This window comes from Carassius gibelio, chromosome A15 (assembly GCF_023724105.1).
Source record: "Carassius gibelio isolate Cgi1373 ecotype wild population from Czech Republic chromosome A15, carGib1.2-hapl.c, whole genome shotgun sequence".
Classification (NCBI taxonomy): domain Eukaryota; kingdom Metazoa; phylum Chordata; class Actinopteri; order Cypriniformes; family Cyprinidae; genus Carassius; species Carassius gibelio.
In genome coordinates this window covers 24,721,710-24,843,605 of record NC_068385.1, presented here as the reverse complement: position 1 = coordinate 24,843,605, position 121,896 = coordinate 24,721,710, and the positions used below count along the sequence as shown (strand labels likewise).

Here is a 121,896-nt window from a genome sequence, read left to right as displayed (position 1 = left end):
CTAGTTTTGGTTTCTTAATAAGAGGCTTAATAACCTGGCTTAATAACCTTTATTAGATCCTGTCTATAGCTGGACAAACTGTTTTTCCATGCAATTCTAAAAACTTCCAAGTTAGTTTTTCTCCATTTGCATTCAAGACTACGAGTTTATTTCTTGAGAGAGTGAGTATTACTGTTATACCATGGCACAGTACGTTTTTCTCTAACCTTTTTCAATTTGATGGGGGAAACAGCTTCTAATGTATTAGAGAAAGTAGTGCCCATGTTGCCAGTCATTTCATCTAGTTCATGTGTATTTTTGGGTACAAATAGCAGTTGAGACAGATCAGGCAGGTTATTTGTGAATCTGTCTTTGGTGCCTGGAACAATAGTTCTGCTCAGACGGTAACGCTGAGACATATAGTTAATATCAGTGATACGCAGCATGCACGATACAAGGAAATGGTCAGTAACATCATCACTTTGAGGTACGGTATCTATATCAGTAAGATCGATTCTATGTGATATAATTAAATCTAGTATTAAAACGATGAGTGGGCCCGGTGACATTTTGTTTGACTCCAATAGAGTTTATTCAATTCAATTCAAGTTTATTTGTATAGCGCTTTTTACAATACAAATCGTTACAAAGCAACTTTACAGAAAATTACGTTTCTACAATATTTAGTAGTAGCTTATAAGTGGTGACTGTCAGTTTGTGCACGTATGACAGGATTTTTTGAAAAATTAATACAAGACGTAGTCAGCCAGACGATGAACATTATTAATATTATTAATAATTAATAATTATTATATGATGCAATCACACCTGTAGCAATATTTGTTAGTTCTGTTTGTTGATTCAGGGTTAGCATCATCTGAGGTCCTCTGAGGGTCAGCATCATCTCTTCTCAGGTGTTCTGGATCCAGACTGGAGCTTGTGTAAATCCTAGTTATCATGGGATGTTAATCCCGTGGCAAAACATAGAAACAAATAGAGATATAATTAGCATAGCTGCTCTTCCAACAAAGTAAAATTAATTAGTTTAACCCAAGCTCAAAAATAAAAATGCGCATTTGATCAGATGGAACTACACTCACAATTTAAGATACATTATTTGAATGCTTGGTGAAAGAGATGTGTTTTTAATCTAGATTTAAACAGAGAGAGTGTGTCTGAACCCTGAATATTATCAGCTAGGCTATTCCAGAGTTTGGGAGCCAAATGTGAGAAAGCTCTACCTCATATTATTAGGTCAGTAAACGCAAGTCCTAATGCATCATTTGTATTATCAACATGAATATTAAAGTCTCCCATGATTAGCGCCTTATCAACTGTAACCAGAAGGTCTGAGAGGAAATCTGCAAATTCTTTTAGGAATTCTGTATACGGCCCTGGTGGTCTATACACAGTAGCCAGAGCAAGAGATACATTAGATTTCTTTTGCATGTCTGACAGTGTAACATTTAGCAGAAGTATTTCAAAAGAGTTAAACCTGTATCCTGTTTTCTGGGTAACATTGAGAATATCACCATATATTGCTGCAACAACTCTGCCACGACCAGTCTGACGGGGCTCATGCTTATAACAGTAGCTTGGTGGAGTAGACTCGTTTAGACCAAAATAATCATTTGGTTTTAGCCAGGTTTCAGTCAAGCAGAGTACATCAAAACTATTATCTGTGATCATTTAATTTACAATAACTAATTTGGGTGTGAGTGATCTAATATTTATGAGCCCAAACCAAAAAATAGTTTTTGTTCATTTACTGTACCTGTTTCTGGTTTAATCATGATAAGATTTTTTTCTAGATCCTACATATTTATATTTATATTTTGACCTCACTATATGGGGAACAGACATAGTCTTAACAGATTGGACAGCTCAAGTGCTTCTATCGTTTAAGCGGGTGGAACAAAAGTCATCATAATAGTTATTTGAGAATTGTCTAGCTAGTCACATGGAGCGAAGTGTCCTGGAGATGTTGTCAAAGAGCAGCTCAGCACACCGGGTCTGTGCAGAGAAACACACGCCGTAGACATGGTGGGACTGTTAACAGCATGCTGTATAATTACCCCGGACTTGTGAGCATTTTATTTCAGCCAAATTCTCAATAAAACTGTTTTTATTACTATATTTTAATGTTTCTGTTGTCACACAACGGAATGAATATTATGACTCCAAATAAGGGGTGAATTCATAAGCAACAGAAATTCCCCATGAATTGCTAGGCCCACTCATATTTTGGTATAACTGCAATGGATTTATATAAAATGGGCATCTAGATTAACTATTTATTAGGTGTGTGAACGTAATTTGTAATTGTTTTTATGTGTTCATTAATTCATTTAAAAATATAAACATGATTAAAAGTTTGTCAGCAGTTGAGTAACTTCACCACAAGAGGTCAGGATAATCATGTATTATTCATGACGCGTTCACACAAGCACACACTTGACAAATGAAATGCGCTGCGATGCGAAGTCTCTCTCTCTCTCTCTCTCTCTCTCTCTCTCTCTCTCTCTCTCTCTCTCTCTCTATGGGTTCAATAATTGCTTTCGTTATATAGGCCACAAGAATGCGCTTTCGAGCCAAATTAAGAACACACGAGGAGACTTTTATTGTCTATTTGTGTAGCTTGTGTTTTGGAGCATCAGCACTAACCTCAGCGGTAAAAATAGAAGCATTATGACGCCATAGTTAAGACGCATCAATAACGCGGTGTTACAGTGCACTCCAACTTCCACATCCTCTCTTCCTCCAGACCAAAATGTTCATAGGAGATCAAAAATGCCATAAAAGACGAAATTTGTACATAAAAAAAAAACATATTTATATTTTTTTATTATTACTTAAGTGCAGTTTTGGGGACTGTTAAAATATTAGAAGGAAACCCCATGATAAAACTGAATTTCCAACATTCTCTTTACAAAATAGGACTAAATGAAAGCTTAAAAATCCATACAATTCTTGTTCACAGTCTGGCCCAACTTCCTTTGAACTACGCTTCTTACATCTCTCTCTCTCTCTCTCTCTCTCTCTCTCTCTCTCTCTCTCTCTCTCTCTCTCTATATATATATATATATATATACATATATATATATATATATAATGTATGTGTGCTACAAAAATAAAGAAATGCAGGATTTGAATGACATGAGAGTGAGTAAGTTATGACAGCATTTTCTTTAATTTATACTAAGATTCTGAGGGTTTGGGGGGGGGGGATTAATTATAAATGAATATTCTGATATAAAATGACATCTCACATGGATCTCCTTCTGGACAACAAGCAGGAGGAGGCTTTAGATCAGATGGTCAATTAGGACACAGGGAAGTCTTTCAGTCTGTTTAAAGTGACACATCGAATACATAGCATTACTCTTATTGGATCTGTGATGTAATAAACATGGTCATGGTAGAATTTGTCTTGTTTGCTGACCTTTAGGTTGTTTCTTTGGAGGAAGACTGAAAACATCTTCAACCAGCTGCACAGAGAAAAAAAAAAAAAACATGAATTTCCCATTCCTTCTAAGACTTATAGTAATTAAAAGTCTTGTTTGTGTGTTTTCTAAGTGTCTTTCAGAAGAAAGTGGCGCATCTGACTGAGCAGCACCTTCAAAGTTCTCTCCATGTTATTTACCTCTTGTGTGAGTGGGTATGAATACACTATGAGACATGCTGAACGCTAAAAGCCTGAGGGGGTCAGAGGACGCTTCAGGTGAGAGTGGAAGAGAAGTATGTTCTCTTCACTAGCACTGATGGGGCGGCCAAACACAGAAAGATACAATTTTATGCAGCCGATGCTGGGCTGCGTGACAAAACCTCAACAGGACTGAAGAAATAATGTGAAAAGCTTCCGAGGAGACAAAACTATCTTTTCAAAATTGTGTGCAGGTGACATTTGTGCACATATCCATGCAACATTGTTTTTTTCCATATGGAAATGTGTTTCTAGTTCCCTATAGTGCTCTGTTTTAGCTAAGAGGGGAGATTTACATAATTTTATTTTCTGTTTGGCTTTGCTAGAGGTGAACAAGTTACACACTTCACCTTCAACGACATATTGACACATACACTGAAACACACATATTCTGTTTGACACATTCTTTTTGACATTTATTTACCCTTTATAAAAGAAAGCAAGATATAGACTTATTTATGAGTTTAAAGCTTTAAATTGTGAGACATGAACTTGTAGTTATTTCATTGCATTAAATAATCCATTATTTTTACAGTAGAAATAAACTTCCATATTAAAGGCCATTGTATTAGCAGCTGGAAAAATGTACTTGATGCATTATTACTTTTTTTTTTTTTAACTAATAAATTTCCAATGAATAAAATTCATTTTTTTTCTCTTGCTTAATATCCTGTTTCATTAAAAACGAATAATGATAATATTAATAAAAGCCTTATATAAAGCCCTGTGGGACTGAACTAGATAGGGATTTGCACTTTCAAAAAAAGGTCAACATTTGAGTCCGGAAATCAGATTCTGAGTCAGTGCCATTAAATGAGTTTTAACCCCAGCCAATACTGCATCCAGTGAATCTCTAACTTCTCCCTTTCCTCTCTTTTATCCTATTATTCGTCCCCTTGTCAAGCAAAAGCAACAGCTCACACATGACACCACTGTTCACGGTGTGAGAGCGGTCGCTGGGGTCGAACAAGGGTCGGGTGACTGAGGAGGTCAAAATCCTCATGACACGAGGGGTAAAATTATTAGTGTTGATTGCCTTACACTAAAGGCTTTGCCCACGGCCAAATTCAGAACACCAGCTATGCCAAGACATTTACTTAGACAAGCACAACTGCAATTAACCTTTCAAATTCACTCTGTTTGCTCTCTTTTTTGCCATTTTTAGTTCATCCTTCTCAAGGCATCAACAAGATGGTAAGTGATTGTTTTTACCCTCGCGCCAGCCCCAAACACATCCACTTAGTGTCAGTTTGAATTTCCAAACTGAAAAACACACCCAAGTCAGCTGTCCTTTGTGGGAGATCATGCATTTACCGTGAATGACTGCGAATGTCTGTGCGTGCATCAAACAATGATTGTTGATTAAGGAAACTTAACTTCCATGACTTGATTGAAACATCACTTTTCATTGTAGTGAAATTTAGAGAACATAATCACGGTTGTTTTCCAGGTCGGAATTGTACATGATGTTGTTCGGTACTAAAACGTACAAACTCGACATGTTTTTTCCACAAAACAAGTGTATTATATAAAATTTTGTATAACATATTCCGCTTAAATTGTGATGTCAAAGTGAGAGATCTCTGATTGCCGGACACTGTATTGATTGTATTCACAATATTGAACAGCTTAAATATATAGGTATTGAAAAAGTGATGACATACGGCTGTGGGTGGAGATTAAAAAAAAAAAAATCTTACGAAGAGAGGCATTTTGGATGTTTTATTTACAGACAATGATGCTTTTGCATTTAAATCTGAATTTATTTTTAATTTGTATTTATTTTTTTTGGGGGGACACTATGTTTATGAACAATATTTATCTGAAATTTCTGATTCTGAAAGTTTTGTTCACTTTACCTGAACAATTCATGTTGAATTAATGCCATTTTGGCTATTTTTCAGTTCAACATGATTGTGTCATGTTAAACTGACTTAAAACTGTCACTCGTTGGTTTAACATAAAGTTTTCATTTTGAAAGAACATGTTTCAATCAAGTACCTCAAAATAAGTTTTACACGTCCCATCATGCTTTGCACAGGACTGGATATGGGGAGAGAAAATGTTGAAATAAAGTGTTATTTTATTAGACCTTTTCATGTCTAATGCTTTATTATGTGGGCATTTTAAAAGACTTTATATTGGTGTATTTTGTGCGAGTTACCATTGTGGTGAAGTGTGGAGCTTGTGGTTGGGTTGAGGACCTGGTTAAAAGAAAGTCTAAAATACTTAATAAAAACAAAGCATCTTTAATGAGAGTGCTAGTGCATGATGTACACATAGTAACATCCTTAAACTGCAAACAACTTACATCATGTGTAAATAAATGTATATCTTACTTGCTAATGTTTTTATAACACTTTGGCTAAACTTGCATGGACAGTGGTTCTACATGATGTAAAATATTATCTCTACTCAGATATTTCATGTAGGATGAACTAAAGCAAACTTGATTAAACTCAACTAAAAGTAGACATGTCATTATAACTTGATTTATTCATGTCCAAATAACATGGTACAAACATGTGGAACTACTGTCCATGAAAGAATCATGTTCAGCCAAAGAGTCATTTTTTTGAGTGAACTGTTACACTGAAAAAAAAGTAATTAGCCTAAGTAATTAGCATGTAATATACAATTTTTATGCTAAATTTAGCTACCCCTAAGTGGTGTTGTGTTTTCCACCTCAACCACACAACAACAAAAGAGTTAGTTTTTCCAAAAGTCCAAAATTCCCATATTAAGAAATTCCCAACTGCAGCACTGAATTCAACAACCACCAGTGTCTTTTTCCTCTGTATCTATATGTCATTCTGTGTGGTGCGCATTAGTGTTCCAACCACGTGCATTACCATACAGACTTTTCCAGAATTATCAGCTGCTCTCAGATACCAAGCTTGGGAAAAGAATAAATGATCTCAAAGAGAGATTAAAGACTGAGTTTGTATACATTTTATAAATAAAATGTCTCTGAAATATACACATCTGTCTAAATTTTATTCTAGAGAAAAAAAAGGGGTTGTGTGTCTCTTTTCAGTCTTAGTTTTACTGCATTTGTGACAAGATGGAGTCACTCCTCTCTCTCTCTCTCTCTCTCTCTCTCTCTCTCTCTCTCTCGCTCTCTCTCGCTCTCTCGCTATCTCTCTCTCTCTCTCTCAGCATCCCCTCCACCACAGTCCATTGGGTTGGTGGTCTGCACCTCACTAACTACTCTCCTCCTGTGGTAAATGACACCAGATACAAACCACTGCACGGAAAACTGGGCACAGAGGATCATTTATGGATGTGGACATTTGGAGATGAACAATATCTCAACTGTGGAAGAACACTAAGGGGACATCAAAAATCATACCTTGCAATACATCAGGCTTTTGTGCAGCAGGTACTCTTTCTGTGTCTTTTGCATTTTCTCTCACAAACAAGCACTTGCGTGCCATTCACTTTGCACATTCCTTTTTAAAACTGTGCTGTAATTGACTTTTTAATTCATGTTTTCCACACATAGTAGACCAGTGTTGCATTATTCAATTAAAAAAGGATGAATTTGATTTAAGTGATTAAGTTTGTATTCAGTTGCTTTAATCTTAACTAGTTAAAATTAAAATGTTATCAGTCTAAAAAATCGAATGCATTTGTTTTGTCTCATTCTGACCATATGCTGTCTGACCGCTTTCCTTGCAGCTGATGGCATCATCAGATATAATTTCTAAAAAGACACACTGAAACAGTGTTTTAATTTGTACTTAATCTGTATCACTGGCAAAATGTCATATTTGTAACACACTGTTTCCTAGTGCAAATCATATTTTATGCAAACCTAGATTTGTTAGATAATGCATTTATTAGTTATTAATTGAAATTATCATCTGATGAATATTATCATCATTAGTACTTTTTGGCTTTTTCAACTCAAAATCTGCTGATTATGATTGCTACTGTAATCATGTATTCATGTAATCACGCATTGTGAAATTATGTATAATGGGGTTTAATATCAAGAAGTAATTATATAGTCATCAAATGCTATTTTTTCTCAATTCATAAAGCCTGATAACCAGTAGACCATTGTGAATTACCTCAGACAACGTAGCTTAAAATAAAGGTAAATATCTTAGGAGTTACTAAATAATAAGACTATAATTAGACTTTATGACTCACCTTCGGAAAAAAAGTCTGCTTTAGCAATTAATTGGGTCCGTGAAATGCAGCCTTTCTGCCTCTAAAGGTTAGAGGACTCATCAATGCAGAAGAAGAAAGACTCTTTAAAGGGGGTTCCATCAAAAGCATGGCAACAGTGTTTCCATGTGCCAATCAATCAGTTTATCTCTAACCGATGACTGAGTGTGTACCTGTGTGTGCGTGATGTTCGTCTTTGTTGTTCATGAATATCTTTGTCACAGGTTGAAATGGATCCTCTTCTGGAACAAGTTTTGGCGGGCTTTAACACAACCCTCGGAGCTTCAAATCGGACAGACCTCCTGGATAAATTCTCAGGAACCCAGCTGCTTTTCCGCTTCAAGCCTCTGTTTATTCCACTCTACGCCTTGGTTGTTGTTGTGGCTGGTGTTGGGAACAGTTTCCTTCTTGCCTGCATTCTGACGGATAAGAAGCTCCACAATGCCACTAATTTCTTTATTGGCAACCTGGCAGCTGGGGACTTGCTGATGTGTCTGAGCTGTGTGCCACTGACAGCATCGTATGCTTTTGATGCACGTGGTTGGGCATTCGGCCGTCCGATGTGCCACCTTATTCCACTGTTACAAGGAGCAACGGTCTTCACCTCTGTATTATCCCTGACCGCTATCGCCATGGACCGGTATGTGGTGGTGGCGTACCCAGTACGGAGGCGTATCTCAGTGTGGGGCTGTGGCGCAGTGGCTTTGGGCGTCTGGGCAGTTTCGTTGGCCCTCGCTGCTCCCCCTTCCCTCCACACACGCTACTTGGACCTACGACCCAGTGGCATGGAGCTGGTAGTATGTGAGGAGTTCTGGCTGGGAGCTGAACGACAGCGCCTACTCTACTCCTGCTTCTTCTTGCTGGCATCCTACATGATCCCCCTGCTGTCTGTAAGCATCTCCTACTGTGCCATCAGCGTGCACCTCCGCAAACACACGATGCCAGGAGAGCCGTCCCATAGCCACCAGCGATGGAGCAAACAGCGGCGCAAGACTTTCTCTCTTCTGGTGGCCTCGGTCCTGGCCTTTGCCCTCTGTTGGCTCCCGCTGCAAGTCCTCAATCTCCTTCTGGATCTAGACTCGGACTTCCAGATCCTGGACAAGCACTACGTCAACGTGCTGCAGGTCAGTTGCCACCTGATAGCCATGAGCTCAGCCTGCTACAACCCCTTCATCTATGCCTCGCTGCACAGCAAGGTCCGCATGCACCTGCGTGGTTACCTGTGCCCTTGCAGACGTAGTAGACAGGAGCTACTCTCTCGCTGTGCTTCCCGCAACCCTGCCACCTGCTTGACGCTCATCTCTGAAGTAGCAGTGAAGGAGAGCCAATCACCTGAGAGCCCCGTCCCCGACAGCTGCCTCTGAAGATCTGTGCCACATCAGCACAGAATAATCAGAAGGAGCCCTCAGACATTACACCACTGGAGTGGTATTCCAGCCAACATTCATTATTCTTATATGAGAACGAATGCTTTTTGTTTGTTGGTAGGCTTTTCTTTCATGAGGACTAAAGAGAATACTCAGGCTCTCCGCTCTGTTTTGATGTTTCTGTGGACATTAGTGATCCAGGCTCAATATTCCCTCATACATCTCTTTGACCTTAAATGAAAACACCTGATACGAAACATAAATTTGCAGTGCAGCTTTTACGGAAGGGGTAAATCTGTTTGGGAATACCCTGTCCTTGAACCCACCACCGTCAAGAGGAATATCAGCAAACCCCAACTAGATGTTGACAGCTCTTTTTCACACCCTACTTTCTCTTTCTCTCCACTATTAGCAGGTAGTCAGGGAAATATCAGATGTTTTGGCTGAGGTCCCTTTTTCCCCATAACCTCTGACCCTGCTGTATCTTCACGTACAGGATTAGTGGTTAATGTTGTTTCTTTAGCTGTCACCCAAACCAGAAAAACAAAAGACGCAGAACAACTTATAAACCTTCTCAGCCTCACAAGCTTTTAAGGATCACTGCTCATCTGATATAGACCACTGCCGTAAAACCCCCCAGAACCTCTCACTGTCAGGTCCAGACACTCTCAAGAGGAATCCAGCAATTGGAGTTCAATCAAATGACAGCCTTTCGCTTCTGATAATGGACTGCATGCTCTGCTTTAAGACACATATGAAATAGCTCGCACTGGAACACTCCTACATTTCTGAAAATAGGCATACTCCTATAAAATGTTCAAGAGATGGAGCCTGACCTTTTACAGGTGGAAAGAGCTAAAGTAATGATAATTTCACAGGAGCAAGCGCCAGGTGTTTTGCTATTATGTGGTTTTGTCGTTTCTCTTGGAGAGCTGTGAGAATTTATCTCATTTTGACAGCTCTGAGGTGTGAGATAGACTTAATTAGATGATCTACCATGCATTCACACTACACTACATTACTCATCAAGTCAACCATTTCTCAGATGAATGAACAAGAGTATTTGACCCAGAAGATTTATGGAAATCAATGGTGGAATTTCAGCGTGAGTGTTCGTGTGACAAAGCCATACTAATCATGTTAAGCTGGATGCACAGTTTGCAATTTTTTTGGCATGCTTTATCATAGTTGCTTGTCACATTGTACGGTGTGACCCTAGTGAGAACTTGAGGGGAAAAAACCAACGCAGACTATGCAACATCAAATATCTTCAGTCCTCATCCTTGTCAACACCTGTATCTTCATTTGTATGTGAAATTGGAGTAAAATTGGAGTTAAATCTTCTTGCAGTAATGTGGAAATGTTTCGCTAGAAAACAAAAAAAACAAAACAAAAGGATTTTCTGTAGTATGTGTCTAGTTGCGGCTGGACAAAGAGGTCATGGACTGCTAATTTTTTTTAGCGCAAATAAGGTTTTGTAGTATTATCATATGAGAAAGTAACATCAAATAAGTAATGTTACATTTATTTTGCATATGATAGAGTTAAACCTTTTTCAACTGACAGATATTTCTCTGAATCATACAAATCTGTCATCAATGGCTGCACCCTATTAGTTATTCATTATTATGACTGTTTTATAATCAATTATTTCTAACACTTTCTAACAGAACTTCACTGGAAGCTAAGATTCATCTCAAATGTTAGTAAATTGGAACCTCATACTAAGCCACCTGTGACCAACAATAAAAATAAACGGATGACCCTGGAAATTAAAAGAAAGAAAGAAAAGAAATGGCAAAATCTCACAGTGTGCACTCAGCTTTAGACATGAATTACGACAGCAACAATGTCAAGAAGAAAACCAATTAATGCATACAGTCCTGTAGTTTTCTGGCTGGCTCTCTGATTCCATGCTACAACAATGTGGTTATATGGTCTGTGTGACTACAATCACATAAATAGCATCTGCAGTCAGTACGGGCGACCTTTTGCAATTGTGTTACCTTGTAAATGTGAGTAAAATGCAACACTTTCACCACTGTTTGAAAGACTCTTGTCGTTTATTAGAAAGCTTATCTCACACGATCATACGTGTCACAACACACAGTCACAAGCAACTAACGGAAGTCACGAATCATTTTGTCAACAGATAATTTTTCAGTTTCTCATGTGAACGCAGGGACCAACAATTGTGTGAATGCATACAGTCACAGTGGGTAGAGAATGAAGCAGAAGTTGTCACAATTATTCCATGCAAGATACGCCTGTGAATGTCTCTGCATGCTAATTATCTAATATAGCCACCTACGCTGATTGCTAGCCCAGCACAGGACCACCAAGAGTAAAATGCCCAGTCCATGCAGGGAGGGAAAAAATGGACCTAGCTGATGATCCCCAAGGGTTACCTAATAAACACTTGTGTATTCCCTGCAGTCAACACGTCTGGACCACCTAATTTAATGCAATGGGTCCCTTTGCATATAGGGAGCACAGTAGAAACAATTCTAATAGCCATGATTCATAACCGATTACAAATAGACACAGGAGCTTGTTGAAACAGTGAGAGGCACCAACAGTTTGTTACCCCATGTTGAGAATTATGAGTAAGCATGTAGTCACAGCTAACATTTCACACTTGGGTGTCCTTGGAAAATCTGAGAACAGTTTGCGACATGGTTGAGATTTCTTCTAAAAGAGGAGAATTTCCAACTCTTCTGCATTTGGTCTCAGTGTCGGCTTTTGTTGAATATGAATGGCATGTCATTTCTGACTGTTCATTTCCATGCCAGAACTCAGACATGACATATCAGTATCTGCTAAATGTAGCATGAGGTACATCAGCATCATCGGCCAGCCTTTATATCCAGCAAAACAGACTAGGTATTTTGCTAGCGAATGTATTAGGAAAATCAGTGAAGTGAGAGTGTGGGTCTAATGCTGTCATTAAGCTTAGAGCAGCTTTGCAAAGGAAACGAAGAAAGCTGCAGACTTGAAGATGCGGATATTATTTTGTGGTGGAAACAAACACATATTCAAGGCCTGCACCAGAAGGCTTCATAAAGAGCAGCTGTTGTTAGTGGTTCCCGATGTCAAACACATCTGGCTGCTTGAGATTCAATTGGAAAGAAATCAGCGAGGCTAGTGGGGAGAAAAAGGATTCAAGGAGTGAAATTCCATGTCCTTATTTCAAACGAAAAATGTATCAGGTTTTAGATTTGTGCTGTCTATCCTCTTGACTTAACAAGGACCTTAAAGTGGTTCTCAGAGAAACAAAACAAGCTTTGTTCAGCAAGACCTCAGAAAAATGAATCTCGGAGATCAAAAGAGCTCAGCCTTTTTGTGCAGGTCAGGAACTGTGTCTTCTTCTTTTTTTAAAAAATTAACTCATAAATAGGTTAATTTATTGCTAATTATTTGAGAGGACAAGCTTCACAATTTGTTTAAATGGAAGGCAGCATGACGCACTTGAATGCATTAATTGTGCAGAGGGGGTAAAAGGCAATCTGTGGTAAAAAAAAAAAAAAAAGCCAATTAAGAAGTGTGGAATAGATTTTGCAAACTTTAAAGTAGTCTATATAAGTGTTTCCCAAGCCAGTGTTTACTTGCATAAAAGTAGGCATTAGTTATTCAACTCCATGCAAGCTTCGCTCTATGTTGAACTGTATTAAATATCATTCTTTTATTTTTAGAGGACAATCAGGACATGAAGGCATTTTATAAGCCACAATCTCATCAGTATGTTAAATTCCAATGTGATGTGAACACATCTGTACATCTTCACAGAGGCTGTATATGATCTGTTAATTCATTGCCATGTCATCTAATCATTAAAAAGTCAAGTGTGTGATTTCTTTATCTCACTAGGGGCCCCTTCCTCAAATCTTACCCTGGAGGTCCAATGCACTGCAGAGTTTAGCTCCAACCCTGATTAAAGTCACCTGTCTGCCATTTTCGAATGATCCCAAAGACATTGATAGACACTGATTATCATGCTCAGGTGTTTTTGATTGGGGTTAGCGCTAAACTCTGCAGGAAAGTGGACCTCGAGGTCCAGATTTGAGGATCCCTGAGGGTGACCAAACGGAAAATGCATTGACAAACCATTCACACTGGTCGGATGGAATATGTATATGATAATTAATTTCACAACACTGAAAAACTGAAAGCTTTAAGGAACACGATTGCATTTGAATTTACCCTCCTAAAAATTGCCCAAAAGCCTCTTTAAGGGTTTTATGTAAGGACTTTGCATCCAGCCATAAAGTAATTGATAAATTCCCATGCATTCATTGTGAGCCAATGAAAATCACACTTAACTTGAACCTCTTTATTTAAACATAAAAAACTACTCCGTGCAGGCCCAATACTGACAATGTGTTTCGAACAGCTGAAGTGTAAGTGAGCATTGCAGGGGTGAAATGGTGCTTCGTGGGAAACCATAGCAACCATTTTTAAGTTGCCACTCAAGTAATATTCATTTAGATTGTTCCCATTTGGCAGCACACAGCTGTAGCCTTCTTCTTTTTCACTTTATGCCTCTGGGGAACTGCACAAAGTACAAATCCTTATGGCAGCTACCATAACAACAGAGATGGCAACATTAGCAATAGCCTCAAAAACACAGAATGGAATGTCTTTAAATATGAATGTGTGAAATTTTGGATCAGTTTCATTGCCATTTCAATTTTGTCCATTGCCACTATATGCTGTGAGCCCTCTTAGCCTTAATCCAAAACGCAATCAGGGTAGTCAGCTAATTATGATGCATTTATTTTACAGAAATTTCAAGTGTTTGCTCCACATTTCCCAAGGTAAACCGTGCAGGGATTTGCATAAATTTGCATAGTCGTTCAGAAGTGGAAACAACAATGAATGAGACAAATGGCAAAATGCACCAGAAACTGAAAAACAGGCAAGCTGTATTTGCACAGCTTAAAAAAAAAAAAATGCATAAACTGGAACGCTGTCAGCTGCTAATCTGTATGCATTTTGTTTTCTTAAAATTATAGCTTTAGCTGAACAGCTGTAGGCTTATACATGTGAACCACTTAAATTGTCCTGGTGTGTGAGATATGAAATTGCATTACAATCAATTACAAGTAATTATCTGAGAGATGATTAGGAGGCTTTTCTGTCTGGACGTTTTAGAAACGATCAGGAGCTCTTAGCATTCTGTGTACTCTGTATGTTCAATAAATAAGTAAGGACAAAAAAAAAAAAACCTTAATCAATAGCACTCTGAGGAGGAGAGATGAATAGAGCGCAGAAATAAGCCTGTATGTCAAGTGCTATCTAATTTCATTCACATTCAAATACACTGTGAATAAAAATAGATCCGTCATGCACAGCAAACTTGCCCCAAGTGAATTTCTGAATGCAGTACTTTGAGATCTCTCACTTAAAGAGCTGTTTTAGCCACACTGCACAAAAATACATGATAATCACTGCTGTCATGAGCAATGAACAAGAGTCATCTTCAAATGGATAGTCCTCCCAAAAATGAATATTGTGTCATCATTTACTAAACTTTTCATTTTGTTGCATACAACTGCATGACTTTATTGCATTCTCATTATCCATACAATGAAATTCAAATGGAGTCCAAAATAAAACGCTGGACCCCATTGACTTTTATTGGAAAAGCAACAGTTGAAATATTTTTCTTTAGTTCACCTCAGATTGAAATGCATACAGGTTTGAAGCAACAATATCATGGTGTTATTATGCAATGTCATTTTTGGATAGTCTGAAGGTTTTCAAATCTCCACGTTTTGTACATGGTGTGACATATTTCATCACAAGACAGGAAACTCATATGACACTGATTTGTACAGTTTTCTCCCTCTTACCAAGAGCTCATGCTGTGTGTCTTTGAGGCAGTGTGTATATGCCTCATATTGCATTTCCATTTATCTTCAACCTGACAGGAATAGGTGTCACTGGGTCAACTATTATCAAATAGGAGAAAATTCCCCTGGAAAACCAGGAATTCAATGATAAATTTCCTGAGCCAGAGAGTCAGTGTAAGATATATTGGTTTGCCCTTGTGGTTTTTGCAAGCAGGTAAATCTGCTAGACACTATTTGCAGGGCCGGCGCTAGCCATTTGGGTGCCCTAAACACAAATGCTTGGTGGTGCCCGACTCTGCCTGAGCCAATCGTAATCGTTTATCTCGTCATTAACCCACCTGCTCACTCACTGTATGAGCCAGGGGTGTGTTCGGATTGCATAGTTTATTAAATCAATGCATAGTAACGCACCGCATTTAACGTTCAGTAACGTTAACGGCGTTGTAACGACAGGAAAAGTAATTAGTTAGATTACCGCGTTACTGAAAAAAATAATGTCGTTACCTATAACGCCGTTCTTTTAAAACTAACATTTTTATTTAAAACATTGTCTTACCAGCAAGCGAGCATCATCCCGCTGTCTCTTCTTTTTTCTTTTTTCCGCCCCCAACTCTTGGTGCCTTTTCGAGGCCATGTCTGAGGTCGGTGTCTGCCAAATTTGACATTGATTGAGGCATAATCGAACAGACCACTGGGAAGGGCACCAGAGGGAGACTGGCACAGAGATTCACCTTTTTCTCGACTAATTTGGTCTAGGCCTAATTTACTTTTGTATTGCTTTTGTATATTAACATGCCTTTAGAAATATTTTATTTGTTATTTATACTAGTAGCCTACTGTGATGATTTTTTCACGACCCAGATTTTTTGGTGCCCCCCCAAGCACTTGGTGCCCTACGCGCAGTGTGTGATGTGCGTGTGCGGAGCGCCGCCCTGACTATTTGTCTCGTGTTTTATGAAAGTATATTATCCATGACAGGTTTGATCATCAGTGCCTCTTGGTAATTGAACATGTCACAATATTTGAATTTATGTAAATGTGAAGGAGCTTTTGAATAATTTTTCAATGAATAATAATACAAATGCTGGTCTCTTCCCAAAAAGCTGCTGTGTATGATGCATAGTTTGAGAACCACTTCTTAGACCCTTTATATTTGGTGACTTTTGGAGTTTGGAAAGCCCTGATTCACTTTCATCGTAAAGAAAAGGCAGACCAAGACACTCTTCCTTGCTTTTTCTTTTGTGATCCGTGGAGGAGAGAAAATCAAAGGCGTTTGGATCAACATGGGGGGGGGTGCATGAACTATTTCTTCAACCCTTATTTTACCCTCCTTGAACCAGTATTTGCAGGGACAAAGAAACAGTCTAATACATACTTGCAATTATCAGATTCTATTATAAATGTTATTATAACAAATTTATTTTTTCTCATTTTGATGAAACCGAGTGACCAGGCTGAAATTGGTTTTATGCTAGAGATTATTTTAGTAAGAAACATGAACCTAGAAATAAGCATGTGGCTCTAGAAATTTCCCAGAAATCTTATTATTATTATTATTGTATGGAACATTATGTTCAGAGATCTTGTGTTACATATTTTGCAAGGTTTCCACAAAAAGCAGGGCATGGAGCTAAATATGTCAACTAGATTTAACCCTTTTCATGCAAGTATTTCTGCAGTATTTAGACTTTCTACTGTTTGCTAAATGAGAAAATAAGTCAATTCAAATAAATAAATTAAAAAAGACAATCAATATAATCATATATATGTGTGTGTGTGTGTGTGTGTGTGTGTGTGTGCGTGTGTGTGTGTGTATGTGAAAAAATAAAGTGAAAAAATAAAATATTTCTTGAGTAACAAATGACCACATTAGAATGATTTCTGACACTGAACACTGGAGTAATCGCTGCTGGAATATATAAGATATAATGAATGATCCCAGAAACTTTTACACAAGAATATATACGTACAAGGTCGTATCCTTAATTGTTTTTCGGATGAAACGTGACCCAGACATGTTTTCGTAAGATTCACTTCTTCGGTACTTACGCAAAATCAATTATCTGCATTTTGATGCAATGCCAGGTTGTGCCTCCTACATGAACATGTTCTCTCACCTCCATCTGTTGTCTGCATTCAGGAAGCTGCGAATCAATTGTTCGAGCAGGCACAGCGTTCTGTGCTGTTCTTGTCTAAATCCCTCAAGACTTCCTGTTGCGATGAGACCTCAGCAACAGCTTCATTGTGTTATGCAGAATATCTCGCGTTAGTTCAATTGAGGTGAAATATGGTTATTATGATAAAAGAATGTGGTTTTCTGTCTTTTAAATGAACCTTGCAGAAATGCTCTGGCTCGTATATGCAAATGACAGCACAAACAAGCACGTTTTAACAATATACGGCATCCCTTTTCCATCTTCCAAAGCGCAGCGTCTGGTACGATAGGTGAAAGCGAGCAGTCATTTAAACCATTCAGACTGCAGATTAGGTACTCAAAGTTGCAATTCATTGCTTCGCTCACACTCCAAAATCACTCCATTCAGATGGTCTGTGGCATTTTACTGTAGAGCAGAAGGCCATTCTTACTCACAGACTTACAGAAGACTGCAGACATATAAGAGCCACTCATCTATAGAGGCAATCATGCTAGTAGAAGGTGGGTGAACAAAGCTGTGCAAAGTACATTGTGGGCGATATCGGTTAGAGATGCTACACAAACGCTCCTCCTCATCAGCGCTCAAGAACACTTGCTGGTGTCATATGGGTCACTCTGTCTTCAGAAAGCAGCATGATTACACTGATCGTAGATGTTCCCACCCCTTGAATAAAACACTAATCATTTTAAAGAGCTGTAATGGAAGAATCACTAAATTCCCAAAATGTAGCATGACAGTCAGAATCAGAGTATTTTTTCTTTTATTTCATAATGTGTCATTTGTTTTGCGCTAATGGTACGTTACATGAGAAAGAAAATGTTGAGAGTGGCAACATGCTATGCATCGAAATTGCTTGCATTGCAACAAGTTGTTTTTAACATCCAGATTAAATCTTTAACGGCTAAATCTGGTTTAAAGGTAAATTACAGGGAGTTGTCTGGGAATTAAACAAGGACAAACAATCGAGGCTTTATCCCATAAAAACAACACTTAGCCTGGGTACAGCTCTCACACAGAAAGTTCAAGTGATTCAAGGGTCCTTCAAAGACAGAGATACAGGTAAAAAGATACATCCTAAAGTCACAGATATGTACATCTCGCATAAAACTGCAAAGTTATAATTCCTCTCTTTTTTTAACACAAATAAACAAAATGGTTTTTAAGTACAATAGGCTGCACACATCAGTGTTGTAGTTAAGACCAGATTTGAGATTCAAGACCGAGATCAGGAGAGGGTGGAGTTTGATTCAAGAGAGAAACCAGAAAAGGATTGAATGAAGAGTGAGTCCACATGCTTCTGAGTCCATCCCAAGACCAAGACTAGACTCGGAAACCAAGATCAAAACCACAAAATTATGGTTATGGACTTGGACTAAAGGAACAATCCAAAACCATGAAAATGTGTTCTTAGACCTGGACTCAATGAACAAAACAAAAACCATGAAAATATGATCTTGGACAAAGAACAATATTATAAAAAATATGTTCTTTCACTGTGACTACACTGGACACACTGGACAAAGCAACCACTACAAATAATTTGAACTTTGTGTCAGTTCATCTTAAATATAATGAGGCATGATTTGTTGTGTTGTGTTGTCTTTTATAACATCGCATTGTGCAATTGTGTCCAGTGTAGACAAAATGTCAGACTTAGATTCAAAGACCAAGACCAAAACCATGAAAACGTGGTCTTAGACTTGGACTCAAGGACCAAGACCAAAACCTTGAAAACATGATCTTGGGATTGGACTTGAGGAGCAAGACAAAAACCAAAACCATGAAAATCCATTCTTAGACTTGGACTCAAGGACCATGAACACAACCATAAAAAATATGGTCTTGGACTCATACTTGAGGACCAATACCAAAAAAAATAAAATAAATATAAATAAATAAAAAAGTATATGGTCTTGGACTTGAATTCTATGTTTAAAGGTCACAACCATGACAATATGGTCTTAGACTCACGAACATGTAAACTTGGCCTTGACATGAATTTGACCCTCTTCTGGTCTCTGTCAAGAGTTGGGCTCAATTGAACTGGGCTTGACTAAACACTAACATACAGTAGCTAACTCACTAAACAATTTTACAGTATTTCGGCACAAAAACTGCATCATATTCACAACCACAGACCAGTTTAATCAGGCATTAAAAAAGTGCTGCAGTGTCAGTATTGTCAGTCCAAGTCATTTGTAAATTGGGCTTTTTATACAGTAGATGTGCCTTACTCACAGAACCTGGTGCAATTTGCCCATTACCACCAGAAAAGCAAGCAATTTGCAGTCACAGTGCTAGTTATTTATCAAAAAAATTAATTAATAATAATAATCCAGACAAGTTGAGCACATTTCAGCATTTTTGTTTGGATCACAATGGTGGAGTCTGCTAGACCTTCCACAGATACACAAGGTATGAACCCATTCACAAGATTGTGCCCATGCTGTCAACACAAACAATTTGGGTAAGTTTGTGCTGGTCACTGATTTACAAAATTCCTGAATGGGGTTATTTTACAAGACCTAAGGTCAGTTTTAACCCAAGTTGGTTTTCCTTGTCTTCCCTAACCCATTTAGAATCAACAAGAGGGCTTCTTCTCAGCTCTCTCTGCTTGATTTTCAAATAGAACAAACGCATGTCCTCCCTTACTCCGTTACTGGCCAAAACATAAAGCACTGGGTCCACCACGCTGTTCAGGCTAGATAGAGCAAGGGAGCAAGTGAAGGGTAAATACATCGCTTGTTCAAAGTTGCAGCTTTGTTTTTCTCCCACAGAAAAGTAGGCGATGGATCTTACCATCAGGAGGATGTGGTACGGTGCAAAGCAGAAGGAGAAAATGCCAATGACCCCCATAGACAGTAGCTTCACTTTGCGTTTGCATTGATCACCCACCCCTCTGCTTTGCTGCACCTTAGTTGGGATCAACCAGTAGCAGACGGACATGATCACCAGAGGCAAGAGGAAACCAATTCCAACCCGTATCAGGTTGAACATCGCAATGCGTTCCGTCATGGGGAAGGTCTCATAGCACGTTTGCTCACTGTCGTCCAGTGGATCCGTTAACTTGTCTAGGTACAGCACCAAACAGTGTAAGGCCATGACCAAAATGTAGACCAGCCCGCAGATGATCCAGGCATAGCGCTGGCGGCGGAAGGCTTGGACTCGCAGTGGGAATGTGATGGCCAGGCAGCGATCGATGGAGATACAGCAGAGGAGAAAGATGCTGATATACATGTTAGAGTAGTAAACGAAACCAACCAGACTACAGAGTCCTTGGCCAAGGCTCCATTTATGGTTGTTGTTGAAATAATATATCCACACAGGCATGGTGAGGATATACAGGAGATCTGAGACGGACAAACTGAGTAGGTAGATCCCCCAAATGTTCTTTCTGCAAATCTGCTGAATTATGGGACCAATGGTGACCAGGTTGAAGAACAGCCCCAGGATGAAGGCGATGATGTAGATGGACATCAGCAGGTGACCTGCTGGCTGGGTCATGATCACACATGATGAGTTGCTTGTGTTGGATGTTGCGTTCATCATAATCTGTGTGTACAAAGGTATTTAAGATTTAATTAATGACAAATTGGTTAAATTTAGTGTATTCTACAATCAATATCACTAATTTTTAAAAAAAAAATGTGTCACATAAAAGTGCAAAAGTATATATCTGCATCAGAAAGCTACATAGTTCAATACATTTTCAATTTTGCTTAATGTAATTATAATTCTACATCATGTTTGCACTCTGAGTTCAAACTCTTGTGGATATGATTTGATTTGGATCCTAATCCATCTGAAAATGCACAACCTCGATGTAAATAGATGTACAATTTACCAGTTCTTGCAGAATTTACCATATTTTAACTGTAATATTTGTAGTCAGACCTTGGTAACCACCTCATATAGAACTATGGATGTCTCTCTTAATAGACTGTGCAGTACATTCATTTACAACATCACAAAATATCCTAGTGGCTGCATTTTTGCTTGAGTAAAATCATGGTAAAGTTTCAGGCTACGCTTTATTCTGCAGTGTACTTGTTACAGTGCAATTATACCGTAGTATGTTTAAGTACTCAGCAATATTAACAACATGTACTTACTAGTGAACGTTTTAAAGGTTAAGGATAACACTTTATTTTACAGTAAATGAGCTTTTCTGTATTTACAGTGTACTTACCTAAGAATATCCTGGATATTATAAAGTAACTGTGTGGGTTAGGGCTAGGTGTAGGGTTAGGGGTAAGGTTAGGGGTAGGGGTAGGGGTAAGTTCAGGGTTAGTTCCTAGTTATTACACAGTTATTGTAATGCAGGGCAGAACTGTAGAATAAAGTGCTACCAGGTTAGGGTTTGGTTTGGGGTTATTGCATGTAATTATACATAATTTACTTTTATTTTTATTGTAAGTACATGCAACATGTGTAACAAGAACACTACAATGAAGTGTTACCACGTTTCATAAGCATTATTATTAAAGCAAGCTGTTTTGACTTTTTATCATTCCCAGGATGTGAATTTTTGATTTCAGCATAACGCTGTTGTTAGTTTACATAGTATATTATTTTCCGCATATGTGAAACAGTGGTAAACCACTGACCTTTATGCTTCAAAGGTCAATCATAGGTATTATGAGGTTAAAAGTTGGCAAAACATCCTTGCTGTAAATTGTTGTTGATGCAGATGTTGTCATGGTGCACAATACAGTGTTTTAAAAGTACTTTCTACATGTAATCTGCAATGATTTCACATGTTAATTCTAATTGCAATCACAGAAATAGCAATCTATTGAAAGTGGGGCTCACACAATTTACTGATTAATTACTCAGAGTTTATACGTATATTGCGCACTAGGCTCATAACCAAAAATGTTCTTGGCAATGGCAACTCCAATTGAAAACAAAAAAACTTCCGGCCGCTGCAAGATGCACAATGTTTGTGGTTTCAGTGAGAACAAAACAACATACGTGATTGCGTAAAACCTTTTACTTCTTAAATCAAGTTGTAATGGTTAACCAGACAAAATGAACACCAATGAGTCACTGAAAGCATCTTAGATTAACAAACCCTTCACATCAATAATACCCACTGCAGGAAAAATGGAAATGAAATGGCTTTCACTTAAAATATATACATTACCAGGAGGGGCGTTAGGGGGGACAATAAACGTAAAATTTCTCAAGATATTGAAGGGGACAAAAATGATCCAGCTAAAATTGTACATGCAAAGATATGTATACACAGACGATAGCCATACTACTATCAGTGTAGCACCGCGACAGCACTCGTGTCCATTGTAGACATTACGTTCCGTCACAGTCTTGCCAAGTTCGTGGTTTTCCAGTGGAATTGGCTTCTATTTTACTGTTTACATGTCTGTGCCATGGGTTGAAGCGGCCCCAATAATGTGTATTTTATCCCCCAAGGTGCATTTTTTTCCAGGGGACCCCACTCGAGCCGCAGTTAGTTTGGGCTAGTTTTTGGTAGCAACTCGGCAGGTTTTTCTGTGAACACTTGGCAACCCTTCCCGTCAAGCAGGTAACGTTATTATTACTAACATAGTGGACTCATCGAAAAACACATTGGCATCATGTATTAAAGATAAAATAATCAATTTATCCAATGTTTAAGTGAATAAAATAGCCGACAGCCTTAGTTACTGGAGTTCCATAACCATTGACGTCTCTCTCACAGGACCAGTGTGTGTGTATGTGTGTGTGTGTGTGTGTAGGTGACGTAAAAGAGCAAAGCAGACATTTCGACCAAAGCATTATTGTGAAGCCGGGGGTGGGGGACTTAAAATTTTTCTGAATTTAAAATGCATAAACAATTATTTAAATTCCAAAACATTGTTATTTACATTACACAGCGTGGGTTTTAATCATAATTTCAGTGTGATTTACACCTCTGATTTCCAGACACATTTGTTGCTTAATGTATTTACAAAATCAACATACACCACACTCCCTTACAAATCAAGGTTCACAAAAGGTTGCACAGTCATTCTTATCAGAAAATAACAGCTTGCAGGAAGCCCGGTAATTAATTTAAAACTAAACAGGAAGCAAAATGTCATCGCCAATACTACTGGCTTCATGTGTCATGATTACGATGGAGAATTAAACATGAAAAAAGTTATGAAAGCTAAAAATACTCTAGAAAAGGTTTCATATATACATGTATGTAAACACTTCAATAATGCACAGATATTGAAAAAATACATCAGCTCAGAAGAATGAAGGTAATCTATTAACTCACTGGGATTCTTTCCTTTGCTATATATTTTATGATTTATTTTTTTGTATTAAAGGCAAAATGTCAAACTTGGTGTTCAATTTAATTTCATGGTTGAGTAAACATGTTTTTGAGTTGACAGGGACAGAACGTTTTTTCTAAAATGTGCCTGGACTTAGTTTATAATGGATTTATGCCTCGACTCTTGAGAACTTTTGCCACACACATCTTGGAGATCTTTGATATTTGAGTTGAGTCTTTACATCTGTTCATATGCCAGGTTTTATTTATTTATTTATTTGTGGTGTGCGCGAGTGATGGGCCTTGCTCTCTGAAAGAAGCTACTGCATTTTACAAAAAAAAAAAAAAAAAAAACCTGCAGATAAGGTTCATGTCTGTGCTGCTCAGTTCATTTCACAGCTAGACACTGCAGCTCTCTCATCGCTAACGGCATATCCCCTATATTCCCTTGAGTTCATCTTCAATGCATCCCGTTTTTAACCTTTGGAAAGTCTTTTCACTTGCTACCAGTCTTTGCCATGAATTCAATTCAAGACACTGTTGCCATCTTACACAGCTGCCAGTCACCACATGAAGGCTATAGAGCTCGTCAATTCTTGCTCTTCAGTGCTAGACCTGTGAGAAAAGCAAACAGCCCATCCACAGACAAAAAAATCTTTTCTGGACCTTTATTCAAACACCAAAAAACATTCTGAATCAGACTTTGTAATTTAAAATTAAAAACTTTAATAGCCTTTTTATCAACATGCATGCAAATTTGATTTTAAAGACACTAGAGTATAGATGTATTTTTTTTTTCTAGAGTATATTTTCAGTTGCAACCAGCAACTGTTTGGTTAACAACATTCTTTAAAATATGCTCTTTTGTGTTTAACGACAACAACAAAACAATCATAAAGGTTTGAAACAACTCGAGTAAATGATGACTTTTGTGTGAACTATCCCTTTAAGTGGCCTTATATTTCATTTATACAATATTGTGTGCAATCACAGAGTACACCAAACGTGGCTGCAAACAGAGTTACCTCAAACATTTAAGTATCAAATGACTTTTTCGAAATTCAATGTATTCACAGACATCAGCTTCATGTAAGAGACTTTGAGATCTTAATGGCCTTCTTAATCCGTTCACGATATCAAATACAGCCGTACTAACAGCATTAGCTGCTATAGTGATTGGCCTACCAGCAGTGCGTCACACTTAAATTCAATTCTCAAGTCTAACTGAGCGACGGTTTTTAAGCAATGTGTGCGATTCACCCTACCAGTGCAAAACAGGGGAAAAATCAATAGCTGGGTAACCTGAGCACACACTCTCAAAGCTTCAAAGTCGACTTTGAGATGTAGAATTAGATTGAACCAGCAAATACACAACAGTCCCCCGTACAAGACATTACAATTTGAAAACTGCATCACACACAGCCTCTCTCCCCCTCAGCTCTGCTGTGAATGACGATTGTACCGAATCATTACTCAAGTCCTGACAGTTATGTCTGTATTAGCAATTATGAGGATTCTTTGAATCACTTATGCAAATGATACTGTCATTTTGCAATATGTCGGGCTGTTTTGCTGTAAATACTGGTATTCATTTCAGTTTTTTCTTAATGTTTCATTTACGTCACCAAGGGCAATGTGTTGTGCCCCTTTAGAGCTTGTAACCGTTTGTGGTCAAAATATAAATCATGCATCACTAAAAAGAAACTGAACATTGCTTTCTGTTCTTTAAATATAATATTCATTTTTAAACCTATACCAACATATGCCATATATATATATATATATATATATCTGATGTTCTGATGATTTTAATTGTCAAATACTGTATAATGATTTTTTTTTTTTTTTTTTCTTTTTTCTTTTTTTTTTGGGGGGGGGGGGGGGGGGGGGGTTGATTTTGCACATGAATGTTGCCACTCACAATTACAAATTGGACAGAAGCCAGGAAATAAATTGAAAGCAAAACCACATCATCCAAATGACAAAAGTGACTGTAAACGGGGGAAAAAACAGGCACTTTAGTATAAAATAAGAATTCTACGTTTGTTTGACGTGAAAATCCTATCAAGTAAGCAATGGATCACATGATTTTATTGTGTTTATTGTGTTAACTCTCTTCCTTTTGAAATACAAGTGCACTTTAGCACACTTTTAAAAGTATATTACAAAAAGAAAAAAACAACAACACATAATGTACATAATGTAATGTTTTCAGACATTTAATTGCATGTTAAGATATATTATTTAATTGCAATTATAAATATACATTTAATTGTATTAAAATATATTCATCTGAAATCTAATTTAAAATAACATACTTCAGTTCAAATTGTAATCAAAGAACATGTGCTTTAGTAAGTCGTTACATGACAAAGGATTTATTAAAACAATGATTTAAAATATTCTTTAAAACCTTTAATTTAACAATTTGCAAAGTGTACTTAAGCATGCTAAAAATGAAAGTGTAATCTCTTTATGTACATGTAAGTGTCCTTTTTTAATTAATATTAAATTATCTGCAATTAGTTTTTATAAATCTACTTTTAATATTTGAAGTACACTACAACTGCATATTTAATACAATTAAGTCAATTATCTTTTTTTTTTTCACAAGCACTAGTATGCAGCTACTGAAAACCACTCAAAAACAGTTAACATTTGGTGTCCCTGTAAAAGAACAGCTGTTGTTGTTTTCACAGCATGTTTTTACGATCAAATTGCACATCCAGGGCCCAAAAAAGCAAAAGGCCATGAAAGGGGGCACATTACACCTTTTTTTTTTTTTTACTGTTTTAGTAAAAGCATAATTAAAAACCTGGGTAGGTTATTTTCAAGCTTTCATTCAGTAAGGACGTACGGGACAGCATGGGATTTTTCAGTCAGCAGCTGTTAAAGTTTTCATAAACACGTCTACTTTAATGGAGATTTCCTTTACGTTTCCCTTGGCTTCCATAATATCACAGGAATATCACATATGTGACACAACTAACAGTGTTTTTACCTTGCATCTTTTTCAATGTTATATTATGTTATGCTTTTTGCAATGTTATAGCTTCTGTTAAGTCAGCGCAGAGACATATGACCCTAAAAACATCTTGGGTCATGCAATGAGGAGACTGTCGATTACGCATAAAAATCAGACAAGTCTGTACTTTTTTTGCACCTAAACTAAGCACTTCACATATTTAAAAATCCTACTGGAGGATGAAAGAATGGTGCACTTCAGAGGGGACATTTTACAAAATATATGCCATTTGTGTCCCTCATTTACGGTGCATATGTATGAAAAATGATGAATGCCAGCTTTACGTAAATGAAGAGATAAGATGCAAAAGCTTTTGAGTGCCGTCTGAAATTTTCTTAAATTATCATTTTTTATCAGGCTTTAGGTCCAGTAATTTTACTTTAATGGTAGTGCATAGGTCCTTTTCTATTCCATTAATGTGAAAGAACTGAACATAAATATAGGAGTCTGATAAGAAATGGTCATTTAAATAAATATTTCAGATGGCACTTAAAGGCTTTTGCATCTGAACTCTTCAAATATAGACTAATAGATTAATAAATACACATTTTTCTGAAAACTACACAACATTTTTTTTCTCCTTTTTTAAGTTTAGTTTAATTGAATCCACTTTCTGCATGCACTTTTTTAATTATTCATTCTAAATATATGATGGCAACAGATATGGTGTGTGTGTGTGTGTGTGTGCTTGCGTGCGTGCATGTGTGTGTGTACAGGGACTTTCACTTGCCTGTAAAAAAAGTTCTTCTTGAAATGAAGACTTCAAATTATATCTCCAGGCTGTGTGCCAGTCCTGTTACCACCATATGTCCCCGTTTACCCAATTACTGACAAATTCTTAAAACCATCATAATTACATCATCATTTCAAGAAATAAACTCTTCAAAGACAAGTGAAAGTCCCATCTTTGTCTGCGATCTATATGACTGTCAGTTGATAAATGCAATCAATTCGAAGACGCACCTCATAGTTTAAAAACTAGTTTAAGTTATAATCATCTCCCAATTTGTCTCATAAAATATATAAACTATTTAGTAACACTTTCTATGAAGCCCGTATTTAGAATACATTATAAGGGTGGTATTCATAAGGCATTATTATGAATGCATAATGAATTTTTTTTTACGTATATTATATGTTATATCAACTCATAAATAATCGTAACTATAATTATTTGTATTTGTGGTTATAAGTTTAAGAGTATGATTATTTATAACACACAATGAACACCATATTAAATCTTCAATACAATGGACTGAATCATATCTTGTTTATTTAAGATCTGCACAGTATCTTACTACAGCTTGTGAGTGGTTAGATGTTGAGTGTTACTTGAGTGTTTCTGTGGAGCTAATTTTGATTAACTGATATGAGCTTAATACTCCAACTGAACAAAATACTGTTTTATATGATTACACTTTATTTTGACGGTCCCCTTTATCAACTGACTATAAGCAACTTTGCCACTACATGCCAACTAACTCTCATTAAGAGTATTAATATGCTCAAGAATGTTTGAATCTACTATGGTAGAATAAGCTAATGTACTTGCAAATACACTTACAGTCAGTTTATCTGTTGGTTGACCACCGAAATAAAGTGTTAGAATACATTTACAGTAGCAGGCATATTAATACTCCAATGACTGCTAGTTGATATGTAGCTGCAGAGTTCCTTATTATAAGTGGTCTTTGATCGTTTTAAGTAAAGTAGCATCAGAAAAATGGCATTTTAAATTATTAGGATCAAATGTCTGTTGACTGCATTAGTAGTGTTAATATCTATAGACCATGAAACAAACAAGCAAGTCCACCCTCTGATTTGATCTTATTTACAAGATCCACACTCGTTCCCCATTATACTTATAGTTCTTGAAACGAAACCCGTCCAAAAACGGAGAGAATCTCACCTGGAAATCAACACGACCGATTCTAAAATGTTCTCCACCAGCTCCGAGCAGAGACGGGTGTCCAGCCAATCCCAAAATTTATAACCTCAGTCCCAGAAGCGTCCAACTCCAGTCTCGTGCGACCTCTGAGGAAAGTGACCCAGCGGAGTTTCTCAATCGTGAAGAGGTGTCAAGCGCTGTAATAATTCCTCCTGGCCGGAGATGATCAACAGTGATCCTTTGAGAGCAGGTGTGGCTGATGCACTTAGGGCTGAGTGGATGGAGAGGAGATGAATGGAGAGAGATAAAATGTGCCTCCCACATGTATGGCCACAGGAAAATGTTAGTGGGGCTAGGTTTTTTTTTTTTTTTTTTTTTTTTTTTTTTCTGTGCTGCATGTGATAGAGTTAGAAGGAACCACAATGAGGTTTTTTCTAACAGAACATGACAAACTTCCTTTTTCCAGATGGTTAACAACAGAAGATGACAAACGTACGATGATGGTACAATCTGCCTTAGACATCTAACATTAATGCCACCACAGCTTCCCGTTCACGAAAACAAAAACTACAGGTTCATTTTATAACATGTACTCTGCGGCCGCCTTAATGGCTCTAATGGAATAAAATCATAATTTGCATTATAAGCCTGCTGTAATTGTTCCACTTCAAGATGCCACTGTCAGTAAAATCTGATTGAACAGAAGAATCAAAGCCGAATCAAAAACTTAATCAAAGGGTTTTTTTTTTTGGTTTTTTTTGACCAAACCATGCTTCTAGAAAAAATGCCAAACCACCTACTGTTTCTCTGTCTGAAACGTTCTGGTAAAGCCTGAGACTTTTGAGGAAATTTTGGTTAAAGGCATATAAATTCAATATTCTATTAATTGATTATGTAAAGGTTCCATTCCATGAGGAAATATAACATTTGTTCATACATTATTGACTATAATGTAGTATATAAAGGGAAGGAATGAGACTCATATCTAAAACATATCATTAAATAATTAAATGCTGTACAAACTGTTTTGTGGTTTTCAGTTTCTGTTCTTGGGTTTCATTACAGTTGTATTTCTTGTTTCTGCTGGTTTACGTTTATGCTACTAACTGACTGATTTCTAAACTACACAGCCATTTCTTGATTTATACTTGTGGCCTTCCCCTAAAACTGTCAGGGCAAATATGCTACTTTCCATTTCCTACCATTTTTAACTTAGCAGAAACAATGATTTTTTTTTTTTTTTTTTTTTTTTTTTGCAGATCTGAAACAACATCATGTTCCATTCAGTTTAAATCAGGAAATATTTGAGTTGAAACTTATAAGCAGCTATAAGTTCAAAGGTAATCTATATATATATATATATATATATATATATATATATATATATATATATATATATATATATATATATAATCAACTTGGCTCAGACCTCATGACTCAATAAGATTGATTTCAACAGATTTATGCATCACCATGTTTATTATACCTGCTGGAAATGCTCCGACGTTACCTTCCAAAAACTACAATCATAATATCTAAGGTTAAATGTGTACAAAATAGTTCTTCATAGCAATACGTTTTAAGCAAACTTAATTCTCAGTGACATGCAGCCTAATGCTCAGGTCTAGGGTCAGTTAAGAGTAAGAATACACATCCAGTACAGCTAGTACAAAGATCAGTTGAACGAGAGGGTTGCTGACAGCAGCTGATCTGAGAACAGTCTAGATTGTCTTTGTGCACAAGGTGATAAGGCCGAAGGGCAGTCCGTTTAACAGTCCTCATAAGATGTCGATACTGGAAAACACCAGAATGTGGGACTTCTTCCAGGTTATTTTTCAAAAAGTTTCAATACGACAAAGTGGATATGAAACTAAAGGTGACATTACCACAGAGCACAAAAAAAGAAAATGATCCAGTATGATAGACTTTTTTTTCCTCTGCATATTGTATCATGACTAATACATTTCATGTGACCAGGGGATTTTCATCTTGACGTCATTTCTGTTGTTATCAACAAACTAGGAAAGAGTCATGATGGTCGATTGGTCAGTTAGTGAGACTGACTAACTTTTTTTTGATTAACGAAGTCCAGTTCATTGATAAAAATGCAATCTGCTTGGGGAAATGTTTTGCATGAAACTTCCGATTGCACAGATTTATATTGAAATGACTGGATTTCGGGCACAAAGTTTTTGAGAAGTAAATGTGACCACACCTTTAGGCAGTTTGCCATTAAAACTCTTAAAACATTCTGAGTCTTTTATTCATCACCTTTCAGGAGAACGTCTCTGGCCATTGTGTCATATCTTTCCTCGTTTTTTTTTTTTTTAATGTCTTGCAACATTTTATTAAGATGGTTTAAGTAGATCAAATTGTAAAACCATGTCTTGAGATCTTTTGGTCGGCTCTTTTCCATTGTGTTCCCTAAAGGTAAATAGTATGAAGCACCATTCACACAAGAATTCACTTTCAAACCAAGTAGCTTTCTGTTGGTAAATGCAAATGTGTGTAACCAACTTCAACCTTTTACGAAATCTGCATGAATAAATTTTTTGTCCTCACCAACCAGCAACCTTCAGGTCTCTCTCGTGAAACCAATACTGAAGTGACTAAAACTGCAATTCATCAACAGGCCGCTAGAGGCTGGCTCCAAATATCGAACTTAACAGCAGACAAAATATGTTTACAGCCTGGTACAAAAAGTGGTTTTATGCTACATAGCAAATTTTGGCCTTCATGACACATGTGAGGGGGGTGAATAGTTTTATAACTCATCCGTTTAAGTTATATTAAGCCTTAAAGTTCTACACAATTAAGGGCGTGGCCACTTGAGTGACAGATGGATTGCCGCAGCTGTCACCACCGTCAAGCTAGGTGGGCGTGGTTTCAGTGTGTTTTCCGTCTATTTGCCCATTTTCGATTATCCAGGAGTGACGCATGGTGACGCGCTGCCAAGATGGCGACGGTCCGCTCCGAGCTCCAAAAACTCTCTTCAGGAACCTACAGATGACGTCACGAACCCTACTTCCATGTTTTTATACAATCTATGGTCCCTCGTATGAAATTTATGATCATGTGGATTTCAATCGAACAGATTCGATTTCACCTGCCAAAATATGCAGAATATGGATAAATGTGACCGCATCTTCAAAAATACCTCTAGTTAGGTGAGATGAACCCAAAACCAACCAAATTAAATTAGCGCTTCCTTAAACAGACTTGTCAATTTAAAAAAAAAAAAAAAAACTGTAAAGGTCTAGGTTGGGATCCAAAACTGTTCTTTCTTTGCCTTAATATCTGCATTCCAGAAACAATTCTGCGGCAGTCCTGGCTGAAAGAGGTTAGAGTTCAGATGGCCTGACAAAGGTGACATCGTCCATCCTATGCTCGTTGAGTTTTAAAAATTGCTTTAGTTCAGACAAGTACTCTTCATTTCCCTTGCCTTCCTCCTCAGTTTCTTCTTCAAAGGATGCTAACACGCTCTGTCAGCCCCTGCATGTCGGCGTCCTCCACTCCCTCTTGCTCGTCATCGTCGGACGCAGGTGGAGGGGGCACCAGGTGAGGAGGGTAGGGCAGCGTGTGGTCATGTGCGTACTGCTGCCAGCGGCTGTCATCACTCTCGTGGGTTATGTAACGCTCCCCAAGCTTTGACTCCAGTTCTCGGAGGTCCAACCAAGCCTGGTAATCCTGAAGGAGCAGACCGGGGATGATGGAGGGAGAGAGAAAGAGAATAATAAGGAGATAATAAAGACAGAAGGACGCCACAGCTAATCATGACTCATTTTGTTTGCGGTGTCTAAAAGCACTAACCACTTAGAGGTTAGACATCGGCAACGGTCCCAGATTATTGTTTCATTTTAACAGCAAGTTGTACATGACACTCTCACTTGATCAGGACAAACTGTGCATCAGTAGAAAGACGAAAGAAACTAGCTTCGATATTTGACCACTGTTTTGATAAAAACACTGTTGCAGAGACAGTAATTTAGTCATTTATGTCAGGAGTGCAAAATAATAAATCTGTAGGTGTCCTGCCCTGTCTCATCCAGTGATGCATTTCCTTCGCTCTTCTGCAGTAACCACGAAATATATAATAATGTATATGTTTATCCAATAGTATATGGTTTATATGTGATTTTCTTGAGATTTGGGGTATTTTCATTACAATAATGAATGTGTCCATCTGAAATGCTAATTTGTGCAGGGATATAAAAGACTGTTAATAGCATATTTTAAAACATTTAATAACCAAATTCCACATGAGATCGCAAAAGGAAGTTATCACAAACACTCGATGGTGGTTTAGAGTTTTGAGTAAAAGTGTACTTATTATCTCATAACTTGTCTTATGTATGTTAGCTTGATGCTAATGTTAGCTCTAATGCAGCAGCAGAACAGGTGAAGCTCTTCTTCATAATGCATTTTGTTAAAATAATAACAATAAAAGTGATTAAACGTAAGGTCGTGAGAAAATGTTTAGTTGTATTTTTATAGAAAGACTTGATAGTAGTCCAGTAAATTTATACTGGGATTGAAGCGATGTGGTTTGGTAAAACCAGAATAAGGGCTACTATTGGCTGAATAAAACAAAAGAATAATGATAAAAGAAAATTATGAGGATAATGTCTCAATACCTGGCCGAGGTGTGAAAGGTTTGTTGTGTGAAAACAATAGAATAATGAACGGGGCAGTTTGTCGAGCCAGATATGAGGAGACAGCACATAGGAGAGCTTACTTGTGTCATAAATATATTTTATTAGCCATTTTTATTAGCCTTCTCTAAAGACACACATGACATGGTCTTATAACATTTTTCATAAAACTCACAATTTTAGAGATTATGTTCTTAAATTTCAAATGAAGCATAAGTTGACTTGTGTCTTTAGCTTCATTGTGTTTCTAAAAACATATTTTTTAATACATTTAAGAAATGTTTTTTTGTTTCATTTTTTAGCTTATATATTTATTATTATAACCGTCCGAGTAATTCTGATCCCTGAACCACAAACTTTGAAGTGTCAGCTTTGTGAACAGGGGTGACAGCTTAGGGGTTAAACATAAAATCCTCTTTTACAGCAAATCAGTGCTTAGATTTCGTCATATCAGGTTGTTTTTTAAATTTGTAATTTTTTTCATCTTTTAATGTGGAGCTTTTAATGCAATTACAGACTTATTTCCAATTTTTCATTGGAATAAAACAGCCTAATCCTTTTCTAGATTATCGTTCTTGCTTCTGCTTTCTTCTTGCCTCATTTAATTCAGAAATTATCCTTTTAAGTTAAGTCAAGTCAAGTCACCTTTATTTATATAGCGCTTTAAACAAAATACATTGCGTCAAAAAAACTGAACAACATTCATTAGGATAACAGTGGGTCAACAATGCAAAATGACAGTTAAAGGCAGTTCATCACTGAATTCAGTGATGTCATCTCAGTTCAATTTAACAGTATTTTAATAAATAATATAATGCAATTTTTTGTGGAAGCATTAAAAGCATGAGCCTGGTATTAGCATTACCTGTAGATAGGTATGGCTGAGACTCTTGTCCACACTGTAGCGTTTTCTCATCTTCACTTGGAGCAGGTTATTGATGAGGTCGATAGCTATGGAGAAACGGAGAGATCACACAAACAAAATCTGCATTGACTGAAGCTAAATGATTTACAGCAGGAGACAGAAAATCAAAGGCTGATGGAGCTACTCAACGATCAGCCTGCTTTTAATGCATCAAATTTCTTTTTGTTATTACAAAGTCAATTTCCAGGAAGAGCCACACAAAGTGTTATCTATTCAGCTCTTTTAACTTTTCATATTCTTATAATAATTAATATAATAATAATAATTTGTACATCATGAGCTTGTATTTAATTCAGTGTCATTTTACTGTGTTTGTACCTTCAGGAGAGATCTGTTTCCATGGGTTGGGTGGATACATGAAGGCGGCATTGTGGATCTGATCATTGATATCTTCATCCTCGTTGAAGGGGAACGTTCCACTCAGACTGACATACATGATCACACCTACAGACCACATGTCTAGAGAGCGATTGTAACCCTGGTTCAGCAGGACCTCGGGGGCCAAATAAGCTGGCGTGCCCACGACCGAACGGCGGAAAGACTTCTCTCCAATGATGCGAGCAAAACCAAAGTCACAAAGTTTCACCTATGGATATGCCATGTGGGTGGGAAGAAGTGTTAAGGAGAAGTCGCATTATGAAAACGAAAAACGAAAAAGTGCCAGTAAAAGGGAAAAAAAAGTGTTCGTTTGTTTCCCATGGCTCTAGAAAGTGTTAAAATTTCATTGAATCCTCTGACCTGTGGGAAAGGATCCGCTGATGCTAATAGCACGTTCTCAGGCTTGAGGTCGCAGTGCACTATGTTTTTGAAGTGAAGGTGCCTCAGAGCAGCCAAAATCTAGAAAAGGAGTGAAAGAGAAGATATTGGTTCAACATAATGCAAACATAATAGTTTCTGAGCAACATTGTTTGAAGTGGACAAGTCCGAGTACCAAAACACACACTATTAGCCAATCACCAGTAAGGGGCGTGTCCATCCATGGCCTGTGTTGCATGCTTGTGAAGTGATCAAGACAGGGGTATGATCCTATTAAATATCAGCAGCAGCGTGTCTCAAAAATCACTTACTGCATGTTTAAAGGCCGGTTTACACCAAGCACAATAACTATAACGATAACTATATGATAAAAAAACTTTGACAGCCAATCAGAATCTACCTAGCATTAAAGAGCTTGAGCATTACAAACTGCAGTGCACGCTTAAAAAAAAAAAAGACAATGGGGCTAACATAGTTGGCATTCTGGGTGCAAACAGGCCTTTAGAATGATTATGAAAGTGTATAGCTATAGTTAACATCATCGTGATCGTATCTAGTATGAATAGGCCTTAGTTTTATGAAAATAATAAACACGACACCTATAATGATAATGACACAAAGGAATAATAACGATATTGTTGGAATCGCTTACAGCACTTTTTCCAGTGAGTGAATGATAAAAACAATCAGTATCCACCATTATTAACACTATTTGCTAATAATAAACATGACATATAGTTATCGTGATCTACGATACATTTTAAAATAAGTGTATATGAATAATCATGTACTAACACCTGAAGTAAATATCACTTTAATGTGAACTAATAATGAGTTAAGTCATGCACTAATCAAGAACAATGAATTCATGTGTGAAATCGTACCACAAAGTGTTAATTAGTAGCTAACAGGCATGTACTAACATGTATAGTTATTTATACATTAATTAATATGACTCATGCTATATTTGATAAATATATGCTTTAAATATTAACTGGTTTGAACAGGTTTGAATTCTATGAAAGCAGTGGAGGCCGCAAAGTAACAATATTCTGAGAATCACTTTCAGTATGATTTTATTTTTATTTTTTTCAGATGGTAAATGATACAAACTTCAACAGCCAATCAGAATCCAACAGACTCTAACGAGCATTTAAAGCAGCGGATGAGAAAACTGTTCCCCCTGTAGTTCTCATCATTGGTGTGAACAGGCCTTTAAAATGATTATGAAAACTAAGAACGGCCCTTAACCTCTAGAAGCATGTTTTGAGCTCTAAACGCAGCGCTGACCTGCGTGATGAGGAACTTGGTGAGTCTCTCGGGAAGTCGTCCTTTCTCACTCGACAGAATCATTTCGAGCATGTCGCCGTGAAGTTTCTCCATCACCACAAACACTTTCTCAGGCGTCTCAAACATGCACTCCAGATTCACTATACCCAAATGTCGCAGGCTCTGAGAGAGGGTTGAAAGGAGAAGGTAAAAGAGATGCTGTTGAATGAGTCACATTGTTGCTTATCTGCATTCGTGAACTTATGTTAGGTGTTCTCACAGATTAATCAGTAGGTTTAATTGTGTATCATTCAGTCAATACAACGGCACTCATTAGCCACACAGGGCTACGTGTGCAGAATAATTGGTTCTCTATCGCCCCCTGCTGGTCACCTGTAATATGGCTACTTCGTTCCTCAGCTGGCTCTCCTGCTTGGTGGGGAACCGAAGCTTGTCGATCACCTTCACAGCTACATCCCGGCCACTTTTCCTGTGTTTTCCTGTGTGGGTTGAGGAAATGATCATGTGTGATATTTTGTAACCACTATAAAGAAGTTTCATCATGGAACCATCAATGCCAATAGGAACCTTTAGAGTGCAACTTCAGTCAAGAATGGCAATCACCAAGTATACCTTAGCAACACCCTATAGTAAAAATCTACTTTTCAGTCACAGACATACCTCCATATACCACACCAAATTGTCCAGAGCCCAGAACCTCATCAGCAAAGATCTGGTACACCATTCCAATGTCCTGTTGGGTACATCATCATCATTTATTATAGCTTTAATCGTTATCATAACTGTGATGTATTGCCCCTTTAAAGGTCAAATGTACTCACCACGTTCTCCTGAATCTGACTGTTAGACACTGAGATGCTGACTGATGCCTGCCCTGAAAATCCATCAGATGAATAACCATATTAGCTCCACTTTATAATCTCAGTGTTATACTTGTACTGTGTGAGGGTCGAGGACAAAATAAGGATGATGATATCAAATGTAAAAAATCAAAGTTTCAATGCAAAAAATAAATAAAATCAATAAAGTTCTTAAAAATGGAAAGTTAAAAATGTATAAAAAGTAACTTTTGTCTTTGTGTTAATATAAACTATTTTTAAATGTCTTTTTAATAACTGATCTGATTTTTTAATTAATACAGTTACATAAAATAAAATAAAAATGCATTGATTGACTGATTGATTTATTGATTTATTCATTTTATTTTATTTTAAATAGCCCAAATAAAAAAAAATTGACCATCAAATGAGCATCATATTATACAGTATCATCATATCATAGCATCAAAATATCTGACTAAATTTGCTTAGGTTTCTTAACGGTGGCATTTCCCCATTACGATTATATATGCAGCATCACACCTTTCTTCCAGAATTACTCTCACTTACGGTGAGGAGTGTGACCTTCTGCTGGAGGGTTGTCTTGAAAGATGACTGGCATGAGGGCTTGACGTATAGCAGTCTCCCATCCTTTGGCGAACTCTCGCCCCACCCCGCTATTGGGTGCAACACAGCTGGGGCTGGCGGAGATGGGCAGACCAGGCACACTGGATGATGGGGACGGGGCGGTGTTGGGGTCCTCACCAACGAAGTAGATCATGGTACCCGTCATGATCTCAAAGCAATGGGGGCTTGTGCCGGGAGGGACGAGAGAGAAATCACCCGCCGGACGGACCTGAAGGATTTCTGAGAGCGGGATCTCCTGCGGAGGGAGACAGGGGGCACATTAGACCCTCAATCATGCAGACAATATGCAGAGAGGTTAATGTCAAAGCAGGATCGAGGTTAACACCAATGTGAGTAGAGATAATTAACTGAAATGACACATCAAATCACCAGGTTATTCTATACGTGTAGTCAACCGAATGGCCAAATAGCTTGTGTAAACCATTCATAATGCAGAATTTCATGAACCCAAAATAGTCATTCTTCACCTGTCACTGTGAATGCATAAAGCAATATATAATGAGGCATTTCCACACTCAAATTAACTCTTTATTCATGTGTAATTTAGCTAACAATGTCAATAAACTATGGAAGCTTTTTGTCCACCATGGGATAAAAAAAAAAAATACAAATTAAATAATAATAATAATAATAATAATAATTTAGCATTACTATTAATAATAACAAAATTAAATTAAAAAAAAATTATAAAAATTATAACTAAATTAATTTTATCTCACAATTCTGATTTTTTTTCTTGCCAATCTGAAAAACAGAAACAATTGCAAGATATAAGAACTGTGAGATGTCGTTCTTTTTTTTACCTTTAAATTCCAAGTTTACATTTCACAGTTCTTCTTTTCCCGTTATGTAATAAAAAATATTAAAAAGTAATTGTGACTTTTTTTATCTCACAAGTCTGACTTTTTCTCTGAATATCAAGATAAAAACCGGGAATTTACATTATCATTACTGTGAGTTTACATCCTCGCAATTCGGTTTTTGTTTCTGTTTATATCTCTCAATTCTGACTTTTTTTTTTTTTTTTTGTCTCTCAGGATTGCAAGAAAAAAAGTAGGAATTGTGAGATATAACTCAGAATTGTCAGAATAATTTTTTTTTTTATCTCATGGCGGAAATGGCCTTCCATATTAAACAGTCATTAAACAATAAAAGAAAGGGAGATTCTACCTTGTAGTATTTGTTGGTGGTGTCGTTTTGAAACAGGATGATGCATTTGCAGTCCAGGCGCCAGTAGTGTTTCTTCCTCTGTTGGAGGTTGGGGTGACAGGTCAGAGGTCATAAGTCAACAAGAAGTTGGTGTGGGGGTCAGCATCACCCCAGCAGACAGGAGGAAGAAAGTGAAGGGTAAACAGAGCTGAAGAGAAGAGCAGGACGCGAGAGAAAAACCAGGAGGAAAGTTAGAAAGAAAGGAGTCAAATTTAACAGGAGGCCGAGAACAAGTCAATATGTCTATGTTGAGAAAAAGCCTCAACTAATTTTTCCCCATTCTTGGTGAAAATACTCGTCTAGAAGCACTATGAGTGACATTTACTGCTATTCATTTCTACAAATCAATATCCACTCCTGCAGGGGACGCTCAGAATAGCCTGGGATTTAAAAGCTGAAGATTTGCTGATGTTATAGCGCAAGTGTGCAGATTGATGCAGAACACATACAGGAATATCAATAGGGTGTTTGCAAGTGAGGTAAGGATAGTATAAAGACTAGACAGAAAACTCTGGCTTTGTTAAAGGAATAGTTCATGCAAAAACTGTCTTCATTTACTCATCTTTCTATAGTTGTAGAAAACTCAAAACTTAAGACTCAACTAAATAAACATATTTATTTATTTATTTTAAGTGGTACTTACAACTAGTGCACTATTTTACTATGCAGGACTTTAATTAGAGGGCCAAATTACTGAAAATGAAACCATTAAATAAATAAATCAATCAATAAATGCAGAAACGTATTCAAATGAGATCATTGTCGACGGGTTGGTTGCGGGTTGGAGTCACTAATAGATATGAACAGACTATGAGTGTCTTTTGAAGTAATTATCGAACTGGCAAAAAGAGTGAGCAAATGAGGTTAGAATTCAGCCAGCGGTCAGGGGAAGTACCAGTGTGTCCTTGTTGCTGTAGTGAACCATCCAGCCCTCCTTGATGGCTGTGCTAGAGCGACGTGTGGTCTGCCTGATCGACTGCACCACTCTCATCAGAGGAATATTAGCACTGCGGAAACATCACAGCACACAAGTCAGAAATCAGAAATCATGAGATCTTTTAAGAGAGTCCAAGTGTGTTTTAGCTTCCTAATGCAAGGCTTTGAGCTCTTCTGTGGAGTGTCATTACTCGTGTTTCACTCTGTATTGCAAGTGGAACGCTCTACCGGGTGAGCAATCGAGCAAGTTTACTATGCCAGAAAATCCATATATTTGGAGCTGGTTAGGTAATGCAAAACAAAATAATGTATTAGATTACAAATCAAAAACTGTAGTAAAAGTTTTTTGAGGTCATGACAGTGATGTTCAAGAAAACATATAAAAATAAGGCTTTATTCAATCTGCCCCTGTAATCAGAATATGTGCGAAAAGGAACAAAAGTCATTGCTGTTTTATTGTCGCTAGTGTTCATTTCAGCTGAAAACTAGTGAAAGGAAGATATACAGTAGGTGCATTTTTGCATAAATGTAGGCAGTCACGTATTTCCAATCAGTTGCATAAAAATATATTATTATGCTTTCCAATTTAGTTTGAAAGTGAAAGTGACGTGACATACAGCCAAGTTGGGTGACCCATACTCAGAAGTCATGCTCTGTATTTAACCCATCCGAAGGGCACACACACCATGAACACACACCCGGAGCAGTGGGCAATCATTCATGCTGCGGCGCCCGGGGATTAGTTGGAGGTCCGGTGCCTTGCTCAAGGGCACCTCAATCATTGTATTGCTGGCCCGAGTTTCGAACCCACAACCTTAGGGTTAGGAGTCAAACTCTCGAACCACTAGGCCACGACTTCCGTGTCTGCTGTGATTAGGCCTTAATTTTGTCTGTATGTCTAAAACCTGTCTAATCACCTCTGCTCTCCACTGGCTCCATCCTGGTTGCTGTCTGGGGAGAAAGACCCAGGGATACTGCAGGCCTCATCCGAGTCGTCCATCAGAGATGACTTGTCAGTGTCAGAATACTCATTACTGTAGTCCATCGGCACCTCCGTGTCTGTGCTTGGACTTAATATATCTGAGAGAGAAAGACAGATGGGAAAGAGGTCAAAAAATCCACACGCACACTGTATGACGTGACAAATAATGATTACATGTTTCAGTAATGTCCATCATGTCAACATTGTTTCTCTCACACTCATTACCAAGAGACTCCCCTAAGCAGTCATTTGGGACCTTGTATGCACATCGCTTGTGGCAGTTGAACTTGCAGTCTTTAAAAAGAAGAGAGAGAGAGAGAGAGAGAGAGAGAGAGTCATAAATCAAATATTAATATAAATATTAGCAATATAGGTTTTGATTAAGTTAATATAGAATACACATCTTTTAAATGAACCCCCTTAGCATTTCTGTAAAATTTGCCTAAAACGCCTAAAAAGGCATACCCAAAGTAATAGTAAATAGAGTAAAAACAGTAATATTGTGAAATATTATTATGATTTAAAATCTGTTTTCTAAAAAGTAAATGTATATATATATATATTATTATTATTATTATTATTATTTTTTTTTTTTTTTGTGTGTGGTAAAGCTGGATTTTCAGATGATTTGCTAAGAAGCATGTCTCAATAATATTCATCTTGAAAAAAGTCTCTGCTTTTTATTCACTCACTCATTTATTTGGGGAAAGTTGATGCATTTTTTAAGGAGAATAGAAAGTTCAAAACTGTCACTTTTGATCAGCTCAATGAATAAAAATATTAATTATATATATATATATATATATATATATATATATATATATATATATATATATATATATATATATATATATACACACACACACTTGTACTCCAATTTTGACCTCCAGTGTCTGTATTACTATGTGTACTTATGTGTAGATTATTTTAATCTAAACTACAAGCAAGATAATAACATAATTTCAACTCAAATCAATATGCAATTTCAGCTCAAATCAATATTTAATGTCCGTGCATTTATTTATTTAGTGAGTAGCCACATAATAAGCAGAATAATGTCCTGTCAGCCAATCATTATCACAAACTAAATGTAACCCTGGACCTTAAAGCAACAATGTCAATTTAAATGTGTTCTAAATTTGCTAAATGTATATGGATAAGTACATCATAAATTCATGCATCTTCTGTCTTATCCCAAATCACTTCGGTACATTTATAATAAGTGATTATTTTTGCCCTGTTCGGGTCCTCTCCGTTGCGGAGTAACATATACCTGCGTGAATTGCCATAGACATAAACTTGGAGAAGTAGTTCCGGTTAGAATGTTCTTCCGCACAATGCATGCACTTCTGTTTATTAACCACTAGAGCGCCAAAATGTACATGCTATAAGTAGCTGGGGTGTATTAGTTGCAATAGCCAAAAATACATTGTATGGGTAAAAATTATTAACTTTTCTTTTATGCCAAAAATTATTAGGATATTAAGAAAGGATCAGGTACCATAAAGATATTTTGTAAATTTCCTACTGTATCCTAAACATATCACGTTTTATTAGTAATATGCATTACTCCAAAAAATATATGCAGAACTCAATATTTTGATTTTTTTCTTCTTTTTTTTTGCACCCTCAGATTCAAAAACAGTATCTCGGACAAATATTGTCCTATCCTAACAAACCATACATCAATTGAAATCTTATTTTTCAGCTTTCAGATGATTTATAACTCTCGATTTTGAAAAATGTACACTTATGACTGGTTTTGTGGTCCAAGGTCACAAATGTGATCATCTTGTCATTCCATTCTTCTATATGTCATTATGCAGTTAAAAGAGGAATTCACGAATACAACATGAACAAATCCCTTTCCTAGCTGTTTTTAGTACCAGTCTGTAAGTCAGGATGGGTTATTGAGCAGAACTGTCAGACCTTTGCACTGGAGTCCCTGGCGGAAGAGTCCTCTCAGCAGTCTCTTGCAGTACTGACACACAGTGGGACGCGTGTACGAGTGAACGGCGAATGTGTGCGGGACCTTCACTTTAGTCATGAGGATCTTGTCCAGGTGGACGGGCCGCCCGGTGTAGAAGCGCCTGGCCTCACTGGGGGTGCGGGGCTGGAGAAAGATCGACATGATGTTTACAAATCAACTTAATATGCTGATTTGGTTCTCAAAAACTTTTTTTTTTTTTCTTCTTTTTGAAAACTTTAGTCATACTGACTGCAGTAATGGTTGTTAAAAATTCAGCCATGTAATAATAATATTTAAATAAATTCAGCCTTTGCTAAGCATAAGAGATTTCTTAAAAAAAAAAAAAAAAAAAAAAAAAAACACAAAACAATAAATAAATAAATACATACATACATACAAATCTGAATTATTCCAAACTTTTGACTGCCAGTTATATACAAAAATGAATAAATAAATATTTTTTTTTTTATAATTTTAAAAACAGTACTAAAAATATGTAAAATTTTACTTAAATTAAAATAAAATACAATTAAATATATGCATATAGCAGACGCTTTTATCCAAAGTGACTTACAGTACATTCAGGCTAACATTTTTTACCTAACATGTGTTCCCTGGGAATTGAACCCACAACCCTATGCACTGCTAACGCAATGCTCTACCACTGAGCCAAATGAAACATGTAGCCATTTAGTATTTTTGTTGTTGTTGTTGTTGTTTTTACTCAAGAACATATAGTATGTTTCTTGAGTTAAAAATGTGTAAACCATGGCATTGAATGTGTGCTGTACCATCTGGGTGTGCGATCGGATGAGACTGGCTTCTTCAGACGTCACGCTGCTGTTGAGACTACTGAGGGACTCTGCGGTGGACAGACGCAGAGACTGACTGCTGGTGAGGGACGTGGTGGACAGACGCCGCTTCCTCGCCCCGCTGCAGTTATTGGGAATACTAAAAGCACAGCGTTTGTGGTAATTCAGTCCACAGCCTGCAGGGGGAGACAGGGAGAGGGCAAAACAATTGGACACTGTGGACATGTATCACAATTATCTGATGGAGCCAGTTGGGTCATAGAAAATATATTAAGTTCAAGCTATGATTGATTGAAACCAAGTACAGAATGAAGAATATAAATTGTGAAAGACAGAGTCCCTACCATCACATTTGAGTCCTTGACGCACCAGGCCGAAAAGCATCTCGCCGCAGTGATCGCAGAATGCCGGCGCACGATACGAGTGCACGTTTAACGCGTGAGGGCGGATCTGGAAGTCCTCGGATGTAGCAGCAGCTGCAGAACACAGAACAAAATCACAAAAAGGAAACATCAGTGCTAACTGCTCCGTCGTCATTCAGACCCTCTTTAGGGTTTCTGCAGGTTTTATGAAGGTACATTTAAGACATTTTAATACATTTCGAGACCAATTAAATCAAATTTGAGTAATAAATTGAAGGAAACTGTAAACAATTTCCTATAAACTTACTGTACAGTCTTTAAAATATTTGTAAGGTATTGATAATAATGATTTTTAGCATTTGAAGCCGTGTGAGCTGGAGTCTGAGATATGGTATCTCCCATCTCTATCAAAGCTGTGATTTCTACATGCTCTCAAAACACTTCAGTGCTGATTACATTTGATCTTCCACTTTGGCTCTCAGACATCAGGCTCACACACATAAACAATTGGAGCTTTGTGAGTTTCTCCATTAGATAAAATGAACTGAAAGAGACGTTGATATGATCTAGGTCACATCCTTTGCAGGTCTGTGACGTGACTTCTTGTAAAAGTTATTGTTCAGATTTTGGTTGTTTACATTATAGACATTATATAACATAACATTATATAAAAAAATAAAAAAAAAAGTGTCAACCACTAGGAAATGACTGTGTTATATAATGTAATATTGATTCATATCACTTTAATACAAAAACTGTACATTTATGTTCAATCGCTTTCTTGAAAATTCCTATGTGCTACTCTCTATAAAAAAAAAATAATAATAATAATAAATAAAAATAAAAAAAAAACTATCTGAATCTTGTCAAATTTAATTTTAAAATCTAAATATGTATTCAGCATGAATTAAATAGGGCCACTTTTTTGGGAAATTTCATAATCCCCAGATTTTGTAATTTTAAAATATCTTAACATATGTTTAATATATAAACATACAGTGTCATATATATATTTCAATTTGTTGCCAAGGCATCATTTTTATCTAAGATTTATATTTTATTTCAGTCTTATTTTAATTAATGAAATTCAATTAGATTATTATTGTTATTATTATTATTAAATATTTTTTACATTCTAAAGACTATAACAATATGAACTACAATATATAATTGCATTGTATACAAAGAGATTTATTTAAATTGCTGTAATGTGTAATGAGGGGGAAGAATGAAATATTAACAAATGAATAAAAGTTCTCCACAGGCCAGTGGTCGCTGTCATTCATTTCAGCAAAAATCATCATATCCTAATCATAAATGACTTAGTTGCTGCGAATTACAACATCTTTTGAGTTATACTAATCGACTTGCCTGACAAAACAACTTCCACCAGGTCCCCTTCCTGGATGTCCGACACAGCCTTGACCAGCTGCAGGATGTTACTGCTGCCGGTGTCATGCTTGAAGAGGAGGATCTTGTCATAGATCCCATAAAAGCCACATTCAGGAAACTGGACACAACAAAGAAAGAAACAAACATTGATTAACTTCATTTACAAGCTATCTACACATATCTAACTACACTCTGCTAATGTAATATTTCTCTTTTCTTGTTGTTAACTTTCACCGCATTACAGCGGCTCATCAGAACCACAACATCCTTCAATTTTTTGGCTCATGGACAAACATGGAGAATCCAACTCTGACATCAGCTAATAATATTGGTGTTCCTCTTGTTAATGAAGAGCCATCTGCTAGGATTTCTGATGGTGGCACTTTTGCAGGTGTACCCATCAGGGGATCTCCTCTCTTATTTGTGCAAGTGTTGCACGTCGAGATGGGGCGGGGGTGTTCTTTGCTTCTGCCAGCTGCATTTTGAAGATTTCCTGTTGTTGCAGAGAAGAGCTTTTAATTTTCGTAGCTCTGATGTGTCGAGAGCCGCCATAAGACCTCCGAGCGGATTTTGAGGTTTTATGGTGTTCGTGTTGTTTAAGGAGATCGAATTTTCCCTAAACTTTTGAAATTAAAAAGTTCTAAACAATTTTTAAACATAACACAAGCAACATAACCAGAAACTTCTCTTATATCCAAAACATTCATTTATTGAAATGATGCATGAAAAATGGTTTGTAATGACCTTTTGGTCTTTTTAATGTCAGATTAATGCACAACAGCCTACATTTATGCCAAACGATGCCAACTCAGTGATCAGAAACTTGAGTCGCTCAGTCAGTCATGTTGAAGTAATAAGGAGGCAGTGGGATAGATACTATTATTCATAAACATGAGAAGTAGTAGATCTTATTCCAGTAAGTATATAACTAACAAAAACAAATATAGGTAAGTTTTGCCAAAGTTATGTTTTGCCATTACCTTTACCTTAAACATATTACTGGTTTTGTCCAGAAACTAAGATTCTGTCATCGTTTACTTACACTCTTGTTATTCCAAACCTGTTTGAGTGACTTTCTTCTGAGGAACAAAAAATGAGTTTTTAGTCCATACAATGAATGTCAAAGTGGTCCGATGTTGTTTGGACCCCAGAGGCTTTCAAATGATCTTCTTATGTTCCACAGAAGAAATAAAGTCATACACATTTGAATGAGATTCAAGTGAGTGAATGATGACAGAATTTGAATTTTGGGGGTGAATTGAATCTTTAACTGTAATTCAAAATGTGTGGTCAGGCTTAGCAAAGAGGCTGAAATTGAAAAATGGTTTTCTACAAACTTGAGTGAATCCAACAGAAAACCCACAGCCCATGAGAAAAAAACAACATCTTTGCATCTCATTTTACATTCAAAGACAAAGTTTTACTTTGAGACTTTATTGGTACATTGGCGAAAAACAGGCTGTTTTATCCTAAGGGTCAACAAGGGGGTGGATATGGTAATCTTATAACGCAAAACAATTTGACAAACATTAGCATTGGCCCCCAAGAGAAATAAAATGATAAAAATGTGGCCTGGTGCGTTTTTAAAACCATATGGCAATGTTGAACCAACAAAAATTATTTACATCCAACAACTTTTGATCACCAAGCATATAGAGCAACAGAAGACGCAAAGGAGCAGCTCTGTGATGAAGATCTTGCAGGGGGAGTCGAATGCAATTTAGCTCAGAAACTATTGTGCTAATTAGTATGAGAGCTGGTGTGGTGGATTTGGTCGGTTGCCTTTCATTTCGAGCTGACAGCTGTGACCGTGATGTGATATAAGCCTGAGAGCCAGTCAGGTGTGATACCCGAGCACTTCTGCATTACAGTCGTCGTCTGCCAATCGTTGTAGACTGAAATCCCTCTTGGCACTACCTGGTATGAGAAGATTAGCTACCTAAACAAGCCAACTTGGATCGAGTTTGAAATGAAAAAGCTGGGTATAGTCAATAGCATGACAAAGGTGCAGTGTTACATATAAGGGATGACAGAATAACAAGGATGAAAAAAGATATAGCTGCCCAATACTGCAGGTCAAAGGATTGTGGGATGTAGGCTTGATAATGTCAGTCAAATGCACAGGGACTTATCAGTGGAGAAGATCTTCTGAATACTTTATAATGTGCCATTCAACGCATTTCATACAACACAGTGAGCCAGCTAGCCAACTTAGAATACCAAACCTGACCCTTGTTAAAGCCCCCTCATCTTGTGTCAATGTAGATGTGCAACTGGCATTGGAGAAAGTCAGTGGGATTTTCCACTATGGAACATGGAATCATGGCTGACATCATAGCGCACTGAAAAAAGCATTCAAGTGTAAAGAATCTTGTAAATAAGTAAAGCCAGGTTAAAGGTTAAACCAGAATGGTATGCCGGTCTCACATCCAAGTACAAGGGGGAATTTGGTGGGATTTTCCTAAAAAGAAACTGATATTATATAAACTTCAAAGCATATTCGTTTAGGGCAGGGGTATAGAATTCAGTTTTTGTAGGGCCAATGTCCTGTAGCATTGCCCTGATTAAACACACCTAAAACAATGTAATCAAGGTCTTCAAACTCACTAGAAACTTCCAGGCAAGTGTGTTGGAGCTGGTTGAAGATAAACTCTGCAGGACAGTGGCCCACCACAACTGGATTTGGCACATTTACAACCCTGCCCCTGGAGATCTACCATCATGTAGACTTAAGTTTCAACACTGCTCCAACACACCTGCTTGGAATTTCAAGTAAGAATGACCACCTTGATTAGCTGGTTCAGGTGTGTTTGATTGAGGTTGAGGACCCCTGGTTTAGAGTGTGTTTCTGGAGTTCAAACAGTTTGATAAAGTGGACTTTAGAAAAGTTTGCCCCAGCTGGTAAACACCTTCAAACTACCATTGGTCCATTAAATAGTAAGGTGTGCTCTGGGGCTCATCTTCTTTGATATGTAAAGGCACCAACATACTTAAAGTGAGATCAAAGAACAAAAGTGTTTGATGGAATCTCAAACAAACTCACACCAAAATGAAGTTTGTTTGACATTCCCTATGGTAGTTTGAACTTACTTGCAAACTTTCTGGAAAACTTCACTTCAGCTGGTAAATACCTTTGAACTACATTTGAGCCATAGTAGTTATGTTATAGGTCCATAATAGGTATGTAGAATGTAAGTTTGACTCTGTGGCTCCACCATCCTTGATGTGGAAATCTTTTCTGGTACATTTCTTCTGTTCAGTCCATCAAATTCAGATGTGAGTAAATATGTGAACACACAGGAAAGCTCCTTTTACAAGAAACTGAAGTTGTAATTGTAATTGAAAGCAACACTGAGACTTTTTTCTTCTTTAACATTCTAAAGCTGCTTGTCTAAAGCAATCTATTGTATAAAGTGCTGTATAAATAAACGTGACATGGCGTGACTTGACCGGAGCGCAGAGTTGCATATATCAGGGCCTTAATGAAGGATGCACAGTCCAGCGGGGGATAATGTTGATGTTGGGATACGAGCATGGAAAACCATTTACAGTACAAGAGTGAGGAGTGTGAGAACACAAAACCCAGACACGACTTCAGAGAGCTTCAAAGCTCACCGCAGTTGCGGAAGACAGCAAGAGACAAACTGAGACAAAAGGAAAGAGAAAGAATATAGAAAATTACTATACCCCATATCCAAAACAACACCTTTCCACCCATTTCCTGTTTTTCTCACAGGCAGAACCACCTAAGGATTCCCATGTGTTCCTTTCAGAGCACGTCGCTAAACTCCATATCATCTAAAGAAAGAGATGGACCCTTGTCCCTGCATTCCGCTCGAAATACTCCACTCCCAGAAGCTTCCACAAGAAAGTCAACAACCCTCCATCTTGTCTATTTTCAGAGGCTTGAGCTTCTGCAAAAGATTATAGTCCACAACCGGTTCATTACCGCAAGTTCTGACCAACATCTAAACGTACTTGACAGCAGCAGTCTTACACAGTCACACAGAAAGGCCACAGCTTGTTCAGTGACTGTCTTAGGGACCAATCGTGTCTTTTGCCGCTCAAGTTTGTTATTTCACATTTACACACATGGCAGGCGTGCTAATAATGGGATGCACACGCGGTGCGACACACTTATTTTTTACAGGCGCGTCCACCCACATCGAGATAAAAATGTAACATTTTTTAGAATGTCGCAATCGCACCGCAGGTCATGTGACAAGAACCAATCAATCAGCTTCATCCTTTCCCGTAACAACATTGAAAGCTCAGCCAAGATTAAGGAACAGGTGATCATAGCTGTACAGGGACAGCCATCTTTAAATAAATTCCATTTATCCTTTGCTGAAACTTCCGTGTCTCCGTGGAGTGCAGCAGATGCCTCTGGAGCGCAAGCGCCCGAATATTTTGGCGCGATATGGGAACGGCCCCTTGACAAGCTCTGATATGATTGGATGACAGTAAGGGGCTGCACCAATGAGCACTTTTGAAAAATAACTAATTACTTCAATAGTAAGTCTGCAGGTTAGTCAGATTAAATACTAAAAAGATATTTATAAGAATTGTTTAAGTCACTTGGTATTAAGTAAATGAAAATGTACATATACGAAACTGTTAATCTTTAGGGTTACATATGTTGAATAACTAATATTTATAACACTCTCAGGGCATAAATGTCACTTTAAAAAGGGGCAATACACATTTTTACCTTATTTACCCTTAAAGGGTGCATGTAAGTACCTTATAGTTACATTTTAATACCTAAATGATGCATGTGAAAAGGTACCACCCCACTTTTTTCTAGATTATGAAGTCTATACATTTCTGCTTACAGTACATCACATGGAATTTATATGCATCACTGGTAATTGGACGCACAGGGATTGAAACATTATTTTAGTTATGGTGTCGACAAAATATTAAGTACTGTTAAATTGTTAAATAAAAAGAGCAGCCATAGGCCTATTTCATTTAAACTCAACAGGGACAAAAATGACAGCAAAACAATCAAATGACCTGACAAATAATCTTACAAATGTAAAACAGAATGTTTGTAATTGAAGAGGTTTGCTCATGTCCTATAAACAAACCGGGCTCATTTGTAAACCTGAGGCAAAACATTTCTGTATTGATTGATATTTCCATTTCAAACTAAATAGAAAAATGATTTATGTACTTTATTAGTCTAAAACAATACACTCAAATATAAGAGGAGTCATAAAATTGCCTGTATACTTTAATTAGCTACAACAAGAATAGCTACTTACAACTGTACAAACCCAGTGCTCGTTTTATTTGTCAATTAAAAAGTTTTTCAGGATATTTTATAGTAAATGGACCAAACTGTCGGCCACAAATCCCTCGGCTACATATGTATCCTCAATTGCTACTATGCATGTATGCACAGTGGCACAAACAATAGACGCTGGTGCAATCATATCTGCCATTCCCCTGGCTTTGCTTGGAGACAGCGCAGTGTTTCTAAGGGTGCTTTGTGTTGATCAGGATCATGTTTCTCGCATGGTCTCAGGCGGCTGCGCCCATTATAACTCTGATGAATTATGAAAACCATTGCTCTCTTCTCTTCTCCCTTTGGAAAAGACAGTGGCAGTCTATACAAACACCTTTCACAACATCCGTTAGGACTTTAACCCCGTCTTGTCTCATCAGACTTGAGAACTGAAAAAAAAAAAAAAAACTATAAATAGCCAATGCCCTGCTTAACATGTAATACTGGAAATCTCTGGACTGACTGAAAGCAATAAAAATGAGTGACATGTATTTTCTCTCCTCGGATTACCTATGAAGTGCCAATAGAGGGTGATCCCCAGTGCCCGCAGGGATTTGGACTGATCTGGCAACAGCTTCTTCTAACGAAAATGTATCAAGTAAACTGCACAGACAATCTCCCAATATAGCATTTTTTCCCTCTCAACTCAGACTATAAAACATATACTGAAGCTGAATCTCTTACATTTTTTTCTTATTATAATAATGTTGAATAATAATAATAAAACATTTTATTTTGTCCCTCATAATATCTCATCTCCATTGAGAAACCGTACATGAAAGGGAGTCCAAAAAAAGTTTTGAAGTACATGAACATTTTGGTCTTTAGACACTAATAATAATAATCTATGTCTATCAGTATGGACATACACCCACACATCCGTGTAGTTATTTATAGACCCCTTTAAACCACTTTGTGGCTTCATTCTGTGACTTGATCATGGTCACATGACCATGGTTTGACAATGTGAACACAGTTTGGCCACAGCAGTTTTAGAATGAATGGTTGCAACACCATGAGCCACATCAGTCTTTGATTATTCCCACATGCCAATGCCTCGTTCTTACCAAACAAACTCCTTAATAATGGGCCAAGATGTCACTTTTTCCTTAGACTGCCCTTTGTGTGCTATCCAAACATCAACTAATTGTAATGGAAATGCCCATTGCTTCAGTTCAAAACTCAAAGCCCTGCTTTAAAGTGTGAAACCAGAAACACACTGAACCAGGATCTGAATTTGTATTTATTTAATGTTTTTACTTGCTAAAAAGTATAAACTACCAATTGGATAACTGAAAACATGAAGTATATTGTGTAAAACCAAGCAAATTTTGGTCACGTCAATCATTTTGTGTATCAAATGAGAATATTTGATGGAGTTAATATTTATTAACAAAGAATTAAATAAAGAAATCTCCTGCAACCTCATCTATACTGTTCATCTCTGAGGTGGGGATTCTTCTGTTGAGCCCCTCTACATTGGTGAAAGAAAAGGTGTGGCTGCATTAAAAAAAAACAACATGGTTTCCAAACCGAGAGAGAACTGTATGACAACATGAGAATCTGCTTCGAAAATAGCAACAGAGAAGAGCGAAACATGAACTAATAGATGCAAGTTCCGCTTTTCATCGTCACCACCACTTCCTTTCGTATATCTAGTGTGTACAATATGCACAGTTTATTTGGCTTTCATGCCCAGCACTGCTGCTTTATTTGAAAATGAGTTTGCACAGTCCTAAAAACAGCACTGGAGTCAAACGTTAAGCATGCATCATTTTGTGTATCTACCTCTCGGAGACGATTTCCTTTGATGGTGTGGTGTGAATTTGATCTAGATAACTGTACTTTTAACAAGCAGATTAAACAGGTTACTAAATCTGTTATTTGAACATAATCTTATTTGCAATACCATCTATCAATGAACTAAAACAACGACCTGAGCTCTTTACAAACACGAGGCCTGAATATACTGTTACACAGACATCATTCATCAGTTGTAACATAGACTCATCCATTGAATCATGCCAGAAGCTGTGAGTGCTTATATGACCTACTCAGATGGCAATATCATTGCTAAAGATACTATTTGTGCAGTAATTATTACTACAGTCGAACAATATAAAGCAAATAAACAAGCACGGCAGATGACATCATATTTACTGACCTAGATTTTGTCATATATTGGGGTGGATCTACAGTAGGTGACATTTTGACGGAGAATTGTAATAAATCTGCCTTCAAGCGCACCTGAAATTCACACCACCGAGTCCGGCATCCGTTATTACGACATCTCACGCATTCATGTTGGAAACATAACATAGGCATAGCTTAAATGAGATGGAAGAACCATGCTGTGGACAGTAAATTCAAATGAATCCGAATTCAGAAAGATGAAAACTTATTTATACATGGCATCACAACTAAATGTTTATGTTAAATAAACCAAACCATGAAAGTTAGCTGTTTTGTACATCAGACCTTAAAATTATTTAAATACAGCATGTAAAATGTAATTAAATTTATGCATTTAGCAGACGCTTTTATCCAAAGCGACTTACAGTGCATTGAGGCTATCAATTTTTAATGTGTTCCCGGGGAATCGAACCCACAACCTTGCGCTTGATAGCACAATGCTCTACCAAAAAAAAAAAAAAAAAATTAACTGCAAAATCTTTCATTATAATACACTAAACTTGCTGTCCACTTTCTGCTTATTATATACATATGGTAAATACATATTGTATATATATCTATTTTATAGATCAGTGTTTCCACAGTATTTCAGAAACTAGAGTATCATCAAGTTTTGCCACTCATAAATATGATTTTGCGATGTCATTTATGTGCTCGAAACTTGTAATTACAATATCTCCAACTCTACTTTAGAGTAGGCACATAAACTTTTATAAAGATTCAACCTTTTGTCAATCTGCATAAGTTTGATGCACAGAAATTTGGAAAAGAAAAAACAATACCACTATTGGTCTCTCTGTGTACCTTGTGTCACTCTTACAATATAAATATTAAGTCTAATTTACATTTTCATATTTTTCCTTTAACTGAAATCAACATGCAATTATGAGTCAATTACATTCATAAATTATTAATTAAATGTAATATTTCCACGATTAGTCTTTTTAGAAATATACTAAAGTGTACTTTAGTATGCAAGGGTATGTAAGCAAAAGAAGATTATTGTGCAAAGTGGCAGACCGGATTGAATGAATATTAGGAACAATGCCTGATTGTTCGCAACATACCAGTTTTGTTTCTAATCACTACAGTTTATATACTTACCATTTCCCAAAGATAATCTATTCAAAACCAGTTCTCTCGTAAGTATTTGTTCCATTGTGACCTTATGAAGTTAAATGAATGACGGAAACGCGACTGTGGTGTTTGTAGGAACTGGAGGTCCGGCATGCAAATGTTTTGACAGTGTTGAAAACAGCACTTGGAAGGCGCATAGTAAAAATGCTCCTCTTTAAAAATAACAATAAGAGTAAGCTAATACAACGCAATAATGTTTGAGACTACACCCCTGGCTGCAACTTCCTAAGCCTTCCGCCGTCATCAGGTCATTGAAATAGCCTTCTGTTACCAGCTAAAACAAAAACTTCCCAGGGATTCTGGCAGGTATTGACGTGAAATGAAACGGAGCCATGGCAATTGCGGTGTAAAGACGTCAACGCGCTACACTCGTTAGCAGCCAACAACTGCTTGGCTCAGCGCGGGAATTTCACAGGCCATTGTGTTTGTGCATGACGGAACAAATGCTTTTAGCGAGTTGGCTTATTTTTAGGTCGTGTGATGTCATAGGACCTGCAAGCTGAGAAACATAACAGAACCGCCAAGTTTTTTTTTTTTTTTTTTTGCTCAGAGGCACGCGGCCCAACAACCTGAGTGTCAAGAGTGAATGAGAATTCCCCGTCACAAGAGATGACACAATAAACGAATGATGTCAGCAGCTGTTTCACAACAATAAGCGCAACGCTGAGGTCAGCTGGAACACAATAGGAAAAAAGACTGAGCTTGGCTCTTCTAGGCTAACTCTTTTCTTCTATTCTTCCACCCTGCTCCACTTGTGCAACAGATAGTCCCTTATAATATACGCTAAAACACAAGAAACATGTAATGAAAGTGCACTTGACGTGTACTTCAAAAATTAAAAGTATTAAAAAATAATTAAAAAAACCTGTTTCCATATCATATAATATTAATTTTAATTAAATGGCCACTTTGAGTACACTTTTAAAATGTGTACTTTAAAATACATTTCTAGTCATTATGTTCTTGTCATGCTTTAAATTTTGATGTTTATTTGATTAACAAACTTAAGCATGTAAAGTACTTGATTAAAAATGTAACTATTGTTATGCAATATTACATCAAGTTAATATATTTTAAATGTACTAAATTGCACCTTCATTGTTATAAATGTGTAATTACAAATATATTTTAATACATTGCAAATATTAAATGAAAATACATTAAAGTAAACTTTATTTTACCATAAGTGCTTGTCAGTATACATTCAGCAGTATACGTAAACCATATTTCAAAGGCAATACAAGTAATTATGAAATTACATATTAATGTACTTAAGTCCCATTTAAGTGGCCTAAAAACAATGTAACAATTTAAAATAAATACAACTATAATATATTAAATGTTCATTTAATTGCAATAAACACGCAGTTAAGTGAACAGAAACATTACATTTAATTTGCATTTGCATTACGTATATTCTTTAAAATATATATTATTTACATAATAAGAACTCTTTCTATAAATAAGGTTTGCTTATTTTTTACAAGGTAAGATATAAGTACATTGTTTCATAAGGAAGCAACAGCAATTAAAGACACCATAAATCAAAGTTGTGTGGCTTTTAGCTTCTAGTAAAAAAAAATAATAATAATAATAAAAAAAAACCTCCTAGGAGATATATGCAAAACATTTATGACTTACGCATGCACAGATATAAAAATGAATCTACTTGTCCAATAAAGTGCTCTCTAGAATGAAAAATCATTCTTTCAAATCTCTAATCTGCAAAGGACTAGCAATAGCATGTGGAAATTTATATTTCTGTTGCGCCGTAAGCTAAAGGCTTTTAGTTAATCAAAATAAAAAGAGCCCTTCGAACGATACGTGCCACCTCAACTTGTTTTAACACGAAATACATCAAGACAGTAGAGAAGATTGTGTCCATCAAACCATTTCATTGGGTCTTCATTCTTATAAAATCAAGTGAAGAGAAACGGGCAAACTAAAGCAACATCAGCCCATGGATCAGTACGTCTGTAAACTCCTGTGATGTTTATGTCGAATATCAGGGTTAAGAGCCTGACTTCCTGTTTGTGTTCTCACAAGTTGAAGAGGCCAAGGATGGAAAGTCTGTGGAAGTACTAATCAACTATTGTCTTTGTTTATGTTCTTGCGTCAGTCACATGCAATCATATTGTACATGTGGTGTAAGACGACTTTCCCTTCAGTCATGAGTAGATAACACAGTCATAATAACAAAGGTGAACATCTGTGCAATGGAAAAGGGTGTAAAAGCCAAATTTAAATTCCACACGTGGCTAGAGCTCTTACGCAGAACATGACCGCCTGCAGGACTGGTGCAAATACCATTGATACTTTCATACCAACAGCGCTCACATTTCTGCTGTAGCAATAGACATTCATTTATATAGTCTAGAAACAAATAAATGTTAACGTGTATAAACATTTTTAATAATTACTGTTTATGTAGCCCAAACTGAACCCTATATTCCAGGTTAACTTAAACTAAAGAGAATCCGTGGCATGCTGTCAATCACCACAGATCACCATGATTTTGACTCGTCTAAGATTATAAAAACACTATGTTTTATTATGGATGTCTAAAGTGGGAATTGCATACTGGAAAACTTTAAAAAATATATACAATTCCCATAAGGTTTATACATGCTGCTACATTTAGTTTGATAGAGTTGCTTACCAGCCCAGTCCACGCAGTTATGTGAAAAATGTCATGGCTATATAAACAAGTAAACCTGGTTCTCTCTGTGAAATGTTTGAATGATCTCTGCAGCACTTTCCGTGGAGCAAATTCCAGCTCCAGGAAACTATGCTGCAAATGCATAACCAGAAGTCCGTCTAGATAAGCAAAAAAACTCTTCAGACAGAATATGCCACATTTTGCATGGAATAATTAATAATTAATTCATCCGTACTTTTAAAATACTTAAAGAAAAAAACAAAGTATGCTTTACAAGAAAAAACTTTTCGAATTTTTTCGAATATTTTCCTATTTCACATTTAATTCAATGTGTTACTTGCTGCTTATTAACAAATATTTGTGAATTTTACTAGCAATTTTTTTTGTGGAAACTGTATATCATATATATATATTTTATTTTTTTCTGAGTACATACAATCGGCTGATGAACTCTTACTTATAACAAATACTTTCAGCAGAGGTGAAATATTAAGTAGAGTTACCAATTTTGCTGTATTTAACATTGACAAAGTGAGACTCAAAATCTTTTCAAATGCACAGTAGCAGCAACAACAAAAACAATCAGTGCCTGAAAGTGGGACTGGGGCAGTCCAACTTCTGAACACAAAATCTTGGTTTAAACACAGAAATCACAATCACAAACACTGCACGCAAACACACACACACACACACACACACACACAGTGATTTCATTAAGCCCAAAAGCTTCTTTCTGTGTGCTGCCTGGGCCTGGGGCAAGGGCTCGGAAAACAAAGCTGCCCTTTTTTATTCAAGCGAACGGTAACACGAGAGGCATGGCTGGCAAGCGAAGGGGAGAAGAAGGCGGAGGGGACTCAGCCAGGGGACTAAATGGAGTTTGTGCTCCACTGTGCTGAAATGGGCTTTTGTGGCCCAGGCGTCAGGATGATGAAGCAGGTACGCTAACAGGAATGCCACATTGATCCCCAGAGCCCCCAACCATAGCCAGGACCTTATTACTCTGAACAGAAAAATACTAATGAATGGAATTGGATGGATAGGGATGGGAATTGGAAGGAATTTTACAATAGAAGTAAATATGAAGCTAAATAAAATTATAAATCCCTATACATTTAGCAGACGCTTTTATCAAAAGCAACTTACATTGCATTCAAGCAAACAATTTTCTCCTAACGTGTTCTTTGGGATTCGAACCCCCAACCTTGCACTAACTAACGCAATGCTCTACCACTTGAGCTACAGGAACACAGAGTTACATGTAAAGGTGTAGTTATAGCCTTCTTAAGAGCCAGAAAAGCTAGTTTAGCTAGTTGCATGTAATATAAATTCAATTATGGATCATTTGATGTCAGGGTATTGAAAGTCAGGGTAACAGGGCGCTCAGCATTTGAAAACACACACATAAAATATTCGTCTGCAAGTGTGACTGGATCCAGACATCTCTCCTCACTCTGAGATCATGTGTTTACCCATTGTGGTAACCCACCCATTTAACTTTTTGCTGCAAACCGGCTTGGAAACACACAGCACAAAACCTCTGTTCTTATGCCTAGCACATGCACACACACACACAAGCACACCGCTCCACCTTCTCCAAATTTGCATGCACACACCACCCACGCATAACGTTCACACCGTCCTACATTACAGTCGATCCAAACACATGTGAGTCTGACACCTCGTTCCACTCGTTTATGCTCTTTTCATGTTGGAGTTAAGCTGCTTTGATTTGCATTACCATAAAAAAAAAAATCTCCATTCAAAACCAATCACAAACCATGGTTGGTCTGAAAAGAATATAATCCTAATGGGATTAATAACATACCGATTTACTCACAGCACGGCATTGAACAACACGTTTCAAAACCAAAAGGTGTGCCAGCTGGGAAATTAAGGCCTTACAAACAGTGTTTGTGTGTCTATGTGCTGAACTGAGTGAACATCCCGCTGGCTAAATGCAGTTATTTAGAACGAATGGATATGCCAAATCAAAAACAGAGCCTAAATATGTTGTTATGTGGTGTGAAAGTTTAGTCAGTTTTCAAGAATATCTATCATTGCACTAGTGACCATCTGGCAACCAATCACAACACCCTAGAATGGCTAGTTTTGCACAGGCAAGTGTCATTCTAGTCAAATTCCAGTTGTTACTACTTCATAATAAATGAATCAATGTTAACTATGGTATTTTGGTAAAAAATGTGGTGCTGTGGGTAAGCCAAACTGCCCCAGATAATAGAAACCATCTGCGACCTCATAACTGGACACCAGACATGGTGAAAGAATAATCTGAGCAAACCCCCTCTTTTTGAACTGACCAAGGAAAGCTAATATGTAACACAGTTCAGCGTTATGACATTATTGCCTAAAAAAAAAAAAAAATTCACTGTGGCTGTGCCATGGTACAATATGCTAATATCATGGTACTTTGACATTTACCAATTGTACTGAATCATTGCCATATTCATCATATACACAATGGTATTTACACAGTATTGAAATATGAAAGTTCCTTGTGTGTGTGCGTGGCTTAAAATAATAGATTGTTTTGTCAAAGTTTGCATTATACACCACAGGAATATCCCATAACCTAAACCTAGCCATAAATCACAGCACAATAAGGGACAAGGATATTGGATTTCATAATAGCCTATATAATGGCGAAAACTCAGAAAAAAGTGTAAATGTGTATGCCAGAAAACCCTGTCTGAGTAAAGTGATATGCCGCTGGCGCTGTACTGTACTACTGAGTTACCCATTATATTTGACACCTGGAAAGGTGTTTTTGTAAGGTGCTGAATTGAAGTGTCACAGGCAAGAATGATCTATTTCCCATCATATAATCTGGTAATTGGGGGCCATTTAATGGTTGTTACATTTGCCACATCAGATTTAAGGTGATTTAAAAATATATATAATTAACATTTGCTGCCTACTATGGACTTATAAATTGTTAGATTAATACATGATAACATGTGATATAATATAATAGTATATATAACATATAAATCAGACTATTCACAAACACAAAGTTCACTGTATGTCAAATCAAAGAAACTGAGCATATTTCTTCTTATCTAAGGACTAGCAACTCTTATCTAAATCTCCAACATTAACATTAAATGCAAATCAGCTCTAAGCTCAGCTAATAAGAAAATATCCCTAACAAAACAAAAAGTCAAAGATTGCATCCCTTGTCTTTTCCTCTTTTCACTTTTGTCATTCATTTCCTGTTGATAGCCACACGAGCGAATGTGTGTTTTGAATAGTCAAATGGTGGCCGGCACAGAACGGTAATTTGGCCAGGAAATACGGTCCTTCCATGCAAAGACTCTCCGTAGCCATGCAAATGAGCTGGAGTGAGATGACTGTAGTATGAAGGAGTTGCACTGTGCAGAATTACCTGTGACTCCCTTGATACCAGACACTGTGTGATTTACAGTGACCACATTTGTAAGTGAAATAAACGAGTAGTGATTTTACGCTAGCTGCTGACATTTCCATAGTCGTCTTCTCTCAGGATCTAGAATGGATCTACAGTGTGGTGGAACGGCGATGGCCATAACCTTGTTTTGATGCTGGTCACAGTCCACTGCATGAGTATCTTGGTACACAGGTCAAAAACACATTTTTTTTTTGTACTGTTTAACTTTCTTCTGTTTAGTATAAACTGACTTACATGCTTGCTTCAAACTGTGATTACAATTACACATTATATTAAAGAGTACAGGGTATTACTTGCCAATGTGTTCTTCCCTAAACCACTGAAAACTAAACCACAAATTTGCCATCTTTCAACTATTAACACCCCAGGCATAAAATAAAAGGCCAGAGGTGGGAGAACAGGAGTTTGCTGGAGTGCTCCGGTATTCCAAAGAACACACTCCTCCTGGGATCCAGATAAAACCACACACATTCCTCTCTAGGGGATGACATGTGACTTAACCCCCAACCATTTGTTTCATTTTAAGGCCAACCACATTGAAAACTCCTCCTAGCAAATCTTGCAGAAATCTGTCCGGAGGCAAAATGTCTCAAACTCCTCAAAAGAGAGCCAAAAACAGCTATAGGAGAAGAAAGGTGTGTTGGATGGAGATGTGCAGAGATGGAAGTAACTGCATTGTACGTGAACCTGCAGTGAGAAAACAAACTCCAGGAGGAAGGCAAAGGGAGCGGTTCAAAGGCGGAGGACACACCATGGCCTCCTACTTTGTGAGGAAACAGGCTTCATTTCCTCCTCTTTATCCCATGGACAATAGACTGCTTACGTGTTGGACCAGCAGGGAAAATAGGCTGGGCAAGGAACAAAAGGGACAGCCCAGTCAATAGAGATTGTCCGTGCTTGGTACTCTATAGATGCTTTAATTGTTGTTTTGACAACTATTGCATTACACAGATGTCAGATCAATTTTGTAGTTCTTTAGGGATTGAGGGAAATGAAAACTTGTTCTAGAAGAGAACTAAACTGTGTCTGGGGGAGGAACTGAGTGATGCCGCCACATTAACTTCCAAGTGAATGGAAAAAAGTGTCTATGGAACAGAGGGAGCCATTTGAATAAAGAGAGGGGGAACACTGTGATTCACTCTGACGCCAAGGGGAGATGTGGAAAGTGGCCAAAATCCAAGTTCACAAATCGCCCGATCCAAGGGACGCAACAAAGGACTTGTTGTAATCAACTGATTTGTGAGTTAATAGGACAAACACCACAGAGCATTGAAATCTGATAATCGTATCATATCTCAGTCGGACTGGCTGATAAAATATCAGTTGCTAGGTACTAATGCAGATTTGAGGTAAGGGTAGTCGCAATATTAGCCTGTTTCTTGTCCCATTACTTCAGAAATAAGTTCTGGAGTTTCTTTGCCAGACTAGGACATTAATTGAATCCAATTTTTACATTTGATAAGGTAATATGGCCCACCTGGAGATATTGACATTTGGCAATTTCATGTATAATGTTTGGACTTACTAATGCGTTTATTTTTACAACCTTCCATGAGCATAATATCAGTGCCTATATTGGCGACGTACACATCAGTGTTGGATTTGTATTTGAAGAACTGCTGACACTGAGATACGAGTTGCCGTACTTTACCACAGCGTGTTCTGCATGCATTGCATACTTCTGTGGTCACCGTGCATGTTTTTTGCCATGCACAAGTATAACTTTGAGTTGAAAAAAGTGACAAAGGAGATAAAATGCTCTAGATCCAAAAATAAATTCGGCAGAACTTGATACACCTGCTAATTAAAAACGTTTGAACTTTCATTTGAGATGTGCAAATGTAATAGTACATACAGCATCAAGGCACAACATACTGAATGGTGCTTACCTTCTGATCCACAATTGAGCAAGCAATTTGTTTGACGTAGGCCAGGTCTGCCGTTTGGGGAAGAAGGACAGACTCTCTTGTAAGTCCAATCTGTATCATGAAGGAGACACCGGCTGGTGCCGGAGGCCCGTGCGGTATTCCAGATGCCCCGCCGGGACCTGGAGCAACTCCCATGTCCACTGTAGGGAACCCTGGGGTTTGAGATGGATGGACTGAGACTGGTGTCCCCTGCTGCATCACCACTGACCCAGGTGGAGATGGGCCACCAGGGGGGAAGAAGACATGGGACATGTGTCCCGGAGATATGAAGGGACTGACGTTGGCCATGCTGAAGAGTCAAAGACAGTCAAGAGATAAGACTGGGTAGTGTGAGGCAGCAAACTCACCTACACACTAGCAGTCACTCACTCATCAATAGCGGCCGTCCCTGCTGTGTGTCTCTGTCTACTAGAGCTTAAAAACAACTGATCCCTTTCCAGGAAGTGGCTCTTCTTTCTTTTCGCCCTCCCTTTAACAGAAAGGTCCTCTATACGGCTTTCATTTCAGAGAAGGAGCAGGTAACAAATACAGATAAAGTTAAGCTTTGAAATGAAACGTCCTCCTCCTCCTCCTTCTCCTCCTCCTGCTTCCTGTTCCCTCACTACCCCAAAGCAGCTTTGAAGAGGAAAGCGTCCAAACTTCAAGGAAACACACCGAGGACAAAAAAGAAACTCTAACAAATGAGAAAGGCAAGACACATGCCAATAGCTGTAAATCCGTCCACTCAAGATGGCCTCCAAGTACAGGAAACAAGCCGGAGAGAGCTCCTGGTTAGGCTGGCTTTGCAAGTCAGACTGTGTTTCAGTTTCTGGTCGTGTTGAGCCGTGTCTGCTGTGCCTCAGTGAGAAAACTACTGAGGACACTCCCTCTTCCCCCTGCCTCCACCCCCCTACTGTCTGAACCTCGCAGAGCCCTGGAGGAAGTGGTGTAACTGACAGATCTCTCGACCAATCAGCAACAGAGAGAGCTGTACAAGAAAAGCTCTATGAGATCATACATATCCACTTCTGCCTCCTCCCAGTCCCACATACACCTTCTTCCCTCCCTATCAACTTTTACGTCTTTCAGTTTGCCTTGTTTACTCCCACACCCTGGAACAAACTTGTCCTTCTCTTTTTGCCTGGGGGCCCACGCTAACTTGCACTCTTTTCCCAGTCACTCATTCTTACTCTTTTTTTTTTTTTTTTTCTCCTAGTCTCCTTTTTTCCATGTCCCAAATGTTAGCCAAATACATGATCTGTGTGGCATAAACACACCCAAATGAAAAAAAAAAAAAAAACATATTTTTAAAAAGGAATATCAGGAATCATCCTGGTCAAGAAGAAGCCTGCTGTAGACAGTCTACATTGCCCTTACTACTGTTACAAAGTGTTTATAGAGACTAGTATTAAGGTAAATTGAAGCCAGCCTCCCACCTATCTTTAACCCCAATCAATTTGCTAACAGGTCTACAGATGCTATTGCTACAGCCCTCTACAAGGATCTGGAGCACCTGAAACACCGAGGAACGTATGTCTGGATGTCCTTTATTAATTATAGTTCTGCTTTCAATACCATCATACAGGACATACTCATCAGGAAACTCATCCACCTGGCCTTTCCGCTCAGCTCTGCTCCAGGATTAGGGACTTTGCGTCTCAACTTACTACAGGACATTGCAAACACCCGCTATCCAGAGAAAAAACGTCATTATTAAGGACCCGTCCAATCCCGACCATCACCTGTTTGTCCTCCTGCCCTCAGGGAGGCGATAGAGGGCAATCAAAATGCACACCGCCAGATTATTAAATCGTTTCTATCCAAAAGCCATCCAGTCCCTAAACTACGGGCTGTCCTGCACTACTTATATATAACACTTTACTGTGGACTGTGCAATAACTGCTCTAATCCCCAACTTTATTTACCTGTTGCATATCAAGTTTATAAATGGATTGTGATTGCGTTGTTTACGTGTGTATGTACTGTAGCACTGTTAAACAGTGTCCTTTGTTAAATAGCTCTTCTTGAAGGCTATTTTGTATTGTACTTTATTCATCATATGACACTTATTGTGGATTATGTGTACGTTTGGAAGCACCAATGGGAGGGGCATGCAAAATTTCATTGTATTCAATACAATGATGATAAAAGGCTTCAATTCAACGCATCATGTTTACATAATTTAACACTTATTTTTTATCTGAAAAATTTACATATAAAATAAATGAATTACCTGGATTTTGACACCATCCTCCACCTCGTTAACCTTTATCAGATGCCAAATATGATGCTCGTCAATTCCCGAGAAATGTGGTCAGTGTTATTAGTTCATTTAAACTTTTTCACACACAACAAAATTCAGATCAGACAAGAATGAAATGTCTGTACAAAATCATCTTTTATTTTGTTGTTTTTTGATTTTATGACATAAAACAAGACCTGCATAGTAAAAAAAAAAAGAAAAAGAAAAAAGGAAAAGACATTTCAATAAAAGATAGATAGCAGATTAAAAATATGCATAATAAAACAAAATAAATAAAAGGCTGGTCTTTTTTATCCCTTGCAGTTATAGGTTGAATACAGCTTAATATGATGTACAAAATATCACACAGTGATAAATTGCTTTTAAAAAATAAAAACACTTAACAAAAAGTCCTTTTACCTTGGCTTTGGACTGAAACTTCTCTTTTTTTTTTTTAAATGTCCTTACAATTTTCAGTTCTTTAGGCTTTTACACAATCACAAGCAAGTATTAAGCCTAGAAAAAAGGTACTACTGTCATCTTACACCTTATTACTAGTAATCATATCAATATGTCTTGTAGAGAAAAAGCAAACAAATCAGAAAACGGGAAACTTACATTTTGCATTGGCAGCTTTTCAAACATATAAACAGTTTCGGTTTCCTTTTTTATTTATATTTTTACACAGATCCGTCCTCTCTCGGTAAGGAATGTGTTTTGTTGTTGCAATTTCAAGACTCTTATTGCATCGAGGGGTGAAATAGGTGCACAAGAGACACTAGGACTCGTCTAAACACCCATGCAATCGGCAGTCTTTGGAAGAGAAGAGTTACGATGCAGCGATACATGGATGAACCCAATCGATCATGTGATCCTACACATGTAGTGTAGCATAAAGCTAACCGTTAGTGTGCAGTGTGAAGTTACTAGGTAAAGAGGTAAGCAGCAAAGTATCATGGATTCCACTAAACACAAGTCTGTGGTCATGTGACATTCACTGACTGGGCAACTAGCCCAAAATCAATCCGTGGTCTCGATACTGAACAAGTGACAAGACATAAACCCGTCCATTAATAAAATCACTCCAAGAGCTTTTCCTTGCCAAAAATCCCACCCCCAAGTAGGAAACCTTTTATTTCCGAGTTGGTTGGATGGATTGATTCTTGATGGAGGATGTCTGGTTAAGAACTGACATGGCTTCATTATGCAAGAGCGCTCTTTATGGCCCATCAGTCTTTTTTTTTTTTTTTTCTTCTGACTAGCTTTCCGGCCACTTGTCTACGACCACGGAAAACCAGTAAAGGATAAAAATAAACCCAGCAAAACGGAAACTGGCTAATACAAGATGTGACCTCTGATCTCCAGACCTTAAGAGCAGGCTACCTCCAACTAAGAAACCTGAAGATACGATTCAGGTTAGATTCTTCATCTTATCTTGGTTTCCCCCAAAAAGTTTCAGAGTTGCATCTTGATTCCTTGCTTAGCCAATAAAAAGAAAATAAAAAACCTTTTTATTTTCACTCAGTGGGACCATATGAGCTTTTCTCTGAAAAACCATGTGTCTTGCCACGACTAACAGCACAAAACCCATTAAGAGGACTTTTAGAATTCGTCCAAATTCCAACACTGGGCTTTGACCTTTTGGTGAGTCAACTGACAACTAGAGGGCACTAGTTTCTCATCACTTAAAATGCCACTTTTTAGGGAAAAGGACTTGGGTCAAGATCAGAAGATGTCCAAAAACTCAGAAACTGACAATACAGCTGGACTGAAACACTGGAACCTGCAGTTGGTTTAAATTTTTTTTATTTGGTGACAATCGTCAACCAAAGATCATCCAGCTTGGATATGGAGTTTATCGTCTTAAAAATACCCTGACAAAAACCTTAAAGGAACACTCCACTCCACTGTTTTTTACATGTTTTAAATTTTCCAACTTCCCTATAGTTAAACAGCGGAGTTTTACCGTTTTTGAAATCCATTCAGCTGATCTCTGCGTCTGGCGATAGCACTTTTAGCTTAGCTTAGCGTAGATCATTGAATCTGATTAGACCGTTAGCATCTCGCTCAAAAATGACCAAAGAGTTTATATATTTTTCCTACTAATAACTTGACTAGTTACATCGTGTACTAAGAGTGACGGAAAATGAAAAGTTGTGATTTGAGTGTGACCATAGTTCCTAGCCATATCGGCCAAGAAAATCACAACTTTTCATTTTCCATTGGTCTTGGCACACGATGTAACTACAAAAGAGCCCAGTTTTAAATAGGAAAAATATAGAAACTTTAGTAATTTTTGAGCAAGATGCTAATGGTCTAATCAGATTCAATGATCTATGCTAAGCTAAAAGTGCTAGCGTCAGACCCGGAGATCCGCTGAATGGATTAAAAAAAATGGTAAAACAGACCGGTTTAACTCTAGGGCACTTGGAAAATGAGCCTATTTCCAAAAAAAAGTGTAATGTTCCTTTAAAAGCCACTTTGGCACACCAGAAACACTCCGAAACTCCCGACACTCGGGCTGTATTTAGGAAATGCCAAAGAACCGTATACGATGACTGAGGAATGGCAGGCGTCAACGGAGATTTGATATTTTACACCTCCTGTCATGAACAGGTCCCTGATTCAGAGGAGATCTTAGCACCAAGGTTGTGAGTCAAGTGTGCCATTTACAGCACATCCTGCTTATATTAAGAAATCAGTTATGCATCCAACTGCAGATCTTCCCAAAAAGTCTTCCAACCGATACCGAACACTACAATAAATACACTACTATAGTCACCCGACTATTATGGATAACGCCACCTGATCGGATATGAATGAAGATGATGATTGCAAAATGTTCAAAGTGTACACGTTATAAGAATGAGATGTGTGGAACTGATTACGAAAGGCTGAAACACTAAGGCTCTTAGCTGTGAGGCTAAAGGTAAAGCTGTGTTGTACTTGCAGCTAAAACGCAACCAAAAAAAACTAATCTAAAGCAGTCTTTGGAATGAAATGCATCAATTGCCTCACGTTACTAGGCAACAGTTACGCGAGGACATTAATTCACAGATCAGCACTAATGCAATTTACATTGAGACAATGTGCAGGCTTGTGTAAGGTCTTGTTTACCGAGAGCCTTCACATCCTCAACCTAAACAGAGCATGAAATTAAAACCCAGGGTGCGAGTTGTGTGTTAAGGTGTGTGGGTTTGCATGAGTCCATCCGTCAACAGATTGGACATCCTTCGCAACACACCATGCAGATTATTATTAGTGTAGTCTAAAACTGAAATTGGGACATGAGCAGCAAACTCATTAGTATTTAAAGCAGTAGGGTTTGTATCACAATGTGTGAGGCATAAAAAATGATGGGTTATTGAGTCGTGTGCCTTTAACATTGTTCCCCTCATTTAGTGAGCGTGTGTGTGTGTGTGTGTGTGTGTGTGTGTGTGTGTGTAGATACTCGGCGTTTCACTCTTGTGGCCCAGTAGTGAGGGTGGATCCCTGAGAAGAAAAAAAGCAAAAATTAGCTCAAGTCTGCAGGCATCACATTTGAACATACAAACGCTTGCACACCTATGATGACTACTAACAAGGTCATGCAAATGTTTCATCCTTTTTTGCTGGTTTGCGCCAAACATTAAAAAACGAAATCAGACCACAAGGACAACGTTTTGGAAAAAGTTGACACTGTATGTTTAGTATTGTGAGTGAATTAAATATGAAGCGAGTTGTCCTCATGGTTGAAAACTAAAACATACATCACTAACAGCGTAGTCTGATTTAAAAACAAGTGATTATTTTGAACCATTCTTTTAATAAAGGGGACAAAAAATTATTTTTTTGTATTATTATTTAGATTCCTGATGCCTTCTAATCTTTTTATGGTTTTCTACATTTCTGATCTGAACGCTCCATTGGAAGGGGGCGTGTCGCTACGAGGCTTCAATGGACACGCCCACTGCAACGACTGGCTAACATCTTTGCATATGAAATGAGCATTACAATTTCTTAAAAACTTCTACTATAACAGCCACCAAGATGAACTAATCGTCAAAAGTGATGATACTGCATTTTATTTAGATCTACTCCTGTTGCATCAAAGGTTGCCAAGCTGCACTGTAGCTGAACTCAGTCGCGATTTCCTTTTTGCAACACGATGTCCGCAGTGTCATGAATACTTTCATCATATCTAACAGCGGGAAAAAAATTATGTAGACTAAGAGATTCATTGAGCAGTGTAAAATGGAAGTTTGGGCAAAAATGCTGAAATCCAAAGACTGATAGACACCAATGATTAAAACGAGAGTGTTCCTTGATCACTTTCTGTACCGTATTTTTCGGATTATAAGTCGCACCTGAGTATAAGTCGCATCAGTCCAAAAATATGTCATGATGAGGAAAAAAACATATATAAGTCGCACTGGACTATAAGTCACATTTATTTAGACCCAAGAACCAAGAGAAAACATTACCGTCTACAGCCGCGAGAGGGCTGTCTTCAGTGTAAACTACAGGAGCACAGCATAGAGCGCCCTCTGGTGGCTGTAGACGGTAATGTTTTCTCTGTTCATTTCTCAGTTAATTTCTCTTGGTTCATGTCAAATTCATTTTGATAAATAAGTCGCACCTGAATATAAGTCGCAGGACAAGCCAAACTATGAAAAAAAGCGCAACTTATAGTCCGGAAAATACGGTATATATAACAATCAAATAGACTGTTTCACACTACTAATAGGAAGAGTGTGACGTTGATTTTTTTCGTCACTGGCTTGATTCACTGATGCATAAACAGCAGCAGACCACTTTGTTACAAAGAAGTCTTAACATGAGGGATGTTCGATGCAATGTTCTATAAAGGACTTAAAAATGTTTATTCATATTTCATTAAAAGGTGTATATGTATAATAAACATATAAAAGGAAAGAATATCATATGCATTTATGCTTATATCTGCCAAATCGCACTCTAAATCCAGTTTTAATGCGTTTAAATATGCATTTACCAATGAGAAAATCAAACAAAGATCTTGGCGAGCGCATCGGCCCCTGCGCTGGCGATGAAGGGCTGCGAGGGGTGGAAGGCCACGTCGTGAATGGCCTCGTCGTGTTTTTTCCTGTGCGCGGTGATCTCCTGCACGCACGTGCGATTGTCCAGCATCCACAAACGCACAGAGCAGTCGTGACCTGAGAAAAACAGAAATCGCTAAATCTAGCAGCATAGATTTTCACATTTCCGTGAGAATGTGGTCTGTTGACGTGGACGTGCTCAGAAGGCTTCGGTGTTTTGCTCTCTGACATCACACACTGAATGTCGGTATATATTCACTTACTGCCGGAGATGAGGTAAGTGCCTTTAGGGTCTGTGGTGAGACATGTTACAGCATCCAGGTGAGCCACCATGGAATGGATCACTTTCCCTGTGGCCACAGCGAGAGGAAGGAGGAAAGATTAGGTCACATTAGATGTTTTTGATACACAATATTGTTTCTAAATAGTCCGATATTCAAAGTTCTGGCTCGACCAATAGGAATACGCTGTGTAAAGTTTGTGTTCCTAAACTCATCCTTTTAAAGCAAGGTTTCTAAAACTGGGATTCACGAGAGAACTACAAAACTAATAAATAATTAATTAAAAAGTATCATTAAAATGTCGTTTTAAAATTTAATTAAAAACTTTAATATTTTATTACATTGACCAACAACAGAGCAGTGTGTACATGCAAATCTGTTTTTAAATTACTCGTATATTAACTTATTTTATAATATCTTAGGGATTTAGCTGGCAAAAAGGCTTAAAAAATCTAGATACGCCTAATTAACCATCATGACTCATCCTCAAATCACACAGTTTACCTTGAACACAATTTCTATTATGAACACATACAAAATAAAAATAATAATCAATAAAGACATCCTAATATGACTGGAAACAAAAAATTCAAAAATCCAGATGTTTTTTTTTTTTTTTTTACTGGCTAATCTTTCACACCAATAATGTTATTTGTTTTCCTTCAAGTAATCTTGCTATATAAACTGGTGAGTAAAGGCTGGTGTCTGCCACGATACGATTAAGGTTTTTTAACAGCTTTGAGAGGTCTATTGTGTCTGCACGGTAGGAGAGTCAAATACTTTGGTGGTGTTTTTACAGTTCCCACTGCTGGAAAATACATATTACAGCCCTGAAAATTGCTAAAAGCTCTCAACACACACACACACACACACACACCTGTCTTATTGTCCAGGAAACGGATGGTGCGGTTCTCATGGGCTGTAATGGAAATTGGTTGGGACGGATGGCTGACCACGCGGTTAATCAGCTCACTGCCTGCAGGGGGCGATAAAAAAAACACTATTTTATTATCTTAAAACAGACATGAGGTAAACATGAAGCAGCATACATAATCCATTTTACTTTTGTTACATGCTGTGTGGAACTATTATTTTTAACGTACATATACATACACACACACACACACACACACACACACACACACATATATACATATATACACACACTCTCACACACACACAGAAATACTGTGTGTATTCGCTTTTTGGGGGGATTAACATTAAAGACAGACAGCAGCTGGTAAATGTAGCCGCTTTAATGCACGAAACCAATATAATGATCCACATCAGATTTATTTCTCAACAGTTTGTGTTCACTTGAGACATGAATGACCGTTTTCGATGATATTCGTCAAGTTTTCATGCATCTTGAAATAATCTTCTATGTATTTTTCAGTTGAAGCGCCGAGAGAATCAAGAGTGAAGGAGCTTCAGGATGTGAGTGTTGTTAGAGATGCAACGCGTCTATCTGTCACACAAAACATCTTGCAAGCACTAAATTTCATGTGTACTTATGCTTCCATTTTGTAAAATTACTTGAATGTTTTAATTTGCAAGACACATGTAAATGAGAATCTTTCTTGAGGACGCATCAGTGGCCGATCACTCATCTGTCCCCAGCGTCGTCTTTCACACATCAGACATCTTTGTGTTTATTTGGAAATTTAATTGATTGAAAACAAACATAAAAGAGTGGAGTTGAAAGATTTCTCATCCTGTGGCTCCCTCTAAAGGACAGCAATTGTCTTCTAGAGGGGACATTTTTGCTCTGGCAATGTTTAATTATATAAAAGCTGCAAGTCAGATCAGTCTGAAAAGATATAGCAACAAACTACACTTTGGGGCCCAGGTCTCTGCTAAATTTTGGTGTTTGTAGCATTTGGCTTTCTTAATAATAATATGATGTAACACTTTACAGTAAGGTTTTATTTCTTAAGACTAATTACCTAGAGTGGTTTCATGAACATGAAAGAACAATGAAAAATACAAATTAATTTATTGATCTTAGTTAATTTCAACTTTGAATATATTATTAAAATAAAAAAGTTGTATCAGGTAAAACTTAACGGTGATATTTAATACAACTGAGGTGAAACAGCTTAATTTTTATTAACTAAACTAAAATTTAAAATAATAAATGTATAGCTTATTGTCACAAAGCATTAAAAAATTAAATTAATATAACTTATTATTATAAGTATAGTTAATAAAATGACTTCAAGATTCATTTATTGCAATTTACACACCTTTTTAATATGACTTTTCCCAAGATGTCAGTCTAATGAAATACTTTAACCATTTTATTTTATAATTATAATAAATAAATAGAATTATTTCTATTGACCACTATTTGTTAGTGTTTATTCCTATATGAACTGGCACTTACCATCCTTAGCCTGGGTCTCCAAGACCATGATGCTTTGCTCTGTGTTGAGGTCATAAAGCAGAGTCTCACCCCCATCAAAGGAAACAACAACCTGGGACGGGTCGGAGTTTACAAAGGCAACCGAGGTGGGAGTCCCATGTTCTGAAAGACAGACAGGCAATGAGTGAGAGGGACCAACGGAAAAGACTAACAATCCAGACGCTCAAGGTCTTCTCCTCACCTTTCTCTTTGTTGAAAACAGACACACACGGTGAGGAATTATGGGGGTCCCAGATCCTCACAGTCCCGTCTGCAGAGCAGGAGGCCAAGCGCTTCAAGCTGGAGGAGTAGGCCAAACCCCACACCGCGTCCTCGTGACCCGACAACACGCTGCTCTCCACGCCGGGATCTGAAAACAGTCATACACAACACTTATGTCTAGCTCAACCTAATGTGTTATCAAATTCATTTACAGTCAGCACCCTCTAGAGGACAGTCAGAACAACTGTTAACCATTGCTTTTAGGCACACGGTGTAACTTGCAAGTGCAGTAACAGGTTGACTTGCCATAGTTGTCGTAAGGATCTACATTAAGGTCTGGAATCTTCCAGCCGCGGATGGAGCCGTCCAGACCGCCGCTGAAGCATGATTCTCCTTCCTCTCCCATAGCCAGAGAAAGAACAGCACCACTGAATCACACACACACACACACACACACAACATATTAAAAAACACAACAAAATACTGTAGTGGTACTGGTAATACACTCAAAGTTTGATGTACAGTGGGGCTCGAAAGTTTGGGCACCCCTTGCAGAATCTGTGTAAATGCGAGTAATTTTCAAAAAATAAGAGAGATCATACTAAATGCATGTTATATTTTATTTAGTACTGTCCTGAGCAAGATATTGTACATAAAAGATATTAACATTTAGTCCACAAGACCAAAAAAATGCTGAAATTATTAAAATAACCCCACTCAAAAGTTTGGGAACCCTTGGTTCTTAGTACTGTGTTCTGTTACCTGATGATCCTCGACTGTCTTTCTGTTTTGTGATGGTTGTGCATGAGTCCCTTGTTTGTTCTGAACAGTTAAACTGAGCAGCGTTCTTCAGAAAAATCTTTAAGGTCCTGCAGATTCTTCAGTTTTCCAGCATCTTTACATATTTGAACCCTTTCCAGCAGTGACTGTATGATTTTGAGTTACATCTTATCACACTGAGGACATTTGAGGGACTCAAACACAACTATTTAAAAAGATTGAAACATTCACTGATCCTCCAGAAGGAAACAAGATGCATTAAGAGCTGGGGGGTGAAAACTTTTGAACATGATGAAGATGGCCAAATTTGTCTTATTTTGTTGAAATATGATTTTTTTTTTCCATTTACTTCTGCCCTTCGTAAGCAACAGAAGATACTTGTATGTTTCCGGTACACAAATTAAGTACAATTTACCTTGATCTTCAAATTCCAAAAGTTTTCACCCCCCAGCTCTTAATGCATCTTGTTTCCTTCTGGAGCATCATTCTTGGGTGCCCAAACTTTCGAGCCCCACTGTATATTGTGTGGCTGATTGATTTCAACAGTCATATGGAACAGTATTTACCATTGCTATCCACAGATTTTCAAAGAATACCATAATATTGTCCAAAAAACAAAGCTAATGCTGTTTAAAGCGAATGGACATTTTCACTGCAGGTAACCATTTTATTGTTGATATGTAATCAATTAATAATAGATATTTAACAAATTTGTCTAAATGAATTAAAACGATACTAAAATACTAACACGTATCTCATGCTACTAGCAAATTTTGGCATTAAACATTACCAATGTGCTGTATAAAAAGCAAATGTTTTGCAATTTGCAAAGTCATCCGGTTATTATTGTTTTCAAAGATTTATGGAAGCTCGTTTCTGCCAATAAAAAAAAAAGGTAATTCTGAGTTTATATAACAACCCTAGCTCTAGAACTCACAATTTTGAGTTTGTGTTTCGTAATCCAGAATTTATTTTTAACAATTCTGACTTTTTGTTGTTGTTGTTGTTATTCCATGGTGAAAATGGCCTTCTATGAGAATAGCTAAGAAAGTATTAAATCAAAGGTAATTTAAATGTAAATATAGGGAAAATTAACATTTACAATTAAACGTACAATTTCACTACACTATTAGATAATAACGAATGGTACTAGTATAATGCGCATCTCTAGTTTCAGTTCATTTTTCAGTTCACATGCTACTTGGGTGATCTAGCCTCGAGCGCTTGGCAGAGTATGTTAGCCATAGGTCGTGCCATTTAATTTTTAGCGATTCGATCTCAGTCTAATTATAAACCTGTCCCGCTCACCTGTGTGCTCTGAATGTATAAATGGGCTCAACGTCCAGCGCTGCATTTCTGTGAAGATAAAAATGAGAGGCTTCCATGTTAGGACGCAGAGAGACGGCACAAAAATAATTTTGTATGTCTCGATATTTCTAAACACAGTTCCAGAGACACCTACGCGAACAGATAGTTATCATAAGAGAGCAGTAAAATATGGGTCTTGTTTTGGACCAATGGGATAGGATGGGATTCTTACTTTTTGGAGTGCATCGCCTTGTTGAGGTTCCAAAGTTTGAGCGTCCCATCCTCGGAGGCAGACAGCAGCACGGCCTGGCTGGGGTGAAAGGTCAACGCCCGGATGGCATCGAAGTGGCTTCGCAGCGTGAAGCGAGGGTTCCACGTTTTTTTGAACTCTTCTCGATTGTCCTGCAACTAAATCACATCAAAGGATACAATTCCTTGTAGAAAAAACTACAATTCATTATAGTCTTAAAAAAAGTACTTGGGACATAACGTATACATTATTTAGATTTCAGTGGGACCTGAATGAAATGCTTCCAGATACTTCGATTGCATTTTTAATCCTTTTTAGTGTGAAACGTAGATGTAGATTTTGAAGAATTTTGATGAAATGTCTCTTTAAATGATAAAAAATGCGTTCAATTGAGGAGGAGAGATGACTTATTATACTAACGTCAATGGTGAGGTCATTGTCGTTGGCAACAGTGAGGTCAGCCAGCTCTCCGAGGTTCATATCCCCTCCTCCGACAGCATCCAGAATGAAGACATCAGAGGAGAATCCAAGAGCGCCCCCTTGAGTTCAGACAGACGCACAACAATTAAAAATGGAAAATTCAGCCCAGACACTCAACAGATTCACAAGAAAAAAAAAAAAAAACAGTTGTTCATAACAGCAGTAAGAATACCACCTGCATAATTGAAATGCACTTTTACTTTGAAAAGTATTTTAATGTAGTCTCTTGATTATATACACTTAAAATAATCCAAATCACTAACACAAGCATTTATGGTTTAGCTTTTTAAAAAATTTCAATTTCAATAAATAGAAAAAAAAGGGTAATATGCATTATTATGTAGTCCCACATTGTATTTTACTTTTTCTCCACCCACACTAAGAAACGTATTGGGCGACTTATGCATTTTACTTAAGAAAAAAAATAAAAAATAAAAGTGTGTATATATATATATATACATTTTTATATTTCTTTGCATATTATTAATATAATAATAATAATAATAATAATAATAATAATTTATAATTATATATATATATATATATATATATATATATATATATATATATATATATATATATATATATAATTATAAATTATTATTATTATTATTATTATTATTATTATATTAATAATATGCAAAGAAATATAAAAATGTATTAATAATCACTGCTATACTGATAAAAATGATTATAACTTTCAAATTGTGTAAATATATAATATAATATAACATACAACGAGGAAAAATGCAGACATTTTTCATTTTACATCAAATATTAGTCATTTTCTTGGCAAAACAGATGGTTTGGCTGAATATTTCCTTAAATTATCTAAATAGATAAATAGACCGATTTGACATTTTTAAGAAAAAATATTTGCGTTCGTTATACTGAAAAATGAATAATGATTTAATTATATAAGTGAGATTGTAATATAATCTAACATAAAATTAAATCAGTATAAAACACTTTGATATATTCGAATCTACAATGTGGGGGGAAACGTAATGCATTAAAAAAAGGAATGGTTGAGCGATGGAAATAAGAAAATGACTCTTTTAATCTATTTCAAAGCCAATAGCTGTAAACATTAAGCTTTTTTATGATCTAAAAGTGATCAGTTTCGGATTAGGGGGTGTATTCAGAGATCCGGATGGTTAATCTTACCCTCTCCAGAGCGTGTCTGTCCCGGGATAGAAGGAGGTGGAGCTGGTTTGGGCGGGAAATCTGACATAATGCCTTGCAACTTATTCCGGCGGTTTTCTGAACCTGGGCAGAGGAAGTGAGAGGAGGACTAAAATACCAGCAGACAGAGCAGGAAAACAACTAAATCCATTGCTGGAGGTATGACGACATGTTCGAAAGAGGTGAAGAGAATATCAGGGAAACAAACAAGCGTGCAGTGACGTGAGGAGCGAATGGAGGTCCCGTCAACAGATCTCATCAACAGGAAGTGACAAACAAAAGCAAATGAAAAGAAAACAACGAGTTGTCACAGCATGACAATAAACGGAAGGGAAACCCTCACATCCACGGTCAAAAATAGCCGCAGAAACGGCCAGTTGTCTAGTAGGACTCCCTCATGAGCAAATTTCCAATACCTAATTCCCGGCCGTCTCCAGATATGCGAGCTTCTCCCGCCCCTTCGCCTTCCTCTCCCGAGCCCAAGAAATCAAACTCGCCCAGGGCATCCTCCGAGTCCTCTTCATCATCGTCATCCTCGGGGTCAAGATCTGTGGTCATGGATTCTCCGCCCATCTGCATGCGTACAGGCGACACACGGTCAGAAACAAAACAGGACCTGTGCGTGCAGGCCTTCTCTTCTTGTGAACGCTCTGACCTTGCTCCTGGACTTCTTGCTTTTGCGTCCGTCGATGCAGTCTGTAGTCATGCCCTGGAAGTCCTCTTCTTCATCACTGTCATCCTCATCGTCATCCTCACAGCCACGGAGGAAAGGAATTTGGTCCAGGACAGAGCTGCCCATCCGCTCTTTAGAGCTCTCTTTTCCAGCACGCCTGCAGGAGAGATATATATCTTCATCATTACCACAACAAGCATAACTGCAAAGACTATAGTTTCAACAATGGCCTTGCAAAAACTTATATGATATTAGAGCACCCCTTTCAAGTCTCTGGTGGACTGTTGCTTGTCTAAACTGCTAGGAACAGCAATATGATAAAGTACACAATGTTCAGTCAGGAGTTATATTTATTAGGAACAATTAAAGGAATAAAGAATCCCTCGTCCAAGCATCATACTGCATTGTCCTAACAAAATGCTGTCGGCAGTTGTCAAGCAACACAAGTCAAAGTGCAGTCAAAGGTGTGTGTTTATAGCAGCCCTCAGCTGAGGGAAATCTTCAAAGTAAAGTAAAACAAAACTGAAACGAAAAAAATAAAAAAAATAAATAAATAACTCTACAATGTATTTCAAATAAGATTAAAAATATAGAACACTACAAAAACAAAACACAAACGGAAAACAAAGAAGAATCAAGCACACAAACAAATTCAACTAAAAACAAAACAAAAGAAAAAAGGAACAAAACAAATAAAGCACAAAACAAGAATTGAATAAAAAAAGTAGAAACCAAAATAAATTTTACAAACGCTTTAAACATTGCTCATCTAATTAGAATTAGTAAATTTAGAACTGTGTCAGTGTTTTTCCATAATATCACACAAATAAATAAATAAATGGGTGTTAAATTGATTTTTTTTTTTTTTTTTTGAGAAAAATAAAAATAAAAACAAAGTGATAAAACTAGTATGGTTTTGTAGACGACTGATTTTATACAATTTGATCACTGCATGTGTAATTGTGATTTTAGTGAGTGGGCTTTAATAAGAGAAATTGTTTCATTTCGATTAAAGTTCCACAATTCCTAAAGATGACAATTATCATTTTGGGGTGAATTATCCCTTAAATATCGTATTTTCTGGACTAAAAGTCAAACTTTTTTTCATAGTTTGGCTGGTCCTGCGACTTATAGTCAGGTGCGACTTATTTATCAAAATTAATTTAACATGAACTAAGAGAAATGAACCAAGAGAAAACATTACCGTCTCCAGCCGCGAGAGGGCGCTCTATGCTGTAGACGGTAATGTTTTCTCTTGGTTCTTGGTTCTAAATAAATGCGACTTATATTCCAGTGCAACTTATATGTTTTTTTCTTCGTCGTTGGACTGATGCGACTTATATTTAGATGTGACGTATAGTCCGAAAAATACGGTACTAAGATGTCAAAATGTGTGTTGGTCTTACCGTTTGATTTGCTCTTCGATCTGGCGCACTAGTAGTGACTCTCCTCCACTGTGAGGTTCTGGTTCTGCGGGCGGTTCGCTGGAAGGAGGCCCATTCACCTCTGGGCTGTTGCGACCCAACAGGGAACGAACACGTTTGGAGCGCATGTCCAAGATGGTGTCAGAATATCCCACCTCTTCCAGATACCTGCTCACGTACACAGACACAAAAACAGCACATGCACAGGGTCAGCAGAATATTTTGGATAAAAAAAAAAATCTGAAAATGAAAGCAAACAAAATACACTGACTTGCGCAATAACTGACGGCCCTCCTTCCAAGGCATCTGATTGGTTGGTTCTGAATCTGAATCTGCAGGTCCATTGGGTACTGTGAGAAACAGAATAATGTCACCAAACACAAAGAAAACAGATAACCTGCAGCATACAGTATTTGTTCTGGTCATGATTAATATGTTTAGCTAAATTTGAATCAGATCAAGTTTCATAAGTTCATGTGTTTAATAGGTAAATTTTTGTGTTACTTGGTTCAGCTTCGGTCTCTGGTTTCTTCTCTCCAGGGCTCTGGTCAGTGCCACTTTTCAGCTTCTGATGTTTGGCCCTGGGATCAAAATGACAAGATTATAAGTGATAAACACACAAACTCTTGGAAACATCCTTAGATCTCGCAATGTGCTTCAGGACAGCATCTTCCCTCAAACAGTTAAATTGAAAAAATGTAAAACAGAAAAACAAAAGGCAACACAAAAAAATAAATCCAATGTAGAGCAAAAAAAAAATGGAACAAAACACAAAAAAGAACAAAACTAATACATAAAAGAAAATAAAAAGAACAAAAAAAAAATAAAAACAATAGAACAAATATAAGTCAACAAAAACACAAACCAAAAACAGAATAAAGCATAAAAACAGCAAAACAGAAAAGTAACAAAACAAAAACATAAAGCAAAAACATAAAATAAAACAGAAAAGTAACAAAAAAATAAATAAATTGGAACAAAGTAGAAAATTATAATAAAATAAAACAGAAAAGTAACAAAACAAAAATAGAACAAAGCAGAAAAATCACATAAAACTTCAAAGTAGCAAAAAAGAACAAAGCAGAAAAATAAAAATAAAATTAGCTCAACAAAAAAAGAACAAAACAAAAGTAACAGAAAACAAACACACACGCAAAAACAGAACATTAAAAAAACTGACATTTTACAACAGCTTAACATCGCTCAACTGCGTTTCATCATGTTTTTGTAATGTTTTACGGTGTTTTTATTGAGCATTGGTTTCACATTATACGGCGAGCTAAAGAGGCTCATCTGTGTGTCGGCTCACCTCTCCTGTTTCAGAGCGTATTCCAGCATCTTGATTCGCCGCACCAGATCCTGCTTCATGTTCTCCTGACCTTTCCTCTCACCCTGCAGAAACGCCACCTGAGTCTGAGAGCGCAGCAGCAGCAGCAGCAGCAGCACAGGGAGACAGACAGACACAGAGGGAAAGAGACAGATAGATATAAGGTAAGGGTTCAAATGAGATATATCTGAAAGAAAATGAAAGGTTATATGCTGAAGCCTCATGATTGTGCCACCACCAATGACAATCTGAGCGCAACGGATAACTAAAGACCTAAAATTCCTCATGCTTTATTTTAGACTGCTGCTGACCAGAATCATGAAAGGCAAATATGTTGATGGAAAAGAGACTATGAAGTCGGAGAAACCACAAACCATTCAAACCATTGAAAATGGCCCCAATCGCCCCCTAGAGTCCACCTTACATTCCACATTAATCAGAAATGTCAAATTACCAACAACTAAGGCTGTGTTCAGGCCAGGGATTTTTTATGTATTTTATATATATATATATATATATATATATATATATAAATAATAAAAATACAACCAAATGCAAGTAATAAAGAAATAACGCAAGATCACGCATGAGATCAGAGTTCTTGCGAAAGACTGGGAATGTTATTAAAATGTTATGAAAATTATCCTCCAATTCTTAAGTCCAAATAGATCGAGAAGAAGCCATTCTCTGAATCGAAGCCCTGCTTGCTTACATTGACAGTAGTGTGACTGGATCCACATCTAGGGGGTGGAGATTGGTTGGTTTAGAGATCAGGAGGTGGAGACGGATAGGTTTAGGTGTATATATATATATATATATATATATATATATATAGGTTAGAAGGAGCTAGAAATGGATCCAACCACACCCCGTGGATCTTGTGTTCTACAATGAGGACAATCTCGATATTGTGGTCAATAACTCCTCCCCAAACATCCCACTGCCCTGTATCTTGCTCTCTCTGTGGCTCTACATTTTTTAATAACTCATCCGTTTAAATTATATTAAGCCATTAAATTCTGCATAATTAAGGGCGTGGCCACTTGAGTGACAGGTGGATTGCCGCTGCTGTCACTGCCGTCGAGCTAGATGGGCGTGGTTTCAGCAGCCAGCTCCCCCCCTTTTTCGATTATCTGGGAGTGACGCATGGTGACGCTCTGCCAAGATGGCGATGGTCTACTTTGAGCTTCAAAAATGCTCTTCGGAAATCGACGGGTGACGTCACGGACACTACGTCCACATGTTTTTATACAGTCTATGGTCAGAACTCATTTCACACGGCAGGATCTTGAATCGCCAGCAGGTCCAGATATTTAGCATGGCAAATATTTAACGGGGGTTGATTGCTTTTTTGATAATTCAAAACTTTATAATAACTTTATAATTCAAAAAATTATATATATATATAATATATATATATATATATATATATATATATATATATATATATATATAGGCTGACTTGAAAAGTAAAGAAGAGTAAAGCATGGCAGGTTGGCACAGGTCCTCATGGTGACTGGCTTGGCTGGTGTGCCATGGTGTGGGCAGGCAACCTGTTATGGCAGGTCTTTAGAGCACTTTGACATTTTCACAAAGGTAAGTAACTGCCCATGTTTCGTCCTTTGAAACTGGGATTCTTGTCACACAATGACTGGGAATCTGATATCATCGTCATTCTAGGAAACAGACTGATTGGAAATGATTGCAATCTACCCATCAAAACATTATTAGTCTCAGCACCAACAAAAAAGGAACAATCATGAATCTGATGGCTTAGAAGAGTTATGCAGCAGAAGTGTAATACTTCTACTTGAACTGAGACAGTTCTAGTTACACAAGCTCGGTACAAGCTCCAAAAAACACAATATTTCTGGCCACTGAAGTTAAGGGAATGGGCTGGTATAACAACACTGGCACATTTATATGGCGGAGCATCCCTCTCATGACTTCCTGTGGGTGGGAACAGGTCAAGGGCACATACAAACTCTCTCTCTCTCTCTCTCTCTCTCTCTCTCTCTCTCTCCACATTAGCACCCCTTTGAGACTCAGTCCAACAACTACAGCAGCAGACGCTTTCTGGGACAAGCCTTTTTGAGAATATATGAACGCATTGAACTCATTCATCTGAAAATGACTAAGTGTTTTTATACCACTTCTGTTCAGTTCGATGGGCTAACCTTTGACTTTCAGCCTTTGGTGAAGCTTAAATGCAAAAAAACAATACACATGACATTGACAATAGAAAGTTATATTGACAGTAAGGGAGTGGACAGGTGAAGCTATCTGTTGTGAAACCGATGCGTCTCTTGTGTAAAGATTGACCTCATGAATAATATTTTCCTGACTATGTGGCAAAAATCAATATTGAACTACATGCAAGAGATGTAATAAAGACAAACAGTGCTTAATAGATATTTATTGACTATGCTAATTATAAAATGGATAGTTAATGGTGATTGTAGTCATTACCACTCAAAACCTTTCAGTAATCATAAAATCAACAGAGAAGTTTTTTGTTGTCGTTTAAATCTCTTGCCATTATCCCCACAGTTTTAGACCCATTTGATATGACTACAAAATAATAATAATAACTGGTGTGTGTATATGTAATATATATATATATATATATATATATATATATATATATATATATATATATATATACACACACACACACACACACACACACACACAGAAAGTAGCCCATATTCACCTAAATGTACTGACCTACTTTTGGTTAATTCATCCAAGCTTTGACAAATTCTGCATTATACAATATAATTTGTTTTTCTGATTGGATTCCACAATTCCATCCATGTTTTCCGCATTGCGATTGGTTTGTGTCTTACAAACATGCAGCTTTTTTCTTCATAAGATGTTGGACTGGAGCGGTGTGGATTACTTGTGATGTTTTTATCAGCTGTTTAGACTTTTAGTCTGACGGCACCCATTCACTGCAGAGGACTTAATAGCGAGCAAGTGATATAATGCTACATTTCTTAAAATCTTCATTTTTGGGTGCACTAGTTAACAGTTTTCTTATTGGTGTTATTAACATTATTATATTTATTACTTATTATTTTTTATATTACTTTTATTATAAGTTTAATTATTCATTTATATTTACTTACAGTACAAAATGGAAATTTCAACTAGTTGCCAAGGCAAAATTTTATAAAAATGTTGTTTTTCAATTAATATTTATATTTGATAGTTTTAGTTAACAATAACGTCATCCCTGAACGATCATGTTCTGCCCGCCACAAAGGAAACACAATGGCACAGGTGTGCCACATAAAACCATCAGGGAACGTGATGCCCCACGGCAGCTACTCTCACATTGCTTGTCTCCCTTACCACCCTTTTATAGGCCAAGTCAAAAAACAATGTGTGTGTGAGACATGGAAAACATAGCAGTTGGTCCCTGAAGTCTGCAGATTTCCATGGGCATGTCCTGGCAGAAGAACACACATCCATGAGAGCCACAAGGCCTGTCCTTTTATCGAGCACACTGGCAACTCCTTATGTAATCTACTACAGGCTCTGTTTGAATGGGGTCACTTAATTGCAAAGCTTTTCTCAGGCCAAGATCTACTGCAAACTGGGCCAGTGGAGTCCAGACTCAAAAAAAAAAAAGGGAGCAAATCCCTAATCCTCAGTCTAAACTGTTTTTCTCCGCTCTCTATACACGTTCTTGATGTGAGTGCAAGCTTTCCAAATAGAATTGATGTTTCTAGGTTTCAAATAAAATAACGTGAGCCATGCGTCTCTCAGATGCTGTAATACGATGCAAGTAACGGCACTAAATAACGAAATTGTGCTAGGCACACAGATCGGCTCTCTTGGGACTGAGAAAGAATAAAAAAAGAAAAACCTTGCTTTAATTCTCCAGCAGGACGGCATTACGTCATGCCTTGAACAGCAGCTTCGCAATTTACAAAAGTAGTAGCAGACAGTCCATTGGGTCACATGACGTCACAAATGCAATTATTATTAGAGCGTTTATTCGAATGTAAATTTGGCAGCGCTGCCTCTGAACTGCCTTGATTCGATTATCTTGCACTTAACGTCAGGGTTCAGAGAGAAGCTAAACAACAGAAAAGCATTGCCATCGTTGAAGCACAGGAAGTTAAGTGTACTGTACAAAAGGCTTTTTTGTACGGAGACCAAAAAAAAGTGCTAACCCTAGATGACCTCTATTGTTAAATATATTACTAATATACATAAATATATTTCAATAAAAACGCCTACAATGAACATAACCCGTGCAGTCCGATTCCTAAACAAATGACTTGTATAAAATGTTTTGTATAATCAATCAAGCTAAAATTTCAGTGTAGTCTGATTTCAGAATTAATGACTCTTTATAATTATAAAACGCAATATCGTACAAAGTAAACAACCACTGTAGACCAATTTGTCAAGTTACTTGTATGAACCAATTATTTAAGCGAATCTAACTTGACAACGAATGCTTCTAGGTGAATTAATTATTACATTTAGCAGTAATTTGAAGCGTTTACTGAATTAAACTCACTCACTTACTAAACCTCGATTTATTCCTTTCGTTATGTTTGAATAGAAATGAACGAAGAAACACAACTGTTTAGTCAATCTAACTTGTAGAGCGACCAATTTAGTTCAATTCATGCACAAATGACTCTTATTAGCAGTTTTTTTCGTGAAACAAAAACATGAACCGTATCAGATGACTCTTAAACAAGCTGATTATTTCTATGAAGAATCAAAACACACACATTTGGTTTCAGTTCCTCAATTCATCTAACACACTTTCTGAACTGCAAGTTTAAAGGGACGGTTCACCCAAAATTTTTAAATGGTTTCATTATCTACTCGCCCTCAACCTGTATGAGCTTCTGTTGAACACAAAAGAAGATACTTTGTAGAATGTGGGTTTCTGGTGATTTCCATTGCATTTCATTTTCCCAAACTATGGAAGTCAATGGGGACCAGCAACTGCTTGGTTAGCCATACTCTTCAACATATCTTCTTTTGTGGTCAACAGAAAGAGAAACTCATAAAGGCTTGGGACAACTTGAAGGGGAGTAAACGACAGGATTTTTGGGTGAACTATTCCTTTATTAGTGTGGCCTACTCGAAATTATGCAAAACCTTGCACATGATTTCAATCAGCTTCCACTTATTCATTTAATGTTCAAATCACAACGTGTAGTTAAAAATACACAGTATGAGTTTTGTTTCAATCAAATGTATATTAAAAAAATCGTAATTATTTGTATATAGTTAAGACCAGTTAATGCATTGCATTTATTTGCTTTTAAAATCTGATCTCTTCATTAGCAACAAACTGCTGACAGCAGTATATATATATATATATATATATATATATATATATATATATATATATATATATATAAATTGTATATTTGGATGTTTTTTGTTTTGTTTATCAAAAAAAAAAAAGAAAGAAAACACTAAAAGAACCGCTACGGTATTAGATTCGTTCAGATGAATCAGATCCAGAATCGATTCCCATCCTAAGATGGGTAACATTATGGGTGTGCAGCAAAATGGTCATTTTTTTACAGTTATATTTGCTCCATGAATACTTAAATCCGATGTGATCGCAAAACGACATCTAATCAACGATAATAGCAGGCGATATTGACTTCTGCCTGCGTCTTATCTGTAAACGAGCTCTTCCTCAAGGAATGCGTCTGGAAGAGACCAAAACAAGCGATTAAAGAAACCCCGTTTTTTACCCTCAGCTCATCTCGCTCGGCCTCCCAGCGATATTTCTCGGCTTGAAAGCGGCCCCATTCATACTGGATGAAATGTAAGATCCCGGGCAACGAGAGGCCCGCGTCCCCGTCCTGCGGATCTCGCGGCTGGGAGGCTCCAGACATCGCCCCGGTGGCCGCGGCGGCCGCGGCGGCCGCTGCTGCGGTGGAAGCGGGACCGAGCACAGCCTTCGGCCCGTTCGCATTGCGCCCCGCTCCGCTTCCTGCGGGGCTCTGGTTCGTTCCACCCGCCACCCCGCCGGATCTTTCCGCCTCCATCAGAGCGTTCGAGCTGTCGCCGGAGCCAGGAGGTGGGAAAACAGAAGAATAAGCCACCCCGTTGCTTGAAGTCTCCTCCGAAGCCCTCTCCCGTTTCTTTGCCCAATACACACAGAAAGGCGAGTACTCACACGCACAGAAAAGTGCCAAATAGTGATCCACTCTTACTATGGAATGGCTGCAAACGCTACCAGCTCAAGTGCTCCCTATAGGTTATAAAGCTGGCTACCGCAGGGGGGCAGTTCGCGGCTCTAAAAGCCTGATCCTCTATTGAGGTCAATTCAAATCTGAAGACGTTTTTGTTATTGTTGTTGTTTGTTTGTTTTATGGAATTCTTACGACCGCTTAAACGTGTAATCTTTTAAATTTCTTGAATTTTCACGAATGGCTGTGATTGGTCCATCCTGACTAGCGATGAGAAAGGTAAAAGGAGTCACGTGACACTTATTTCCAGCGCCTCATGCATTCTTTTATTTACTTATTCGTGTTTCTTTGATATACTCTATATTGTCAGCTGCGAAACTTTCTATTGTAATTTATAATTAATGCATTCATTAATTCATTCATTTTGTATAAAGTTGCAGACAAAAGCATTCTAAACATGATTTTTTTATATATATTTAATAAATATTATATTAAATAAATACATCAAATATTTTGTATGATTAATAAATTATCTAATAAAAAAATACACGGTGAAGCGTCCGCACGTTTCCCCATAAGCTCCGCCCATTTGAGAACGCAAGTGTCACGTTACGTGTCATTCTACCGTTCGTTCTATTTCTATGGGATTGAACGAGGCGACACAGTAGTGTAAACTTCCTGCTATATTGTGATCCTCTCTCAGGTTTCCTTTGCTCATTTCCGAATTAAGCATGAGGAAGAATAGCAAGAACGCCGTGCAAACAATGTGCAGATAAGGAAAATGTTGAATCAACCTTAAGATGTTAGTTCTCACAAACCTGGTTTCTACCGTTTTCCACAATGAAGATGCGTGTCTTGTATGTGTATGCTTTTTAAGATTATAGGCTGCATATATCTACATGAATCGATGGTTGAAGGCTTGTTTGGGTTCAATTTTGCATGCATGTTCTATATTTGGAGGACCTGTCTCAAGAGATCATATTATAGTTTCTCAAATACTCAAATCTACAGCTCATCTCTAATTGGGACAGTAGCTTGGAACATCTCTGTATATTTCTAGGTCATCTTTGTTGGCTAGACTAAAAGGCTTGCAATACAAACTTGAACTGAATTTCCTAAACAAATACCTTGAACTTTGAATAGCTCAGAGTGAATTTGTTTATTAAAATGTTCTTTGTTTTGTCTCCAAATATAGCATTTATTTAATAGACTGTGGTTAACTAAAGGCACTTGGGTCAAAATATGTAATCTGTCCAGTAGTCTTTTTTTTTTTTTTTCTGGATGACATCAAATTGACACAGAAGAACACATCGGTGGAAACTGATCTGGTCAAAGAAGATGCCTGATCAAATATTCATCTCCCAGACTCTTTCCACTTAGCTTTCTTTTTGGCCAGACCAAAATCATAATGTTCAAGATTTCAGGACGTATCAGTTTTTGACAGGGTCTGACAACAGGAGCAATCATTTTGAATTTGCTTATCCTATATTATGTCTCACGGGCCCAGCAGCGATTATGGAGAAACATCGGGAACAGTGTAAAGGATTAAAGGAGGCATCTCTGCCTGTGGCAGGATTGGGAGCTATGGGTAATCTGAGAGGTGGAATTGTTGGAGGCCCCAAAATGGGAGACCATGAGGGCAACATGCGTTGTCCACCCGTCACAATCCTTGTTCGTGAATTGAAGTCTTTGAAAACTACATAGGTGATACTGTAGCCGAAAGTCCACCGTACCTTCCTCTGGCTCTTCCAGAGGGTGCGCGCCTCCTGGTATTGTCACCAAGCCCTGACCAGCCTCCACAAACTCACCGTCTGGAGTTCAGTGTTCAGACTGAGGTTGCTTTGTTGGTTCCAGATGGGTTGGTTCCCGTCTCATTTGGGAGCTGGAAGAGGAAGGTAATGGGCCGGTCCGACAGTATCCAAACCCTGCCAGAAAAGAAAAGATAGGGCAGGAGTTGCACGTTAGGATCGTAGCAAGCAGTAACTTGATGTGCCACAATTACGGAATACTTAATTTCTTTTGCAATAATAGAAGCAATACTATCAGACTGAAGGTTTTGAACTGTATCTGATCACTTGAATGTTAATATCTCTTGGCAATTTTATTTATTGTATGCGTGTGTGTTGTGGCTTGGGGAGCCACAAGTCTCAAAAGTTGTCTAAACACACTAACAATGGCAGTAAATGTTATAAATCTATATGTATGTAATATTTCACACTGCATTATCCAAGAAAACTACAAAGGTAAAAGCTTTTTTTTTATACATGAATATTAATATATTGTTTTCAGTAACAAATAAACAGTAAACAAAAGTTACAAGACAAATCTAAAATGTTTTTCCTTTGGAAATGGAAATATACATGCCATTGAAATGCTACAGTTTTATGCACATGTGATATTTGCACCATGTTGCATGATAATAATTTAGTTTTTTATATATATATATATATATATATATATATATATATATATATATATATATATATATATATATATATACTGTCAGACTGTCTGACCTTAATTTAGTTTGAATGTAACTCAACTTTTCTTTTTTTTTTTGTGTCTTGGTGTTTCAGAAATATACTTTGTAATGTTCGTTATGTAAATACCTCATGGCCACCAAATATTTAACAAACATCATAACACAAACAAAAGTGTTTCTTAACATGTCAGTGTATTTAAAGACGTCTGGAAATTAACCATCGCACGGAATTACTTTTGAAGTTTTCGCTGTAAATGTTATAGTAAAATGGTAAACAGACCACAAGGTGGCGCAATAGGACCTTAAGTCTTCATGCTGGGCTTGGTTACTCATATCCTAAATAGTTTGCACAGTATCATTACTGGACAAATCTTCAAAGCCTCCCTTAAAAAAATCGCTCGTGTTTACAGCAACACATTCTAGGTCTTGAAGATTTGACAACCCATTCTGAATAAATCAAAAGGAGATAATTCATCTGATATCTTCTGAAACGAAGTAGTCTTGTATCACACTAAAGGGCTGTATGTTGCAATAATCTTGTTTATTAAACGGCTTCTTTCCAAATAACTGAACTCGTTGACTTAATTCGAGTCACATTTCTATTTGAGTTGAATAAAGCGTGACGCATGATGTGAAACCAACACGGCTATGTAGGAAATCGGCACTAGGCCTATACAAAATATCCAACCACAAAACACCACGATTAACCAATGAACCAGAGGGCTGTAAAATGAACATGTTATAGACAAGAAATATGAAAACCAAATAAGTGGTCCAGTTTGACTCTGGGACCCAATGCATAGCTAATCTTAGCGACTTTAACTGTTAAGAAAGAGAACATCACAGCTGATTTATTTAAATAAAGACTTTATTCTGCTTTGGGTGTGGAGTACATTCACTAGTTCTCTTAACAGTATTCTTTGGCTCCACTGATGACATCACGCAGCCATTTATGACACAACCACCCATTAAACTCGCACACAGACACACAGCCGTGACAGCAGAGCAGCTACACTACCGCCATCTGGAATGAGAAGCCTTTACAGTACTGGCTTTTAAAGGAGTGATGTCACAACATGTGTGAGATTTGAAAAAAAAAAAAAAAAAAAAACACGTGATTTGAAATACACCTTGAGCACTAACAGAACACAACAGCGATGAGCGACTGTTAATATTACAGATTACATTAACCAAACCCATTTAAAGAGATATACAGCAACATTAATATAAATAATGAGAAATGTTTCTTTGGTCGGATTTAACCGCTTACTGATCAACTGTGAGTCAAACCAATGTCTACAAAAATGGACTATTATGTCGACTTCTTTCTGTTATACAAATATTTGGTCAACAAACAGTACAATGGCAAATGCCTCTCACCCTGTCACCTGATACTTTCCTTCAGCTGGTGTGTTTAGGTTATATATAAAGAAAAAGAAAACTGAATTAGCTATCCAGTACAACTACTGATTACAGTTAACAAACATTCACCGTTAAATGGTCTTTAAATAATTGTATGCCTGATTTCTTCCCATGAAGTTAAAGCTGCAGTTGGTAACTTTCGACGCTCTAGCGGTTAATAAACAGAACTGCTTGCGTCTTGCGGAAGGACATTGTAGCCAGAACTACTTCTCTCTGTTTATGTCTATGAAGAATCACAAAGGTACTGGGTTACTCCGCCGCGGTATCCCCGAAGCAATCTAAAATAGTCCGAATATAAACACTTATTATAGGTGCACCCTAGTGATTCAGGACAAGACAAAAACACGGTTTGGAAAATGGATTCATGGTGTACTCACTTATTATATACATTTTGTCAATTTTGAACACAAACAAAGTTACGGACCGCAGCTCTGATTGGTTGTTTCTTACCAGGAGCGGATGAATTTCTGCAAATGGCAATAGGACCACTGGGAGGAGCCAGAGGAGCTTGATTTTTTCACGGATTATCGGTCTCATATTCTACTGTCAGGACAGGTTTCACAAATAAATTTTTACCAAAGTTACCTACTTCAACTTTAACTACCTTCACAAAATGTCAGGCTTTTTATATTTGTGCTCTTCTGCAATAATATACATAGAATAAAAATAAAATAAAAAAAACGAATAAAAAATATATTGACAAGATCTCAGAAGTATGCTTTTAAAAAGCAAACAAAACTGAATACTTCATTTCTGCATATTTTACGTGAACGGGCTTTTTTCTGTACACAATTTAAGCCGACAAAAAGTACCTGTAAAAAAAAAAAAAAAAAGGGGGGGGGGGGGTGGGGGAGAAAAAGAAACCAAACATTTCAACACATCTAACATGTTTCTACACAAGGAAGCTGCTTCGACTTATTCGACCTTAAATACAAAATACAAAACCTTAGTTCCAGTCTGAATTCACACTCTATGGCTTTCTTCGGAAACGGATCTGTTTACTTGCGTATCAAACACTGCATAGGGATCTCTCAAACCTGCAGACTTTAAGACGAGGCTTACTTTGCATGAGACCCATATATTATCCTGTCTGACCTTAGGGTGCAACTTGCCCCCGAAGAGCCCGCCGTGAACGGTGATAGTGACTGCATAAAGACAAAGATGCAGACTGTAAGATGTCGTCTCTTAACTGTCAGTCAGGCTTTCTACACCATTCTGTTGGCTCCTCTAGCAGAAAGAGTTTAGTGAAGGTTTAGCACCTGTTAGATGGACCTACATCTGAGGAGCCACAGGTGGCATAAAGGGAATCAGCGTGAATGAGGTATTTCAGGATAACGGACCATAAAACCATCTTTAAAATGTATTTGGTGTGTTCGAAAGATGCAGAGAGATTGGGCAGATGCTTTGGCTTATCAAGAGATGCTGAAAGAAATACAGCACATAATCAGAATCACGAGGGCATGTGTGATCATAATAATACAGATTTTAAAATGCCAGACTGGGGTTTTCTTTTAAAAAAGGGGGTAAAGCAAACGAAGAATATAAAGACAAAATCCAAGATGTCTGACCAGCATCTAATAAATAATTGTTCAAGTATTTTTCCATCTAAATGTGCATAGGTTTTGGAAGACTCCTTTCTTAAAGAGCAGGGCATGGAGGAGGGTCAAGATGATGTAGTCTTTCTCCTGTCTTAGTCTCTCTCTCTCCAATGGTCACTGCGTAGATGCAGAGGTTGATTTATTGAGATCAGACAGGTCAAAAGGAAAGTTTGTTGAAATAGTGTGCAAGTCTACATAACGGACTCCTCTTCACTGGGTTTAGGTCCAGCGACTTCTTCCAATTCAAGGCTTCTCCGTTTTTCGATGAGTGGAGAAATTTCTGGTCTGGAGGCGGGGTCTTCTTCCTCCACGCGCACCTTATTTAGCTCCGCCCCCTCTTTACTGGAAGTGCGATCCACGAAATACTGCAGAAGACCTGCTCCGTAGGCGTCACCTTCAACATTGATGACAGTGCAAGTGCGATCGCTAAAAGAAATAAGACAGAAAAGAAAAATGATCTTCACTGTACAAAAACATAATGAGGACAAGAAATAAATACAAGGTTTATAAAAAATAAAAAAGCTGTTTATTAACACAATTTTACACACACATATATACATACATACATACATACATATACAGTACAGACCAAAAGTTTGGAAACATTACTATTTTTTATGTTTTTGAAAGAAGTTTCTTCTGCTCATCAAGCCTGCTTTTATTTGATCAAAAATACAGAAAAAAGTGTAATATTCTGATATATTATTACAATTTAAAATAATTGTTTTTACATTTATTTCTGTGATGCAAAGCTGAATTTTTAGGATCATTATCACATGATCCTTTAGAAATCATTCTAACATGATGATTCATTATCAAAGTTGGAAACAGTTCTGCTGCTTAATATTTTTTAAGAACATGTGATACTTTTTTAGGATACTTTGATGAATAAAAAGTAAAAAAAAAATAAAAAATAATAATAATTATTATAATAATAATAAAGAAGCTATGTTTTTAAAATATAAATATTTTGGAATAAAAATATACACTACTTGTCAGTAATTTGGGGTCAGTTTTTTTTCTTTCTTTTTTTTAAATCAATACTTTTATTCAGCAAGGATGTGTTAAATTGATAAAAGGTGATAGTAAAGAAAATATATTATTAGAATATATATTATTAGATTTTGTTTTTTGTTTTTTTTTGAATAAATGCAGTTCTTTTTAACCTTTTATTCATCAAATATATTAGACAGCAGAACTGTTTCCAACACTCATAATAAATCAGAATATTAGAATGATTTCTAAATGATCATGTGATAGACTGGATGTTACATGTGACACTGAAGGCTGGAGTAATGATGCTGAAAATTCAGCTTTGCAACACAGGAATAAATTATTTTTTTAAAGTATATTAAAATAGAAAACTATTATTTTAAATTGTAATATTTCACAATATGACTGTTTTTTTCTGTATTTTTGATCAAACAAATGCAGGCTTGATGAGCAGAAGAAACGTCTTTCAAAAACAATAAAATTGTAATGTTTCCAAACTTTTGACTTTTGGTCTGTACTGTGTATATATATATATATATATATATATGAGACTTTTTCTTCTCCCTCCCAGATATCCATACTAAAGCTTCACCATCTTTGTCTTTACCCACAAAAACATCTAAGCCAGATACTCACACAAGCCAGTCCACAGCCAGGATGAGGGACAGATCGTTGGTGGGCAGGCCTACTGACTCCAAAATGATGGCCAGCGTCAGCACCCCTCCAGCAGGGATCCCAGCAGCTCCCACGCTAGACGCCGTCGCAGTCACACTACAACCAGATGCAAAGTCAGTCAAAGTCGACAGAAGAGTATGGCTGAAAGACATTCAGTGAACTCACAGGATGGTGATGACCTGGACGAAGTCCAGCGGGATCCCGTTAAGCTGAGCGATGAACACCGCGGCTACACACTGGAAGCAGGCGGCTCCGTCCATGTTGACGGTCGCTCCGATGGGCAGGATGAAGCGGCTGATGTGCTTGGACACACCGTTGTTCTCCTCCACACATTTCATCATGAGGGGCAATGTGGCAGAGCTGATCAGAAAATCAGATGGTTATTTCCTGCTTAATTGTGCATTTGTAAAATTCAGTAAACTTGTGCATTTGTAAAATTCAGTAAAAAAAAACTGATGTAAATACTAGGTTTTAAACCAGCCTATACTTATCCAAAACATGTACCAAGAACCACCTTTCAGTGAACAGTTCCACTATAAGGAACCTTTTGTGCAATGGAAAGGTTCCATGGATATTAAATGTTCTTCATGGAACCATAGACACCAATGGAGAAGCTTCTTATTCATTTACCTGGAGGACGTTCCAAAGGCAGTCGCCAAAGCGGTGACCAACCCCAGCAAGAACGTGTATGGGTTCTTCCTTGTAATCACAAAGTATATGAGTGGGAGGACAAGAAGACCGTGGATGGCATGGCCAATGACGCAGCAGGCGATGTACTTCCCCAGGCTGGCGAACAGCAAGCCAACATCCTCCATTTCTACAATCTTAGCAGCAACCAGGAACATAATACCCAGTGGTGCATACCTACAGACAGAAAAACATGAGATAGTGTGTCAGGAAAGTGAAGGGACGAATACATAGGACACCGCAATTCAAACATTTGAAAAAAACACTGGGAAAAGCATGTGATGTTCCCTTACCACATGATCCAGGAGACCAACACCATGGTGGCCTCATTGAAAGAGTTGAAGAACTTGATAAGGATCTCTCCTTCCTCCCCAAGTTTCCTCAAGGCCACACCAAATACCATAGCAAAGACAATGAGACCCAGGATGTTCATGCCATCCACCTCGGAGCCAACTGGAACCTAAACACAAAGAATGAGAATATTATTATACTGTAATAATAAAATGTAATATATTTTTTTATAAATGGATTTAGAGAATTGTAAAAACATAAAAAAAAATATACATTTATATTAGATATTTATTCATAAAAAATATATATATATATATTTCGAGACAATGTACCTTTTCCAAAGAGAAGTTGGTCGAGTTGGTGTCATTCTTTACAAACTTGTAACCAGTGGCATACTGTGAAGGAGAAGAGAGGTTCAGAATCATCTAATAATCGCACGTCACACAGAAAACACAACCAAAAGCGCAAAAACCAAAGCCTGTTAAACTCACCGACTGAAAGGCAGCTGATACCAGGTTAGATGGGAAAATATTTCTGAAAGACAAAGAAAGGAAGGAGTTATAAACACTGTATATGATATACTCTAAAATCAGATATGATATGAATGGCCCATTACATCAAACAAAACTCAAAAAGTTCACTTCAGAAGTTAGGGACAACAACAAATACCAGAGACTCAGCAAAAAAACATGTGTTAGTTGGTCAAAGACACAGACATTTTTATTTTAACTCCTGGACAGAAATAGTGAAGACAGATGACAAGGATGAAACTCTACTAGTGTGTTTGTACGCATGTGCTCACACACTATCAAATAGTGTACACTTTTAAATTTCGGATGTATAGAGATTCAAAGCATTTGCATCAGAACTGAAATACTGTAGATCAATGGGGGTTTGGCAAACACTCTCCAGATCAATTCTACCCCTCACACAGATTCATCCTATACTAGCAATTCCTGAACACCCAATCCCTGAGCAGCCTGGCCTCATGAGATGCCTCATGTGGAAATAACTTGGAGAATTTAGTCTGATTAAAACCCTCGCCTAATCCCAGTTCCACACATTACCTCTCATATAACCCCATTCCCTTCAGTGGAGGTGGGCACTAGGACCTGCCTGGAGACTGGACATGAGGATTAATATCATACACAGACATTTACTCAGGAATATTCCAGCATCCCTGACCTTAATATGGTGTGCATTAAAAAAAAAAATCAGGAAGCATGAAACCTGTATGTCACCCTTTTTCCAAGTAAAATCACATAAGCAGTTGTGCATGATACATTTCTAAAAAGCACCATTACAGGCCAGATTCTGAACATGCCCATAGGGAGCCATCATTCCCGCTAACATCTATATGGATTATTTTTTTCTGTTTAAATTTTTCTAGACTCCTTTTTAATAGTTAAATTAAAATAGTATTAATCAAAAAAAATAAAAATAAAAATACATTTTTTTTCACATCAATTTATTAAAAGTTTAGCAAATATTTTTTCTAGGGCCCTCTGAAATATTATTGTTACCAAATTCTGTTTTAGCATGTCTAATTATTTGAATGCATAAAACAACATGCTTTATTAAATATTTTCTTAAAATGTTTTCCACTCGGAAATTCTCTGTGGTGTATAAAAAAAAAAATTAAATCAAAATTCAGATCTGAAGAAGAAATGTTCAATAATTATTCTTTTAGGAAAAAAAAAATGTTTGTTTCATTTTAGCAGCAGTAGTAGTAGTAAGCTATGTACATTCTACTGAAAAATAGACTTCAGATTAAACCGGACTTTTATTTTGACAGGTTACTGTGAATACCTTTACCGTTCTGATATGACGCTAGTGTTACTCCAATTAAACGGCCAAATGCTCATGAAGAAGTGACTTTCAGAGCAGTTCTGGAGATGTTGTACATGTGTTTCCGTCCTCATTTAGAGAGACGGCAGACACTGAAAACACCGCGAGCGTCACACACACTTCGAGATGTGTGTAGTAGGCCTTAACTAAACCATGCGTCTGCACCATTCATTAACAGAGAGAAGTAGAAAATGCAGGATTCACATTTAAATCGACTTTTGCTGCTTAATAGTTACAGATACTAGTCTATATTGCGATTTGATTCAAGTGTAATGAACTACTTTTTATCAATTCAATGAAAATTTAACAAATTGTGTGACATTCCATGTAGGCTGGGCGATATATCTAATGATAAGCTACGCATTATCGCGTTCATTATCGCCTTTGATGAATACGCAATAAGAATGCGATATTGCTTAGCTTGGTCTATTAAATGCTGCTCCATTCGAAAGCAGGTGATGGCAATTTAGCGGTAATCAAGCAACCAGATTTACTGACTAGATGCGCATGATCATATTGTTAGATATATCGCCCAGCCCTAATTCTGTGTTAAACTGAATTTCGTTTTGAAGACTGGTTCCGTACGCATCCACCGCATCATGGAAATCATAGGGCCCTACATCTAGAGAAGTCTGTGATGTGTAAGGATACACATTAAAATCTCAAAATTGTGCCGCCGGAGCAAGACGAGACTGGAAAACCAAGGGAAGAACAACTTAAAAATCAGGCCAGTGGTCATTCCCTTCTCAAATTGACTTCGTCTTAACTAATGGTGGGCCATTATCGGCGTTAACGTGACACTCTTATCGGGCGATAAAAAAAATAAAATATCGCCGTTAATCTATTCTCAAAGTTGGTTTGGGAGCTGGGTCTATACTAAGCAAGCGGATGTATACCTAGCCAAATCTGTAAGGGGCGAGAACGAGTCTTCTGTGTGTATGCCTACTGTGAAATCACCACATCAAACGTGACGTGATAACATGGATGCAGCCAAGATGCCGCCGGGTTTGCTACAGGGATTTTTTTTTTTTTTTAAAGAAGCTTCCCAATGGAAACCTCGACAAATCACACGCCTGTTTCACACATACTCCATCTGCAGTGCGTATGCAGTCCGTGTGCGTTACACGTATGTGGTGCTGAAGCAGCACAGACTCATACTCATTGTGTTTTCACACAGGACGCGTTTGCAGTCCGCTACTCGGTACGTGAACGATCACTGCACTGCTGCAGACGCACAGCTACTGGAACGCACTGACGGACAGCAACCGCGTGAACGCTGGAATCTGTTAACATGGGTGCGTAAAAAAAAAAATACGAAACGCATACGCACTGCAGAAGGAGTATGTGTGTAACAAGCATAAGGTTGTTTGCACCTTGTGCAATATGGAATTAGTTTACCACTTTCTCAAGCAGTTTGTGATGCATTTTGGAAACAGGAGATGAGGCCCTGGTCTAATGCACCACCTGTCTTGAGAAACCCGTTCTCAGAGACTTACTTTTAGTCAATATTTTATTTGGGTAGCACACATATTCTGAATGCCTTCGGCAGAATTCAAATGAGCCATTTTAATCTAGATTAATTTCAAGATTACAGTGAGATTAATCTAGATATAAAAAGAAAAAATTATCTATGACCACCACTAGTCTAAACATCAAGGAAAGTTAGAACTGGAGATACACGCAAAACCAGCATAGCAACATTAGTAAAACCTGTTCATCCTGTTGAAATATTTAATTGACGCACTCAAATGCTGTCACTGGTTTTCAAAGAGTCACATTCACATGCAGTGAGCTGGTTGGGCCGAGCACTTTATCTAGAATTCACTACTACTAATACCACACAACGACAATTCCATGACTCAGTGCATTCCAAGAATGGCTTTAAGGTGCGATGGATGCTCCTGCCTTCTACGTAGGCGTGTAAACAGTGAGACACGCCAAACAGGACCTCTTCGAAACGTGGCACTCCACACACCTTATCAAAGCTTTCGTCAAAGATTTATCTTAAGTTCAGTGTTTGTTGACATATTAAAGGTAACTATTGACAGGTAAAATGTACCTACACTCTGACTTTGCCCCGTCTAAAATAAACTTTCACAAAGTTTACACAAAAAAAGGCCATGATGGGGAAATTGTGAGTTTCACATGCACTGTGCAATGTTACTGCATAAAAGGAAGTTTATCTAGAAATCATTTACTGTCATTAATGCGTATTAGTGATGCGAACCGTTTAAAACGATTCAGTTCGATTTGGTGAACTGGTTCAAAAAGATCCGGTTACATCGAATGATTCGTTCGCGAACCGGATATCACAAACTGCTTTGTTTTGAACTCTCTCACAACAGACACGGAAGAGAAGACAATGGACCTTTCTGGACATGGACAGTAGACCGTACACACAGTTTCAATGGAGGGACTGAGAGCTCTCGGACTTAATCTAAAATATCTTAAACTGTGTTCCAAAGACTGGTTTGGAACGACATGAGAGTGAGTTATTAATAACTTAATTTAGATTTTTGGGTTAACTAACCCTTTAAGATAAACTATATTTGTGTGTAATCGGGGAAAAGGAGGGCTAGTTCCACAAATGTTGTTGTTGTCAGGGGTCTTTCTGTCGCACTGAACCTGATAAGGCAACCCAACTACAGACAACAGATGGGCCAAGTTTACCCTCGCAGAAACTGAAAAATCTGGCCTAATGTGTGTTAACAAAACATCTTTACAGTCAAGCAAACGTGCCAGAACCTGTTTGTAGACTTTCTATAGAAAGACCATCCAATTGCATGCTTGTCAGAGTGTGAAATCAGCAGGGCTCCACAGTAGTCCTTGCAGGATTTTAGTCCCAGAGAAAGCCCCTTTGATGGATGACACAAGCCACATCAGCTGCCTAATTAACCCTGCTTCTGTTGTGCATGTCTGCATGTGTTTGCACGTGCATGTTACCCTAATGTGGCAGGCATACGCCGCTCATTGACTTCACTTGGACACACAGCCAAAGAAAAACCATTACAAATGTTTCATTTTGGCTTTAATTTAGGATTCTAATTATGGCTAAAACTGCTCTTTTAAATGATACGTTACTGCTGAAATCTGGTGAATTGTATATTTTGAGAAACTGGTTATAAAGTATGAAACAAGGAAGCACATGGAAACTAAAATAGCTGTGACACCAGGAAGGGAAAAAACCACAACAGACCTTTAGCAGAAACCTAACTTCGGTGGAATGAGTAATTAAACTGTGATCTCAATGCTATTATAAAACAGGCTTTGGCTATTTAGATCCTTTTGTCACATGAAAATGAATACAGGACTGTTAGCAACTGAAAACCCCAACAATTAATCAACCATTATTTCTTTTATTGGTCTTGAAACTGTAATCAATTGCTACAAATTTAAAGATCGGAAAAAAACGTCGCATTTATGAAGTGAAAACCACTTCATTGAATCTTCAAATATTACTGTCTATTAATAACTCTCACATAAAAAAAAAGCTGAAATATGAATTGAAGTTACTCTACGTGATTGTGTGTTAGCAAATTTAGTCAATGGCACATTTCATTTTTTTTTCACTTTTGGGCCGAATGACATTTTCAAGGACAGGCCACCATAAACAAGAAAACCCTGTTTCTCTTGGGTCGGGTCACCCCAAATTGTGTCAGTGTAAATATTTGCATTTTGGATGTATTTGTATTCGTATGTGAATGTGAGAATGTTGTTAACTGAATGCCTTTGGCTGTTGTTCCTCTTGAAGGTAAATGAGAACAGAATGTTCTCTTCGCATCCTTCTGTTCATGAAATTTGACCGCTTTACACCATAACATGGACCAAACCCTAAAACGCCCCACATAAAGTGTATGATTTAGGTTTCCTTACAGAATACAAGGGCTCTCTGCTCTGCTGAAAGAATGAATGACCACGTCCTAAACAATTTCTACTGAGGCCTATTTGAATTAGCCTACTTCAAAGCCCCAGTCAGACACATACCGCTAAAACTAAACTTCGGCATTTACTTCCTCGAGTCAAGGAAACCACATACCCAGAAAAGAGTGGGTAGGTGTGTTACATTCCTACAACTGACCATAAAGCTGCATCCTCTTGAGAGCGGATTAATTGCGTCAAACGCGACGCGCAGCTGATGCAACTCAAGCGCGCGTTTACAGTATACTGCTGAATGAGTTTAACATTACAACCATCGATGTAACAATAATAAGCGTTGGATAGAGAACAGATTATTAAAACATAACATAGCCTACTTAAATAATTCCTAAGAAGTAATGACTTTCAGAGTAGGCTACACATATCGGAGACCGTTCCGATTCAGTTTGTGTAGCTTTTCGTGCAACTGGTTACATAATGTTAAATATGTAGCCTTTTAGGTTCCTTTCCTCTTCCTGTTTGGCAAAGCTGAACGCTAGGCTGGCATTCACTGTACATTGCTGTAGGCTAGTTTACATATCAATTTCACGCTTCTATTATAATAGTAGCCTAATTGTTAAACACAAGCGCGAAATGTGCATCCACGTGTCCGCTGGCGTAACTTCAGAGGTCCACCCAGCATTGACTCACCTTATCAAATCTAAAAACGAATCCATGACTTCTTTGGCTTCGGGAACGCCGCTGTCATCCTGGGTGAGTTGGGATAGTTTTTTCCCGTCGCTGGAGCCAGGCTTTATGATGAACGCCATAATAACGCCGATGGTGGAAGAGAGCAGAGTGGTCACGAGAAAGAAGAGCATCGCCCAGCCGCCCAGCTTGCCCAGGGCTTTGGGGTCAAGGCTGGCCGCCCCGGACACCAGACTGCAGACCACCAGAGGGATGATGATCATCTTGAGCAGGCGGATGAGGAGCTCGCCGGGGAACCCGAAGTAAAGGATCTGTGTGCGGCTCAAGCCGGCGCTTCTCACGCCGAGCCCGATGAACACGCCGACGATGACCGCCGTCACCGTTAGGATGACCAGCAGATTGGCCATCACAAAGCGCTTCAGCTTCTGCCCGGTGGTCTCCGGCGCGCTCCTCTGGTGATCACCCAGGCCGTTGGCGAGGGTCGGGTCGTCCAGGTGCGCTTCACCGTTGGACGTCTTTACATCTTCTATAGAAATCTTTTCTTCTGCCATTGTGCTGTCTGAAGATTGGAGAGTCAGTGTAAAAAGTTTAGTGGGCTTTGGCGTGATCTGATTGTCTGCGTCCTCTCCTCATGTGCTGGCAGCGTGGAAATGACTTATGTGGACTTTACACTGGCTTTAGAGCTAGAGTGACGCGTCATAAACTGAAACCACGCCCACCATAGGGGAAGAAACAATCCAACGCACTCCATTGACTTTCGGGAAACTGCCTCCTTCTGACTAATACAAAATAAAAATAAAATTATTAATAATAAAAAAACAGACCAATGACTAAAAGCTGTTATGTGACAAGGTAAACAAGCTAAAAAAAATCAAGAACTATGTTTTTATTAGCTGTCGACCCTCCAAAGCGTTCGATTGTTATTAGGCTACACGCGCGCGCGTGTTAGGTTTGAAGTGATAAAACAATAGATATACTGGTCAAAACAAAAAGTATTGCAACACGTTGTGGTTGTGAAACATTAGAGGAGCGTGTGATGAATTACACCTGCGTTGCTCTGATGGGTGACCTTAAACCACCTTGGCTACGTGGATACTGGCTGAAAACTGGCGTACTGTAGCTACTATTTCTGCCTCATCTTCATAAGCTAGTATGCTAACCCAAATTCAGTCTTTGCCCCGTGTCCCAAAAATGAATACCCAACCTCCCAGGCGTGCTGCTTTGCCAAGAAATATGTTCGCAGAGCATCAAAAATGACAATATCTCTTTGGTAGCAGAAATCTGCTCAATTGTTCCTGTCCTCACTTCTTTAATCAAATTCGCTAAAGGTTGAGGTCCATGCATGGAGCCCGGGTTAGATTATCTTTAATAAACAAAACCCCTCATTTTCTTTTAACATTTTTTCATTGTGATGCTTTATGGGAAGAGCTTGCTAATAGCTTGTAAGCTTGCTAAGAGCTTGTTAATAAGAACAGTCTACACTATATAAACAGTGCTAGTGCACTCATCAGGGGTCCCTTTTTGGAAGCTAAGGCTCTGCTTATATAAGGTTCATCTTTTCTGTATTGGACCGTGTGAACCGTATTTCGCAGAAGCGCGACATTCCACAGATATTGTGTGCTGGTCTGAGAGAGAGATTTGAGTGCCAGAAAGCCACACGGCGAGAGAGGATGATGTGCGGATCTTCCGAAGCGAAGGCCTCCCTTCTCAAAACAGAGGGTTTGCTCTCTCTTCAGTGTGTGTCACACACGCCACGACCTCGATGCCCTTGAATAAACACCACTGCCCTGCTTGGCTCCCTGTTTGACCTTCTACAATAACCTGCTCCGTGTGGGACCCATAACTCGGAGTAAGATTCCCAGATGTTGCACTGCAGGTGAACGTCCTCAGAACATTCTGTCAAAGTTCTCTCAAAGGATGTTTTTTTCATAAATGTTTTATCAAAATGTAAGGCTTTTATATATTACTGCTGTCTCATTTTATTGTCACTGCTTTGAATGCTGCTGAGTCATTTTACTACTGCAGTGTCATTTTCATGGGCTGTCCTTATTTGTTTAGATTTCAAAACTAATGGGAACCATAGACATGGATTCATCAAAACTTGTATTCTTTATCTAAAGCAAGGTGCCTCGATGCCCGTCATGTAGCCATCCTTTTCCTGTCTAAGAACTGTCACAGTACGCAGTGCTAGCAAAACAAAGCGAACAGGGTAAAATGACCTGAGAGTCACATGACCTTTCACAACATGGAAAAGGAGAAAGCTCGATACAATGCCGTAGGTTTCCATGTCATGGGAAAGCAAGCCCAGGCACAGAGATTGTGAAGTAAAGCACCAGCGGATGGCATCAGCGGAGAAACCAGACACTGTTTATCTTGCAGACCTGGCATCCTTCTTCTGGTTCGCTTCGGCCTCTGTATAATGTTCGCACAGAGACAGCATTGTTCAGAAAAGTACAAGATAGCAAGAAAACAACAGTGCAAGAAGAGGCTTATATAAGAATATGTGAATATAGCATGTGGCGAATGTGGTTGAGATTCCCAAACGGCACGTGATTATAAATAGAAAGTGGTTCTGAACTGACATTTGGTATGGTGGCATTGCAGTACTTGAATGTACTGTGCGTTTTGGATAAAAGCATCTCAAAAGAATAGTTTAAATGCAAAGAGTCCTCTGGGTGGAGTTCTTCTGACGGCAGACAATGGAAAATGCTGAGGCACCTTTACCGAGCTGAATCAATGGATATCCAAGCTATTATTTCTAATCGTCTGCATTGAAATGATGGAATGCAGCTTGTTACAGAAATAAGTGTTGGAAATGTTCTTGTCAGGTCATGCTACAGATCCATTCAGCTGTGCTTTTCTTCCTCGGAGACAGACAGCCGAAACAGACATGTGGCGAGATTTAATGGCACACAGATGAATAAAACTGCTGAATCATGGCAAGTAAGGCGTGCTTGGTCATTGTGACTTGGAAAACATCTTCCCCTGCTCTCCTTTCTGCACTTTACACATTGCACATTGTTTCAAAGCCACTTTACAGAAAATTAAGACATATTTTTATCACATCGTCATGCCTTAGTTGCAATTAGAAAGATTAGAGTTGATGATAGTTTGCACTCTGACAATTGTTTATAATATATAAACAACCAAGTTGAGATTTCTGTGAATATATTATTATTATTATTATTATTATTATTATTATTATTATTATTATTATTATTATTATGTATTAGGACAATTTAACCTGTTAAATGTCATGGGCCCACTTTCCATTACATATTTTAAGCAGTAATTAGTCTGAACCTAAAGTAATCTTGACAAACTATATTTGAAATATAGCAACTGTAATTTATTAATATACAAGAAGAGTACTAATCAGAGTCAGAGAGTGTGTTCTGACCTTTACTTTGAAATAGTGATGCATAGATGAAATCAGTAAAAATCTTTATACATTTTCATGGAGAGTGTTCAAAAGATAACATCCACTGTATTTTTTTTTTCTTTTTTTAGAAAAAAAGGTCTAAACATATTTCGAATATATAGAAAAAACAATAGATGATGCTTTTTTTGTTGCATTATGAACTATAATGCAAGTCCAGGGTTCTCGTCGAATGTCTTTTATGTGTTTTATGAGGTTATGAATCAGATACTGCCATACTGACCTTTAATACTTCTGATTGTAATGTCTACTTCATAAATATTGAGAAAAGTATGGAAAAATATGTTTCAGGAATCAGGTCATGGACGAACCATTTATGGAAATGAAGGGGCCTTAAATGGTTACTAATGGGGTTTGATGGTCATCTAGTGGAAAAGCTTGGTACTAAGCCCAAACAAAATCTCACTAAAGGCTCATTTTTTGAGATATCAACCTCAAATTTGGAACATAACTTGTTCAGTATTTTGGTTTTGATTTTCTAGAAGTTTTAGAGTAAAACATGTTTTGTAAAATATATATTTTATATAAATATTTAAGTTGTTATATTATATATTTTCATTAACTTAAACTTCCATAACGTTTTTGTTATTCAATCTTTATAACTCCAAAGGATTCAAAATTTATAACAGTTAAAGTTGGAAATGTCATTTTTACGTCTATGCTCAAAAAGTGGGACCGACAGTTTACAGGCTAATAAAATCCAAACATAAATGATTTGTGTATGAATGAATCATCAGTTTTTAATCATGATTTATTTTTATTTCTTTATTTTTATTTTTTTATACAACCAATCAATTTACATTTGACCTTTCGACCATTCATCATGACAATACAATACCATAAACCTTAAACTGTCAACCCAACAACTGTGTTGTTATATTTTATTTGCTCCCCATGTGCTCCCGTGACCCAGTTTCTCTTTGTAGGCGTTTTATCCAAAGAACTAGACAGGAGACAATGGTAAGCCCTTTAGCATTAAATCCTCCTTCTGAGTAGTCAAAAGTAAATGATGACTAGTACAGATAGTCCAGTTCCAGATATCTATTCTGCAATTTTGACTCATCGTGATTGGAGTTAAGATATTTGCAATGCTATTATGACTAGTCATTGTGGAAAGCCATTTAAGCATTTGACTTTCATTGGAAAATGTTTTCTAATATTTACAAATGAGTTTTGACTGGTGGAAATTGTAATTAAATATATCTATAATTGATTCTGTTCGAGGCATAATTCTAATTAGAGATATCTCAAATTACAATGTTACTAGTGATAATTAAACTAGAGCTATATCTGACTGAATTAGCACCAGTAAAAGTCATAGCCTAATTCAGGACATCTCTAACTCGTGTCTGACAAGTCATAATCAAATGTAATATATATGTAATTAATAATTTTTCAAAAGATATCCAAAATATATTATTAGATATCTGAAAGTATGCTACTAGTCAAATTACTAGAGTAGCTAGTGAATTTTATTTTTAAGCAAAACTTAAATCTTGAACTGGAATTTTTCCCAGTCAAAACTCATTTAAAGAGATCTGCAGTTTAATTAGATATCTCTAATCTAATTTTGACTAGGGAGATCTTTCTTTGCAGATATCTGCATTTAGCATGAAAAAGAGTGAACCGTGCATTATTAAGGTCAAACGGGTTTCAAGGATAATTCTTTTTTTTTTTTTTTTTTTTTGTAGGAATGAATCCTATAATTATTCTTCACAGGTTCTTACACATCTTTGTGAAATCAATTAATAAAGTAGTCAGATATAATGCTGTTTGATTTCGACACATGTCTGAAGGGCAGCTTCTTATGGGAAATTATCCACATGAGAGGTGCTGCAGTCCCCTAAATCCGGTTTAATCTCGCCTGAGCCGCGCCTGCACAGCACGCCTACCTAATGGCCGACAAATTTACACCCTGTAACCCGACTCCCTCCCTTCTCCTTCGGCCTAAGTATGCTCTTTACTTTTACATTACACCAGCTGAATATATGTCTAAAATTAAAACTGTATGTTTGCCGAAATGGTACGATTTAAAGGAACAGTGCAGCATTTCTGTGGAACACCAAACAAGATGTTTACCAGAATGTTCATGCTGCTCTTTTCCATACAATGAAAGTGAAAGGTGAACAAAGACTGTCAAGTTACAAAAAGAGCTTACTAAAACTTGGGCACTGTATTACAAGTAACTTTTTTATTTTTTGACTTTTTTAACTGTATTACAAGAGATTTTTAATAATAACAAAAACCTGAGGGGTGGGAGGAAAAAAGAAACATTGCAAGATTTGTTTAGTTATTTTCATGCCTATCACATGTCTCTAGTCATTATAGACCATCTTCTAAAGTCACTGTTAAGGCAGCATGCATGTGCCAGGGGTTTTAACAAATCTGTTAACGTTTGGGTTTGTTTTTTTCCTGTTTTCGTCTGGTTCATGCTTCGTAACTTTAGAAAAGCTGACATATGCAGAGAAGCAACCGCTTCAACATCTTAACATGACGAATCTGTTATCAATAAACAGATATGAGTACATCCTTGTAGTTGTTCATTTCTCTGCTAGTTTTTTATTACTGACCAAAGTATAAATTCCATTATAAATTCACGTTTAGAAAACTTTAGACTGTTTGGCTGGCTTATAATGAATAACAAACAACTAAATGAAATTTAAGTAAAATTAGAAAATAGATGTATATAATAAAATACTATTTTATATATGCTGCACAAAACCTTTGATAAGACATGTTGATTAGTATATGGCCCATCATTATCCCACGCAGGTGCCACTGTCTCAACCTGCTGCTGATAAGAATAGCCTTTGGCTCTAACCGTATGTTTTATACACCTACTTATCTCCTCCTTCTTCCCGCTTTCACAGTTCCACTGCTGGCTGTTAGGATAAATTAGGATAAATTACCTGATGAGGGACACACTATTTTTTTTTCATGCAACTAATAACATAATCGTGCAAAGCTGTGATAGTAGAATAAATAGCTTATTTTATGTCATTATAAGGGCAAAACAAGCTCTACTGTAATTTGGTACAAATTTACTTTTATTTACTTTACTACTAAGACAGAAAATGTCAAATCTGAGTTTATAAGAAAGCCACTTGAGAACCACCCGTGTAGAGTGTGTGTCTCTCTCTCTCTGTGTGTGTGTGTGTAAGCATGACCTCCCTCTAAACAGGGTTAATATCAGGCACAGGAAATCACAAAGACATATCATTTATATACCGTTCACATTTTTCTCATTTACTAGTAAATATTATCCACACACTCATGTAAGACTATGACGAATGCACATTTGTGTGCATTGTTGTGTGGGGTTATTTAAAATTCCTTGCAACTGTATTAAACATGCATGAAGGAATGTTGTTGATTTATCAAACCATGTGGCATCTGCAAACAAACAATGCTAGAGCTTTTGTCACCACATGACCATGTGTGTCTAATGCCGTAACATTCAATATTTTAATGTATTTGAAATGTCTGCATTCTTTCTGGAGGTCACTTTACATTTAATGTTCATAATGCACAATTACTGTATCTCATATGGAGGAAGATTCTGGCTCCGAGTGTCTCTCATGACATCAGAGATACCAGACCAGTGCTCTTAGACAGACTTCTGCAAAGGTTTGCAGTTTTGTGAAAAGCAGTCGGGAACATACAGTTCTATGTTTATGGTGTGTCTAAAGGAGCCACATGATGATTGGCTGAGAAAAATACACCCACCTTTTCATGCCCCAGCATTTTTCCATCAGTAACATGAACTCATTTTTCAATATACTTGTACAGAATAGTTTAGGATTTTTTCTTTTTCATAGCGAACAAAAAAAGTGGGAGGAATGTAACAGAAAATACAGTTCCACCATCTAGGAGCATGTAAAGGCAAGCCATCCCTGTAAACGCTCCTTTTGGACTGAACAAATGAATATGGAGAATCTAAATCCATCTCATGACTCGGAGAAAGATATTGCATTACATTGACTAAATTGCAATAATGTGATTTCCTTTTTTTTTTTAATTAAAAATATTATTCATAAGTAATATGTTAACTTTGTGTGAAGAACAGAATGGCATTTAAGTTGAAAACATGAAAACACATCTGCCTCAGCTCTAAATTATCAATAACACATCACTATATTCAAAACAGACTTTTAGACACACAGCATCCAATTATATTATGTAGAGTAAATGGCATTCTGCAACTATTCCTTTTACATTGCAAATAAATTGCTTAAAAAAAACGTACTGTCCAGTCTGAGCTTTGTAACTCTGCCACATCTACTTATTATTCTCTTATGGTTAGGATGTTTTAAGTTTAATAAAGCCCAATTCACATCAAACCAACAGACACAGACCAATGTCGACAAACTACAGAATAAAGAGTCACTTTCTCAGACATCCCAAGACCCAACAAACATCAATTCAACATGTTCAGTTGGCAAAAACAAGTGACAGCCAGGGGTAAAACACTGATCAGACAAAACCAGACGAACGTGTCTGTTGCCGATTTTTGGCATCTGCCAATAGAGTGTGAATTGGCCTTAAAACACAATTTTATGTGACGTTTTAAAAATAATAATACACTCCATTATGTTAGATAAACTCTATTCAAATTTGACTGAACTACATGGAGGAAGTACAAAAACAGAGATTATACAAGTTTGAGGCTGTTTAATGCAATAATGACTTAAAATTTCAACCAGAACAAATAACTCATAACTTTAAGTCTGGTCATGTGTTGACATGATGGGAAGAAACAAAAAAATGTGCCCAAGAGTTGATCTGCAACCATCAACACCCTGGTAATTAAACGATTTTTGAGTTAAGCCAACGTGGATTTGTTATAATACAAAGTACAGTTGTCTACATACTGAACTTCTGACCCGTTGTCTGAACTTCCGTCAAAACAAGTTTGTTTGAATTAGATGGTGTTTTTTAAAAATTATCTTTAAAGAAAGGCTGACCAGCTTTTTACAAAAAAAAATTGAGTTGAGTCACCTCAGACTATTTCACAATGAGATGGCAAAATATAACTTTTTCGCAATTGAAGCCATCTTATATCTATTGCAAATGATACCAGAACTTTTAGTGTTTAAAAGTAAAGTATATAACTGCTTTAAACGGCGTGTTTTGATAGTCATGTGTACAGTAATTACCCACTCAGCTGACTGCAGACCAGCTGCATGATGTTAAACGTCAGCGACACACACAGCACACATAAAAGAGTAGTGAACATCAGCGAGATCAGGCTCTGTGGACAACAAAACATGCTTGTACTGATAAACGACGCTACCTCTTGAGGTGAAAGGGGTAACATTAAAATACATTAACCCCCATGCAGAAACTGCATTGATCTGCCTCATCATTTGTGTAAGGCAGGTTTGAGGACTACAGCATTTCATTGATCAAAGACTGATCCAATCACCATGAGCTCTTTCGCTGATCACAGTCCTTCATTCTCTATAGACCTAAGTGTGAATGACAAATGGCTAGCTCAGACTGACCTAATCAGTCACATAAAATGGACACAATATCGATTAAACCCATTTACAGAACTGTATTTACTTAATGAGTGCTGTTTGTGACACAACAATGTGCAGCCTTACCTATTACGGTATGCATTGTATACATGAATCAATGCATGGGTCAATGTTTTGCATTACCCATTGATGTCCGGTCTTCATATTTTCAGTGCAATGTTTAGGTTAATCTGCAATTGGTTTGGAAGGCAAATTATGCGTAGGAAAAAACTTTGCAAAGACGTTGTTCTAAATGTGGCCATTTAGCTATGCTAATAGACCTCATGACTTCCAAACGCGATGGCTCTTTTAACAGTGGTTTAGTTCAAAAAACCAAATATAACGAGTCTTTGGTCACTGTAATGTTACTAATGTCAGAATAGCGGATACCAAACGTACAAGACGGCAAAACATTATTGTTAAAACAGTGTCAATCAATTTGGAGAGTTTAATTCTGTTCCGTACACACACAAAACTGTAATTTAGATATTTCACTCCAGTATTTTAATGCGGTTGTCACTCCTGAAACTTTACAGTGTGTACGTAGCTAGCATTAATCAAAAGATCGTCTATAAGTAAATTCCAAAGTTATTATAATCCCAAACTCACAGAACATTCCACTACACTCAAGATTCCATTCCTTTCCACATTTATAGACTCCTGAGCATTCGATGTCCTTCTCTCCCCCTCTTTCACTCTTCACAGCTACAACAGATCAATAAAGTGACACTGTATGACCTTTAGCTTCAATTGAGCTGCTGCATCCTTTGCTTTAACTTGAAATACATTTAATAATACAGTACAAAATATCTTACATTATAGTTTCTTGATTCTATTAGGGCATTACTAGGGCTGTATTTCTTTCAAGGGCATAATTCTTATAGTCTCTCATTCAGGTCTAAGACTCAAATGATCAACTGAGTCAATAGAATAATTGAGTTATCCATTGTATTTGATACAGAACTCAAATCAGTCCAGACACTGTAATATGTGCTCCTGTGAGCTGCATCAAGTCGAGCTCTCCTGGTTAGGCCACTTCCATCACACCCCCATGCAGAGTCCGGTTGCCATAACTACCAGCGGTCACCATGGTGACCTGTTTCCATGGACCTCAGTTGCCCCTGTAGTCCTGAAGTCACCCAGTGCACATCAACATAAACTAGTGTTTGGAGTTAAAGTACACTATATGGAAAATAACAACCCGGGGGTTAGACATGTAAGACATTAATCCTCGAAGAGATGTTACAAATTAACACACAATTACTTAAGTTCATGTTACTCATTTATTTAATCCATGTTCTTATTTAATTACACTGTAACATGGACATTAGCTAGTTTTAAATTAGCATCATAAAATGCCTACTAATTCTGTTGTAGGTTATACAGTATGTTTTCTGTTTAAAGTCACATGTATATAATGACTTTAAACAGAAAACATACAAAAAAATATAAGATCTTTTTCTGTCTATGAAGGCATATCATTTACTAGCTCTAAAGTAAAAAAAAAAAAAAAGTTATTTAAAATTTCTGAATTCAGTTTGTGTGTGTGTGTGTGTGTGTGTGTGTGTGTGTGTGTGTGTGTGTGTGTGTGTGTGTGTGTGTGTGTGTGTGTGTGTGTGTGTGTGTGTGTGTGTGTGTGTGTGTGTGTGTGTGTGTGTGTGTAAAAACAAATGATGTTGGGAAGTCGTGGCCTAATGGTTAGAGGGTTGGACTCCCAATCGAAGGGTTGTGAATTCGAGTCTCGGGTCGGACGGAATTGTGGGTGGGGGGAGTGCATGAACAGCTCTCTCTCCACCTTCAATACCACGACTTAGGTGCCCTTGAGCAAGGCATCGAACCCTGAACTGCTCCCCGGGCGCCGCAGCATAAATGGCTGCCCACTGCTCCGGGTGTGTGTTCACAGTGTGTGTGTGTGTGTGTTCACTGCTCTGTGTGTGTGCATTTCGGATGGGTTAAATGCAGAGCACAAATTCTGAGTATGGGTCACCATACTTGGCTGAATGTCACTTCACTTTCATATGTTCAAATTATTAGTTAAAAAGTCAAATAATATATATAAATGTTTTAAGAAAAAAATATAGCCTACATTTATTTTATTTATTTTTTATTTTTTTACTTTTTTAACTCATAATTTAACTAATAATTAACTAATAATTTCCCCAAGCATTTCAGCCACTGGAATTAAGAATGTAAATAACAAACAATTACATAAAAACTACCCAATATAACTAGTGAATAAGATGAACTTCTGTAAGTGTCTGTTAATAATTATAAATATCCCCAGGCATTCCAAACTGCTTTAATATCATGGGAACATTATGAAATACCATTTGTATTAAGGTACAGTAATGTCTATAATGCAGCCACTAAATCAGCTAATACTGCAGCTAATAAAGTCTATAAAACATTGTCTCAGGAAGATGCTCCGATTTCATTTGTTGTGTATCTTTTGTAGCCCTGGGGATATGCAGACAAGCTGGACTGGATTTCCCAAGAAATCCACAGGTGGTCCAGAGAGACAGTTGTCTGGCTTTTGCATCACTGAGTTTGTAAAGCGGGTGAAATAGCTGTACACCAACACAACAATTCAGTTTGAGAAGACACCTCCCACTTCTTTGAACAGTTTTATTACTGGCCTTCTGTTGACTGATGTTCATCATGACTCTGACACCTCTGGACTTCTAGACCTTTAAACATCGCCACATCTGTAAATGACTTAGCACGTTTGAAATGTTTGCTCATGCCACTAGATTAACAAAGATTTCCAGCTAACAGACTGATGACAGACTGATCTACGGTTGACTCTTTGCCATCGTTGATCTAATCTGACTAGAGTTCAAAACCTTACATGGCTCGTAGAAAACACAGTGCTGAGATTTGCTGGAATAACAGTCCAAGTGGTAAGCTTCTATAGCTACATCCCAGAAAACAATAACACAGATATCATTTAGAAATGTGTGATGGTATTGTTTTTCCTCTCTTTCTCTGGAGTCCTGGAATTACATGGCTTCTTAATCCTGTTATTCAAAGTGCAGGGTCAAATATGACTGCTACTCTTCTACACTAACAGATGGCCCAGTTTATAGAACTAATCCTGATCTAATACTAACACAGATGATGCAATGTATACAGGTCTGTAACCTCTCATACATAAACTCCATCAATTGCTGTAGAGCTATTGGCTCTTTATTCAGAACTCCATTGATGACTAACATTCATCACAACATTAGTTACAGCATGTCACTTTAAGAGAAGCAATTTTAAAGAAAATTGGTAACCAGTCTGTTGCTGGCGGCCGATGACCATCATAGTATGGGGGAAAATACTGTGGAAGTGGGAATGGATTCAAGCAGCTGATTTTTTTTTTTTTTACCAACTTGTGTGTTCAACAGAAGAAAGAAATTCAGGTTTGGAACAACATGACAGAATAATTTTTTTTGGACAAACTATCCCTTTAAGACACAAATTCTTAGATATATTCTCTTTGGATTCCAGCTGTTTTTGTATGGTTTTAAAAAAACTTAAACCTGAAAAATGAATCACTACTGAATGAAAAAGTATAAGTATTTTTTTTGTCTTTACACAATAAATGCATGTGTATATAATCATTAAAGGAACACTCCACCGTTTTTTGAAATAGGGCTTATTCACATTATTTCCTGCATTTAGATAGGTGGGCAAATGCATTTTTGTGTCAGTGCATGCATTGTTTTAGTTTGACTCGGTCGGCGTTAGCTTAGCTTAGCACAATGAATGGAATCCTTTGTTGCCAGCTAGCATGGCCTGAGTAAAAGTGATCAAAACATTAAAAAAAAACCCACCTAATTACTTCTTGTGGCCTGCGTATTCACAACGAGTACAAATAGCGATCCAGATTAACACCAGGCGATTTCCTAGGCAGATATTGACTTGGGACTATATTATGGGGAAGCACAGGCGAAGCACAGGCGAAGCACTGCTGCTTAGGCGAAGCACTGCTACTTCGGCGCAGAGATATCACGCAACACATGAAAACATCAACTCTATGTGAATACAGGTATAATATGGGTCGATCTATACATGCGTCATGATTAAAATAATCACTTACTCTGTGGACAGCTGTCCATTTGGTCCATTCGGCGTGGGGCGTTTTTTCCAGTTCACTTTGTCACACCGGAAAAAAAATCGAGTACTGCAGAATGGATCAGCGCCATGAAATCCTCTGTAACGTTAGATGTGACACAACTTCGGGCACGCTCATCTTGATCTGACGTGTTGAGCCTGGTCATCAATGGCAAAAACATGTCCCACTCTCTACAGCACAGACACTCTATTTCCGTCGGCATAGATTGGCATATTCCCCCACATTCACACCACCAGTTCATGTTGGCTCTCATCCTCACGTCTTCAGGCTGTTGAGCGATCGCAACATCCTCCTCCTGTCGTTCTATTTCCAAAGCACGCGGCTCGTCTTCTGTAAACTCTGGTTCAAATAGGTATGGTTCTGGTTCTTGACTGTCTGAGAAGTCACCCTCTTCGTCTCTCTCAAAATCAGCCATGTTCATCGCCATTCGTGTACTGTAAGGAAAATAGCCAGGCAGCTACTATTCACGCCGGTATGTTGACGGAAGTCGTGGGATTTCATGTGTTGCGTGATATCTCTGTGCCGAAGTAGCAGTGCTTCGCCTAAGCAGCAGTGCTTCGCCTGTGCTTCCCCATAATATAGTCCCAAGTCAATATCTGCCTAGGAAATCGCCTGGTGTTAATCTGGATCGCTATTTGTACTCGTTGTGAATACGCAGGCCACAAGAAGTAATTAGGTGGGTTTTTTTTTAATTTTTTGATCACTTTTACTCAGGCCATGCTAGCTGGCAACAAAGGATTCCATTCATTGTGCTAAGCTAAGCTAACGCCGACCCAGTCAAACTAAAACAATGCATGCACTGACACAAAAATGCATTTGCCCACCTATCTAAATGCAGGAAATAATGTGAATAAGCCCTATTTCAAAAAACGGTGGAGTGTTCCTTTAAAATAAAATATTGTAATGTAAAAAGTTTTTTTATTATTATTATTCATCAAGAATTAGGAAACAGGTGTGGTTCAATAATGAATTCCTAGGCAGGGGTTTATGGGAAATGTAGTCCAGGGTGTACGGTGTTGTGTGAAAGTCTGTGTGGTGAATAAATGGATATGGAGTGACCGGATCATGACATCACTCTAGGAGGGCGATGGAGGCTGAACAGGGGGGGGACGGAAGGCCAGGTCTGTGTGGAAGTGGAGTGGCCGGGGACCAGGAAGCACGGGTGGAGTTGACTGAACAGGCATCCACCAGACCAGAGGCAACAGAACAGGCATCCACCAGGGCGGAGCAGACGGAACTGGACCCCACCAGGCCAGGGAAGGAAGAACTGGAGCCCACCGGCCCAGGGCAGATGGAACTAGAGCCCACCAGGGCAGAGCAGAGGACCACCACAGCTGAGCAGACGAGACAGAAGCCCACCAGGGCGGAGCAGGTGGAGCTGGAGCCCACCAAGGCAGAGGAGAGGATCACCACAGCCAAGCAGATGGGACAGAAGCCCACCAGGGAGGAGCAGAAAACCACCACAGCTGAGCAGATTGGACATAAGCCCACCAGGGTGGAGCAGGGGACCACCACAGCCGAGGAGATGGGACAGAAGCCCACCAGGGTGGAGCAGGGGACCACCACAGCCGAGCAGACGGGACAGAAGCCCACCAGGCCGGAGCAGAGGACCACCACAGCCGAGCAGACGGGACAGAAGCCCACCAGGCCGGAGCAGAGGACCACCACAGCGGAGTCGATGGCACAGGAGAGCAAGTCTGGTTAAGTGGGAATGGAACAGATAACACAGATTAATGGTGGCCTCTGTGGCCATGATAAAGCAGGTAGAAAGTTCACACATGGCCTTCATAGTCATGACCAGAATGAACGATAGTTCATAGACGGCCTCCATAGCCGTGACTGGACAGAATGTGTGTTCATAGGTGGCCTCCATGGCCGTGACGGACAGTCAGTTGGTGGATGGCCTCCTTGGCCATGACAGGATAGGATGAGAGTTCATGGATGGATACTACTGACACCTCAACAGACAGGATGTGACAAGGCTCTAGAAGTTCAGCTAAGACATGACGAGGCTCTAGAAATTCAGCTGAGACGTGACGAGGCTCTGGAAGATCTGTTGAGACGTGAAGAAGTTCTGGAAGATTGGTAGTGATTTGACTGGGCTCATAAAGATCTACTGTGACTGCACCTTGATTCTGGAAGATCAACGGTGACTTGACTCATGAAGTTTAACTGTGGTTTTACTTGACTCATGGGTCGATGGGAACCTGACTTGTTTCTGGGCGGTTGACGGGAACCTGACTTGACTCTGGATGGTTGACGGGAACCTGACTTGACTCGGGAAGATCAACTGTGGCTGCCATTTTGTACTGGAATGCCAGATTGGCTGCCACCTTGTGCAGTGGCTCTGGGCTGGCGGCCATCACAAGACGAGGCCCAGGAGTGGTGGATATGGCAAAAGTGCTGTACTCCTCCTCCACAACACCCACAGTATATGCAGAGCTGCTCAGCTGGAGTGCCAGATCAATGTAAAACTGCAGAGTCCATTGAGGATCATGCAAAGGCATGAGTGAGCCGAGCGGCTCAGATAGGCCACCACGAAAAAAATATCATCAGGCATATCTCGTCCATGATAGACAAATGGGCCAACTCAACAAAGTCCCTCACATAGTCCTCGATGGGCCGAATTCCTTGACGTAGACACATAATTTGGGCTACTGGGTTCATGACTGACCTGGATGTACTCTTTAAGGCTGCTGGATCCTGGTTTGGTTAAGTCTTCTGTAACGAGGAGTCAGAGACATTCGGATCCATGTACAGTACTTTATTAACAGAGTGGTCAAACAGGCAATTATCAGATGACAGCGACAGGTATGCAGGGGACATCCAAATTCAGAAACAGTACCAGGAAAAGGTCGGGGCAGGTGGAAGAGAATCAAAGTCTGTATACACAATCCAAAGTCAAACATGGAAGGAACAAACACTAGGAAAACGCTCGGAAATGCCAGACAGAATTAAACAAGACTTCACGATGTGATGAGTGCAACCTTTATAGGGTCACTGATAGGAAACAGGTGTGGCTCAATAATGAGTTCCTAGGCAGGGGTTTATGGGAAATGTGTACTGTGTCGTGTGAAAGTCTGTGTGGTGAATAAACGGATGTGCAGTGACCGGATCATGACAGCTCGTCATCAAAAATCATGATGAAATTTAATGCACATATTTAAAACATTTACATGCTCATCATTAAAGTATGCATGAATTCCATTTTTATTGTATTTTTGAATCCAAAAACAAAACAAATAACATCTTATTGACAGAGTATACACCTTTAAGTGTGCACAGCAGTCACAGGGGAATCAGTGAAGGTGAGAAGCATCCTGTGCGCTCTCAGTTATTTTGTTTAAGATCAACGCAGTAATGCACTTTCCTGCAGAGTGACTAACAGCGTGTTCAGCATCCGACCAGTAAAAAAATGAACAATGTCATTTTCTTTTAATTATGCGTGAAACCGAGTGGGATAGAGGGTAACGACTAAATGGTTTATATCTAAGATGTAGGAAGAGAGAGGAGCAGTGGAATGCTAGCATGTAGGAAGCGTAACAGAGGGTCACAGCGGGGGTCAGTGTCTGAGCCTCCAGTGTGAGAGTCTCTGAGAACATGCACTGAGGGAGCCTTCCATAAAAACCCAGACAACATCAAACTGAACAAAATACCACTGTCTAAGCCCTGGTTGCTTTTTTATGCAGATAATTCTTTGTAGTCTAAAAACTCGGGGACTAAAGACCTCCAAGTGTTGTCTATAAGAAATGAGTGATGATACACGATGAATACGACCTTCAGGAGCGTTCCAGTTAAAATTTCCTCCTGGGACATGGCCATTAGAATCCAAATCTTAAATCAAAAGAATGAATATAGGAAGTTTCTGCAATACAGCCGTATTGATTGAAAAACACCTGTGTGCTGGACTAAGTGGTCATTTCCAAGATGTCAGATTTCAAATACTTGTGAGGGAATGCTAACAGACAGCTCTCTTTACACAGTATAGATCTCCTTGGGTTCAACTTGTCAAACGAAGCAATAAAACACACCTACGCACCATACGCCAAGCCACGTTCATAATAATATGCAGATGTGGGGAGTAGTGCACATCAGGTGTATTTGTTAGACTAAATATTAAACTAAATTGCATTGCCTGGAGTTATTCATTAATTGACAATGGATTGTAATCTATCTCACTTCCGAACGGCTTTATTCATCAAATATCTTTGAAACGGATTTTATTTTTTATGTGTTGACATTTTGCACAGATCCTTATGAATGGAATCTGCAATCTTTGCTGTTCTTAAGAAACCAGAAGCATTCACAGCACCGAGAGGACAGTCGACGTTGTAAGAGGAGCCTGAGGCCAAATGCATTTCTCAGTGACACAATAATGATTGCTCAATAGTGATGCCAAACTCAAGCATATTTAAACTGAGAAGTTAACAGCTTTTCATATTTACACTCTCTTGGTTTAAACAAAGCAAAGACAGACTAACTGTTAATAATACCTGCAAACAGAAATCAGAATACATGGATGCCTTTAAAAGGCCATGGACTGAGCTAACATGGTTATGCTTTCCAGACAACCTTAACCAACAATCTCTTTATGCCAAGTACAGGGTAAAACCATACACAATCAATTTTAATAAGAAATATGGCCTTGAAAAACAGGATGCATCATTAACATTCAAAGATTTTTTGTAGATGCATGTAAAAATTTTCGAAGGCTTGCTGTTGATTTCTTGGGTCAGTGAGTTTCAACAGCAATAATCATTCTCTGCATCACTCTGCCCTCTGCTGCACGATCTACACATTCCTGGATTTGACTTTTCTGTGCAACACAGTAGGCTTATTTATTCTAAAAATCAATCCAAGGGTGTAAAATAATTTATTCTTCCTCAAAACATTGTATTTTGATTTCTAACTGAACTAATTATGTAGGCCTATAAATGTTTTCACACAAGATCACTGGGTAATCACTAAATAAATGTAAATAAGACTTCTGAGTCAGTATCGGCTTTCAGAATATATCATAAAGGAGTTCCTCACACAGAGGAGATGGCTGGCGTTCATGGTGCTCTGTATTTATGAATAAATGTTTAACATGGTCAGTCTATATTATGATAAAAACCGTACCGGTCATGACGTTAACTATTACACGGGTCCAGATGTCAGACAAATCTGTGCTGATTAGAGTAATTAGCCTTTAAAGCATTTGTAGAATGAGCGTGACTTGTACTGAAACTGGAACATTTAAATTTAACATTTAAATGCAGTGACAATTTTGAAAGTGAAAAAAATTCGCAGCGTTGCTGACTTGCAGTGTAAAAGTACGGTTTTTGACGTTAAATCATATCCGTTTAAATAGATGCAGTGCACAAAAAAAACAGAAACCCTCTTTACAAAAAAGAAAATAATTTATTGCAAGAAAAACAACAAATATTTACAGTATATATACACAGTTCCCTTCAAATGTTTTTAACTACTTAAAAATACTCTGCAGAAAATGTACTGAAACGCAAAAATATGTCTGCAAAATCAGATTTTGGTTTATGCAATCGGTTTCAGTTTACGCAGATCGGCTACCCATATTCAAAACAAACACCAATTCTTTGCCTTTTTTTGTGCTTCTATACAAACAACAGACTAAAATATGGACAATAAAAGTGCAATGCACGGAAATCTTAGAATACTGTACAAAATGTTTTAGTCCAACACCCGATGCAAGAGTAAAACTACTAAAAATGTAACATGCAAGCATTACAATCCCTCAGAACAGAGATGTTCCTATCCCAATGGTTCGGCAACTGCCTCAAAGTCTGACAAATGTCTCTGGTATCAGCCACTAAAAGTCTTTTTCAGTGCTAGGAGACATTAGCACGGTCAATAAAAAAGGGTGAGAAAAGGCACTGGACAGGTAAAAACCTATCAAAAAAATAACTAAAATAAAAGTCACTGACTTCACAGCAGAGCTGCGATCTGCAGCATGAAAAACCTTCTCATATTGAGAACACTGAATTAGCTAAATAAATATTTGAAATATCAGAGAAAGCTAAATTGATATTTCTTCTGAAGCTGTGTAATTGTCAGTGTTTTCGAGCGAGTCAGCAGATGTAATTCTGAATAACTGGACATTAATAAATCGGTGCATCCTTAGAACCCAACATCCAAAATGCACACCACAACCTTATGTACACATTATAATCAACATTAATTCTGTCCTTCATGTTCTACCAGAAAACAGGCAATTCATCTGCTAAATAATCGTCATGTTGTAATGCTGCTTCAAGTTTCTTGGTACCTACAGTAACACATAAATGACACGGTCTTGAAGGTCAACAGCAGCTCTCGGTTTGGTATTGTGTTTTCTCAAGGGTCACTGCTCTCCTCGGCTCTGGCACTAAAACCGTTGCTCAAGAAAGCCTCTTTCTCAGGTGTGGCAGCTTGGTTTGTCTCTGTAGGTTTGAAGGTGTTGATGCCTTCAGTGTCGTTACTGGCCAGAGCCGCCTCTGTGCTGTGCCAGATCCCATAGCAAAAATAAATAACAAAACCTAGAAAGAAAAAAAACTAAGACGGTCAGAGAGAGCAGAGGACATTGTACTTGCTTTCTGTCTATAATCAGTTTACTATAATCGTTATTAATAACTGCACCAATTTATTGAATTTTTTATGTCGCAGTTATCAGCCATTCAAGGCTGTGTGACTAGACGTGAATGAAGGGCAGCACTGTGTTCAATTACACGTGAGCAGCTCGGATGTTCCAGTCTTTTAAGCATCTCTGCATGCGCCGGGAGTTTGACATGCATTTTGGTATTATGAAACATTTTTGGCGATTGCATCATTTCTTATACTTTTGTGGACAGTAGTTGACAGCATTTCACTAGATTTGTAACGGGAAGCATTTGTAAACCTGCTGTCACAAACTCTTAACTCTTGCGAGATGAAGAAATTAAGATTTTTACTACTAAAAAACAACAACAACAGTTTCTTATGCTCAACCAAGACGGCATTAATGTGATCAGAAATGTATTCCTGTGATGCAAAACAGTCTTGGTGCCCAGTTATTAATAATGTTGCTTTATTAGTATCATTCAAATACAACAGTAATATAGACAGCAATTTATAATTTCTCCCAAATAAATGAAACAGAATTCACTTAATCGTTATAAATCACTTTTGAGCAATTTTAATGTCCTTCTGTAATAAAAGTATTTTTTAATAATCTTATCCCATTTTTTTTTAAAATGTCAGTCTATTCATTAATCTGTTTTCAACATCAGTAAGAAATGTTTCTTGTTTTACCATAAAATGTATAAATTACATTTTAAAATATATTACAATGATTAATATATTAAGTTATTATTATTATTATTTTTTATTAAAAATGATTAACAGTTATTTAAAATTGTAATATTTCACTATTACTTGTTACTATATTACATTTTACCATTTACTACATTTTTGATCAAACAAATGACCATGAGATACTTCTTTCAAAAAGGCTTAAAACATGAACAATTTAAAATGGTAACATAATTTAAAAAATATTATAATTTTTATTTGTTGTTTAAAAAAAAAAATGCATTTAGCAGACGCTTTTATCCAAAGCGACTTACAGTACATTCAGGCTAACAATTTTTTACCTAACATGTGCTCCCTGGGAATCGAACCCACACCCTTGCGCTGCTAACGCAATGCTCTACCACTTAAGCGCAATACATTAATGTCTAGTTATAAAAGAATGATAATAGTAAATATATTCAGCTTGGAAATCCAAAGACGTCTGGTAACAGAAAAAGGGTTTGAGTTCTTAATTTTGCTCACAAAAAGTCCTGTTGGAAATACTGAATTCCTAGCGTGTGGTTCAGACACAAAGTCTCAGTGTTTTTTCCATGTTTATTGACTTACCTAAGGCCATCCAGATGGTGAAGCGCATCCAGGTGCCTCTGTCCAGCTGCATCATCAGGTACACATTAATGAACATGCTGAGGACGGGGAGGAACGGCAGTAGAGGAACCTGGGTACAAACATACAAACCCCTATAAATGCCCATTATAAAACTCTCTCTGTGTGTGCATACAGGTATGTGTTTACCTTAAAAGACAGCTTTGTCTTGCTCTCAGGCTGCCGGCATATTAACATGGTGATGATTAAACAAGCCACAGCCAGAGTGACAAGAATCGCAAGAACCCAGATCTGAAATCCACCCTGAACTGCCACGACACAGAACACACACACCAGAACACCTGCAGAGGGAGGAAGTGAAACATATTGTGAAGAAGTCACGGCTGCTAAAATTAATATGTGAGCTGATTATTTCTAAACGTGCATCTGTATGTGTCTGACCTAACACACTGGTGCAGATGTTGACGGTGAAGCCGGAGAGACGAGACGGCTCCTCATTTTTGGGGAACAGAAGGTTGCTGAGGGTGCAGAGATCCTGAGATCCAGGCAGGAAACCAGCACTGCTCCCGTTAATGGATTCGGCCTCGGTTTCCTCCTGACAGCTGGCTCTCTGATACTGGACATTCACACTGGGCTGCTCTGGCTGGTACCTGAGAAAGAGGAATATATAGTAGGGTTATTACTAAAACTAAAAACATTAATAAAATATATTTTTTAAATCATTACCGTAAACAACAAAAATAATATGGTAGAGC

The 121,896-nt window shown here is 37.7% G+C and overlaps 6 protein-coding genes across 7 annotated transcripts in view; 1 reads left to right on the top strand and 5 right to left on the bottom strand.

Moving 5' to 3' along the window:
* The first annotated feature begins 6,879 nt into the window (after window positions 1-6,879).
* On the top strand, window positions 6,880-10,620 carry LOC128028789 (prolactin-releasing peptide receptor). The gene is made up of 2 exons (XM_052616120.1): window positions 6,880-7,064; window positions 8,083-10,620. The coding sequence occupies exons 1-2, from the start codon at window positions 6,966-6,968 to the stop codon at window positions 9,220-9,222; spliced, it is 1,239 nt and encodes a 412-aa protein (XP_052472080.1). The 5' UTR covers window positions 6,880-6,965; the 3' UTR covers window positions 9,223-10,620.
* Window positions 10,621-16,048: 5,428 nt separating this feature from the next.
* On the bottom strand, window positions 16,049-29,634 carry LOC128028788 (G-protein coupled receptor 4). Its single transcript, XM_052616118.1, has 2 exons — window positions 28,430-29,634; window positions 16,049-20,785 (listed from the first exon to the last, which is right to left on the bottom strand). The coding sequence occupies exon 2, from the start codon at window positions 20,780-20,782 to the stop codon at window positions 19,745-19,747; it is 1,038 nt and encodes a 345-aa protein (XP_052472078.1). The 5' UTR covers window positions 20,783-20,785; window positions 28,430-29,634; the 3' UTR covers window positions 16,049-19,744.
* Window positions 29,635-29,868: 234 nt separating this feature from the next.
* On the bottom strand, window positions 29,869-62,686 carry LOC128028757 (serine/threonine-protein kinase D2-like). The gene is made up of 18 exons (XM_052616076.1): window positions 61,776-62,686; window positions 45,139-45,277; window positions 43,750-43,881; window positions 43,385-43,581; window positions 42,554-42,737; window positions 40,850-40,918; window positions 40,560-40,722; window positions 39,602-39,713; window positions 38,668-38,745; window positions 37,420-37,732; window positions 36,853-36,905; window positions 36,692-36,764; window positions 36,404-36,510; window positions 36,032-36,193; window positions 34,724-34,822; window positions 34,304-34,571; window positions 33,926-34,011; window positions 29,869-32,095 (listed from the first exon to the last, which is right to left on the bottom strand). Exons 1-18 carry the CDS (start codon window positions 62,100-62,102, stop codon window positions 31,871-31,873), a joined length of 2,787 nt encoding a protein of 928 aa, XP_052472036.1. The 5' UTR covers window positions 62,103-62,686; the 3' UTR covers window positions 29,869-31,870.
* A 1,483-nt stretch (window positions 62,687-64,169) lies between these two features.
* LOC128028760 (striatin-4) lies at window positions 64,170-85,698 on the bottom strand. The gene is made up of 18 exons (XM_052616079.1): window positions 85,171-85,698; window positions 79,409-79,512; window positions 78,604-78,680; window positions 78,371-78,449; window positions 78,082-78,267; window positions 76,658-76,832; window positions 76,419-76,575; window positions 75,985-76,086; window positions 74,758-74,876; window positions 74,320-74,495; window positions 74,088-74,135; window positions 72,306-72,427; window positions 71,980-72,147; window positions 71,760-71,900; window positions 70,251-70,349; window positions 69,356-69,442; window positions 69,029-69,209; window positions 64,170-67,528 (listed from the first exon to the last, which is right to left on the bottom strand). The coding sequence occupies exons 1-17, from the start codon at window positions 85,465-85,467 to the stop codon at window positions 69,040-69,042; spliced, it is 2,307 nt and encodes a 768-aa protein (XP_052472039.1). The 5' UTR covers window positions 85,468-85,698; the 3' UTR covers window positions 64,170-67,528; window positions 69,029-69,039.
* Window positions 85,699-88,943: 3,245 nt separating this feature from the next.
* LOC128028766 (neutral amino acid transporter B(0)) lies at window positions 88,944-100,829 on the bottom strand. Its single transcript, XM_052616088.1, has 8 exons — window positions 100,174-100,829; window positions 94,251-94,293; window positions 94,092-94,154; window positions 93,762-93,928; window positions 93,412-93,645; window positions 92,947-93,141; window positions 92,743-92,877; window positions 88,944-91,539 (listed from the first exon to the last, which is right to left on the bottom strand). Exons 1-8 carry the CDS (start codon window positions 100,719-100,721, stop codon window positions 91,305-91,307), a joined length of 1,620 nt encoding a protein of 539 aa, XP_052472048.1. The 5' UTR covers window positions 100,722-100,829; the 3' UTR covers window positions 88,944-91,304.
* Window positions 100,830-118,634: 17,805 nt separating this feature from the next.
* The window catches only part of LOC128028765 (high affinity cationic amino acid transporter 1-like), a 21,535-nt gene continuing 18,273 nt past the window's right edge, over window positions 118,635-121,896 (bottom strand). For both annotated transcript variants that reach the window (XM_052616087.1, XM_052616086.1), the window contains exons 9-12: window positions 121,583-121,791; window positions 121,331-121,482; window positions 121,145-121,253; window positions 118,635-119,787 (exon numbers count right to left, since the gene is read on the bottom strand). In XM_052616087.1, coding sequence (XP_052472047.1) covers window positions 119,606-119,787; window positions 121,145-121,253; window positions 121,331-121,482; window positions 121,583-121,791 — 652 coding nt within the window. In that variant the 3' untranslated portion in view covers window positions 118,635-119,605. The remainder of the gene's footprint in view (window positions 119,788-121,144; window positions 121,254-121,330; window positions 121,483-121,582; window positions 121,792-121,896) is intronic.

Excerpts from the sequence above, each read along its gene's own strand:
- LOC128028760 (XM_052616079.1), bottom strand. The coding sequence starts at position 85,467 with ATGGAGGCGGAAAGATCCGGCGGGGTGGCGGGTGGAACGAACCAGAGC. Across the intron at positions 74,877-75,984 it reads ACAGACACGCTCTGGAGAGG|GGGGCGCTCTTGGATTCTCC; the intron begins GTAAGATTAACC and ends TCTGAACTCAAG. Across the intron at positions 74,496-74,757 it reads ACAATGACCTCACCATTGAC|TTGCAGGACAATCGAGAAGA; the intron begins GTTAGTATAATA and ends GATGTGATTTAG.
- LOC128028789 (XM_052616120.1), top strand. The coding sequence starts at position 6,966 with ATGTGGACATTTGGAGATGAACAATATCTCAACTGTGGAAGAACACTA. Across the intron at positions 7,065-8,082 it reads ATCAGGCTTTTGTGCAGCAG|GTTGAAATGGATCCTCTTCT; the intron begins GTACTCTTTCTG and ends TCTTTGTCACAG.
- LOC128028766 (XM_052616088.1), bottom strand. The coding sequence starts at position 100,721 with ATGGCAGAAGAAAAGATTTCTATAGAAGATGTAAAGACGTCCAACGGT. Across the intron at positions 94,155-94,250 it reads TATCAGCTGCCTTTCAGTCG|TATGCCACTGGTTACAAGTT; the intron begins GTGAGTTTAACA and ends TCTCCTTCACAG. Across the intron at positions 92,878-92,946 it reads GTCCAGGTCATCACCATCCT|TGTGACTGCGACGGCGTCTA; the intron begins GTGAGTTCACTG and ends ATCTGGTTGTAG.
- LOC128028757 (XM_052616076.1), bottom strand. The coding sequence starts at position 62,102 with ATGGCCAACGTCAGTCCCTTCATATCTCCGGGACACATGTCCCATGTC. Across the intron at positions 40,723-40,849 it reads CTGCTTAGGGGAGTCTCTTG|ATATATTAAGTCCAAGCACA; the intron begins GTAATGAGTGTG and ends TTTCTCTCTCAG. Across the intron at positions 37,733-38,667 it reads CCACCAACAAATACTACAAG|GAGATCCCGCTCTCAGAAAT; the intron begins GTAGAATCTCCC and ends CTCCCTCCGCAG.
- LOC128028788 (XM_052616118.1), bottom strand. The coding sequence starts at position 20,782 with ATGATGAACGCAACATCCAACACAAGCAACTCATCATGTGTGATCATG.